At 36.9% G+C, this 125,921-nt stretch overlaps 1 protein-coding gene across 1 annotated transcript; it reads right to left on the bottom strand.

The window, feature by feature from the left end:
• Positions 1-13,961: 13,961 nt before the first annotated feature.
• beat-IIIc (beaten path IIIc) lies at positions 13,962-113,239 on the bottom strand. Its single transcript, XM_074093373.1, has 7 exons — positions 113,043-113,239; positions 96,802-96,934; positions 30,726-30,937; positions 22,977-23,112; positions 18,686-18,753; positions 18,035-18,226; positions 13,962-16,628 (listed from the first exon to the last, which is right to left on the bottom strand). Exons 2-7 carry the CDS (start codon positions 96,857-96,859, stop codon positions 16,398-16,400), a joined length of 897 nt encoding a protein of 298 aa, XP_073949474.1. The 5' UTR covers positions 96,860-96,934; positions 113,043-113,239; the 3' UTR covers positions 13,962-16,397.
• Between the last annotated feature and the right edge of the window lie 12,682 nt (positions 113,240-125,921).

The raw sequence follows: 125,921 nt of genomic DNA, 5'->3' as shown, positions 1-125,921 counted from the left end.
AGTCAGCGCCACTGCTGGCTCCGCAAATAAAATCCACATTACGACATCCTAAGCTAAATTATTTCGATTTAATTTTCTTAGTTGTTGTCAGTTTAAGCAATACCAACGCTAGCCTACCTACTATAGGTAACGTGAAGGCGACTTTTATGACGCTTTCAGTGCAGAGTTATGAACGGTCCGCTTTAACGACCGCTAACTACTTAAATGAATCATTACCTTATATTGACATTATCTGTTTATGGAAGCAGTAATTTTATTACCTATTTGTAAAACCACTATTCATGCAGTAAAAGTGTTTATTATGTATGTAAATGTTTCCAATTCCATGTATTGTAATCTCCCACCCAAGTACCTACCAAAATGTGGCCCTGTAGGTAAGTAAACATTTCTATTACATGCGTTTAAAAGATCCTATATATACCTAATGCATGATTGACCTAATGCAGCTATTTTTATAACATTTATACGATTATGTATCCTATAATGGAAATAAATAGGACCTTAATTTAATAGGAGTAAACAGTTTTATTAAATATTATTATGTTTATAGGACATCAAGCTAGAAAGTCTTATAAGATGCGTTTATAAGGCCACGCTCTAGTAAGAGTCTTCTAAAGTTATCCTGTAAAAGTTGACGAGACTAAGTTATAGAATTGAAAGCTCAAATCGTTTTCTAAGATGCTTTAACGTTCTCTTTTCTGTTGCGTTTAATCTGTATTATCTTATCAGTAAATATTCGGTTGGTTGCATCAAACGTTTTCTTATTTGTTCAAAGCCTAACTATAACGACTCTTTAGACTTATTTTTTTAACAATAGTTTGGACATCATTTGGCAATTTAAAAAGTTACTTTAACTAAGTAAAATCCATACAACTTTTCTGCACACTTGTGGATGCGTGCAGGAATCACTAATTTTCTATGGATATGTTGACCCACGTCAAGAGGCACTTTCCGAGCACGTGCATTGTAAACAACTTTTATTAAATTAAATTTTATTTTTCGAATATCTTTTTTCTACACTTAAAATTCCATTTTTAAAAAAGGTCTCATCTTGATTACCTAAAAAATCTTTTACCTCAATGTACATACCTCGAATCGGTTTTGAGTTGACAAATACCCAAAAGTCGTAATCCATAGATGAGTTTGTTTTATTAGTGATTGCCCGCGGGTATTAAATATTTTTATGTCTACAAAAGCCGATTTATTTCCGGCCCTGGATTGCAACAAAGAAATAAACTTTGCCGTTTGCTTTATAACAACAATCGATAACCTTTGACCCACTGACAGAAAAACTTGATTGGATTGATGCTTCGCAATCTTACCGAATATTTACTTATTTGAAAGAACTGTCAATATCATTTGATTTTTGATAAAACAACAGCGGTCTAAGCGGATGTGTACGGTAAATGCTACGAGGTAAATGTCCTATTTTATGACATGTTAATGCCATGACACTGCTCTGCTGTCACCTCTAATAATAAAATTAAAGATGGCAACTAATGAGACAGCGAGCAGCACTCGGACGTCTACATTGCAAGAATTAAGAACAATTTTTTTTATTCGACTGGATGGCAAACGAGCAAGTGGGTCTCCTGAGGGTAAGAGATCACCACCGCCTATAAACATCTGCAATACCCCTGGGTATTGCAGATGCGTTGCCAACCTGAGGCCTAAGATGGGATACCTCAAGTGCCAGTAATGTCACCGGCTGCCGGCTTTCACAATTCGTTAAACTTCCAGTATTACAACAGCTTAATTTAATACAACTTCAGCTCTGCTATATGAAGCCCCCAGCTCGACTGAACACTACATTTCTGGAAGCAAAAAGGTTCTTTGGCGTCTTTTCCAAAGGGTAGCTAGTAAATCATAAACTGACATATACTTAAAAGACCTAATTGCTTCTGCCCCATAAAAGGGCGACGTTAACATTCGAATCGCCACATTACAAGGCATGCTTTGGGACTATAAATTTGTTCGTGTGACAAATTTCACAGCTATTAAATTTGACAGCGTTCAGGCGGTGCCAAAGTTGGGTGAAACAAACGCCCAATATTTCACAGAGCGTCAGAGTTTACGTTGTTTACGTCCGCAGCCTACGAGGTTAAAAATGCAACGTTGGAAAACTCTTTTAAATAAATTACAACACAAGTCACTTTTTGATTGAAAACTGCCACATTGAAAACTGTAGATCGGCTTTTACATAGTTTACAATTTTATTAAAGCGTCTGCACACCACGCTGACTAAACGGCAATTAACATAATATAATAATATATAATATTGATTCCGTTACCTCTTCTAATATTACCTACCTACCTTTACTGTTTTATTCTATGGTACGTTCGTTTTTGATAGTATACACTCTCATCTATGTTTTTGATGCTACTCAATATCTTATGACTGCTTATCAACAAGTTTTTTTTTGTTTATCTACCCGCTTTTCGTTGCGAATGGAGTGGACTCCGCGTGGGATCCGTTTCACTCACAACCATCAACTTGGAACGTGAGCACATAAAAAATGATGGGTACTTAATGTAAATGCAATAGCGTTTAAAATATACTTTTGTATCTGAACTATTTGTAATTTTCAATTATCGCATTAATTGTTTATTTTCTTGAAGAAAAAAGCCACTCCTAATTAATAAACAAAAGCACCGAAGGCTGTTAAAACAGCAATCTTTTAAGGTGCACAACGGAAGTCTTGAGAAAACTAATTACCCAAACGTAAATGCTTGTTATAAGCCTGACTTATTGCCTTAATCTGCGAGTGGATCGCCTCAGGTGCTCCGTACACTGCGCTTCACGCTTCACTCGCCGCCGCCGAGAGACGCGGACTTTGCACACTTTGCAGGCTGTATACGAACCTAATTGGTTAGGGAACTCAAGCTATGAATTTTAGGAACAATCGATGGTACGTTTTATTTTACAGTGCGCCGTGAATGTTACTGTTTGTATCGTATATTCGTAGGTTTTAGTTATTTTTGAAAATACCTTTGCCGGTCTGCAATGTTTCTCTTCAGAATTTGTGTCATACAATCACGAATAATGAGTCTATCTGTTCCATTTTTGAAAACTATTCCTGCCTTTTTAAGACTATACGGGTCATGTCCTAAATGTTACGTTTTATAAATAGAAGCAAAGGAAATGTAATTGAAAAAGGAGAAATTTCTTTAAAAGAGTTTAAGACAGCATTTAATGCTATAGTAAAGGGTATCCAACTCCATTGTTTTTCAGAAGACTTAAAATTAATTAAAAAAAAACAATACTTTGAAATCTTGCTTAAAATCTCTTCATCCATTTATTGATTCCATTGGTATCCTTCGTATGGGTGGCAGATTAAGCAACGCTGATATAACTTTTTCTAAGAAATTTCCAATTATTTTACCAAAGCATTGCCATATAACTACACTTGTCATTAAACAAGAACATTTGGCTTTAATGCATGGTGGTTTAAAAATGGTCTGAAGTAACTTACAACAAAAATATTATATTATAAATGCTGTCAGAGAGATCAAAACTGTGATACACAAATGTGTTGTTTGTTGTAGGCATAAGACTGAAACCTCAAAACAACTTATGGGTTCTTTGCCTAGTGATCGTGTTAATCCTGCGCGTCCATTTGAAAGGACTGGCATTGACTATTGTGGTCCTTTTGATATTAAGCAATCTTCTAAACGGAATAGCGTTATTACTAAGGGATATGTTGCAATATTTGTTTGCTTTATTACTAAAGCTATCCATATAGAGGTTGTATCAGATTTGTCTACTGAATCATTTATAGCTGCATTCAAAAGATTCATATCTCGTAGAGGAATACCATCTCATATTTATTGCGATAATGCGTCAACGTGCTAATAATCAATTCAAAGAACTTTATAAATTACATAATAGCAAAGATTTTCAAAATCTCGTCCACAACTTTATGATTCAAAGACAAATTAATTTTCATTTTATACCAGCATACAGTCCCAACCATGGTGGCCGCTGGGAAGCAGCTGTCAAATCAGCTAAATTTCATCTAAAAAGAATGACGACAGCAAAAATTTTGACTTATGAGCAATTCAATAGTATAATGATTGAAATAGAAGGTATTTAAAATTCACGCCCATTGCTTTCAATTTCTAATCAAGATATTACGAACTTATCGTGTCTAACTCCAGGACATTTTCTTATAGGCTGTCCTTTGACTTCAACTCCTCAATCTGATTTGACTGAAATCCCAGCTAATAGACTACATCTTTGGAGATATTGTGAGCAAACTAGGCAACATTTCTGGAAAGCGTCGTCTGAAGACTATCTTTCATCGCTTAATCAACGTACCAAATGGCAAAAAATATTGCCCAATCTCAAGGAAGGTTTATTAGTACTTTTAGTAAATTCTAACACCCCTCCTCTTCACTGGCTCATGGGTAGAATAGTAAAAATCCATAGCGGCAATGACGACATTGTTAGGGTAGTTGAGGTGCAGACTTCCGATGGCAAACTGCATTATCGTGCAGTATCTAAAATTGTTATTTTACCAATAGAATAAGTTTTTTTTCTAGTTTGTTGTGTATATTCCTACTAGCTTCATGCGGTTTATATACATTATGTTTAATTTAATAAAGGTGTAGTTGGCTATAGTTAAGTTAATATGAATGGGGTTTTTACTTTTGGGCCCCGGAATATGTCAAAGACAATATTTTACTTTTAATTTTCTAATTTCGACGTCATAGCAACACATTGTTATTTAAGTCACTTATTCTGTATATTTCTATCTTCAATATAGTATTTCAGTATAATTATTAAAGTTTCATTTAATACAACTACATTTAAGGTTCTATCGAACTTAAACACACTAATAATTAATAACTTTTTAATCTTAAGCAATAGGTCGTGGGTTACAGCCCGGGCTCGCTCCACTGAATTTTCGGAATTTATGTGCGAAATTACATTAGAAACTTACCGTGACATTTTCGGTAGCAGCAAATATCATGATTAAACCTACACACACCAGCGAAGAAATTTCAATGGTGTGTTTGTAGTTCCCAATCCAAACTGAACCCGCGTGGGAACAACGGCTTTAGTCGGACGTAAATAGGCTGTCAAGGGCAGACCTCTTGAGGGGAGGTTTGACCTTAAAGGAGGCCTAGTAAGTTATTCTTTGAGTAAAACAATAAGACTTTTATAATTATTTAATTAAAATGAAGACAAAAAATAACAGCCTAGTTTTGACAAAATTAAAAGTAAAAGTATTACGAGAATCTCAGGTAGTAAGTTCAAGCGATTTTATTGAGAGGTGGTTTCTGATTATTCGGTCTCCCTGGCCTACACTTCCCTGGAGTCCTAGAGAAGAACCCGGAGCGAAGAGGCTGGCCACAGCAGGGGCCTGTCCAGCTGAGTGGTCGTCGTTGCCGAGGTCAAAAGGGCCTTAGGGCGGCAGGACGAGCAGCCTGGACAAGTGTTCCACGCCGGAACGATCAGGGTCTTGGACGAGCCAGGAAGGATGTGCAGTACTCCGGAAGTTAGGCCGTCAGGCTTAGTGTCAGGTTAGGGCGTAAAGGGCCCGCCTGAGCCGTGAGAGCTGTAGCCGAAGGAGCTTTGAAAGTTGTAGCCGTGCAGAGCGGAGAAAGCTGTAGTCGTACGGAGCTTGTAAGCCGTACGAAGGTTGCCCAAGTCTGGGCGTATGGAGCTTTCGAGGGAGCTGTTTAGTGTAGTATGAGCTGTTGAATGTGTGTTTTACAGCTGTGCTTCAGCTTTTAAGGGCGAGAATATTACAGTTAGAATTCCCCCGGTCACAGCTGATCGACGACACCCCCCTTGGCCGACAAAAACGGTCAAGGGTGAGTTGGTTATAGATATATTTAGTCGTACAAACTCGTGTAGTAAATGAGTGTAATAAAATGCCTACTTTTATAAAATAATTAAGTAAATAATAAATAAATATTAAATACATATTATTACGTAAATAAATGAGTCAAGGGAAAACTACGGTGGCGACCTCTAGAGTTCGTCCGTCATTCTGCTCAGAGATCCCTTATTGAAGTAAGCGCCATCTAGCTTACACTGAGCTAACTAAGATGTCAGCGATCGCCCATGTGCATCGTGACAAGGCCTAGGTACATGACATGATGAATAAAAATAAAATGAAGAACCCTGCAGCAAAAGTCACCCACCAATGTCAAACCATCCATCAAATCCCTTTCATTTGACAGCTAACCTGACATTGGTTATATGTTATCATCATCATTATCATCATCGTCATATCAGCCGGAGGACTTCCACTGTTAGACATAGGCCTCTCCCATCCCATAGACCTCCAGTTGATTTGGTTGGAAGTGGCCTGCATCCACCGAGAACCTGCAGCTTTATATACTCAGCGGCACAAAATTGGCCCACTCTTCATACAAAACTACCTATCACTGCATACATTTGAGGGCCAGTTTTATTGCCGCTCAGTATATTATGTATTTCGTGCAAATAATTCTAAAACAACTAGGTACAGCGTTGCTTAGCTTTTAAAAAATATAAGTAGGTAATAAGTCGAAGTTAAACTGTTAAATAGTAGGCTATTGAATCCGGTGCCTTGTTCGGTGACCAACCGATCGCTGATCAGAAATCGTGAAGAAATATCTGATTGATTGGCCAGTACTTGTTCTTTCCGTGCTTCCAAGACTGGTGCACTGCACAGAGCTCGTGCTGTTTTTTTTTGTAAAAAATTTAACTTATTAATTTACATTATTCACCACCATTAGGGCGGGAATGAATTGGCAAGACTATCCATATGGTAGGTATTCAGCACTATGCATATACTTAGGTAAGTAATAGGCCAAGAGTTACAAAAACGTAGTATAAGTTTCGTCATCGATTTGGATCCGCGTAGGATTAATCCGTTTGATTAATCCAATCCCTGTTGCATAGCAGGTCTGCTTTAGGCATCCCGATATTGTACAAAGTAAAAAAAAAAACAGAAAATCTTTAAATCCAGAGACAGTCCGAACATAAAGCAAGAACTACATTTCCGGATAAAAGTGAATGGATGGTTACCCCAACTGCATGCGATCCGGGGTTACGCCACGCGATACAAGCTCAACGCTGATTCAGACATTCTTTACCTTTCGGAGGCAAATGAATCAACGCCATCACTCGCCCTAAGGGCAAGGGGCTGTCGTTTGTCGATATTATTTTCATGTTATACATTTTGTTGGGGAGGGAAATGACTGCACCGTTTAAGGTTGCTGTTGGTTGCTACTTGCTTATACATTCTGATTTATTTGCTGTGATTAGACATTATCGGGCTCACATTACTTATTGCGCTCCCTTGTGGAGTTCCCAAGGGTATCTTTTCCCCAGTTTTTCATTTATTTTTCAGATTTTAACATTGCTCCTTAAAAATCAAAGGCAATGGTTACTTATGTATATCGGTAATTCAGAATTCAAGTAAAATTTTAATTTTTACCCTTCGTGGATTTTAAAACAAGAGTCCAATGTAAAAAGTTGTAATGTAGGTACTTACGCCCTTGCTTTTCCAATAAAATAAAGTTACATATGTACCTCAGTTTGCTAACTTTGCCTGCGGCATGAAGCATCTAATTATCCTGATGTGACTTTTTTGTTGTACATAAAACGATACATACAAATTATTATTATCGCAGATTAACGGCCGTAATTTTGTCTCTTGAAGCTTCCTTAAACAAATTTGTTATTGGACCGTTATTAAGCTCCCGATTGCCCGTGGAAAATGGTCCTTAAATATAGCCTTCTATTCTGACTCGAAGCAAGAGCCGTGCAAAAGCCCGATGTTGTATTTCACTCACACTTATTATGAATTACGAAACATGGTGAGATAAAACATCTCGTTTGCCCTAGTACCTACTAGCTTGGACGGTGATACGAAATACTGGCTCCAGCCATGTAGTCCTCGTGATTTGGAATTAATTTGTCTTCTTATACCTAGCTTACCAGGTAACAACATTGTTATTTTTAATCAACTTCAAAAAAGGAGGAGGTTATCAATTCGGTTATATTTTTTTATCTCTTTTTTATGTTTCTTACCTCAGAACTCCGTCATTTATGAACCGATTCGATTTTTTTTTTAGTTCGTTTAGAAATGCCTTCAATTAGGTCTCATAAGCACCAAATCAAGATCTGATGGTTGGATCCTAAGGACAACGAGGGAACTCTTCAAATATTTTAGGGACACCATAAGGTGAATTGGATATATTATTTAGTAGTAACTTGTGCATTTGCTCTTGAATATCATCATTTGGTGAAGTGGAACTGATGATGAAGACCACATTTGACCAACAGAGCTACTACTCAATAACAAATACTTTACGGGCTGAATTTCAATTACTTTAACACAGTTGCTAAGCAATTTATGGTCATCGTAATACATATGGTGAAATGGAACGGGTGGTGAAGCACCAGGACTCCTCAATACTGAACGCCTCTGCACCGGAAAAAGCAATCTTTCATAAAAGGTGACGAGAAATTGACATTAACCTATTACATCTTAGATAATATATACTAAAAAGCGTGAAAAAAATTAGAACAAAAATTTAACCGACTACAAAAAATCATGAAAGTAATTTTTTATCGGTTAATACTTTATCTGGTTATGTTTTTGTTAAAAATCAATACATAAACTGTAAACAGTGAGTTAGTTCAAACACTCAACGAAACTGGTAGTAGGTAATATACCTACAGTCAACTTTATTACAAAAACATTTTATATCGCATAAATTACAATTTACACACGGTTAAGGGAACCTAAAACAATGTTTAATGTAAGCTTTAGGAGTCTGTTGTGTTTTGTTTATAATATTGTTCATTTGCAAAGTAGGTTGTTATGTTATGGTGCGTGGTAAATTGGAACGAAAACATTTTAATTTAATTTACTTAACTACACTTGTAATTTAAAAAACTGTTTCCTAGAGTACGAGTTCTTTCTAAATAACCTAACCATAAAATATTCATTTTTAATACAAGCTTTTCTGCTTGCTGACTGTACCTACTTTTTGTTGACTGAAGTTGCATTGTCACCCAAACTACATTTACATTTACATATACCAAATTTCAAGTCGATTGCTATTAACCGTTGAAGAGTTCCGTCCTGGGGAGACGATCCTGGCTGAACTATCAGGATGTCACTAGTAGATTATTGTATTGTCACGCGATTTACATAAGTTACCAAATTTCAAATCAATCTGACTACCTACTGGAAGTTGGTCAAATTTAACTTACAAGACAGACAGACAGACAGCGGGACAGGTGAAACTAAATAAAAGCTTGTTAAAATCCAGATTTTATTTTTACTGTAGCTCACTATGATACCTAGTACCTAGAATGTAGTAGGCAACTCTTTTACAGGAATTTTATAGGTAGTCATAATGGGCAATTGCCTATCCCAGAAACCTTATAAAAAAAATTTTTGATGCCATGTCGGCCCAATTAGGCAAAAAATACAATATAACAACACCTGCTGTCTCCTAATTTTCAGATAGTATAACGACAAGGTGTTAATTACAGCGCCTGCCACAGAACAAATCGCGCGATAACCACTACTCGTGCATAAGACGCCCTTCCTAATAGGCACATATGACTAACTAAATAATCCAATATCAACTAACTCACGCTCACGCACGAGTATCAGTCGCCGATATATTGAACACTCCTATTTAAAAGCAAATTTCACGAAACATGTGCTTTGAATTTGTACACACCGTAGGTATAATGTGGAATATATGTAGGTACAGTCGAGGAAACTGAACCGCGTACCAGGTGGAATCTTTTCATAGTTAATAAATTTAATATGATCTCCTTGGCAGATAAACGAGATCTCAACGTGACATTAGTAGCACGCGATTCATTTTCTTTGACTATACCATACCTACCTACTGAATAGATTCAGGCCTTAGTTTGCAAAGCTCTATCACATATTATAATGCGAAAGTTTGAAAGCCTGTTTATTTATCGGCTAAACCGCTCAATCGATTTAGATTTAATTCGGTAAACGATGGTTTGAGTCCCGAGAAAGGACATAGGATAGTTTTTATCCCGGAAAATTGCACAGTTCCCGCTGGATAGTGATAAACAAATTCTACACGGACGGAGTCGCGGGCGACAGCTGGTGTTAAAAAAAAGAATAAAATAAATTTCTCTTACTTTGCTCCTCCGCCATGTATTGAGTCGTTAGACTGGCCGCAACTTCGTCTGTACAGCGGGAATTTTGCACTAACCCGGGTTAAAAAGTATATGTTAATGTGGAATAAAGACTGTCCACGATAAGGTCCGGGCATGCGTGATGTGGGGAATCTTTGTAATGTAATGAATGCTAATTTTCAAGCAGCACTTTATTTAAGTAATTAGTGGCGGTTATGAAACTACATAGTAAGAAATTTTTTAACAAAAAAGTAAAACCGACTCCAAAAAAATAACAAAAAATGTAACCGACTACAAAACCCTTGAAAATATTAAGACTCGTAAAAGAGGTAGACGACTATTGTCCTACTCCTGCTGGGTCGTGCTGAGTCACCGACTTCGCACGACCCAGCACTTCGACTGCAGTCGGTTACATTTTTTGTTATTTTTTGTTATTTTTTTGGAGTCGGTTTTACTTTTTATGTTAAAAATTTTCTTTATTTCTCACTTTTTAGTGATTTGTAGCCAAAGTACATCTCACAACGATTCCATTAAGCCCAAACACGACTTAGTTGCTTTGTTTTATAACAGAGTTCCGTTGCCTACCTTCTGGCCTCAGCATCAGATCAGTTCGAAAGAATCATTAACTTAAAGCTTCTTCTTAGTCGCTTATCTAGGTCACAGTCTAGGTATATTAATCATGATAGTTTATAGACGAGCGAGCATTACTTAGCTTTGATGAGTTCCATTGGTCATCACGGTCTTCTTCATCAGGTCCAGGTTACCAAATGATACTTTCTGAATGTAAATGCTCATCTTAATGCTAAAAATGCCAAAATCGCCATAGGTGCGCCTATAAAATTTGAGGTTTGCCCTCGATTTCACTAGGATCCCATCATCAGATCTTGACTTGGTGACAACGGGACCACCTCAGAAGAATACCCTTACGATTAAAAAAAATATTCTGAAAATCGGTCCACAATTGACTGAGTAATCGGTGAACATACATTAAAAAAAAAACTGGAACATAGAACCTCCTCCTTTTTTGAAGTCGGTTAAAAAATATAATCATATAAAAAGTTAGGGCGTCTGTGAGTTTTAGCTTTATATATTAGACGTACTGTGCCTAAATTATTTTGTACAGCGTCTTCTGACGGTCTTTTCTAGGTTTTTATGTAAAGCACAGTGAAATATATGTATAAAGGTATTAAAACTCACAGACGCTCTAATATTTTATTGTGATTGTATTTTTATTATGTAGTTTCATAACCACTGACTATTACAAAAAAGTGCTGCTTGAAAATTAGCATTCATTACAAAGATACACCAGATCAGGCATGCCCGGATTTTATCGTGGACAGTCTTTAGTGTAGTTGTCTATTACTTTCAGTTCCCACTAAATACTTATTAAAAAACAAGCACACAATGTTTAAATCTTGTTGTTATTATTATTATTATATTTGTTTAGAAATATATTTAGGTACAAATGTATATCTACGTTTTAAATCTTGTCTGCAGGCTGTAACTCATACACTATATTAATTTTATTGATTCCGTTACTCGTACGTATACGACAAAAGCCGAAGTCGCTTAGTGGTTTGATCAAGGACCTCTCAAGTAGCGGGTCGGGGGTTCGAGCCCGAGCTCGTACCCCATACTTTTAGGCAATTTCTAGGTCAAATTATGTTTAAAAGTTTATTTACCGTGAGCTGTTCAGAAGTAAAAGATCCTGACCAGAAGAAATCAGCAATACACCGTGCCAAGCGGCACATTGGTAGGTGTATATGAAATTACCAATCAACACATGTGTGCGTGTTAACTACAGCCTAAGAGAAGATCCTGTAGTATGTTATAAGCTAGGGAGGTGGCAATTAAAGACTTGAAACCAAAGCACCGATAGGTACTTTTATCAATATATCGTTCAGCAACTTTAGGGGAACGAATAAACGTAAAGAATACATTTTAATCCCCAATATTTTGCTCCTGGCACGTATCGCCCAGCCATTATTTCGTTCTTAATTTGAATTTAACGTTCTCACGTTTTAATTAATTTTGAAATAGTATGTACCTTCGTTTCTAGCTTTGTATCGTGTCATTCACTCGCTCGTACCTATTTGTACTTGTCACAGCTGAGAAGTCATTTAACTTTATATTCGTGCTAATTGCTTTGGTCCCGACTAGGTATCTATTGTAGATACCTTATAAGAAGGGAATTATAGATTCAATATTCTTTCTTTCTAAAAAAATAAATAGGCCAAAATAGCCGAACAAATATACAATAAACAAAGGGCACTAATTAAAAACAAAGCTTTTTATAGATCACATAATTTTATTCTTGTTGATTCCTTAACTTTGAGCTACACAATTAATTCATTATTTACATATTGACTCCTTAATCCTATGATTTTATAACAATAAGCAACAATTGAAACCACAATTTTTGGCGCTTCTTTAGCGTTCGTTGGTGCAACTTATAATTTATTATAGGTACACATACTACTTATAACATGAATTTGCACTTCAATAAAAAAAATATACTTATATAATGCCTTTTTGGTTCATTAATGCGAGTAAATTGTGCTCGATACTTTTTTAGGTTAGTAATTTTTTTTAACTAATAAGTCATAACTGTGACGATTATATCTAGCAAAATACATTTCCAAACCTAGATCAAGCGTTCCAAAGCAGAATAATTTGAATACAATCATGTGTGTTTTTCTTTTATTTTTATTTACAATATACAAATATAAATAACGAAACAATAAAATAATAATACAAGTTACCATTTCAACTTTTCTTGAAAAATTGACAATGTGCAAAGTTTCAATTGAATCAAAGAAAGCGAAGATCCACCACACGTAATCCAGCCAGCAAAAATAATAGGTACGATTGAAATTGATTGATGCAAAGAGCTAAGATGTCATAGACAGAGAACGACTGAAACAAGCAGACAGATAAAAGCTTTGAAATTGTCATTTTACGTTCTGTGAGGGGTTAAAAACTATGCTGCTGTCAAAGGCTGGCCAAATCAAATTATTATATCCACATCAGCAAAGCAAATGTTATCAAAGTATTAAAAGTCCATATACAGCATGTACCGACAAGTATTGGCAGTGGATTGGCAATTTTTACCCTCGGCCTCGGTCAGTCGAGAGGGTAGGGGCCGAGTCGCGATTGTCAACTTGTTCCAAACAACGCTAAACTAGGACAAGGAAAGTTTTAATGTACACAAACATATTCATTCATGGAAATTACTTTAAGTAGTTAGTATTTAATGGCACTAAGGGCAATTTCGTTATAGCGGGTAATTTTAAACATTTCGGTTTCGAACACTTCAACCTTTGTTTAGTTTCTAGTTATAAATATTGTATTTCAGGTTAAGTATTTGTTTATCGACGTTTATATTTGCGTAACAAATAAAATGCTTTAAGGGCTTATACTAAGGTAACAAACGTCAAACAGTATATTTTCCTCATATCCAATCGTTTCGATACAAATGTAACATACAACATTCATAGTGTTTTATCTATGATTTTATTTTTACAATCCAGTACAATATTCACTAAGTTCAGAATTTTTCAGATATTTTTCTGTTCTATTAGTAAGGGAGAGATGAAAAAAACATGATTTGAAATGAAACCAATAGGTCTTCATTAACTTATAATTTTTATAACTGAGTTATTCTGTACAGACAGTTTCGTCGTTCCCATGTTTTTCATCTTCTCCCGTACTGTAACAGCATATTATATGTTTTTTCTCCAACTCAATATCATTAATATCCCTAATATCTCGATATACAGATTTGTATAAACGAGGAGATTTTCCTTCATAATAATGTAGCGCAAAGCTTAATCTTCTCGTTAATCGAATATTTTTTTATTCCCTGTACAACTTATAAGATTATCTTTATGACGAATTAGTTATGCAACTATTACTATAATTTTTGATTTTAAATAGAAATATAAGTTTCTTTAACAAAGACACAAACGTCTTGTTACCGTGCGTCCTTAAACCTAAACTTAACAATATGTAAATATCTCTCGCACAAACCTATCTATCTTTATATGAAATACAATAAAGCGGATATTTACATACATTTAACGTAAAACTTTAATATCTAAAGTAGAAACAAAAGTGTAATGTTTGTTTGGATTGATTACTAGTTTAGTTTTAAAATATTTGGAATAGTACATTCAAAGTCTTTTCTTTCAGTAAGAGAATTGACATGGAGTAAAGGAATAGGACTATTTACATTACAAAAAAATAAAGGCATCATTTTACAGGAAACAAGACAAGTGTTCACCTTAAATATGTTGTTTGTGAAAAATCCAGTAGTACTTTTCATAAAACCTGATATTGGTTTCTGTGAATGCTCTACATTTGCAGAAACCAATATAATTTTTCATCTACGTTTCATTCTCAGTATTTTCTGCAATTTAGACAACAATATGGTGACTGTGTAGCGGCTGAAACTCCGTATGGAATGCCTAATAGTCTAAGACCCTCGCAGGTGTTCACAGATCAAATAACCGAATGAAATATAGATACTTTTTATTAAGAAAAATAAGCTATTAAAACTTTTCTTAAGCAATACGTTGATGAAAATTCCTAAAAATTGCCAAAAGAAATCTGTTCAAGATTAGGTTTAACTCAAAAAAAAAATTTTCCATATACATAATAATTAATGATTTTTTCAATGAATATACTTCGTGTACCCATGATACTACCCTATCTGTGACTTCCTTATTTATTTATTTTTTATTGGACATGTACCTAATCATTTGATGGAATTGTTTATTTGGATGGGAAATGACATACAATGTCTTTAATTTGTTTGAACTATATTACTGCAATAGCAGTAGTTTTTGTTTGTTTCACAAAAACAGATCTTATTTAAATATTTCATAGAACTCTATGTTTTGCCGTTAGGCGTACAAATATTTTGTAGTTACACATTCGTTTAGTTGTACATCCAAACATTCTAGCGACTTAATAAAATAAATAATCAAACATGCAGCATTGATTAAAACAAAACTCAGTCAAAAACAATTTGTACAATTAATAAATTGTTTTCAGGTAATTTTTGAAAAGTAACAAAGTCTAGGCAAGAAATTATTTAAGTATCTCTCAGGTTTGACTTAATTCAGATGAATCGTCCTACACCAGGAATGCATTTTGCGTTGGTAATAAAAAAACATGTTTTCAATTCATGATAACATAAACTAGCGAATTCTACATGACAATAAAACTTAAAGTTATCGCAGTCAGAAGTGCTTAGGTTATACTTGTCTAAATACAAAACATGTGATATGATACCTATAATACATTTTTACCAAAACAAATACCTTAACTGATTTAGTTAAGTGATATGTCACAGTTATACATACATACAAATATATAGTGCCAATCTAATTTATTGAAAGTGTAAACAAACCGATTTCATCAAAATTCTTGTATTACCCACTGGATCTAATCAATAACACATTTATCTATTATACACTAGACGTCTAATCACTTTTTTCGCCAAAATTCACTTGATTTCAATTTTCATTTGAAAAATCTTCGTCAAAATATGACGTTATTTCATGAATGAAACTCGTGTATTATCTGTAGTAGCATAGACTAGCGTGGAAAATTTGTCATTTTTAAAATCGATTAATACTCGATTAAAATATTGAGTATTGAATAAGCGGTTATTATTTATTTACCTTAAAATAACAAAATAGTTACTTACTGCTTTTATAATTGAATAAACAGTCTTTAGAGTTAAATCAAGTATTGTAAATAATAAAAAAGACAAAAATACTTTGATCCATTTAATTAATAAATTAATCGATTTACTTAACAGATTAATTATTTTGCAATAGCTTCTAGGTTTTCACATCATTAAATGTCTGTGATCGGGTTAATGGCGTCTTTGTTTACCCTTTCTATAAATTGGATTAATCATATAAACCATAGTCAAATGTTAAATATATAACAGCTACATTAAGTACTTACTGATAAGTTTTAGGATTTAACTATTTTGATTAAAATAAAATATTGTTCTTGATTAGTTTTTTTAAAAAATAAAATGCCTGCTTTGGTGAAATAAGACTCTTTGGATGTCGAGGTGATAAATTAACAAAAAAAATACACATCAAAAATGGCACATATCTAATCACGCGTTAGTAATCGGCTACACAAAAGCGTAATTTACATTAGATTATCTAATTGATACGAGCGTTTCGCCGTCAACAACACGAGCAGTACTTTAATAGCTTTAACAATTTCCGGTTTAAGTGTTCTGTAGTAGGAGGGTAGGTTTGTAGAGGAGTAAGATTGCGGGTAGTAGCGGTGGCACGGCGGGCAGAGCGCGCGCCGCCGCGCCTGGGTTGCCCGCAGCTTGCACGCGGTCGGCGCGCGACGCGTCACTCAGTTCGCGCGACCGCGCGTATCCTTTCATGCGCTCGCCTTGCACGCTCTCCTCGTTGCTTCGCCAGTACACCGTCGCTATTGTGGCGAGACACTGGTAAAACATAAACAATATTCAATGAATTAGCGGCTAACGAACGCCTATTGTTCGAATGCGACTAAACGGCCCGGTTTGAATTGCTGAATTAATACCCGGAATTGATGATGTTTCCCTTTGGCTTTTTTGGCTTTGCTCGTTTTGTAATAGCTAGAGTTAGTTAACCGAAAGAAAAACCGTTAGATTACTTTCTTTCTAATCACTAGTTGGTCCGTATCAGTTGCTGCTCAGCCATTACAATCAAGAAGGTTTAAAATTGTATCTGGTCAAATAGAAAGAAGAATATTTTCAAAGATAGATCGACCAGCGTGGATCAGTAGCATAGAAGGTAAAATCTGCAATATTATACCCATTAATTTTCTTCCATAAATATTGAATAGCGCTAGGGCAGATAAGTACCGGTTTTGGCCACCTTAAGCCCGTTTTTGGCCAGTTGACATTTGAAGTCATATGTAAAAACTTATAGTAGGTATTAAAATAATATTTTTAGTGAGTTTTCAAAAGTTTATACTGAAACGAATAAAGTTTGTAATGATTTATTACTATAAATTGATTTCAAACGTATATTTAAACAATAATTGGCCATAAACGGTACAGTGGCCACAAACGGTACTTCTGCCCTAAATAGTTAGTACTTAATCAAAGTGTACTGTCGTATTTATATGAGAGATTCCTAATAAAATATAAAAAATCATTCGTGTGTATTTTCTACTCTGTGGTTGCATGCATGTAGTTTCGTGTGTAGTTGTATTTATAGTTTGGAATAATCCTAGATGGCAGTCGTTGATTGAATAATCGTCCACTTGAAGATAATAGATGTAACCTAAAGCATCGTGCGGCCTCAAACAGAGCGAGTTCCGAGAACAACCAATTGATCGGAGGTCATCAATTTAGAACTACTGCAATAAACAAATGCGTCACACAAGTTTCGGATAGAATTACCAGCTAACTATTCAGCTATAATCCTTTCGTAATAGTCTGAGTCCCGCCGTCATGACTTGAAAAAAAAAACCGGCCAAGAGCGTGTCGGACACGCTTAAAATAGGGTTTAAAATATATCCGTGCAAAAGTACAGCTTTCTAGCATTGATAGTCCCTGAGCAAAGCCGCGGACGGACGGACAGACAGACAGACAGACATGGCGAAACTATAAGGGTTCCGTTTTTGCCATTTTGGCTCCGGAACCCTAAAAACGGAGAATCACAAGGCTAATATATGCCTTTTCCACACAAAAATACAAACTTTTATGTTTGTGGCTGTTGTCGCCTGATTGCCTTGGTCTTAGACGAAGATTTTACTTTATGCACTAGAGCATAAGGAGTTATTTTATATGTCGCCTAGATCCAACATAATTACGAAATTTACGAGCATGAGAAGTGAAAAAGTTATTTCATTGTAACTTACTTTTAATTTCAAGTCACCCCTCCTAAAGTGCTTCGGCTTGACCTTGAAGTCGAGCACGAGGCTAGTAGTCTCGAGCCCGTCCTCGTGACGCTCCTGCGTTGGCGGCAGCAGCGCCGCCGCGGGCGCCGGCTCGCCGTTCACGTACCACGCCAGCCGCGTCGCCGGCCGCGACCGCCCCGACGTGCAGTTTACCTAAGGTCACATATTCTTATGGTGCCGAAACATTATTTATCTGAAACCCGACGCCACGACACGCACTTCTACACGCCCTTCAACGCGTCTCAGTACTTACTAATCAGTCCGATAGATTTATTACAGGTATTACAGATAGAAACATGCGTCGGACGGCGTAGCGTGGCGTTGCGTTTTAATAGTAGGTATGTTATGAAGGATTCTCTGGGATTCAAAGGCTCCTAATACCATTAGTTTTCTGTTGACGACACGCTACTTTTTAGCATCAACATTTACTGAAACCACTTAAACTATTTACTATTCCTATTTTTGTCCGAAGTTGATGCCTGTCATTGGTTTCGTCAATGAAACAAAGGTATTTAGGTTCGATGGAGCTATATTTTTTCTAAAAATTGATTGATTGAAGGTATTTAGGTGCAGCTAAAAAGTGTTATAAATAAATATGAATAAAATTACAACCTGCACGCGATCTCCAATTTGGTAGCGGACCCGGGACCCCGTGATCGTGGGTCCGTGGTCCGGGAGAGCTAGAAATAAAAAAAACTATGTTTAATGTTCATTAGTTGCTTGAATACCAAAATATCAGCTCTGTCAAACTGTCTGTCACCCACTTATTATCAAAAAGCTGACACAGTTTTCAGTTACGTTGATTAGCTAGTAACAATAGGTGTAAGCAATCTGGTATCATGCAAGAAGTGACAAGCTTTGTTTGGTTTTGTAAATTCCTGAAAATCGAATGATGGATCTCAAAATTAGATTTTTATTTTTAACAGTAATGTTGACCCAATTAAGAAACGGGATAATAACAGGCATCCGCTTCTAACAATAACATTAAATGGGGTAGTACAGTTGAACAAATTGAATCATGATCATGACCCAGGGTGGAACCTTTGTGCTACTAATGTCATGTTGACATCTCATACTTTTGTCAAGGAAATCATAGGGAATTGATTATTAAAAGGTTCCACCCTGGGTTATGATCATGATTCAATTTGTTCAACTGTACATGTACTCGTACCTATGTACACAAAATAATTTATCGAGACTAGCAATTTTTCTCTGTGGACAAAAGTTAGGAAGGCAACACTTGAACACAACAGTGGAACGGTTGAAAATGCCAAGATATTTTATTTGTGGCTCTTACTCGAAGTCACCAATCAATATGATTTGAAGCATAAAACAAGAGCTCAGGCGCTTTTATTGATTTCCATCTGGGATGTTGCGAATTTTGACATCCGCATCTGCAGTCGTGGAACTTCCGCATCGATTTAGACATTTGCATTTGCATCCGCGACATGATGTAATTGGGCCGGCGATTGGCGCGTACCGTATCCAAGTACTCATTGATCAATAGATGCAAAGATTTCGTTCAGTGACAAGATCCGTCGCGTCTTTTATTTGTATCATATGTTTTTCGTGAATCCATAATAAAGTTTTTAGTTGTGTTCATCCTATGTTGCGCGTGCGTCTATCTTATATTTCAGTGCATAAGTACAATAAACTTATTTTGTGCAATAAAGAGTTTATATACATACATACTTAGAACATAATGATATTGTTAAGCAAGACTTCTACATACAGTAGATATAGACTATTTAACAAATGAATTTACAATATTACTACCGACACAGTGCGATTTGAACTTTATATAAAAATCCTACGTACTTATCTTATTTATTAAGAGCGTTTATACCTGCTGAGCTGGCAACGTTGCATTTTTGTTAGTTTTTCTCGATTATTCCATAGAAATTGAATCAAAATTAAAAATGTTTTCAGATAGAACACTTCTAAATATATAAGTTAATGTGTCTACTTCAGTAATTATTCGAAAAATTTAAAAACGAATTAATGTTTATGACCGGTTTTTTTATTGGAGTAGTGGTTGGTTGGTTGATTGGAGTGGTTTAATTATTGGAGTAGACACATTAACTTATATATTAAGGGGCTACCCGAGGTTTTCATTGATTTTTGACAAGTTCTGAATCGTATCTCCTACTTTTGCACTACAGATCGAATTATAAGTCAAACGGTTATCGGTTCTCCAATCTTTTATCTCCATTTTTGTTTACCGGATTTTGGAAAAAACAAAATCTTAATTATGTATGATTTTTTAAAACATTGTCTGAAAAAACACTTATTTCGTATCTCGATTGAGGTGAAAGATCTAACATATCCGAAATCTGCATATTTGGGTTCTTCTTTGACGTCTCTAAAAACTGGTCGAGGTTTTTCATTTGAAACCAATTAAAATTAAAAGTTATGGCCAGAAAACCAGTTTTTTGGCCTAAAATTGTTCAACTTTGATGCCAAATATCTCGAAAACAATGAACTTTGAAGTAAATATGGGATACAATATTGCTTAAAGCCGTTGTTGTTAATATGATAAGCTACATAAAACACTAGAAAAGTAAGGAATTCAGATCGAAGGTCATTGGGGCATGGGATCCCCTTAAGAAGTGTTCTATCAGACAACATTATTAATTTTCATTCAATTTTTATGGATTAATCGAGAAAAAATAACAAAAATGCAACGTTGCCAGCTCAGCAGGTATAAACGCTCTTAATGTTTACACCCATAGCATGATGAAAAATCCTAAGATTTGCTTGTGCAGATGTACCTTCAAAAATCTGCATTCACATCCGCGTTCGCGGATGTAAAGAAATTTGCATCCGCAACGTCCCTTTATATTTCTGAGACGTACAAGTAATAGAAACATGAATACCTAATTAAACAGTCCAACAAAAGCCTCATCATGTTCTGTGAAACGTATTAAACAGTGTGGCGAAAAAGTTCTGTTATTTTACCGCAGCGCATTATTAAGTCATGTTAATTTTATAGCTAACTTTTCGTTTGTAGAGCATACAATTTTCAGAGACTGTTCCTAAGGTTCTGTATGAGTATGAATAAAACAAATTCCTTAATTGAAATTGAAAGAACTTAAAAAAACCGGCCAAGAGCGTGTCAGACACTCCCAAGACAGGGATCCGTAACCATTACGAAAAAGTCAAATAATATTTTTCGAAGGATTTCGTAAGATTAAAATTTGCATTTTAAACATTTCACAAACAGATCAGTAAATCGAAAAATCTTCTAGGCAATCCCCCAATGGTTTTAAAAGACCTATCCAACGATATCCTACACTATAGGGTTAGTCGAGAAAAAAAACCGGCCAAGAGCGTGTCGGACACGCTCAAGATAGGGTTCAAAGTCAAAGTCAAAGTCAAAATATCTTTATTCAATTTAGGCTATAACAAGCACTTATGAATGTCAAAAAAATCTACCACCGGTTCGGAAAAACCTCTGTTGAGAAGAATCCGGCAAGAAACTCAACGCACGTACGCCAACGGACGTTCCGTAGGCATTAGGTACGAAAAAATCAAGCAATATTTTAGACAGAACTGCGACCTTAAGAAATGCGAAAAAAAAACGAGCCACGAGAACCAAATCCTACCGATTTAAATGTTATGTCACTAGTTGGTCAAATAATCATTTATTATTTGATGTTTTGTGAAATGACTAGTTTGAAAAATTTGTTGTATGTGTAATTGACCCTTTTTAAATGATGATTTATCATAATAATATGATGTGTTTGTAAAGTGACAAGTTTGTTAAAAGTATATTTATCAAATGATCATTTGTGCTAGGTATGAGCAGTGTTTAACGCGGCATTATTAGTTTGTTAAGTTTCTTTGAAGATAATTTGTTTGTATTTAGTACTTCCCAATAGATGTCGCTATCACGTTTATGTACAATTCCTGAATGGCGCTATTAAGATTTTTGTAGCAGCCTATAAAAGGGCTGTCATTTTTGTATTAAATTCATTCCCTAAGCAACTGTCGTCTTATTCACATCGGTGCGTTCGGCATTCAAACAAGCAGTTTGTGATATGGAGTGGTTGTGAAATGAATAGTTTGTAAAAAGTAATAGTTGCAGTACATAGTCATGTTTTGAACTACTTAAGTACTACAAATTGTAATGCCAAACTCATTCATTTCAAGTTGCAGCGCGCGCACGCAAGGGCGCGTTACAGCTTTTGTATGTATAAGTTGTAATGCCTAACTAATTTAACTGTTTTATCTTCTAAAAAAATTATGAAATAATAACAATATTTTTAAAACCTTTTGTCAAGTGACAGATTTTACGTATTTTCTTCATACATTTTATATTCATGATATTTAACTATACTTATAGGTCTATCGATCAAAATGTTAAAAATCTTTAAGATTGTTTTTCTCGATTCGTCACTTTTTGAGCTGCAGTAGTTGTGCCTGACACGGCAGCATGTCGGCCTGGTCGGACACGGTGGGGAACAATGGCGGCTCACCGGACACCTCGCAGCGGTACCGACAGCCTGTCTTCGCCACCACCGTGGTCGTTCACAATTCACAACACCTAGTGGCTGTAGCCGGCTGGGACTATGCAACTACTTACCGACGACTGTCATGTTGGCGTAGCCGGACACGGTGGGGAACAATGGCCGCTCGCCAGATACCTCGCAGCGGTGTAGCGACAGCCTGTCTTCGCCACCATCGAGGTCGTTCACAATTCACAACACCTAAGGGCTGTAGCCGGCTGGGACTATATGCAATTACTCACCGACGACTGTCATATCGGTGTGGTTGGACACGGTGGGGAACAATGGCCGCTTGCCGGACACCTCGTAGTGGTAGCGACAGCCTGTATCCGCCACCACCGAGGTCGTTCACAACACCTAGGGGCTCTAGCTGGCTGGGACTAAACAATACTCACCGACGACTGTCATGTCGGCGTGGTCGGACACGGTGGGGAACAATGGCCGCTCGCCGGACACCTCGCAGCGGTAGCGACCGCCAGTCTCCAATACCGCTGGGTGTAGCGTCACGTTGGCACCGTTCGGACTTGACCTCTGCAACAACATAAACTATGAAGTTTTTGGGCTACGCTAATACTGAGTATTAGCGTAGCGTAAATTAGGGTTAGAAAAAATTGCAATGAAATCACATCGACGAAAGGGCACGACATCTACTGATTCAAAATCAGTGTCTTAAAATTAATGTATCGACTGTTCACCGAAATGAAATGTCGATGAAATGAATGTCAAGGCGATAACAGTGGGCCATTAATCATTTGTCATAAAATTAATAATCGTTGAACATTTTTTCTTACTCTTCATGTTTTTCATGCCATCAGCTGTGGGTTTCCCTATTTTATGGCGCCTTGCTGGACAAGCGATCTTAAAAGGGAAAACTAACGAAAATTTTACATCTCGTTACATTTTCTAAAGTAATGTCTGGATTCAGTACCACATTATGAACCACTGTGTACTCAATTGATTTGTGCTCAAATGAGCCACTGTGTACAAAACCGCCATTTTGGATTCAACTTATTCCATACATGATGGTTTTGCCTAACTCAAAGTGCAGTAAACGCGAAAATGACATCAATTAACTTTATTTCTCAGCAAAAGTAATAATTCATTGGTAAAACACAAGGTTCGCGAAAAAATACTAAGTACAACTTACCTTAAAATTCAGTTCCTATTTCGTCAAAGTGAAAAAACTCTCACACTCACTACACAATAAATTCGTTACATTGCTGATGCAAGGTAACTGATTGTGACCTGCACGTATCGGAAGACCTTTCCGAAGAGTGGTAGACATAGAATGCTATCTATAATACTTTTGAAATAACGGCCAGTGAGCCACTGTTGTCGCTATAGCCACTGTTGCCGCCTTGACTTACGTGGACTGTTGTCTTTGAAGTGATATTGGATTAAAGTTTGTCGGCGTTTCAGTAAAATCCGCCAGATCACGAAATTCCTAGGCATATCATGAAATGGCGCCATTTAACGAATTGGCTAAGGGACATCCGCCATATTGTTCAAAACTCACCGTTTAACGATTTGACTAGTGACATTTACCTAGGCATATCATGGAACGTCGCCATATCGGTTCTGGCACTTCGCCGATCCGCTACCGCGGCACGCTCGCTACGCTCGCTCGTTTCGTGCGTTGTTATGGTCACAATTCATACTAACCACTCTTCGCTTCGCTCTTCGTACCTAAATTTTTATTTTTTTCGGCATATAACGATGTGCCCGGTATAGAGTTAGGAATATTGTGGAATGCCTTGCTCTAATCGATCTGTCGTATTGTTTCTCAGGCACATCGTGATATACCTGCACAACTTTTAGGCATACATATCATGGATTGGCGCCATTTCACAATATGCCTAGGAATTTCGTGATGTGGCGGATTTCACGATCGGCCGCCGACATAATATACCATCAAACCCATTTACATAGTTGAAGCAATTGTTTAACATTTTTTTAGAAATTGAGGCTAAGTCGAGATTTGTGTTCTGGCAACCTCGCTCGAGGTTACCACTCTTTATTAGGAGCCTATTGGGGACAGCTTATTCATATTAGTAACCGTTTCCTCCTTGTCCAAACGTTAACTCATTTCAAATATTCATAAAAATGTCTTCCTTGTGTGTGTTGCCTTCCGCTTTGTGCGACCTTTCGGCTAAGACAGAATAGGCACAAAAACAATAGATAAAATAAAAAAAGAATAAAAGAATAATTTCCAAAATGTCGAATATTTCGAATATTTGTTCTCGGATCTTGGACGTTTAATATGTTTTTAAGTATGTATTTATCTATCTACATATATAAGTATGTTTATCCGTTGTCTAGTATCCATAGTACACGCTTTGCTTAGTTTGAGACTAGGTGTCAAGCGTTCTATGATATTTATTTAAACATAGCAAAATAGAAATGCGAAGCCGTAATGAGTTGGTAATAGTTTTGGTACCTAAAAATCCTTAGTGCTTTTATGTGACCCTTTTAGTTCTGGTGCTGTAAGCCTCTTTTGACAAAGTGGTCTTATGGCGCGACTGGCGGCTCAATTTCTTAATACATCGTATGTAATATTAACTGCAGGGAACGAGCGCAATGAACAGAAAATGAACTGGTGACACCCTTTCCCGGCCCGGATAATACCGGGATGGAAATACCGACCCTGTTTTTCGTGTACACGCCCATAGAAGTTTCTGTCAGTTTCTATGGGCGTGTACACAAAAAACAGGGCCGGTATTTCCATGTCGGTGTTATCCGGGCCGGGAAAGAGTGTCACCCAAATGAACAGAAACTGCGTTTCCACCAGAAAAATGCGAGGATGGTTTTGCGAGGAATGTGTTCTTCATGAACCAACAGAAACGCATCATTTACTTATCCTTGCTCCGCTCAGCTGTTTCCACCAGAGCTGTGCTGTCCGAGGATAGGTAATTGAAGTGTTTCTATTGGTTAATGAAAAAAACACATTCCTCGCAACACAGCCTCGCACATCCCTAGTGGAAACACAGCCTAATCGTGGCTATGTCAATGTTTTTGGAATGGAGACTGTGATTCGTCAAGCGTAGTGTAGGACATTTTTAGGGTTTTTTATGTTCTTATTAGCAGAGACTGCTCAACGAAATCTAAGTTAGCTAGGGGCGGCGTGGTGCAAAAAGTAGCAGGCGCTGCAATTTTTTTTAGATCATTTTTACCATTTTTACTCACAGTCCTTTTTGTTGACTGTTGCTATTCTTGCATTGTCATTCACTCTTTATATCCTTGTTCGTATTAAAATAATACACCATCTGATCACTGGAAAGGGGGTCAAATTTTACTTTCAAGATTTGATGACAACAGACGCGAACACACGGGACAGGAGGGGAAACTAAAAAAAGCTCAGTAATTTCTATAATGCGCATCTATATGTATACTCGTATCTAAGTACCTTTAAACTCGAAAATAAAACTATACCTAAATCATTTTGCCGTTTGAGTTTAAACTCGAAAATAAAACTATACCTAAATCATTTTGCCGTAACAGATTTTCGGACGTCTCTAAATGCGGCTGTTAATATAAAAGCACTCCAAACCCTGGTGTTAAGAAGACAGCAATAAAATGGCGAATGGAACAGTGATTTAATAAGAGGCTTCTCACCGCAGCCGTCAACAGATGCGTATTGTTGTGACGAGGGGACGATGGCTCACTTTCATCTCTCTGGGTGACTACTTACTGTTACCGTAAACAAATGTTACTCTATCTTTACTAATCGTACTTTATAGGTAGGTACTAAGAGATTCAGTTTGAGTTAAAACTACAAATTCAACTTATTTACAATGAGTTTCACCCAATTACTATGTATAATGATAACCAATGTCAAACCAGCCGTCAAATCACCAGTTAAGTAAATGACTGCAACCAAAAGTTTACTTAATATTCACTTTTTGTTAATAATAATAGTAAATTGCAATACTAAATTGCTGTTTCAGTACGGTAAGTTTAGCTAATAATATGGGCGGCCATTGAAAACTTGTTGTGTAGCAGATGTGCACTCAAATCCATCAATTCGTCCCCAATTCTTCGGATTGACAAGAAATTGAGTAGGGACACCATGACATTAGGTACAAAATGCAAATACAAAAAACCGGCCAAGAGCGTGTCAGACACCCCCAAGATAGGGTTCCGTAGCCATAACCAAAAAAGTAATAATTTTCGAAAGATTTCGTATTGTGTACTGAATCTTCCAAGTTTATATAAGTATTTAATACCTTTATTAGTAGTTTAAGAGTAAATAGCAGCCTAAGGCTAATATACCTAAACTTGGAAGATTCCGTACACAATACGAAATCATTAGATAAAAATATTACTTGATTATTTCGTAATGGCTACGGAACCCCATCCTGGGCGTGTCCGACACGATCTTGGCCGGTTTTTATTTCACCACTTTGTTGGCGTGACTGATATGTATATTCATGCCAAATTACAGCTCTCTAATACTAACGGTCTCTGAGCTTAGCCGCGGACAGACAGACAGACAAACAGACAGACGGACAGACACGGCGAAACTATAAGGGTTCCTAGTTGACTACGGAACCCTAAAAACCAATATTTTCTATAATCCTAATTTGAACTTATTTGCGTAAGTGTGACCAATTGATACACTTACTTACTTAATCTCCCATTATCATTTTGTTTATCATCGTTATCATAGCATGCCAAGAGGAAACCACTGCTTCGTGAATACAAGAACCAGAACACTGTGAACAAAGGGAGAACAGAAGATTTGTCCCGCGAGGCGGCCATTCACAAGTTTCACGCCTCGTTGGAAAATTATTACGCCCCTCTTGATTTGTCATTGTTAGTATTATAAACATAAACGGAATTACTTATAATGTCCTAGAATAGCAAATAAAGACAATCTGAGTTTAATGTAAGTACTTAGATATAGGGTAACGAACTCCGGAATTGTCTCAGTTTTATGAAAACAATAGAATCAATTTCCTAGCAAAGGAGCAACGTGAGCAAAGTCAAACAATTACCAAACTTGCACATCTGAAAACAATTTTCCTTCAAAACAAGACAGGATGAAACAGCTCCCGGTCGGTACAAAACAACAAACGTAACCGGCCGACAAGTGCTTTGAGTAGGCCGCGTAGGTAAGGCTAAATGAAAGAAAGTACGGAATGGCTCCTCGTACCGGAGTGAGACTGTGTTTGCACCTGAACCTCTTCACGGCTTAATATCCGCTCTAGTTTTATATTGTTTCCACTCGGAAAGACCTAAGCAAACTCGGCTCGACCGGATTAATCTAATTATACCTATATCTACCGACACGCACATGTTTGTGTAGCTGTTTAGACGAAAATTAACGAACATGAGCTCTGTTTGTTGTTCCTTCGAGCTGCTCCAGCAATACCTTTTAGTCAAATTGTTTACTTTTAATGATCGCTCGATTTCAATTCATATTGTGTATCGTCATCAAGGCCATCATAGTGAATAATTGTTACGATGTAACATTTGGGAATCGTAACGTACCGCAATTTAACTGAAATTAAATGAAAGTAAAAGTCGTTTCTGGCAAGTTTAGTGTTGGAAATTTGCCGGAAGCAACCCCCGTCTTGAGCACACAATTGAGTAGGATTATTACACTTCTATATACATCATCATCATCATCATCATTACAACCACCGAAACGAACTGGGAACTAAACTATAGGTTTGCATTGCAACCGAGATCGAACTCATACACTTAACTGGCTTGGTTAATTAATAACCAGTGCCACTTGCACTGGCACTTCAAATCCATTATTTAATATTTTAAAACCATTAGGCGATTTTTGACACTACTTTTATATCACAATAGGTATACCTCAATTAGTTACCCTCAATGTGTTGTGTTACAGTTTCTACTTAAAGACCTTAAACTATTTGGTATTCACTAAAATGAGCTAAAACTATCACAACTTAAAATGCGACAATTTATTTGCTAACCAAAACTGAATGATTTATTACAATAAAAGAGAAAAATTGATAGAGATGTCAAATTGGATAACTAGCCTTACCACTACAACTAAAATATTTTTATCTTAGATGACAATCATACTTATAACTAGATTTTATACTTGGACGTGCACTGATATATTAATTAGGTAACTGATGGGCGGACTACATACATGATGTTTTTGTAAATGAATATTTGAAAAATTTCAAGTGCCGTGTTTTGTATTTTTTTCCTACGATTCATACGATATTCATGTTACTGTACATATATAAAAATTGCTTTCCTGTAAAATTGGTAAAAATGTAACTATAAGAAATAAAATAAAATAAAATCGTTTAATTCAGATCACAAAGAATCCATACTTTTGTTAGCATACAATGTCATCCTATACCTATGTTAGTAATTAATTTAAATAATAATTTATGATAATATTTTTTTTAAATAAATACCAGAAATAATAACTAGAATAATTCATTGAATATATTTAAATCTAAATAAATCATTGGCGACTGCTACCAGGGCACGATCTCTTACTAACCATAATGTGCATGAAATGACGCATTATAGTTGGGACTGGCGCGCAAACGACTGAGCAAAGAGGCTGTTTTCTTGTGCATTATGGCGTAAAAATCATCAGTGTGCGCCTGCGCAAACATCCCTGATGCGCTGCAGAAGCGCGGCAGTCCCATCAGCATCCTGAATCCATTATTATACTGGACTCGGAAGGCGTTGATGGCCCTCTGGGTATAGTTGGTCCATCGGCTGCTCGTGTAGTACACTTGGCAATAAGCTTTAAATAAAGATATTTTAACTTGCTCACTACAACGAGCAAACCGCCGAATCAGCATATTACATCGAACCGCCATCGCCCTACGTTCCCGCTCGATATCTATGTAAATGCGAATTGTTTTTAAGGTACCTACGACTACTGACATACCTACTACCTGCAATGGTAACTATCAAATCGGAGTTACTACATAAACTAACATAAAAAAACAGAAATATTTGAGCAGAGAATATCTACCGAAGCTTACCCAAATATCACAAATAATAGTCGATGGTGTCAATTAAGGAACAGTGTTCATGTCCAGAGACTTTTAATTTTTTTTACGATCAGTGAGTGAACTAAGGTATAATGATAAGGGGTCGATAGGTACAATGTTTCAAATGTTATGTAACACATATTAAATTTGTAAAAACAAAGCGTGGGTCATGCCCAGCGCTTTTATACTAATTGTCTTGATTGAAATAATTAAATTTTTCGCAGAGTCCAATTAAAATTTACATACAATTAAGGGCCATGGGAACCAACTGTGTAATTTACACGTCGTTTTATTCTATTTGAAGATGGCAGGTTGTTAATAAAAGCACATTGACAAATCGCCGCAGCAGCAGCAGCGCAGCAGAGGGTCGTGGGTTCAAACCCCGGCTCGCACCTCTGAGTTTTTCGAAATTCATGTGCGGAATTACATTTGAAATTTACCACGAGCTTTGCGGTGAAGGAAAACATCGTGAGGAAACCTGCACAAACCTGCGAAGCAATTCAATGGTGCGTGTGAAGTTCCCAATCCGCACTGTTCCCAAGCCCTCTTGTTCTGAGAGGAGGCCTGTGCCCAGCAGTGGGACGTATATAGGCTGGGATGATGATGATGACAAATCGCCCTTGAAATACCCAGATTGATCATCACGGCACAATGGAAGAGTAAAATAATAACGTTGTACCCATTTCAGACTAAATCAAAATTAAGACAGAATTCAAAACAAAGTCAAGCCGAGTAAAACTATGTATTTCTTTCTGCGCGTTTGCGTAGCTCTACTTACTAGTTTGCTTGGTGTAATTTGGTTGCGCATACGTACGTGCAGATGTATCGTACCTACACGGCAAAGCGTAGTTTAACCGGCCTGACTGCCATTTGCAGCATTCCATCTTTCATCTTTTTAATTTGGCCCAAGACGTCCATGCTACGTTATCGAATACTAAACAATAGTGTTTACCGTGGATTACGAACTATAAAATAGTCTTAATTCTGTCGATCAAACGGTGCTAGGACCATTTTCTCTGTTCATTACGGGGTCGAAAAGATGCCGCGCAGCAGTTACTTCGCAGGACACATTGAATAGAGAAAACGTTCGAAACACCATCCGTCACGCGTAGTCACGGCCGTACTGTATAACCTTACTGTACCTACCTCAACGTCAACGCCGGGCAGCGGGAACTTCCTCCTCGGCTCCTTCTCTCTTGGCACGTGTCGGAAGAACTCCTTGCCATCCTTGTACCACTTGACCGAGTACAACACGTCGGTGGGGCCGAGAGCCCAGCGGCACGCCAGCGCCGCCCGCGTGCCCAGAGGTACGTGCGCTGGCACCCGCAGCTCTAGTAGCTCCAGGCAGCTCGCTCCTTCTGAAACAATAAGGTTTATCTAAGTCATGGTTGTTCAGCCGCCACCCCAAGCCCGCTGGCCGCACCGCGACTTTGAAAGTCTACGCGAAGAGAAAAATATAGAGTACTTAGCTACTTTAACTAGTAAAAAATACCATAATTATTTAGACGGTAATTGATTTGTTTATTGAGCTAAATATCATCGAAAAAACTTTTTTTTTTAATTTTATTCGCCTATAAGTTTTCCTGTACCTTGCAAGTAAAAAATGTTTTAAGTATATTTAAAAAATATTGAATGAGTGGTTTCGGAGACGGGGGGGGGGGGGTGTTTATATTAGTTTAAATACCTATCTTTAAAGCTATACGCTGAAAATTATAAAAGATACATATACATATAATACTCGTACCTGTTTGAGATCATTGCAATCACACCTTTTGATTTCGCATATCACACAGTACCTACCTACAGTTCAAAAATGCCAAAACGTTACGTATAGGTAGGTATCTTTTATTTTTAAATTCCAGATATTAATTTCATTTAATTTAACTTACTGTTGTGATTTTTTGTATTTAGTAAATAATCTTTTATTTTAGGCATTTACCAAATTTAAATGTTTTACCTTGTAAACAGGAGTCGAGTAAACAGAAGGCTGCCTTTGAATAAACCTAAGGGAGTAAGTACCTACATACAAGAAGCAATGAATATGCCTTGAAAAATACTCAGTTAAGGAAAACAATATGACCATTTTACGAAAAGCATGTGACCTATTGTAAAATAAAATTGCCGTAATACTCAGTACAGCTCATAAGTCCGAGTTGAATCTTACTCGCTTCAGAATAATTGTTTTTTTTTTCCGTTAACGGCTCCTTTTCAGCTTCGGCTTTGGCACAGTTCATTGATATGAACTACCTGATAACTAACTTTTTCGTCAAATTGAAGAAAATTTTTTTCGAGAATAAAAATCTTTTTTTCATGCATACGAGTATAATATGGTCATTGTCAAAGATACATTGGCGTGACACCATAAGAAAGACATCAAAAAATCCACGTTTTACTTTCTTTTTAAATAGTTATGTGTCAATTAAAAAAGTATTAGTTATGTAGTTTGAAGAAAAATCGTCATAAATAAAGGACCTTCACACTATTTTACTGCTAATCATGAATTATCTTAACTCTTGATTATCTTTTAAACAGTAAGAGTTAGGCCACTAGTGTCTTGGAGAAATTAACTTCACTTGACCTGTAGATTGTCCACTTTAAGTCAACGGAAATCAAAAGTAACACGGTGTATAAATAATTTAACACGGCTAGTTTGTTTATTTATTCGCTTATTGATACCATCGAGGCTAACGATGTTCTACATATACTTAATAGAGTTGGATACATATTTCAAATTTCAACCAAAATGTTACGATCGTCAACGAAACAGCGTGGCCCATGGCAACAAAACCAACCACGTTAACGAGCTAATCCCTTCCAATACTCGTAAATAATCGTACATATAAAATAGTCTACATGTTAAAAAATATATAACAAAAAATTTAACCAACTACAAAAAAAAATAGTTTTCAACCAGTCTGAAGTCGGTGCCTCAGCACGAGCTAGCAGGAGTGGACCTATAGTCGTCTACGTCACCTTCATACTATAACTATATATTGGGCTGCAATCACTCCTGCTGGCTCGTGTTGAGGAACCGACTTCTTTGCAGTCGGTTCAATTTTTTATTATATATTTGTTCAAGCTTTTTAGTGTAAATAGTCTAAGATACAATAGTTTAATGTCAACTGCTGGTCACCTTTTACAAAATATTGTTTTTCTCGATGCAGAGACGTTCATTATTGAGGAGTCTGGTGCTTCACTAAACGTTCCATTTCACCATATGCATTACGATGAGCATAAATTGCTTAGCAACTGTGTTAAAGTAATTGAAATTCAACCCGTGAAATACTTGTTTATTGAGTACTGGTAGTAACTCCGATGGTCAACTGTGGTCTTCATTGTCAGTTACACTTCACCAAATGATGATTTTCAAAAGCAAATACACGAGTTACTACAAAATATATCAAAATTACTATAGGTGTCCCTACAATAATTGAAGAGTTCCCTGGATTTCCTTAGGATCCAATGATCAGATCCTGATTTGATGCTTATGGGACCTAGTTGAAGGTATATTAACGAAATAAAAAAAAACAAATCGATTCACAAATGACGGAGTTCTGAGGTAACAAAAACATTAAAAATAATAATAATGATGATAAAAAAATTACAACCGAATTGATAACCTCCTCCTTTTTTTAGAAGTCGGTTAATGATTGCAAAACCATTTAAAGGACGTAGTTTGGTGTTATGGTTGAAAGTTTCGAAGGATTAATTAAGTTGAAAATTACGAACGCTCGTTCGTTCATACATAACGATGAATTGTTACACTGAATATATTATTATTTGACATATTATGATGATGTCATGGCTAAGTGGTTAGAGAACCTGACTACTGAAGCTTGAGAATCCCGGTCGGGGCAGATATTCGTATGAACAATACGAATGTTTGTTCTGGGGTCTTGGATGTTTAATATGTATTTAAGTATGTATTTATCTATATAAGTATGTATAACGTTTTAAACTAATAAGTATGTTATAAATAAGTATGTTTTTCCGTTGCCTAGTATCCATAGTACAAGCTTTGCGTAGTTTGGGACTGTCAATTGGTGTCAAGTGTCCCATGACATGTATTTATTTATTTTATTTTTATTTATTTTATTGACTTTTAAGATATGTAAGCATATAATGTATCAGCGATTTGATGATGCTCTAAGCATGTTTATTTCATGCCTGCAAAAAGAAAAAGAGTAAGTATTTTGTTAATTTTGTACCTTAAAAGTAGGTACCTACAATGTTGTTTTCTGTTTACTAGATAATACTAAAACAAAATAATAGATTTTCCTTTGTCTAAAGAAATAAAGGAAAATCTTCAATGTACCTACTTTTTGTAGAGGCTGGAAAGTAAGCAATAGATGAGCGAGTTAGTTTGAAGGCCGACCCGAAGGGGAGGCTTTCGATAATACGAGTTCATCTATTGCACTTTTGGCCGAGACTAAACATTGTGCTTTTCACGACCACTGCGAGGAAATAAAAAAAACATTTATCACAAAACAAACAATAACAATCCAAAGACTGCATTGCTCGGCGATTTTAGTTTTTCTTTTGTGACATATTTTTTTAAACGAGTCCGCTATTAGTGGTAATCCGAAAACCACATATTTAAAAAATAAAAACGTCATCCTCGTCATGTCCGACCTGCGGCAGCACGACGAGCTTAACGAGGATGCATACTCGCGCTCTGAGCAGCCTGGCTGCGGCAGCGCAACGAACATGACGAGGATGAATTCCCGCGCACGCCGCACTAAGCAGCCTGGCTGTTCAGCCAGTGCAGTGTAGTGTGCAGCACACTTAAAAAGTGAATGCTGTGGCGTATTTTCATATTTAAAAAAAATAAAGCATTTTATGCATATTATGAGTTTAAGAAAAAAAACACCTCATAAAAGTCATAAATGACGCATTGTCATTGGTCAATTTAATTTCACATGCAGCCTACGAACATGTAACAGAGTATTACTTTTGATTGGTCCGATTGTCGTTTCAGCATTATGAAATAGGTACATATATAGATACGACCTGTTACCGTAATGTGTTGTTACATTGTTGTCGTGTTTTGCGAGGCGTAAATGAGTTAGCTGTTTAATGTACCTATATAGGCAGTTTCGTGTACTGGATTTAGATTATCTATGGCCACATTATAATTACACGAAAAATATCAGAAATGCGCTCTCTTAAGTGCTGAGTCAAAAGTCTATTGTCTATGGTACCTACTGGCTACTGTATCGAAAAAAAAACAAATTAAAGGTCTGCGCCTTAGAGCAACACGGGGTTCCTCCCGGAAGGTCTGCGCAGAGAACTGAAATGAGATTTAAAAAAAACTACTATAGTATCCCACGAAAATGTTAAATGAAAATTATCGAGTAGGCGCGTATTTACTGTTTATTATTTTAATAAACTATTTATGTTTAAAAGTTCACGTCGAATCAAATTACTAAACAGTACCTTCCGGGGAACACAAAAAAGTAGCTTTAGTGCCGGGGATATAAAATTTTGTGCTAAAGTTTAAATTAGATGAGCACTTCCGTTACATTACATTACAACATGTTCTAGATAGGTATCAACTATGTACTTGAATTTTATTTGCCTGTAGGTAGCGTGTTATGAAGGCAAAAATCCATTAAACGCCACGTCAAATAATTTCCCATGTGACGCGCGCTCACGGCCCGTAAAAGAGGCACTATTGCCCCCACCCGCGCCCAGCGGTGGATAATATTACTTTACGACCCACGGGGCCGCACAAATGTAAGTAAATTGGTGAATAAAGACAAACAGCGCGCAAAATGCCAATATTAGAAGTACACTCCAGCTCCGACAACAGCCGCGCTCCCGCCTTATTTGCGGCACATTTTAAAGTGTCGAAACTCAAATGTTACTTCATTCGTACCTGCAGAAAGCAAATACATATCTGCGTTTTCTCTATGGAAAGATTAATATAAGAAGTACGTAGTTTAACCAAACCTAACATCTAAGTTGTAGGTACATACTTCATATTGAATAATTCAGTTAACTGTTTTTTTTAGATTCTAATGAAATGTGTTCGGCAATAGGTAGGTACTATAATAATATATCATGTTATATCGCCAAACACATTTGGTTATGATGAGCGTATAAGGCAAAAATGTAACAAAATGTAAATAAGCAAGCACCATCCGCCGGGCTGCGCGCTAATATGTCATTGCGAATATTACTTCATCCATGAAAAATATTCATGAAATTTCCAGTTACGACTCTGTTTTCCATTGATTATTTAAATTATTGCAGACGATTTGCGTTATGTGAGACGAGATGAATATACATTTAATTCGATTTAAATTAACAAAAAAGCGACATATACTGGTGTCAATTAATAAAAGCCAAGTCAAAGAGCAAATTTGCTATTGGTATACCAGAAAAAAACAGGTATACCTACTGTTGGGGGTATACCTCGATAATTTGTACTGTACAGTCTATTGTTATTTATGTTTAAAGCATCATTGCTATGTCCGTGTGCATACGTAGATAGTAATTAAAATAGTTTAATCCGTACCTAGTAGCCTAGTGATTTAACTTGTGGCCTCTCGAGCAGAGGATCGTGGCTTCAAATCCCGGACTCGCACCTCTGAGTGTTTCAGTTCAGAAATCATTTGCGAAATTACATCAATTTAAAATTGACCAGCTAGGTATACCTTGCACATAACTGCGAATCAATTAAATGGTGTGTGAAGTTCTTAATCGACACTGGGCTCGCATAGGAACTATAGTCCAAGCCCCATGGCATGAGCGGAACAACAGAGTGACGTACCTATATAGGCCGAGATAAATTAAGACAAGGACAATATTTAGAAAGAAGCGGGTGCAGTGAAGAGAGAGTCAATCATACTGCCTTTAACGTTACGGTACTTACCATAGCAATATTTGTTGGCAGTATTACCAAGAAATCTCAGTGTTAACCTACCCCAGTATTAATTATACAAAACTCAGTAAAAAATGTGATAGCTACTCATATTTTCTCGACGGTAGAAGACTTTATTAAGCATTTGGCGAAATGAAATTTATAATTCGGTTAACGGAGCTTGATTTAAAAGGGTGATTGTGTATTGCTGCCACTTGTGCTGGCGGAAACGGAGCTAAGTGAGGTGTCAGCGCGGCGCCCGCTCGAGAGCCGCTTAGCTCGATAGTGCACGTACGAGCATCCCCCCACAAAAATATCAGGCCAACAACACCCGCTTTTGCCATCCAATTTACAAGCGTTGGTAACGAACCCATCCGTGTTGTCAAAGGCAGGCAATTTCATCAGTATTCGTTTTAAAATTTTATTGCAATTTGAAATGTGTTGTAATAAGTTCAAATAATGAAAATTAAGGTTCAATAATACCAATTGACATTTATATATAACGCACAACAAAAATATGTAACCAGTTTAGGAATCTTTAAAAAATGAGCCTATTTACCAGTCTTTCGAGCCGGCAACGCAACTGTGATACCCCTCTCGTGTTGCGCATGCTGGCATGATATACATATAGATACAATTCAAAGTTCTTTTTAGGCAGCGATTAAATGTATTAATATAACAAGTATATAGAATCAGACAGCACCAATTTGAACCACGAATTTGATAAATCGACTAAAGTTTGAACAGTTGGACTACTTGACATTCTTTTCAACCCAAATCTGAATACATATATTTAAATAGATATACGTACATAGGACAGTATTATTTTATCTCGCGGTAACTCGACCGATGACGATTTGACGACCGAATGGCCAAGTGGTTAGAGAACCTGACTACGAAGTTTGAAGTCCCGGGTTCGATTCCCGGCCGGGGCAGATATTTGTATGAATAATAAGAATGTTTATTCTCGGGTCTTGGATGTTTAATATGTATTTATCCATATAAGTATGTTTATCCGTTGCCTTTGCCTATTATAAGCTTTGCTTAATTTGGGACTAGGTCAAGTAGTGTCAAGTGTTCCATGATATTTATTTATTTTATTTAAATAAGTCTTGTGGTACGCGGTTGACGTAGCCTTGCAACACCATGAAATCGCATGCGCAGTGCCCCCCATTATGAAAAGTACCTTTTAAAAAAGCATGTACATTATTTTCTTAAAGGAACCCATACCGTAGTACCCTGGGAAAACCTCGGCCATCGCAGCCGGAGCGAACTTACTGAAAACCACGACAGAACCAACTTGCTTTGCTTTGTAATCATTCCTTATGGCAAGTGTGGACTTTAAGCTCTTGCCGACGCATGCACAATGCACTTGTTGTTCCGAGAACTGTGGTAACCGCCAACACACGAACTGTGTACTTTCCACCCATGTGGTATTGAGAACTTGTTTTCCTTAAGTTTTAAACTTACGCGTTGGATGGGTTTCTAGGCGTAAGTGAAAAGCAGAGGTCAAAGATGAAATGGAACAGCTTGCCAATAAAACCCGATCAGATACTGGAAATATGAAAAAAGGCAAAAACGTAAACATATGCGATCTTCGCCCAGAATACCAAATGGCCGGACGGGGTCCTGCAAGTGCTTACATTGGGGCTATTCATAGGTGTAACATTCAGTTTATGTTATGTGAAACAGGAATATCACTCTTTATGGCTTACTAGCTGTTGCCCGCGACTCCATCTGCTCTGAATTCATTTATTGCTATCCTGCGAGAACTATGTAATTTTTTGGAATGAAAACTATCCTTTATCCTTCCCAAGGTCCCCACTATTCTCATACTAAATTTCATTTGTCAAACGAAATCAAATATTTTATTTGCTTTTAAACATAAATGCGTGTAAATGAGTACATTTTGTTACCTTAAAATAATACAAGTATGTGGTTGTATCGGTTCAGCGGTTTAAGCGTGAAGAGATCCTACTAATATTATAAATGCGAAAGTTTGTAAGTCAGTTTGTTTGTTTGTTTATTGCTTCATCACATCTAAACCGCTGAACCAATTTAGGTAAAATTCGGTTTAAAGATAGTTTGAGTGTCGGGGAAGGATATGGGATGATTTTTAACCCCGGAAAATTGCATAGTTCCCGCGGGATAGCGATAACCGGAGTCGCGGGTAACGGTTAGTACCTATACTTAATAAAAATGCAGACAGACCGAGTAACTTTCGCATTTATATTTTTTTCATACCACGTCGGTGGCAAACAGGCATAATATTACCTAGTTAGGAAAACACTAAATTACTTATGCAGAAATTAAATTAAAGAAAACAATACCTAAAGCCAATTACAAGATTTACGCCTTATTCTATCTCTAACATTTCCGGCATTTATCATGTATGTTAAGCATTATAGTGATGAGATGAATGGAAATTCAATGCCTACAACTTCGTATAAGATTATCCATTTCAGCCACATAGAACACATAGAACTTCTTGCAGATCGGTTTATTAAAGTATAACTCCCCGTGATTTCCGTTTACGCAATCAAAATCGGTAACCCGTAAGCCACAATTTCCTGTTGAGAAGATATGAAGATATCAACTTCGCATTGAACGCATGTAGTCTCAATGCTGGCAACATCAAAGTGAGAAGTCAGCTGCCTAGCTGTCATCAGGGTTATGATGGCAAGCCCGGCAGCTCACGCGATCGCAACACGCGTCACGCCACATTGAAGCTCAATTACAGAAATTGACAGGCGACGAACGCAATCATGTTTCCTAGCAATAGATGTAATAATGAAATTATTGTAACTGGCGGAATAATTTCAAATTTGTGGCGTCACCTTGTTGGTGTAACGCGAAAATAGGACGGAAATAGGTAGGTATATTCGAATTTAGTTATACAAATTTAAGTTATTCGAATTCAAATTAAATGTACTTGACATAACCAAGATTTTCCAGTATATATTTTTTTTCATTATCTCGGGTTGTCTAAATGACCATTTATTTAATAAATACGACACAATACAATAATAATTAATAAATAGAAATAACAAAAGAACCAAAACTAAATTACTCTAATCCTAAAAATCGATATTGGGAAATATCACCCAAGTCGCTGCTATGGGCAGGGTGCCCATAAGTCTGGCTGCGTTTCCTCGTTGTATGGCAATGCCAATACGTTGACCGAAGAAAGCCCCAGCTCTATGGCCACCTGTGGAACGTGCAAGCTTCTTTTTTTTTAAAAACCTTTTTTTTAGCTTTAGGTCCCCAAGAACCAAGAGTTTCAACAGCAAAAGCCGCAGATATGAAGTTGTTTGCCGGCATTTTGCATCCAGTATAATAAATAAAGGTAAGTAATACGATTTTGCTACAATTTTACTGCTACTCTTGAAACATTTTAACTTGTCACTTACTCATTTACTTACTTAATGTTTTGCAAGTTGAGTAGCAAGCAATGATCTCACTCAGGCAGGACGATTTCGAAATGAACAGAGCATCTGGTTTGTGTCGGACAAAAGTGACGGGCCCGCTGTCGATTCACTTTGCACATGGGCCTCGAATTAAGTGTCTTTCACTCTCCACTCAAATTGATTAGGTATGTATTTGAAGCTACTACTACGAGGATTTTCATGCTACGTGAATTATTTGAATGCAACTGTGTTATCCCATCTACCAATATGTTAAAAGGAACAGAAAAGGAAGCTCGTTATGTTATAAGTAAATTAAGTCCACATACTTTACACAATTTCAACGCATAATTCACAAAAGTCCCTCCACAAAGGTGTAGTTTGTAAAAAGGTAATTTAAACACATTAAAAGACTTTTAATGTGTTTTTTCCTGTTCAGGATATTATGACAAAACAAGCTTTAGCGTGAAAAGGAATGAAGGCACAGAAAGCTGGTCTTTCTTGTAATAATATAAAATTATGTTTGCAAAGTGCCCTTTTATTCACCAGTAGTGTTTGCGTACCTGAAAACGTTTTAATTAAAACACTTGTGAAAAATGAAGGGCTCACTCAAGCCACTACCCAGGCGCAAAAGGACTCTCCAGAACTGCTTTCAACTCTTTTTTTTATAAATAGGGTTCCATAAGCTATTGGTAAGTACATAAGTACTTACTTGAAACGGGGTGTGTAATTTATATTTCCAACAGAAATGAAATACTTGAAATTAGAATATTTTACTTCCAATGACGTACATTTTTGAGGTTATTCCGATCTTGTTTCTTATTCATGTTTAGTCGTGATTAGTTTAGTCGACCTGACCTAAAAATGGGGAATAATTAATTCACGTCACAGTGTTTTAACAGGGACTACCTACGTAACTAAAACATTTATGATTCATGTAACATCGACTCATGTGATATCCGATATTGCAAAGTCACTAATTAAAAATACCATGATTCATGACATAATCACGACTAACTACACCTGCCTTATATAGCTGTTGTAAAGTACACAACCGATCAGTAAAGAGCGTTGACAACTGAGAAGTATTTATGCCAGCGGTTTTCAAAGCTCGTTGAGTTGCGCATAAAGTAAAATAAGCTGTTAATCTATTTTTCATGACACTGCTCGAAAATGTGGCCATAGATAACCTAAATCCAGTACCCAAAACTGCCTATATATGTACATTTAACAGCTGACTCATTTATGGCTCGCAAAACACGACAACAATGTAACACATTACGAAAACAGGTCGTATCAATATATGTATGTATATATGTATGTAATGAGATACGACTTTTTTAAATATAATTTCTGAATTTCATTCCCGGCATGCTGAATCGACAATTGAACCAATCACAAGTAATCGTCTACTGCATGTGAAATTAAATTGTTCTGCCTTACTTGAGTATTTTTCAGTTTTGACCAAGTTGTATTCCAATATTATTTATTAAATTTATTTTTCTGATAGGTCATTAAATAAAGGTTTAAATTAGTTTAATTTAGAGCGGTCGCTTCTAATTAAATATTATTTTTGTGTTATGAAAATTTTACTTAGTGATTTGTGTCATAAAAAGTAAGTCTATGCCAATTCAACACAATTTCATTAAATTTTCCTAACGCTATCGACTGAATGTGACTTTCACTTGTCTAGCTGTACTGGAATTTTACATTAGGATTTCAAAAGACTGAGCACTTAAGATACTTCTTACATGGTAGTGGCTGCGATTCAGACAACGAAAACTTTAGTCAAGTAACATGTGTTTTACCAAGATTCTTGATAATAGCGTTACTACTACCCATGGTTAACCATAATAAAATAATTATCAATGCCATAAAAAGAAAAGTCCTTATTGGTAAGGAATAAGGATGGATTTAGCTAAATTTCCACGGAACCTATTAAGTCTGGAACGGAGGTGAAGCCCGTGGTTGGATTAATAAAATATATCATAAAGTGTAGTTGGTATCTGGTTGGTGAATTCTAATTCGGTTGACGTTGGCTTACTAATTGTTCGTTACTCCATAGGTAGAATTTACCAGAAAGGTCCCTTTTCTTATGCACACAGTTGCCGCGACCGCAGTTAAGGTAATATGAAACTACGGCACTGTGAAAAAGCCTTAAACGTTCACTATTACGCTAGTTCGAACGTCCGTACGTAAATAGCTGTAGTTAAATGAAGTGGGCGAGTTGTTGAAAAAAGAGTGGTCGTGAAGTAACGTGTCAATAGAGCTCGTTCATGACCCGATAAGTGTCCCCGCGGAGTAAACAGTTGCGGAGTTTATGTGTAATTAAATTAGGACGGATTGTGGCCTGGAGCGTGTTGCGAGCTCATGTTAGAAGGTGACTTATGTTAGTTACAGATATATTTTTTTCTTTTTGAAATAAGCCGTGGTTGCCTATTGGGTTGGCATATTTCTTTGCATCTTAAGCAGCTTCTTCAGCTTTACGGTGGAAAAAAATACATGTGTTAATACCCCAATCCGCACTAGGCCCGGGTAGGAACTCCAACCCAAGCCCTCTCATTCTGAGAGGAGGCCTGTGCCTAGCAGTGAGACGTATATAATAGGTCCAGATGATGACATATTTCTTAAGCAGGCAATTCCTAGAGGCGTTTTATTGTAGTGTTTTACATTCTAGGTGGCATACTTATTGTAACCATTTAAGCCTAATAATATTATAAATGGGAAAGTTTCTAAGTCTGTTCGTGCGTGCGTTTAAGTGTGTGTGTGTGTGTGTGCGTGTGTGTTTTACTCGGCTGGGCGAATTTAACTGCAATATAGCATGAGACCTAATTAATGAATGGTTCACGTGAGCGAAGCCGCAGGTAAAGGCACTCACTAGAATTATAAATGCATCGTGAAATTAATTATTACTGACTTTTATGAATATTTCGTATAATGAATGAATGCACTGTGTGTGTGCACTGTGTTTCTGTTTGTGTATATTTTTATCAGCCAATATTATTCTTATTCTTATTCACTTAAAGGCTTTTTATCATAAGCCTCGAAATATCATGTTAACAAAGCAGCTCAATCATAGTGGAGTGCTGAACAAACGCCCCCACAGTTCTCACTCAATTGTCTGTACGCAACAACAGCCCTAAATAAAGCGGCCATTTGAAAGTACCTACTATAAAATGTCACATGTATAGAAAATATTTTTAACCAGTTAGTAGTCAGGCTCAGGTGTGATTAGACTTCCTGCTATCGCCGACGACGGCGCATCGGCTCCGCTAGATAAGAATTATACGGACGTAGAAGTTACGAGCCAAACGCTTATCCTTTCACACATTGATAAAGTTTTAGCGCGTTTGAATGGCAATGGCTGACATTATCGTAAAAGTCGGAACTTTGTGTTGAAATAGCTCTGGCGAAACATAAGGGGTTCACATACAATTGCTAAAGTTTCTAATATACTATGATATATACATTCCTGTTATGGTTCGTATGATAGCACATAAAAATATCAAAACTGTTGGAGTTTCTAAAGCAATGAAGAACGGGAAAAGTTTTATTTCAATGCTTTGAAAATTGTGATTTGTAAAATATTCATGGACAGAATATATCTTGGAACAATCTTGCTCCAATTTTAAATTTTCTTAAGTACCTATACGCATGTTACAAATAATATCATTTAGACCATCGCAAACTTAGTATACTTTTTCCCAAAGTTATTTACGTGTTGACACCAGGCTAGCTAGACAATAGGCAAATAAATAATACTCGTATTTCCCTAGTCAATCTGGAGTTGGAAATCACAAAAGATTTATTAAATACTCTAGTCTAAGTTTATCACCTTCACTGCGTAGGTAGATACCTTTGATGCTCTGTGCTTTTTGATAATTTTAGCTCGTTATGTGCTCGTCGCTGCTGTTATATTTATGACAAATATTGCATGTGTACTCGTTATATTATATAACCTTATCTATAATAGTGTAACGGATTTATTGAAATGGACTGAACATTATATTTTATTTTGAAAGTAAAATGAAATGTTTATGAGTTACATATGTAATATTAAATATCTAAGCAATACCAGTCTGTACAGCCTAATCTACCGTAGAACTTTGTTATGTCTGCCGTACACGTCGATACTGCGAAACTGCGAGTTTGCAAAAAAGTTGCAACAAGTGACATATTTTGCTAACAAAATAAAATGTCAGCAAGGCGTATCTAATCAGTTTAATTAAACTATTCAAACTACAGCCCACAGCACGAACTAGCCAGTTAGCCATCAGCGTACATATATGCTAGCCAGCTCCGCCTGCCCCGCGCATCAGTTCATATATTAGCGATACCTTATTTTGTGCTTTTGCACATTGAACAATGCCGCTGTAGGTATACCTTTGTTTTCATTTATATCACTTCTTTGCCCTTTATAGCTTCTGCTTTGCTTGATTTCTGAGTATTAACCTGTCCTCTCCCAGAGGCACAAATTTGTGCCCAAAATCCTTCGATCCTGTTATCCTGGGAGATGACAGATTAAGCGATAAATTTAATCTCTTCGAACACATTATATTGTAAGAACTCGTTCGCAGGTAGGTGTAATTCAAAGGACTGTTGGTCCTACTATAGTTTCACGTGAATTAATGAGCGGATTCCTTAATCCTGCAGGCGAAGCCGTGGCCGTGGCGGCGTCTATGAAGGTCTTCCTATCGGGTTGCAACGGGACTCACTTAAACATCATAAATTTTACAAATTGTTAGTTTCACATCGTGCACACTGCAGCGTACTTTTATGTCATCATCGTAAAGTTTCAACAGCCGACAAGGTTATTATTTACTGTGAGGTTAGTAAACGCTCCTGAAATGAAATTAGCCATATTAGCTGTACTGTACAAACTGTTTAGTTACCCGCGCCGCTTACTGCGGAGACAATGTAAGCTTATTACCGTTTCCGCCTCACAAAATACTCAAGTGTGCATGCGCCAGTGCACGATACAAATTTAACCCTTCAGCGCTGTGCGGCACAAGATTGATAGAATGTTTGCTTTGCTCGTCGCTAAAGCGTTCTTAATTGCCCCGAGCAATAAATTCTCGCCGTTAGGGAACAAAGTAAAATGTTCTGTTCACAATGTTTATGCGCAACAACAATGGCAACAAAGCTCGTACAAAGAGGTTTTAAGCGCTTCTCACGTGGTCTAATTAAGCGTTACACTTAAAGTGATGGCTGAGTGAGGGTGCCACTCAATTATTCGCAACTCGATGCGGGATCACGATTCCGTTCCCCTCGAGGTCGCCTCGGCGCCTCCGTGCCAAATCCTGCCGCATGGCAAAATTCTACACCACAATTATGTGTCATACGCGACGGAAGGATTAAGCGAATTAAGCTTAGAGCTGAAACTAAGCTGAATACACGCGAGTTCATCAGCATTAATGTGCGCTCTAAGGTTACCCGGAAAGGCGAGATCGCTGCGATGCCGACGATGCGTCGCGGAGTCTATCCCACAATTTAAATAATCATGTCGCATTTTTTTTTGCTACATTTTTTACGAGTTACACCCTTTGAACCCACCGATTAATGAAGTACCTACTCATATTTAAAATATTTACTCTAAGTAGTCACTTGACAAAATATGCGCCAAGTGAAACTTGAAGTCTTGTTTAGCGGATTCTGCGCAGAATACCATGTACCTAGGTAGGTAGGAACTTCAAAATTATTTAGTCGCGGTGGTTGTTTAGTATATATTTTTTTCTGTTTCTACTTAATATTTCTTAAAGTACTAACATTAAAACTGTGACATATAAAGCATAACTCGACACCCGATAGTAAAAACATTGTAAGTAAATGTACAATGTAATTTAATATTCAGGGGTTAAAATAAGCAAAAGCTGACCTATCTGCGTATCTATTTGCTTCTTGCCTAAGATGAAAACTAAGAAAGTTAGTTCGTGTGATTTAATTGTAAGTAATTATTTTTATCCCATTTGTCTTATTTTTTTATTGTAATATTATTGCAAACTTAGTTACAATGTGCAAAAGTATGGATTGTTTATATAGTATACCAGCAAAAACATGATAAACAATATTACCATTACTTTATTTCTCGTTCGATTTTGGCATTAGTGATTGTATGAACAATAATTATATTAAGAAGACTTACTATGTTTTTATTTTCTAAATATTAACAATTCATGTGAGCAATGAAGTTGTAACATTAGTAACGATCTGTTTGTTACTAAAAAACACCATTTCATCTTTTTATTTTAACCTGCAATATGAATGCAACAGACTTTGTTATTTTATTACAATTAAAATTAGTAGGACGGTGTGAAAAAAAGCGTCTAAAATGAGGGTAAATCGTTTTTCTACCGCCGATGGGTATTTGTGTCGCCTATTTTGTTTGGTATTATTGTACGAGTAGATGCACATTCAGTTGCGGTGTGTTCGGTACTCCACACCATAGGGTTGGATCAGAAAAAAACATCAACCCCACTTAACGTCTATGGGAGGTACCCTAAAAAATATTTTTTATTTTTTTTTATTATACCATTTTGTCGGCATAGTTTACATATATATCCGTGCAATATTACAGCTTTCTAGCATTGATAGTCCTTGAGCAAAGCCGCGGACGGACAAACAGACAGACCGACAGAGGCATGGCGAAACTATAAGGGATCCGTTTTTGCCATATTTTGGCTTCAGAACCCTAAAAATATATAGAAACTTTTTGTTTGTGGCTGTTGACACCTGATTGCCTTGGTCTTAGACAAAGATTTTACTTTATGCACTGGAGCATAAAAAAGTATATTTTTTATTGAGCGACTAAAATAAGCCAATATCCCGAGGTGGTTAGCCAACCGAGCTTTAGTGAGGGTGTCTATTTACTCGAGGGTTTATATTGAGTTTTAGTCTCGAGGTGAAAACTCTATTCTTCACTTCGATTGCGAGAAAAAAATAGTCATTAATCGTTTATAATTTACGCTCTAGGTACAACAATTTCATAGTTTTCGCGGTAAGGATTTTTTTCCAACCAGACACAGATATAACAAAATCGCATCGGCGAAATGGTCCATACACAAACTGGAATAAATAGAATGGCGCCACCTTCTTTCTTTGCAGAAAAAGCATAGAATTAAGACCACGTAGACTAAGAAAGTTATATAATCTTGTTTTATGCCAAAAACCAAGCAAGTACTGGCTGTTTGAGTTTATCTAGGTCACTCGAAGTAAATTAAAAAATTAATTACTTTTACTCCCTAGGGATAAAAGTACTCACTTTACTCCCGCCTCGTGAGGCTATAATGGCCTACTTTTAGAGCATGAGAAGTGAAAAGTCATTTTATGTCGCCTAGATCCAGCATAAATTTGAACTTTACGTGCGTGAGAGGTGATTCTTTTTTAATACGTTTTATGTTCTCGTCTTAAAACTAAGGTAAGTACCTATCTACTTACTTACAAATCAGTTTGAAATTCAAGCTTCAGCACAAAAGTTTGTTGTAGCTATGAAACAAAAATAACGTAAAAGTGTTTGGAGATATTGTCGATACGAAAGAAGTAAATAATTCGTAGATAAGACATCTCATGTGCATTATTTGATTACAATCTTAGGTATAGCGATTCCGTTTTGGAGATACCTACTTCTTCCCCTATATTATTTAAGATCATGTTCAATCCCTTCGTATTTATAATGTCAAACGCCATTTAGCCATTGGAATTGATTAAAAAACAGGAGACTCACCTTTAGAGGCGTCAAAAAAAATCGATAAACTTTTATGCGGTTATTATTCAAAAAGTGTTACTCATCCCACGCCTTAATCTGAACATTTGATCAAAATAGGGCTCTGGCACGTCGCAGTAAAGTTTATTTTTGGTTGTTCAGAGGAAGGACTTAGGTATAACATTGTGAGATTACGGTGTGTCGTTACGATGCTCGTTTAGATAGGGCACATGAAGAATTGCAGATCTAGAAACTTGCGGCAGTGTCGCTTCACTCATCGCCAGCAGGCTATCCCAGCGTTACAATGTCTTGACATTTAAAAATAAAACTAGTATATTTCTATGCTATAACTGCTCAATTGTCTTTTGTTTTTTTTTAACAATTTAATTTCGGAGTAGGATTTTTTTTCACACAATCAGTAATTTCTTGGAATAAAAATCCTCGTACGTCCCTTTGAGACTATGAATTATAATAAACACTATTATTATTTGAACAAACATGTATTACCAAGTATTAAATACAAAAAATAATAATTTTACATACATTAATAAAAAAATACAAACGTTTAAAGGCGGGATTTCGAAAAATTTGAGAAAAAACATTTAATAGTAGATTGTTCAACAAGGGACTAAAACTAGCCATGATGACACGAGATGTTTAGCCACCCGAGCAGAGCAAGGATGGCTTAGTTCGAGTGGCATTATGGTTGTTTGGTCTCGCGTTTAACACTCTACTTTTTACTTTGAATGCGAGGAAAAAAAACAATATTTTGTTCCAAATTCAAATAACAAAAAAAAATTGTTGCGCGGTTTTTTCTTTTCTTTTATTGTTTATGAAGTGAAGCTTTAAAAGCTTGCATATTTAGCCAACAGTTTCAAAATTGAAAACTATTTTAAAACTAATTGGACTATGCATAATAAAACGATATAATTCTTAACATAATTGAATAGATTCATATTCGTAATCATTAATTGTGTTTCACGAAATTAACACGTGTTTTTTTTGTACAGTTGTCATTTTGAGGTTATTTCCACGCCTAAAAATCCTCCATTCACAAACACCCTGTCGGCTATTTACGGTTTTCCAACTTACTTAAATTACAAAAAAAAACTATAATCCCTAGAGAATTAAAAAGAGCTTTAGTCCCGATATGCAGTGACTAAAGTAACATTTTAAGAGCATGAGAAGTGAAAAAATCATATCTCCAAAACCGTGACCCTTATGACCCAAGGTTTAAGGGTGAAAAGATAGCAAATAATATCCCAAAAAGTTTTGAAGGGCCATGTGCCGAACACCCTGTATATTTATGACCTTAAATGTACATACAGTACATAGGCTAATTTTTTATAATCATTAATAACTAATTTATTTATTAACCATTACCGTTTTCAACACAAATTTGCAGTCTAAATAAAGTCAAGTACGAAGCAACTACGAATATTGTGAAATCTCGTACATACACCTACTTAATTGTCATAGTTTACAAAGTTAAATTACATAATTGTGTTTCATAGCAACGCTGATTTGATTTTCAAAAAATACCACGCGCAGGACTTATCACGCTAACACACACGAGTAATATTTACCTCGACGTTTCGGCAACATTACAGTGGCCGTGGTCACGAGTAGACGAGGTATTTTGACTATGAGTGAAAATCACGAAAGTTAAAGACATTATATTCCGTACCTCGCTAGCAAAAAAACAACCATCTATCTAGGATCACTTTGTTTTCCGTCTGTCTATCTGTCATGGATCTGTCCTCCGATCTGCCAGTCCCGTACTGAGAACTGAGTGTACCTGAAATTTGTGAGGAACATAATCCGCCATGATTAACCTAGATCATGTCGATGAGTCTGAGTGAGAGTTGTGAGGTGGCACTGATTACACCGTTGCCTAAGAAGCAAAACGTCACTGATCTGGGAGATTTGCGTCCAATTAGTGTACTACCGTGTGTACCAAAAATTATTGAGAGGGTAGTACATAGTCAAGTGAGCTCCTACCTGGAGACCAACGCCATGCTGCCCGTCTTTCAGTCCGGTTTCACGAAATCTCACAGCACCTATATGGTACTCCTGGACTATTCACGAGCCTTCTATGCTATTAATATCACACTTTTGCTGTCCAAGGCTAGGTCACTATTATGGTTTCAGTGCATCTGCGGTGAGATGGTTCTCTGGCTGAGTGGTCAGTACAGGTGGTGAAACTGAATGGCGATGGTGGCGTGTTGTCATTTTCTGACTCTCGCACTGTAACAAGGGGCGTACCGCAGGGTTCTATTTTGGGCCCTCTTTTATTCACACTATACACTACGGATATCAGTGCAGTCATTGAGCACTGCCAATACCACATGTATGCTGAAGACACACAACTCTATATTTCGTTTATCCCGAAAAACACACAGATTGCAGTGGACAAACTAAACAGAGATTTAGCGAACGTAGCTGTTTGGGAGGAGTATAATACTTTAGTCCTTAGAAGACTATTCATGATTTTTGGGTCACCTAACCAAACACTTTCTATATCTGATCTGAAGCCTGCTGTGTCTGTAATGGGTGAACGAGTGGAGTACGTGACGGAGGCTCGCAACCTGGGTGTGTTGATGGACGGGGGTCTGCGTTTTGAAGGCTAAAAATACTTTACCGCATTCGTGATTTTTTTGAGCGTAGACCTTCGCATTAAACTCTGTGACTCCTTAATTCTTTCGAAGCTTTCGTACGCGGACTTGGTATACGGCCCGCGCCTGCTGGCTCTCACTGAGCGGGTAGTGCAGCACATACAGAATGCGTGCCCTCGTTTCTGTTTTATTGTTGCTCCACGCACACACGTCACTCCTAGCCTTAACGCTGCTGGCCTCTTGAAGATGTCTCTTCGTCGTGAACATCACCTTGCGACCCTTTTGTTCGGGATAATACGGACGGGACGACCGATGTAATTGTTTGAGAAGCTAGCGTGGCGTAAATCGGCGTGTCGTGCGGTGAGCGGGCCTTTGTGTATACCAAAGCATAGGTCTACTGCCTTTTGTGGTCTTCGTACAAAATACATCGTTTTCCATATTTAGTTCTTGGTCCGAGTATACGCAAGATTATGTAATTAGAATTTCTTAATTTAATCCTCCGGGCCTTATTTTTTTTAAGGAGATTAATTTGAGTGTGTATGTCTTTATTAAGAATTGTTCGTATCATAACGAATGTATTGTAGACATAAGTTTGAGCAATGTTCATTAATCTAGTCCTTTTATAAATTTCATTCGTAGAAGTTAGGAAACCATAATTAAATAAAACTTTCACTAGTTTTATTTTGTGCAGTTTGCAATGATTTGAGGTTAGTTTGTGCAGCCAAGCCCCAAGCCTGTATTAAGTAGTCGATGTGTGGTTTCACAAGAGTATCATAGATAGTGTAACGTATTTTTTGAGGTAGGCATGGGACAATTCCTCGTAAAGATCCGGTTAAGATGTCGATTTCGTTTTTATTTTCTTTAAATGAGATTTCCAGCTTAATTTATCATCTAACGTTAGACCTAAATACTTCTCTTTTTGAAGTGTTTTATTTTTTGCGGCAAATATTATGTAGGTACTTCGGTTTTTTCATTATTTATTGTTAAAAGATTGCATTGAAACCATTTATTTAGAGAGTTTAGATCGGCCTGTGCGTCGATAACTGCGTTGTTTAGCGAATAGTCAAAGTAAAATAGACTAGTATCATCAGCGTATAACGTCACATCTCCTTTAAGACCTAAAATATAAATAAATATGAAAAATTAACGTAACTCCTTACGAAGGAAATTAATAAAAATTACTGCTATTATTAAAACCCGGTCAGGATTTTAAGTTATTCTTCTTTTATTTAATTATTTTAATCGCGTATTTTACATTATTAAACTCTAACAGTGTCACATTTCAAATTATAATATCTAGGCTCCAATATCCAAGTAATTGCTGTGCCGTTTAATAATAAACAGGTGGAGGCTGTGGCAAAACTTTTGGGGATGGTAGTTTCTTCTTATAAGTTTCTATTTTTTACCTGCTTAATCTGTTGATCGCATGTAATAAAACTGCACAAAGTTATTCAAGGCAACATACCTACCTATGTACAGTCAAGGGAAAGGATATCGACACGGCCAAATTTGCAAAAATATGTATACACGGCCTTAATGTTCAGTGCATAGTCGTGTATACATATTTTTGTAACTTTGGCCGTGTCGATATCTTTGCCCTTGACTGTACGTATATAGGCACTTTTAGCATGTGTAGGGACTTCATTCTCAAGATAAACTGCAATATAGAATAATTTTCTCATGTCTGACACATAAGACAGCTCGGAAGCTGCCACGAATGGTTGATTCGGTTCGGACCCGAAAAATAGCGAACGAGGAAGCACCCGCCAAGCTGCGTGAAACCTGTCCACTCTTTGATCTTTATTATATAATAAAGTTAGTTCATTCCACTCCAGTAATGAATATTAATGCTCTCTCTTAAGTCATAAAATAAACTTTATCTGAACAACGCGTCGTCGTGCCTGTGCCACCTCTGCCTCGGCCCGAGTGATAAATTCAAAGAATAACCCCAACTCGGTCCGTTTTCAATTAAAACTCAAATTCGTATTGTTTACTTTCTAACTCCAATATCATGAATTATTAACATCGCCCGTTAATAACAACCGTGTACCTATTTGTTGTTCTGTGCTACCTCCCAGGCATAACCCTTGCCTGTATTGTATTAAGTTATGTTATTGCCTAATTACATTAACCGAAATTCTGTTACCTGCCTTCAACTTGTTCGTCGTTGTCGTCTGTCGAGTTTCCTGTGGAACTACGAATCGACTGACTGTGGAAATTTGCGGAACTTCTAGTTAACATTTACTTATACTTGTCTAACAAGTTACTTACATTAATTACTGGTGATAGGTACCCACCTATATTTTAATGATTAAAAGTCAAAAAGTTCACGTTGAAATATTTAAAGTGAACCACTTTGATCTGTTCTTACAAGAACGAATGTAACACGATTTTTATTTGAAGCAATGATGAATCACGCACCAGCAGAATATAAACAAGGTTAATCTCATTCCGTGCTCCGTTACGTTTGCTCGACAAACACCCGGTCTGTTTGCGCAGACAATAGCTAAGTACAATAATAATTGTGCATTGAGTGCCCTGGAGAGTCGTAGCTTGTTGGCACAGCGGTCCCGCTAAGCCCTTTCGATGTGAAACTAATGTTTGTGTATGGTAATGAGATGGTAATAGCGGAGAACGCGCCAGTTCACCGTAACTGGATCATCCGCCGGCCGGCGAGCGGGTGGCCGCCCCGCGCCGCCTTCTACAGTTCTGCGCTGTCCTCGACCACGACAAGGCTTTTCTTACTTCAACTGACTTATTTATTAATGCCTTATTTATTAAGGCGGACTTGCAGGGACGATAGTAAAGTATATATAACACCGATTTAAATAGTCTTAAAATCTCAGATTAAAATGCGGCATTGCCAGGGTTGATGTTTTATTATTTTAACCATAGACCGTGCAAGCGACCCTAACATACTTATTAAGTATAAGTTAGGCGGTCAGTCAACTCATATTAATCTATTCGCGATCATTTTGATGATATGTTGACTGAATTTTATTGAAATACCTAGAAGACAAAGTCAGGCCGACTTTAAACATCTCTGTTTCGTACGCTTATTAATGGACTTACTGCTAGAGTGACCTACATTTATACAGGTAATAAACATGTACTAATTATAATTATGAATAAAGCAAAGCCATATAAAGCCGTAACGATAACAACCTCCCGAATTAACCTTCAAACTGGTTTAATTACCGTATACCCTTTACTGCACCGAGAAATGCCTAGCTGCATCTTTAAGTGGGCACTGTACCAACATGCCGGCTGAGAATAAATAATGGATCCTCGTAGCGTCGTCGTGGACCAAATGTAACGTGAACTCGGATATCTCTGCAAACAGATCGAAGGGAGAAAACCTTCATATCGGTTAGTCGATTTGTTGTCCGATTTTTGAACACATATATGTTTGAGTAAGCGCGTGTTAACCTAAATTAGCTGGGTTAGTACGTAATATTTACCTAGGGATACAGACTTTAAATATCAAGAGACTAACTAGCTGAATGGTTGGCAAGGTTATGATAAAAGTGCTCATAGTGATCTAATTAAAGAATATGATATGCCTCCTACATCTGGCAATGGTACTGCCATTCAGAAAGAAAAACCCAACAACAACCAACCCTCCATTAGTGAGCTCATCCTTTTGGCAGCGTATGTTATAAAGCGAAATATTTAGCTTTGTTAGGTACGCTGTCAAGGCTCTAATTTGAGGAAATCTTAAATTCACTGAATGATTTTTCTTAATTGTATGCTTTAATAAAAAATATAGAATTTAGTCGGTCAGTCAAGCAAAAATTTGGATTGCCCTATATACACACCAATTTACATAATTCAACCAATGTTACAATGCTATGTCGATTCTCCTTTAAAATATACAAACGTAATTTAGGTATATAAAAACGTTTCAACCTTTTATACTGAATTATTATTCGTTTCTATTGTTCTACTTCTGATTTAAAAATAAAATATTTACGAGTTCAAACGTAAACATGAATTTTTAATACGTTCCTACATTTGGGGTGGAAATATTGAATTTTCAATGTTCGGTTTAGGGCGCCGTTCGTTGGTGTTAAGTTTATTTACGTAGGTAATTAATCTTCGTTTGAACTAAACTGAACTAATGTAACCTGGCTTTTGTGGTGCACCGAACGGTGAATACGTACGTTATTAGGCGAGTCTGTAAGTTTTAGATTAACGTTGGTGAGCACTCGCCAAAACATGATTAAGTATTTAAAACTAAAGTAAAATGTTTCGGAAAGTTTGTAATTGTTTTACCTACGTCAATATCATATTTCAAACCCATCTCAGTCAATCCGAATTGGAATAGGTAAATTAAGCTATATTTAGTACCTATATTAAATAGGATTTAGTTTGCTAGTCTGAAGGTTATTGAACTGACAATTAACTTTTACTCATATTTCAGGAATAAGTAGGTCTGTGAATCAATAAAATCAACTTTTAGTTAGAGAGATACTTTTAGGTTCGGACTTGTTAAGTAGTTATGTTTATTATTGCATGTTTCTTGATTGAAGGACGCGATAAAATAATAGTTATGTCTAGCCTTTGCTTCTCGATCACACTTCACAAGCCGCGGCGTTAAAATAAACAAAGTGCATGATTATGTCGTCGCGTTCCGTCAAAGAGCGTCACGCGCCGGTCGTCCGTCGTCGCCGAGGCCCAGAAGTAATCCACTTAGGATTAGCCGTAAACAAGAAGGGCCATTGTCGCGACGCGAGCTATCTGTTAACGTCTAAGTGTAACTGATAAAGGGCGTCAACGGTATTGTTCGCAGCGGTATTAGGCTTTAATCCGGTCTCGCGAGCGGCGCTCGTTAGGCTGATTGTCCGCGCGGCAGATGCCCGCCGTAATCCGACCCGCGGCGCGGCCCGGCTGGCTGGACCTCCTCACGGAAAATATGGCCTCTTTGTGTTTGTTGCATCTGCAGGTAAATTGTGCGCCAGAATTGGGCCGTCCGTTACCGCGTACGTGCGCCGCGTGCCGCCCTGAATGCAACTGCTATGAATTTATTATTCTTGAAAACGTATTGTTATCAGCGGGTTAACGTTTATTCGCGTGTCAGCTGTTTTTTTCGACGCTACATTATGGAAATTCGTGATTCACGTTACTTGTGGATAATATAATATATAATAAACAACTTAAAAAAGCTGAAAATCCCCAAAATTGACATTTCAAAGCTGAATGTTCTCAAAAAAGGCTGAACCGATTTTAATGAACCGAAGACAAGAACCATCTAGATTAAACACACACACACAAACATCACGCCTGTATTCCCAAATGGGGTAGGCAGAGCACACACACACCGCTTCGGAGCCACTTTTAGCAATTTTAGGATTAAACTAGCTTTTGATAATAAAAAAAACACATGAAAATCGATCCATCTGTTTGAAAGCTATGATTCCACAGACAGACACACATACATATATATAGCGGACAAACTTATAACACACTCTTTTAGCGTCGGTGGTAAAAATGATTGTTTAGATTTTTATTTATTTATTGAAATTAAACTCTTCCGAGTCCTCACTTGGGAGAATCGCTCAAAAATATTGAAATTATTGAGCTCGTATGATGCCTTCCAATCTTTCACAATCTTGTTTCACTCTATGTTTGTTTGCCTCATTAAAACTTAAATTAAAGTGACAAGAGCACAATCAAAAGGTACGTAGTAATAAATCAGAGGCTCATCAGTTAAATTAATGATCCTTATTGTTGTTGTTACACTTCCTAATTAAAATTTAAGTCGCCGCAGTGAATTCAATTTATACTGAGAGAACGTTTTCAATTTGGGAAAAATACAATTTGCTTTGTGAGTTCTGAATATTTTCAACGGAATATTGCAGAGTATTTCTATGATAAAAATGTATTTATATATCTTGGTAAGCGTACAGCACTTCATCTACATATGATAAAATAATCGATCCTTGCATTCACTGGATTAGGTACGTCGTTTTCACATCGTCATATATTTATTATAAAACGCCAAGACATCAAAACTTTTGAATTATTAAACTTTAAGGAATAACCTATCATAATGAAAATATAATACAGTTCGTTTACCCCATAACTGCATGAAAACCAGAGACAAAGTAACTTTTTAATTTATTCTTTTAAATGCTGCGGACAGTGTTGGGTCTACTCACTGAATTCCAAATATTTGAACTTCACTTTGATCTGTCACTTTCACTTCAACACGAAAAAAGCGAGAGATAGTAGGTATCAAATGTGTTGATTACAATCTTAATCTTAATGAAAATTTCCCGCTCTTTTAATAAAGTACCTATGCAACCTCGTTGCACGAAAGCCGCTTCTCTTGTTTTTATTTATGAAAGAATTCCGTATACTGCCTCTACATTTGAAATAAATATTTGTCAAATTGAATGAATTTGTAACAAATCTATTTATGTTTATGTAATGGAAATCGTAAAAAAAATTTAAAGGTTTAATAACATTTATAATAAATTATACGTTTATTGTTCAACCTTTTTAATGACCCAAAGTTGAGGCTTTTTGCAGTATTAAAAAATAAGTACCACGTTCTAAGGGAAGAAGTTTTAAGTTCTTACAATGCATGTTATGAGTATGAGATTTGTATTGTACCTACTGGACACATTTTCGTTCCGAATTCAAAACCTCTCTATTTACCGCTTTTCAACAATTTTTAGCATTCTTAACTTTCTAGTGACTTTTCAAAGATGTAATCGCGACTGTTCGTATAATTTTTGAGTAAGAGTTTTAAATGTGATTATTATATGTATTTGTTTGTTAATACCTAATCGGATTTTATTAAAAAATTATGTTACATTTAAATTATGTTCTCGCTGCTGCATGAGGTGAAAAATTGTATGTGTCACACGAGACCAAAGTTTTTTGCATCTCGTGTGTTTGAATCCCTTGCTGCTCTCAGGATTCTAACCTAGAATCACTTGCTAACGCTCCTGATTCAATTATAGAATCCTTCGCTTACTCGGGATTCAAAATCAACACTCGCAACAAAAAACAACTTTACTCTCTTGTTGCACAAATAACTATTGTGTGTAGTTCTGCTGTACAAGATGGCGAAGTTTTATATAACTATGATTTGGTTCAAATAATTTCCAAGCCACTGTTCAATCAGAATACCTCTCAGATAGCTTAGTGAAATATAAGCCTTGCCCTGCGTTAAATAGTGAAGAGACGACACTTCCTCCCTAATAGCTCCACCCTAAGCCAAGTTTGTAAAATATTAGCCTATAACTTACAGCTATGACTAGGGGACGTCCGAGTTGCGGTTTATGATCAGAGATATTTGGATCATGACTTAAGAGATTTTTAATAGACCTAAGAATGTCTTTGAAAGTTAATTGAATGATAAAGTTTAAAATCGGATTCATGGAAGATTTTAAACAGTTTTAGTTTCGCCATGTACGTCCATCGTCCATCCGTGGCTTAGGTTAGAGGTTAGGGTACCTCCTGTACTCGTAAAGAGGGTTTTTTTTTCTTATCTAAACCTATGGAGTGGAGTGTCATTGGATAGGTCTTTCATAAATATTATAAGTTTGCTAAAACCGTTTAATATTAAGCTTAAAGTGCTATTTTTTGTTAGATAGAGGCAAAGTGTCTCCTTTCCCCAGATAAATGATTTTAAAACGAAAACTATCACAGCCGAGGCGGCTTTATACGAGAACGAATAATAATCGATTGGAATCTAATATTTATTTAATCATCATCGTCATGTCAGCCGAAAGACGTCCACTGCTAGACATAGGCCTCCCCCAATGCTCTCCACTCAGACCGGTCTTGTGCTTTTCGCATCCACCGCGATGTCCGCGATCCCGCGATCTTAACCAGGTCGTCGCTCATCCGTTTTGTTGGAGGCCTACCGACAGCTCGTCTCCCGGTCCGCGGACTCCATTCGAGAACCTCAAAGGGGCTGAACCTCAAATGAAGAGGTCTATGCTCGGGGTTTCTCTGCGGGATAGAATCAGAAATGATGATATCCGCAGTAGAACCAAGGTTACCGACATAGCCCGAAGAATTGCGAAACTGAAGTGGCAATGGGCGGGACACATTGCTCGCAGGACTGATGGCCGGTGGCGATGGGGTCAAAAGGTTCTCATTTATTTAATATTTGCCTCAAATTAGTATGGAACCCTACACAGCGCGTGGCCCGACGCGCAGTTGGCCCATTTTTCTATAATATACCAGGTACCGTCCTCAAGAGGCATTCAGTCTGCGTCGCAAATTGATTCTGCGAAACGCGGATGCATAAAATACTTACAATACACGAGTTGTCATTAGACGTTTCTTTAATATTTTCTTATTTTCCTTGTTTTATTTTAGGAATAGGTATATAATTTATTGAACATAAGTACACCATTCTACCAGATCATATCATGGAGCATGGTGTATGGTTGTGTTGGTCTGAAGATGAGCTCTGGCTGAGTTTGAAACGCGTCAGTGTAGTGTGGTGGTAGTGAGAGATGGTTTTTTTGTGATTTGTGTGTGTTCTTACAATGTGGAGGTGGAGGAACTGCATGAACACGCACATCTTGCATAAACTTAGCTATCATAAGGTCGCGGGTGAGCAAGGAAATTCTTTTAGTTCATTGAATAGGTTTACTCGTAGATATTTACCTGGTGCTTGCTCTCAAACGACTACCTACACTTTCTTATTCATTAACACGCTCTTATTAGTAGCTTCACTTGAAATATTAATGTTCTATGCAACGGAACTTTGAAATTGATTTTCACCCACTTCTTATTTCGGTTTTAACATGAAATATGGCAATTACGCGTAGTACAGTCGCAATCAGATATTTCGGAGCGGCGAAAGTGGTCAAAAATATCGGCACATGCATTATTATGATATATTTAGAGTTCGTGTTTCGATATTTTTGATCACCTTCGCCGCTCTGAAATATCTGATGGCGACTGTACTGATAACAAAACAATAGTATGGTACCATCGAACTGACATATGTACCTAAGTATATGATGGAACCGGAAGCTATAGGTACAATACACTACGTATAGAACTCCAAAACAGAACAATGTAACTTTACCGCGTTTGGGATTGTTATAGATAAAACTTATAGGTTGCACATTGGCCAAAAATGGGACCAGGGTCTGAAGATGAATTTGTCTGGCAGGTTTATTAATAAAACATGCGTTTTAGTTTTTTAAACTAAAATTATTATTTCGTAGTAAACGGGATCCAATTCTAATCTTAATTATTGAGATTTTACAATCAAGCGTTACCTACTACAGCATTATTCGAGTTGGAAATACTGAAATCGGCTAAGGATCCTTGACAAATTAAAAATGGAGCTGAGATTACATCTGACTTGCTCTGAAAGAACGATGAATGGCTGAGAAAATCAATGAATAGCTTCCCGGTTACCGTCACAATCCGGTAAAGTGGCCAATCTCCGGGAAGATCGCGTCACGCGCGCTGTGACAAATTAACTGGAAACCGCACTGACGTGCCCACTTTAAAGGCATTAGAGTATGAGTTGAGTGAGATACCTATTAAGGTATAAATTGAGACGGGATTAGAGTAAGTAACCAAACAATCACTCGCAAGTACAATACTTAACTTGAATAGTTTAGATTAGAACTACAATCTAGAACTTGCAAATGTTTGTTGTGGCTCAATCGATATTTGTGGCGCTTACACAAGCGGAAAGTAATACAGAACTTACGCAAACAATTACACGATATATCAGGGGTCCGTGCGGCCATATGTCAACACGGCGCGGAGGACGGGAAAAGCGAGGAAACTAAGCGATTCTGCCAAAAGTACGTGACCTTAATGTATATCAATCCGAGCATGATTTATACAGGAGGGATCTGTAAAATATGATATAAAATAAACATTGACAACCAAAACGATGAAATACGACGTAGCGTTGTGATTTAAGGGCGCGTTCACAAGATTTTATGACGCTATAAAATCAGCTCGCGCCGTTCGTCCGTGCCCGGCAAAGCGCGCACGTACCGCACAGATTTGACAAAACAGACGACAGGCATTTATTTGTTCTAGTTTTTTTGCAAGTTTTATGGACTGCTGCCAGCTTTATGGTCCCTGGACGACAGGCGTTTTCGCTTGACATTGTAAAATTGGGAGACTCGATTTGATTTACTTTCAATACAATAACGTAAAATGGGTCTCATTTCACGTTATATCTTTTCTTTGTAACATATTTGCAGCGATCTAGTGTCAGACAGAACAGAACAAAATGATACTATACCAATACAAGCTTGTAGTTCAGATAGTCGTATTTGATATCTGCTTTACAACCGACTAGTGTCTGTTACGGTTCAGTCAGTACATCATACTACTTGTAATACAATAACCTATCTACAATTACGTTTGAATCGCTGCAGGTACCTATACTAGTGTAGTAATTACACGTAAGACCTGTTTGTCGTAACATTAAACTAGAGACTCTCACTTGAGTAAGAGTACCTGGCCGACCGAGCTTTGCTCGGGCTAAAACTCGTTAATAAGCGTTTTCCCAGAGATAAGACTACTAGATCGATTTGTCATCCCCGAAAACTCCTACAAACCAAATTTCATCGAAATTGTTGGAGCCGTTTCCGAGATCCCCGAAATTTATAGCAGCAATTATAATTAATATAAGAAATTTAAAGGTATCATAATTATTAGCATTTGAAGCAATAATAAAAATTTACTGTTAGATGCAATTCAACTATTACTGCTGGGTTTAATCCTGTTTGAATATAACCTAACCAACAAAAAGTTGGACACCCCCGACTTTGTCACTTCAAAGTTCAATATCTTAAAAACGGTTGTACCGATTTTGATGAAACATGTCTAAGAACCATCGCTAGAAAACCTGCTTTCAAATAAAAAACCCGCATTCAAATCGTTCCACCCGTTTAAGAGCCACGCTGCCACAGATAGACAGACACACAGCGGTCAAACTTATAACACCCCTCTTTTTGCGTCGGGATGATGATGATAATGATGTTAGCAGAGCCTTGTTTCTAAGCAAAATGTATGGTCATTTTAACTGACTTTAAGAAAAGATATATTTCAAAGAAAAAAAACTGATTTAACAATATATTGGTATTTGTTAGTATATATATACACGTACAATACACGTACTTCTTAATATATTATCACCAAATTTCAAGTTCATAGATTCAATGGGCAGTTAAAACTTAAAACATTCTTAGGCATGAACTTATGTAACAAGCTGACTTTGTTTTCCAATATTTTAAGACCCCTACTCGATGGGGTAAGCCAAACAGTTTTTTTTTTCGAATCTCCTTTTAGCTGTTATTACTGTTATACACTTTAAAATAATTTAAAAATATTTTTTGACATTTAATGTGGCTTTGAATCAATAAGATGCTTATACTGAGAAAATTGAGCTTTGACCGTTTGGCTGTAAACTATGAATGTGTGATAAACGGACACGTGAGTCTGTTTGGACCCTTTGGGCACATAATCCAATAAACGAAGCTACAAAAACAAAACACGCGTCAATACATCTCCAACTTATTTTTGTTAAATATGAATACGGCTTATTTCAAAGGGTGAAGGAAACCATATTGGATGGATATGCCCAAGGCATCGTGTTAGTACCGTAATACCGCCGTGCCGTTTGCTGCGTTTCATTCCCGCGTTTACTGCACCGATGTATCTATCGGCGGCTGATCGTAAAATCCGCCAGATCACAAAATTCCTAGGCATATCATGAAACGCCACCTTATCGGTTCTGGCACTTCGCCGCCCGCTGCCGCGGTACGCTCGCTTCGCTCGCTCGGCTCATGCGTTGTGGCCACAATTCATACTAAATACTCCTCGCTTCGCTCGTCGTACCTAAATTTTTCTTTTTTTCGGCATTCCACGGTGTGCCCGTTATAAAGCTAGGAATATCGACGAATGCGTTGCTCTAATCGATCTGCCGTATTGTTTCTCAGGCACCTCATGATATGTCTGGCTCACTTTTAGGCATATCATGAAATGGCGCCATTTCATGATATGCCTAGGAATTTCGTGATCTGGCGGATTTTACGATCGGCCGCCGACATATCCACGATGTATCGGATCGACTTTAATTGGTCACGGCTCGGAACGGCACGTTTCGCCTTTTCACGGATCAAAACAAAAGCCGTTTATGTTAATGGCGGCGGCTTTCAGAAAAGTTATTTAATTTGACCTGCCTGTTTTCCAGTTTTTGGACTGTTAATGTAGCTTATAGCCGTAAGTGGCGCGACGGAATTTACTCTAGATTCATCATCATCATCATTCTAGATTAACTTAAATTATTTTTTTCCCAGTGAGTACCTACACGCTCTTTTTATTTCATACACCAGGCCATAGTTAATACTCAACCCCAAACCAGTGAGCGACATTCTTCGGCCTCAATTGAATGAACGTATCATTACATAATTGTCTCATTAATTAAGCCTGAGATCATGTAAGACTATTCTAATAAGTAATGAGCCCAAACACAGTTAGCTTACGTTGTTCCGTCTTCGAAGTTCCAGTGCCTGCCTAACAGGACCCTCATCGGACCCACAGGTACTAATCTTGTTCAAAGTACACCCTAAGGCTCTCCCCACATCTGTCAACGCGGAATCGGTTTAAGCTGACCAAAAAACGCTTTATGTCCTCGCAATAACGGCCGGACGACCGGATGGCCAAGTGGTTAGAGAACCTGACTACGAAGCTTGAGGTTCCGGGTTCGATTCCCGGCCGGGGCAGATATTTGTATAAATTATACGAATGTTTATTCTCGGGTCTTGGATGTTCAATATGTATTTAAGTATGTATTTATCTATCTAAGTATGTTTATCCGTTGCCTAGTATCCATAGTACAAGCTTTTCTTAGTTTAGGACTAGGTCAATTGGTGTGAAGTGTCCCATGATATTTATTTATTTTATTTTATTAAATCGAAAAGACATCGATCGGCTCGGCCTAAGCGAAACGACATTTACCGACGGGAAGACGTCTTTTGCGCTGTTATTGCGTGAACATTAAGCGTATTTTGTTCAGCTTAAGCTTAAACTAAAGCTTTAGTCAGATTCTAACAAGCCCAGCAACGGCTAGGTTATGTTGTTCTGTCTTGAAGTTTACGGGCCTAGCTCCCAGCTCCATTATCAGCGATTGTACCATATTATTATGTTGTTGTCAGAACTACGCCAATATACCAAAACAGAGATTCAACCATTCCGATACATTGATAGATATCAAGAACATGAAATTTTAATACACACCACGCAAACATCCACATCTAATCACTCACTTGCGTACATCCTCACGGGCTAATTTTACATATATACATTCATACATACATATACATATACAATCATGCACACACACCTGACACACTTTATACACACACATATATAGATTGACATGATAGATACTTAGATTAGTATTATAATATTCTACTTGTTTACCTCTAAGTTAGATGTACCTATTAGCAATTAGCAACAGGTGCACTTATTTATCTTACCCTCAATTAATCACTGCAGTAACTTTTATTTTCAATATTGATATAACCTAAATTAATAGGATGACGAATCTTACTTCACCGTGATACAGTTTAAACTTGTACGGGGAGTAAGGAACATTGTCGGATCACGCTCATGTTAAATAGTAACACAAACCTAAAATACTAGGTACTTAAATATAGCTACATTAATATTATACAGATCCTGTAATGATTGTTGTGTTTTGCTAAATAAAGATTATTATTATTATAATGTAAAAATGTAAAGGCGTGAACTGGCCAGGGAGGACCCCCAAGTTAGCAACATCTGTTAACTGGCTAATCCCGGCGCCAGCGGCATTTGACCAATGATACGTTATGCGGCTACGAATGGCGTATATCATTTTACAACGCGCGGCTTAATGAATGGCGAGCCGTGTTCTGAGCCGGGGGTGCTCATCTCGTGTCATAATCATAATATTTAGCTAAAGCTTAGGTACACGTTGTGTGAATGGTGTCTAGACTTTCAAAAGTGGCTTATGTTGCGAGTATCGCAAGTTTGTTACATTGTTAAGAATCATTCTTAATTTGTATTACTATTCTAAATTCAATTGTCATCGCCCCTACGCCAAAATTAGTAATAGACTGTGCAAAACGGCGCGCCTCAGCAAAAGCATATACATAATTATGTATGCTATGGCACCAAAAGTTCTGGAAAAGAATAATGCAACTGGTTGACATTACTTACACAATTTAAAGTAGCGGTCTATAATTTTGTGGCCTTTATGTATTAATATACTAGCTGTTGCCCACTGCTTCGCCCCCGTTGTATTTTTTCTAAATTTTCTTCCATAAAAACCTACTCCTGATAATAACAAACGCAACAGACAAAGAATTAGTGAAATCGGTCCAGCCATTCCCGAGTTTTGTGCTTAGCAACACATTTTACGAGTCATTTTTAATTATATAGATTATTCCATCCAAGAGTATTTGATAGCCTACTTTTAGTTCTTTTTTGTTACGTAATGATTATAATAACGCCTGCTTCATGTAACTAAACCTGTAGCTATACGGGTGTCTCTGACCATGGGGCTTTAAATTCAAGGTTCGATTTTACTCACAAAACTAAGCTACATTTGTTTTGTAACATTTAAAAAAAAAAAGATAATTTATTCATCCTCAAAGTTTAATCGTTTAATCAGTGTAACGGACATGGCGGTGTTATCGCTGTCTCTTTGTTACGGGGGCCTTTAAATATTTTTTGACTTTTATTTCACATCGCTAAGATAAACACAAATATCACATACATTGAAAATTACATTTAATTTGTAGATATTTTTAAAAAGTAGCAAAACAAAATTAGCTCAGTTATGCGAGCAGAATCGAACCCTGAATTTAAAGCGCCATGGTCAAAGACTCCCTGTTATTGTATGACATAGTGATGGTTATTGTTTAAGTTAACTAATGTCGTTAGATTTATTGACATTACCTATGTTTAACAAATAAATATATTTTGAATTTTAATTAAAGAATCAAATGCACTAATGTTAAGATCACAAGGTATTAGATAAATTCACTTTGTATGGTTATGGCACGTGTATAGACATATGAATATTAAGATAAATTATAACATCCATGTTTATAAATGATCGAACGTGGAAACCCAAGAACTGTGCATACAAAATATAACCGTCTTGAGGGATCAGCTGTTATTGTGCTTGAAAACAAAGCCATTATTCGAAATGACCCGTCATCCTGTCCATTGTCCCCAAATTACTGTCGGATTATAAAAATTGTAATGGGATTATTGTTTAAGGGCCAGCGGCACGGACACGCTTGAGACACATTTCAATTACTGCGCGCATTGTGTCGGGCGCCGCGGACTGCGGACGAGTCATGCCGGGAGCCGGGAGCCGGGAGCCGGGCGCGGGCGGGAGCACACGACACGGCGCCTTTTGCGGTGATGAAGTAGCGCAATCCATGAATGCGTCGGTCTACTGCTCGGGCCACCCGCAGTAGGCAACGTGCCAAACAAAATATATAAAGTTTAATACATAATGATCATTATAGATAATGGTCAATTACTAGGGTTACTCGCGACTGCGTAAAAATATTTTATCACGCGCCCTTAGGGAGCAATTCATTTTTCCGGGACAAAAGTTATCCTGTAATTTAATCTGGTCTTCATTGGAATCCAATCGGTTCAGTAGCTAGGGCGTGAAAGCGAAACAAACAAATTCACTTTCACATTTATAATATTAGGTACTAAGGATTTGTCAATAAGCTACGACTGATTATGATTTTTTTAAGCATTGATGAATTTATTTTTTATTTCATTCATTTTTTAAAGAAGTTATAGAAGCCCAATTGTAGCTGAGATCGGCGACTATAGGTCCACTCCTGCTGTGGCACCAACTTCAAACTGGTAGAAAATTATTTTCATGGTTTTTATACTCAGTTCAATTTTTTGGTATATTATATTTATTTTTGTCAATTTTCTTACTCCAGACAGGGCCTTGAGTAGGATCTATGAGGAAGAGGGATATGTAGTCACTGGCTGCTTACATGAGATTTTTATTTAAATAAATAAATATCACGGAACAATTCACACAAATTGACCTAGTCCCAAAGTAAGCTTAGCAGAGCTTGTGTTATGGGTACTAAGCAACGGATAAATATAATTTTATAGATAGATACATACTTAAATACATATTAAACACCCAAGACCCGAGAACAACCATTCGTATTTTTCATACAAATATCTGCCCCGACCCGGGAATCGAACCCGGGACCTCAAGCTTCGTAGACAGGTTCTCTAACCACTAGGCCATCTGGTCGTCTAAATCATATTTTAAAGTTCGATTCGTGAATATTGAAATATTTAATTATAAAAACACAGAGTTTGGGCAGTCAGTCGTAGGCATTCTTAGGATTAAGATCGAATGTATCATTGTATCTCTTCTTAACATGAATAAAATCAAAGTACAACTCGAGGGAATTCCCTTACCTTCAGTACCTTATGTACTATACATATTGTTAGTGCATCAATCGACAGATTAAGTCTAATTAAACTGCTCATTTTATGGTATTAGCTTTGGATTCAAATTCCTGAATACGCGCCTAGTATGATGATAATATGAAATAGAATAGATCTAGGTGTTGGCCCTGTAGTCTAGGCACAGGCACAGGATTTGGGTTTTAGTTTCCTCTCGGGTTCAGTGCGTATTGGACATTCATAGGTACACGTACAGTCAGCATCAAAAGTAGCTATACACTTTCGTACTTTGTCGTTTTACAGCCACGTACTAAACGCCATGCAAGATTGTCAATGTGTCAATGCGACAGAGTAAAAAAGTGATCCCCTACTTTTGATGCTGACTGTACACCATTGAACTGCTTCGCAGGAGTGTACAATTTTTCACGATGTTTCTTCACGATGTTCTCCTTTACCCTTTTGATGTACTAGCCCGGGTTTGATCCCACGGCCATTTATTACTGAGAGACCATTATTCATATCACTATAAGTTACCACAGCGACATAAGAGATAGAAAATAATTCTCAACGAATTTCAATTCTATATTATAAGACGTCTTATGATGAACAAGCTCTTTTCACTGTACTTAGGTACTATTTTTAAACCATGTATTGCCAATGTAGTACCTTTGACGAAATCACTGCTACGGCCTATACTAAACTACAAGTAAATTAATTGAAGGGGCTAATTTAATAAGAGCAGGTAATAATCTCACTTCATTTGACCTACTACAGTATCCGACTGAAGCTGATACCACTTTATCGCTTCTTGGGCAAGTAATTGCCCTCCCTATTCAGAAATCATGGATAGAATCCTCGCTAACGAATTGAATTTAGTAAGCAAAAGCTAACTAAAAGGTATATACGTACGTTATTATATCAGGGTTTAACAAATAGCTGTATCGTGAGCTGGATTAGACAACGCAAAGCTAAATGCTTTTGGTGTAAAAAGAAGAGATAAGTAGGGCGCTTCAACATCCGAACACAATGGTTAAATGCTTTGCAATCCATAACATACATAATTACTATATAATTTCTTACAAGCTTATTGACGTTCATACTATAAGTTTCTTTGTAAAGTTAAAATTGGATTCGATTTGTAGCATTCAAACATAGCGGATGTCGACCATATCTAATTTTGCTATTTCTGTTGCTTTGGCTATAGTTGAAGTATAATTTTGATAGTGTTGTGATCACAAAATTCTATATTGCTCTCGTGATTTTTTAATGCGCAAGTTGTCTCCACGTGGTTTCTGGAATTTTACTATCAAGTTGCAAAAACTACAACCACCGTACAACGTCCCTCTCAAAGAGAGTTTACTTTGACACTGGCGATTCATACATAAAATAAACATATATATCTATGGATAGATATTTACTTAAAACCATATTAAACACCCAAGACTCGTGAACAAACATTCGTATTTTTCATATAAACATCTGCCCCGACCGGGGATCGAAACCAGGACCTCAAGCTAGAACAAAGAAAATGATAAATAAAAAAAACCGCAAAAAGTCTGCCTGTGTATAAAATAGAATTTGATGTAGGTAAGGGCCGACTTACAATGGAAACCCGACTATTTTTTTATTGTCCATATTCTTCCCTCCATATCTCATGAAATATTGATCCCAGGGAAAAAATGTATAGAAACTTTATTGTAAAGAATTTTACGTTAATTACTCATGTATTAGAACATTTTTTGCAATGGGCCACCGTTTACGAGTTATTTACGAAAAACTAAAAAAGGTACCTTTATACCCCCCTCCACCCGTTAGCTTCACCACCCACCCATCAGTACTTTAGTGGTTTAAAACACCATTCCCTACAATTATGCTAAAATTCGCTTATGTATACACGAATTTTTTCCCTGAGAGGCAGTTTTTGGTCTTCGTTGGGTGGGCTACGAGAGGAGTCAAAGAAGGGGATAAGCGGCATATTTTGGAGTATGGACAGACGTCCTGCCTTCAAAGTTATACATGGTTATACTTACCTATAATTAGTTAACTGATCATTTTCACAACGTAATGCTGGTTGCATGTAATTAGTTCCATAGTTTATATTCGGACGAAAGGTAAACTAACGTGTAGTTCAGGCAAACCATTCTGGGTCAATCCTCTACCTATATTTAAGTAAAGTACCTCTCCCACCAACACCACGAAACTTACAAGATTGTGTTGTGCTAATAGATTAGTTTTGCTGCAAAATTGGATTCGCCCAACAAACTTACAGCGCAACTGAGACATCGAGCATAAAGTTTTGGGTTGATCTTAGTATCTGTCAAGGCCTAACATTGGTCGAAAGTATTTATAGCGAACTGGCTATTATATTATATATATATATATATATATATAATATATAAAATATGCTATTATTTTACCGTACTATAGAAGGGCAAGTTAGTGGAACAATACATGAAGGCAGGTCACGGATCATAGGCGACGGAAAGTGGGTATGATGACTTTTTTAAATTTGAAATCAGGTTTTCTAGCGATGGTTCTTAGATATATTTCATCAAAATCGGTTTAGCCGTTTTTGAGATATTGAACTTTGAAGTAACAAAGTCGGGGGTTTTCCAACTTTTTGTTGTCGAACTCACTTGGAATCACAATCGGGTTCTTAAAGATATTTTAGATTATGCATGTATGGAAATTTGACAATACTAGTAGCGTCAAAATTTACGGAACTATTATAAGTTCCAAGATCGAAGAAACTGCTTACTGATTCGGAACTAGAATTATGTTGATCATAAAATTACCTCCTGCATAGTTGCCTATTATCTGCCTATTATTGTAATATAAAAACAACGTGGTTGTCTATTTAAAACGTTAATAAATACATACAAATATGTATTCTAGAATAACCAAGCTACGAAAAATCTTTCTCTTTAGGTACGTCTCAGCAATTCATACGGTACAAGTTTACAAGAAGCAATAAATTAAAGTCGTTTTATATGTTTTTAACACATTCTATCCCACCTACGTCCCACTGCCAGGCAGCGGCTTCCCCTTATCATGATAGGACAGACAAGTCCCACGCGGTCCCGTGCGGATTAGAGATTTCACACGCATCGTTGAATTGCTTCATAAATGTTAAATATTTATTATTTCCTTTAATGGTTAACAAAACACAGTGAATTTTAGCCATTATTTATAATAATATTTACAATCAATAACTAAGTACTTAAGTAAGAAAAATTTTGCTAACCTAATCGATATTTTCTCTTATAACGATCTCGTTTAACAATGAAAGGCTCTTTGATTGCTTTATTTAAAAAACATTCGTTACTGCTCTTATATTAGCCTTAGATAAGCTAGTACAGACTCAAGAACTCTCTATCTTATAACCTAGTCTCATATATGTATATAAGCTCATTTTATAATACTATTATAAGCCTCTTACTCCTACAATAACATTTACGAAGACTCATTGTACTTGAGAATATCTGTTCTTATAGCACCATTCTCTAAGTTTATTTGATTTTATAATGGTCCTGATAAATGCTCTTGTAAGAATGTCAGACTAATATCAGCATAACATAAGAATATTATAAGCGTATACTTTTTTGATCTTGTTTAAAGCTATTGTAAGATCGATAGCAATAGTTTAGTAAGATATTAGAATGATATTAGTTCATTTGATTTTATAATGGTCCTGATAAATGCCCTTGTAAGAATGTCAGACTAATATCAGCATAACATAAGAACATTATAAGCGTATACTTTTTTGATCTTGTTTAAAGCTATTATAAGATCAATAGCAATAGTTTAGTAAGATATTAGAATGATATTAGTTAATTTTATTTTATAATGGTCCTGATAAATGCTCTTGTAAGAATGTCAGACTAATATCAGCATAACATAAGAACATTATAAGCGTATACTTTTTTGATCTTGTTTAAAGCTATTATAAGATCAATAGCAATAGTTTAGTAAGATATTAGAATGATATTAGTTCATTTGATTTTATAATGGTTTTGATAAATGCTTTTGTAAGAATGTCAGCCTAATATAAGCATAACATAAAAACACCAGACAAGTTAAGTGTTGAGAAAGATATTGGTGAGGGTTCTGCAGGATATTATTTCATGCAAGAAGTCGATATAGAGGACAGAGATTCAGTCTGTGACATAGATCATGTCAGTGAAAATGAATCTTCGACCGAGGACGAAACCGATTATGAAAAAGATTTTGCCTTAAAAAGTGATTTACACTGCAGTTGGGCATTGACTTAAAGTATAAATAATTCAAAAAATACATTTTTCTAAAGTTTTTCTTTGGAAAAGTTGTTTGTTACTAATCAGTATATGCATACGCTTTCGTATCAACGCCTAATTAGAATTCAACCTGTATAAGTCGCAAAACCAATTCCAGAGATTGCTGTGGCCATCAAAAAATTATTATATCACGGAAAAATGCATGCTATATCTCTTCTAGAAATGGCGTATACTTTTCCACACTAGTGCGCAAAGTAGCACTTTTTGTGCCTGAGTAGGTAATTCGCACAAATATCCTTTCGGGTTGTAATTATATTTACATGGCAATTGCCATTTACACCCAGGGGAAGATGTAAATCATATGCTCACCACGGAAATTATAAAGAAAGCCTCAGATAGCTTGTTTATAGCCCTCGCCTTCGGCTCGGGCCAAATACCCGCAATCTGACTTTCTTTATATTATTTCCCTATGTGAACAATTTACTAATATTGTTTGATTTTATGGTTTCATCTTCTTTTACAGATATTTACTCAGGAGATGTAAAGCCATCAAATTTAGATGCTTATCCGGGCCTTTTGTTAGTGAAATGAATCAGCTTGAAAAAGGATTTACTGTCACTACTAAGATAGGAACTGAAAAAAACGTTATTGTAATGGCCGCATCCGTGACACGTTTCACTCAACAAGAAATGAGTTTCTTTCCAAGGCCATGTTAAATTCTTTAACATACGGAAGTCTTTCTTGGTCAAGTAATGGTCTAAATCCATATATTCAGCCATTTACATCACCAACGTTGTCACTTAAATAAAAAGTAAAAACTTTTAGTATATTTGTTTTTATAAAGTCAAGTGATCAGGTTAGGATAAAATCAGGTAAAGATTAAACAGTTCATGTTTTATGTAGGTAAAGCAAGGAACCCTAAATTAATTCAACATGGCCGTACCATTGGTATTCAGAATGCTAATATTAGAGTAAATGATCTTACAATAGTCTAATAGTGCGCTGGAAAAGTGCAACTATAACAATGGCATCATTTTCACTACAATTATAGAAATAAAAAAATATACGAGGATAGAAAATACTATTTTAAATGATTATTTGAGTGGGCGCATGAAATTTGAAGCGTAAAACAGGGTCTACTTTACAGTAAATAATATGTTCCAACGTAAATACTTACCGCGCAACATAAAGAACCACCAATGATAACAAACACGTTATTAATATTACTACTATTATTATACTTGCATTCAGTTTGTCACTACAATATTTTATTCTGCCACGCTGCAGTTACTCACCGAGCATAATGCACGCGGAATGTTTCAAAATATCGTGTGGTCGTACATAAAATCAAAATAAGCTTGTTTAGGCTCACAAGATTCTAACGTTGGACCAATATAAGCCTATGCAGGCTTACAAATACTTACGTAAAAGCAATATTAGCCTAAGGCAGCTTTAATTAGTTTTGTAAAGATTATTGTAAATGCGAACAGTATTCAATAAGACTGATATTAGGACGATGTTAAAATAAATACGCTTATAATTTGTGCCCAAATCCAGGCTTATACGATGATATAAAACCAATATTAGAGTGAAAAAACATAGTCTTGAGATGGTTGTAAGAATATTTACAATCAATAACTAAGTACTTAAGTAAGAAAAATTTTGCTCACCTAATCGATATTTTCTCTTATAACGATCTCGTTTAACAATGAAAGGCTCCTTTGATTGCTTTATTTAAAAAACATTCGATATTTTCGTTTATTAAGAAAGACAAATAAATCCTGACTTCTCCAGAATTGTACAGAAAAATAAAAGAAGTACCTAACCTAAGGTAGTATTTATTAACAATCGACAGATAATGCGTATTTAATTTGTCAGACACTTTTGCTTCCTTCGTCACTGTCAATTTCAAATGAAATAGCGAACAATACGTGAAGGTATCTTTTGCTGCGAAAAACTCAGATCGAGCACAGGTTTGATCGGCACTCTCCTCGAAAGGTTTACTGTGAATTCCGTACAGATGTAGCCTGTCTTCGGCTTCTATGCAAGATATTGTACAAAATGAAAGTACCGGCACGAGCAGCACTAATATCTAGAGATGGGCTCATCTTTTAAAAAATACAGACATTTAATTTGAACGGAACTTTCATTTTGTTAAATTATACGGTAGGTATAAGCAAAATATTCAATATTAGGCCGGGTGCCGCAGCAGTCGCGGGCCAAATTAACATATTATGGCCATGTCTACGCAACGTATCTTCCCCGCGCACATTTGTAAACAAGATTATACCTGGAGGATATCGTTACTCGCGAGTTATGGAAACCTCCCGGCCCGCAGCCATTTGCCGTGAAAATATAGCCTATCCACTTTATTTATTTAAAAGTATGCGACCCCTTAACCTTGTACTTGCTCACTATTATAATATTTTTTGTATTTTTTTAGACATCAATGGCAAACGGCAAACTAAAATTATTTGGAACTGACTCTATTTTGAAGTTTGTTTAGATTAGTTATCAGGTCCGGCGTACTCTATAATTCTATACGTAAGCTTGTCCTACATATATCCTATATATATTTGACGACCGGATGGCCAAGTGGTTAGAAAACCTGACTACGAAGCCTGAGGTCCTTGGTTCGATTCCCGGCCGGGGCAGATATTTGTATGAAAAATACGAATGTTTGTTCTCGAGTCTTAGATGTTTCATATTTATTTAAGTATATACTTATCTATATAAGTACCTATGTTTATCCGTTGCCAAGTATCCATAGTACAAGCTTTGCTTAGTTTGGAACTAGGTCAATTGGTGTCAAGTGTCCCATGATATTTATTATTGTTTATTTATTATTATATAGACCGGCGGCAAATATTAGTACAAATTATTTTAAAGTCTAGGTGAGTCACTGTCCACGTACACTTAAATACTGCCACCCACTTAATCACCCTGTATACATTTGGTATACCTACCACAAGCCTAAAAATCGTGCTACCTCACAAAAGTCACGTACTCAGTTCAGTAAGGTTACGCGTTGCTCATGTGAGCGCATTCCGTTTGTGCAAGGAGTAACCCGACCCACACAAAAACTTGTCTATATATCCACGAAAGTTTCCAGATATATTTTATCATCAAAGTATTCAAATAAAAAAGAGTAGAAAACACAACAGAAGTAATTTTATAGGTATAGAATGAATAATGAACAAAAGAGTCTGTAGAAAATTCGATCTTGCAATTAATTACTTTCATTATGGGCTTCTTAATAATCCGTTGCTCCTGTTATAGCGAAAGTGATCCTTTGTTCTCAAAAACAAAGTAGATATTTGTGAATATAAATGTCCCCTGATTCTGAAAAATTGTATGAAATTGCTGCCATTCATTACTAAGATAGTCTTATTAATTAAATTGTGTAGCACTATTGAATTAGGTGTTGCTGAAACCTGGAAAAAGGCATAAATATGGAAATGTCTGTTCATACATACTTTTCAATAAATTGTGTTAACATTGTACTTGTATTGCCTACTCCGCATTTTGCGTCTGTATAAAATTTTCGTACTGATTTGTGGTATGCAATAAAGAAGATTTGTATGCTATTGTTTTGTATTTTTTAATCACACATTTATCTTCAGTCTCGTCTACACTTAATATCTACCATCTGGTAAAATAAAGGTCAATCGCTGGTCATTTTTAGTAAAAAAATATTAGGTCAATTGATTGCCAATTGTCTCACATTATACAAGTCCGTGTTATATTGTAAAACGTCATGTAGACATAATTCCTTTAAAATAGAAAATAATTTCAAAGACAAGTTTTGTGTTGTTGCAGATGCTCGTATCCTTGGCGTCTTGAACATCAGAGCGTAAAAGAAGGCACCAGCTGTAATCGTAAACGGCTAATCTCCCGGCCCGAACACACCCCGAAGCAAATTAGCAACTTTAAACGAATATTATCAGTATTTTTGTACGTAATTCCGTAATTTAGAATCATGTCATCGGATGCAATACAAATTATTATGCTAATAGGATTGTCTATCGGACCCGCGTCACAACTTCTTATTAGATGTGATCGTATTACAGATAGCCACGGCGCCACCAGGAAAGAAAGTAGAACAAGTTCATTATATTCTTTCTGTTTTATCCGGGCTCGCAATGTTATCTGTTTAAAATGAAAAACAGTCGAGTTCAAAATTTAAACACGAGTTTTCTGTCTCCTTTTTATTATAAGTATTCAACTTTTGCTAGGAGTAGGTACTTTGTTATGGAACAAAAATATTTTTCTTTCTGAGACACCTGCAGAATGTTATTTCACAATACCTACTGCAAATTAATAACCAGAGTAGAGTGCGTACGTTTATAAATTTATAATTTATTTTTAATTTTTTAACAACAATTTATAACTTTTGGCAAACTTTAGGCAATAAGTTCAGAAAGTTGCAAGATCCAAAACTACTAAAAATGCAAGTGTTACAATGTATGCACTGCACTGTCTAGCTAGAGTAACACTTCTCCCGTTTAAAGTGAAATCTGTATGTGCTTCTACACAATGCATTAAGAAAATAAGATCGTTGTTTACTCGATAACGTTAAAACAAGGTTTAATTGCATTTCAGAATGATGAATCATGCGCCGCCGGTGCATTAGACTACTCTAAGTAGGTAACGAACTTTTAAGCGATTGCGTAAATACAGTTTAAAGTTACTTGAGATAAGAATAAATCAAGAGGAACAGTTAAAATTGTGGCTGTGTTGCAGTCGCTGACTGAATATTGATGACACAGAGCTCGACTGTAGCCAATTTGTATTCTATGCATAAGTAATGGGGAAAATATGGAACGGAGATTCAAGCGCACAATAAATATTGACACCGAGCTTCCTTTGGAGCCCGCGCCCACAAATCCTATGTGTTGTGCGCACTAACACTGTAAACATCATTTTGGGGATTAAATATTTTTCTTACGTTGTAACCGTTTCGATAAGTTTACATAGACATCATTAAAATATCTTGAATTACATTACATTCATGGGTCGAGTCAAAATATAAATTCACGACTTATGTGAAAAAACTATACTATACATACATACGAGTACAGTAAAACTATATTTTTAGGAAGTTGGTAGATAATAATATTATTTATGTGAAAAATTACAAAACACATTAAATTATTCACTACCAGTTTGAAGTTGGTACCTCAGCTGGAGTGGTAGAAAGCCCAACAGATAGGATGTAGGATGTAGGTAAGGAGGAAAACTATTTATAGGTCCGACCTTGCTGGCTCATACTGAAACACCGACTTGAAGTTGAAGTTGCTAGAAAATATTTTTTATGGCTTTTCGAAGTCAGTAACATTTTCTTTTTCACTCAAAAAGCACTGGTATTTTCTTTATCTAAATAGGACACAAACACCAGCTTTCAAATAAATAAATAAATATTCAAATCGGTCCACCTAGAAAAAAGTTCGAGGTAGGTAACACACAAAAAAAATACAGTCGAATTGAAAATCTCCTCCTGTTTTGATTTCGGTTAAATAAATATTTATTCTATCTGAAAACATCTGCATAAGAGATCTCACACACTCACAAAAAATGCCTTCATTCATACAAATATGCGAGATCGTTCGGGTTTCGCGTTTGCCAGAATGAATATTTTTAATCGCTCCAGTGCCCCGAGCATTTTGCACGCTATAAAAGTGTTAACTAGTTTGCACTTTTTCATCATAGCCGCAGGATATTTTCGAAATATTCAGCCCAGTAATAGCGAATAGCGGCATTAATTAGCTCAGAGTTTTCCTCGTTTTCCATATAAACGGTCCGTACGCAAAGACTGAACCATATTAGATGACGCTCTTACGTAGTCTATATGAAAAGAAAATGTGCGCCCATATGACACCGCTCCGAGACAGCCCTCCCTAATGGAAATTTGCATACGCACCTTTAAATTTTATTCATAAGGAGAAAATTGTTTCGCATTCACGCCGCCGTCGCGCCACTGCGTAGCCGGGAGACGCACTCAAGTAACAAAATCGAATTATTTCCGTACATTAGGAATTTGGGCCGTTACTTTGCGGGTAACAAGGACATTAGCTTTTAGCTTATCGAACTCCCGCAATCCCGAAGCACAATTATGCAGCTCCGCCTAACGAGACCGAAGTTGGCTTTCTAATTACCACCGGCTGTTTGAGATACGATTTGACAATATATACGACACTCAGGTTTCCGAACTATGGCCACTATCGGTGTGTTATTTATTTGCTATTAAATATCAGACCAGTTTGGTTGGACACCGTGAATAGTGAAAAAACAATCATAAGTGCTGCGGATTTGGGGAACTATTGACTCTGGTGAAATAAACGTGAATAAAAAACTGATTACAATTAAATAAGAACCAACAAATACCAGATTGAGGGTAGAAATTGTCACAAAGCATTATTACAAACGTCATCGTGTCACTATCAAGCACGGTCACACGGTCAGGTCAGCGCGACAGTATCTGTCAGTGTCATTCATCGCATAGGTGTTGCCAAATTTGATATGTCATTTATTTTTTTTAGTGATAGATAATGATTTTGAGGTGATGTACATGAATTCCCATATTATAATTCAAAACCCATCTGGAAGAAAAAAAAATTATACCCCATTCTCTCAATGACGCGTCGCGTCCCACTTCCGAAATCACGTAAGTACAGCACTTATTTTTGCGATCTTTATTTATAAGAACAGATAACTGAAAGTATTTAAAAAAAATAGATTAGATGTCTTATACACAAAAAAATAAGACAAGCGTATTTGGTAATTTGTTAGTAAGCTATAAAATATATTGTCTTTGTCCCGAGACACGTACATAATCAATAATGCGTCGCGTAAATTTGCACCCAAAAAAAGCCATTGATGAAAGAAAGATTATGTTGTTATCACTTTTCGCGTTAGCCATCAGTTCGTGCTTGACCACCGAGCGGGAGCGACTTGCTGGTGTGGTGTCGTACTGGTCGCTGACACGAAGCATAAGTATATCAATCACGCGTCTTGTTCTCAAAATTTCTCAATAACACGTTCTCATACATTGTTCAAATTAAGGGGCTGTTTCACCATCTATTGATTAGTGTTAACTGACGGTTAAATGTGATGCCGTCTCTATTTGTTTTGTTCGAACAGACGAAGAGGGCGAGGGAGAGGGAGGGGGGGAGAGACATTTAACCGTCAGTTAACACTAATCAATGGATGGTGCAACACAACCTGTCCCTTAAATCATCCTGAAGTCAATGTATGGAAACCGCAATTTTTTTCAGACCATTTTCAACAAATGGGTCGATGCATTATATTGTCCGGCATTAACTAAGCATGAAATACTAATTTGGATTCACGATTTCAACTTCACCCTGTAGATAATCTTCCCTCGTTTCCAACTTCAATGCCATAATTTGTATTTATATTTTCACAAGCTGTTTTACACTCATTAAGCACTAAAAGTGAGGGAAATATAAAGGAGGCATTTCTCTATCAAAAAGGCTAATTCACCAAAGTTAAACACTTCCAAACTACCTCAATCTGAAATCAATTCGAAAAATGTTAACTGTTGTGAAAAGACAATGAGGGCTATCGTTTTTTGTCTCACTAGATGGCGCACTGTTGCATGGGGTTTTTAAGTATGACTTTCAAAGTCGGTTTTTATGGGTGTGAAAACAAAGTTTAGATTAAAAACATATTTAATGCACCTTAAAACCGTACCATAAAAATATCGAGCATGCCACAGTGTTGCATAGTCCCCGTTTTGTTCGGAAAAAAGGGAGGACAAAGGTTTCCGAAAGACAAAACTGTCTCAAAACACAGACATTCATTGCCCTGGAACGCATATTTGCCATAATTAACTTCAGATATTGCAAAATATTCACAAAATTATTCTAATTATAAATAAATCCGCGTAGCTCACCCAAAAACTATGAGAATTGACATTTCGGAGACCTCACGCTACACTAGCTCCTCTAGTGGCGAATTCATACGCGATAGCCCTCATTATATGTCCAATTTAAAAAAATACATATTTTTTACATAAAAACCTAGTAAAGACCGTCAGAAGACACTGCACAAAATAATTTAGCCACAGTCTAATATATAAAGCTAAAACTCACAGACGTCCTATCTTTTTATTATGATAATATTTTTATTATGTAGTTTCATAACCACTAATTATTTAAAAAAAGTGCTGCTTGAAAATTAGCATTCATTACAAAGATACATCACGGCCCCATTTCACGAAGCTACAAGTTACAATTTACAAGCAGTAATCTCTTTTCAACGCATACTGTTAAATTAAATAAAGACTACCGCTTGTAAATTGTAACTTGTAGCTTCTTAAAATAGCGCACAGATTATCATGGACAGTCATTGGACAGTCTTTACTTTTTACCATCTACCTACGAACTCTGCGGACTCCAGCTCCGCGATGTATTTAGAAGGCAAGGGAAAATCACCACACTATTTACCTAAGATAGTCGTCGGAAAGGTTCACTTCTAATACTCAACCAACGACCATGGCCACTCTGTAGCGGCTTAGAAGATACCTAATAACATCGCAGTGATCGTTCAGCATTATGTGAGAAGCAACCAAATTCAAATTGTATAAAAAAAGAGTAAACAGGAATGAAAACATAATTTCTGTTGTGTATATGTTTTCTTGCCATTTTATCTCTAGGTTCTTTTTATGCCAGGAATAACAAATATCCTTGCATTAAGTAGGTTCCCGTGGGACAAGGAACAAATAGTAGATCTGTAAACAGGAGTTTAAGTTGTTTTTTAGGAAAATGAGACTACCACTAAAACCTGTTTCTGATGAAAAAATATACCTATCAGAGGAGATCCTGGATAAGTTTAAAATATTGTAAGTTTCAGGCACAAAGTCACAGTCAGGAAAAATTGCACGAGTCGGGAATAGAGCCGTTTTTGTTCCCACAAAAGACGCGTTTTACCCGAGGGATTCAAACAAGTTTTGCGAAATAGATATCTTTGTTATGAAAAGCTAGCTTTATCTTGTGCCTGGCTGTCTAAAATTTTATTGGAATGGACATTTGATTCATCCATGTTATTCCATAAACACATTTTTAACATCACATTATGCAAATTCTTCCTGCCAACATTTTTTAAATGCGAAAGTTGATGTGTACGTAGGTACATGCGTGCGTACGTGCGTGCATGTATATTTATTATTCCTTCACGTGAAAACAGTGTTAAAAATAAAGTTGTGTTAAATACTTATGATGTATATATATCATTTAATAATATTGTAAATCTGTTTAAAAGAATATACCTTGTTGAGTTTCTTGCCGGATTATTCTCAAAAGAGGTTTTTCCGAACCGGTGGTAGATTTTTTTTTACATTCATAAGTGCTTGTTTTAGCCTAAATTGAATAAAGATATTTTGACTTTGACTTTGACTTTGACAGCTGGACCAAATTGAATGAATTTCTTTGTGTATATAGTTGGATGTCTGGAATAGCACCAAAATTTCAATAAAATTCCTAAATTTTAACTGCTAGGATTATATATATGAAATTGGAAGCGGATGTTTTATGCAATGTTATTGAAATTCAGGTTTTTTAAATTTATTATTTATCATTTTATTTATTTTTTGCGAAATTCCTGGATTTTTATTAAACTGCTAGTGCATAATAATCCAGACTGTGATGGGAAAAGGTAAGGCAACTATCTAAGAACGAAAATTTACTACTCGTAATTACTTACTAGTAATCTACTAGTGCGGATTGGGAACTTCACACACACCATCGACTTGCTTCGCAGGTTTGTGCAGGTTTCCTCACAATGTTTTCCTTCACCGTAAAGCTCGTGGTAAATTTCAAATGTAATTTCGCACATGAATTCCGAAAAACTTAGAGGTGCGAGCCGGGATTTGAACCCACGATCCTCTGCTTGAGAGGCCATAGGTCAAACCACTCGGCCACCACGGCATCACGCTGCTCACGGCTGCATCACGGGGCTGGGCCCGCGTGGGGGAACTACGGCCCAAGCCCTCTCATTCCGAGAGGAGGCCTGTGCCCAGCAGTGGGACGTATATAGGCTGGGATGATGATGATGATGATGAATCTACTAGTAATAACTTTTTTGCATATATATTGAAGTAGGTAGGTAGGTAGTCTCCAGATATAAGGAATCTCCATTGAAATTTTGCATTTACCTAGCAGTTCATAAACATAAGAGACGCTGGCGCTACGAGTAACCTATATTATTTTGCTTAGGCCACATTTCTAGCTTTGTTTGCTTTTTATCAAGTAGAATAGGTTGATTTATAATCACAACCACACCTAATGGTGAGCCAAGATGTGACCTAAGATGCTTAGAACAACACGGGCTTCCTACGGAAAATTCCGGTAGGGAGCCTGTCCTGCTTTAATCCTAAGATGGTAACGCAAACAACAAACAAAATGTTCTTAATTTCATTCTAAGTTCCGTGAAAATTCTACCGAAACGTTTCACCAGTATTATTTATTTATAAATTAAGCGCCAACGCTATAAATGCCGAGCCTTCAGCTTTCATCTTATTAATCTTCGGTACAAAAAGGAATCGCACGTGGGCTTGCTTCGGCTCGAAAGGTTAACACCAGTATTAGCCTTTCTGCTTTTGCCAGACGAAACAAAAACGGTTTATACGTTAAACCTGAGAATCTATGTTTTCATTAATCTGGTTATTTATTTGGCAGTGATTGTCTTGCCACATCGCAACAAAGATTAAAACTGTGACCCAACCAAGGAGGTGTTAACTAGAAGTACCTACCTACAATACGAATGTTATTTATTGAACATTACAAATCAGTACGTAGAGTGAGATTACATAAATACCTTTACCCTACCTTTAGGCAGAATTTTTGCAGCTTGGGCCCTTACTTTAATCGATACCTTGGGGCTCAAAAGGCGTAAAGTACAAAACACAACTTTTCAGAAGAAAAAAACTGGAAAAAATAAATTTGAAAAAAATATAGTTCTGCTGTTTCTAATCTTCAATAAAAGTCTTCTTTTGACGAAGAGCTTGGAATTTTTTGTAGTTTTTGTTAATATACTCCAATTGGATGCCAACTGTATGGTTATAGATACGTGCGCTATACGCCCTGGTGAAAACAAAAGGATTGAATCAGATGTACTTTAAGACCTAGTAAACTTGGCTTATTTTGGTTCACAGGGGTGGAAAGGTAACATCATCACAAATTTTGCTTTCAATGGGTCGTATAGGAAAGTTCAACTTCTTTTTATGGTAATAAATTAGGCCGTTTCAGAGAGTAAAGAAGTCGTATTATTCCATACTTTTCATTATATTATTATGCTGCGGTCATAAGAAATCAAAATTGACGGTAAAATATTTGGTGGTCGTAAAGGACAGTTGCATTATAAATTACAGCTTTTAATTAGCGTAATTTTTTTGTTCTTTATATTGTAAATTTTAAAAATAAGTGTGTTTAGGGACTAAAACAACACAGGCCGTAAAGGACATTTTTGAGCGAATTTTCTTACGTCAATTATACTGATCAATAGAAAAAAAACTGTATAAGATGCCATAGAGAGTGCCTTTACCTACGCCCAAATGTCCTTTACGCCCTTTGAGCCTCAAAGTATCGATATGTATTTTAATTTTGTCTGAGGTAGTGAAGTTTAATAATTCAATTCTACCTTTTATGAGTATAAACTAAACCTACTTTCAGACAAACCTACATTCCGGAGCTAAAAGCCTCAGATAGAGGAACGGACACAAAAATAGAAAAACTTCGGAGTTTAGAAACAGCATCCTGAAACATTTCGCTTTCGAAAGCCTCTTAGGAGAGTAACCTTCCCGGTTATGCTATTTTTCGTATGCTTCTGGGAGTTGTTTTGGTTTTCTGAATTTCGCTATTGAAATAGTGCAAAAGTTAGACGTATATGACATCATAACTGCGGGTACACTAATTTAAGCTATACTAATTTATATTAATTTTAATAACACATGCAAATGGCGTTCATGACACTGAAGATTATGTGTTAAGTTTTTTTTTATGAAATTTATAATTATATGTTCGTGTTTTATTTTTTCATTTTTTTCTTTCAAATTATCTCTGCATAACATTACTGGACTTATACGTACATTAACGATTCTTAATAGAGTTGTATTAAAAAAGTAATAAAAGTTTTATCTGACTGGATTGGATACCTTAGTTACGGTTAAGTGAATCAGTTGTGATGAGTTGCTGCAATAGTTTTGTAGTGAAACCTAATAAAATAACAATTTCTATGTAGAATAACGTCGGCGATAATCTAGAGATATATAACACTGGAACAAATCTTATAATGTAGAGATTAAGTAGTTGCCAATATTTTACTTTTATTTACGGCCCAACATTTCGAGACGATAGTTGGTATCGCGGCTATAGAGCAAAAATGTATAGCAAAAATAAGAACCTGTCCTATTTATTATGTGAAGGAAACGATTTTCGTCTTTGAGAAAATAAAGTTCATCAAGTAATTAATTTAATAAATCCTGAGAGTTACTGTTCTTGATTTCAATATTTCCTTAACATTTTAAACTGAAGATGTTAGTATGTTTTGAAATTTTACGTGAACTAAAACAACAACACATCTGGGCTGCTTTCCCGGAGCCCGATTTTTGTAATCATCCCTTTAAATCTATCATTTGGAAATGGTATAAAATAGAAGTGAATTCGAAATACGAGAAGAGTTGCAGTTTTACTTATAGCATTATATAGATTATGAAATGATTGTCAATTTCACTTCAGCTGGATATTTTCTAGATATTTTAATAATCGAAAATTTTACTTCAGCTGCTGTCTTCTCGCATTACACCTTCATTACACAGATTTTTACCACTTTTGAATGGCATTTTCACGGATCACGGAGGAGCTTTATTAACTAGAACGAATGTTCTTATGAAAATTTTATTAATTTCGTTTAAAAAAAACTTATTAACATATATTTTATTTGACATTTTTGGTGACCATTTCTGGGGAATGTCAATACAAATTTTGATTTTAAGTACGTACGTTACCTACATTATATGATTGCCACTGCTGGGCACAGGCCTCCTCTCAGAACAAGAGGGCTTGGGCCACAGTTCCCACGCGGGCCCAGTGCGGATTGGGAACTTCACACGCACCATTGAATTGCTTCGCTGGTTTGTGCAGGTTTCCTCACGATGTTTTCCTTCAGCGCAAAGCTCGTGGTAAATTTCAAATGTAATTCCGCACATGAATTTCGAAAAACTCAGAGGTGCGAGCCGGGGTTTGAATCCACGACCCTCTGCTTGAGAGGCGATAGGTCAAACCACTAGGCCACCACGGCTTGCTTTATATGATTGTTATTTATTAAATATATCAACTTAAGCAAATAGCTGCATTTCAAATCTATACGACACAAAAAACTGTATTTAGAGTAGCGTACACAGAAAGGTGCATAGGCTCTTCCTTATAACGAGTACCTCATTTTTATTTCTCCTATAGACTCTGCCTGTATCATGCTTACTGCTTCATCCAGCCTTTTCATTGGAAAAATAATTAAGTGCCTAACCTAGTCTAGAACCCCTGAGAGGCCCTATCACGGGTCCTACATAGACCTGCTTGATATTTCGTCTAAGTTATCTCCGTTTACATCGTCGTGAAGAGCACTTGTTGTCCCTACTCTCTTGTTCAGGATTTTCGCCAATAACAATAACGTCAAGTGTTTTATCCGCGCGGCAACACTCTAGCCTTTATTACAAAGGTTATTATGTCATATTTCATAAATTATTTGAAGCGGCGATTACCCCGGTAACAGGGGTGAGATAACAAGAGGGTCGCGGAACAATTTCCGCCGCGGGTTCCGTGGGCCCGCAGCCGTCTGCGACGCACGCACGCTGCTAGCAAATGACGTCCACTTTGGTCTTTGCTACGCAGAAAGGTATTGGTGATAGAAACTCCTGTAGGTATCGTAATTTTGCAGTAGTAAGCAACTAGTGTATTTGATTAATTATAGCTATTAGTGAATGATTTGCGTTATGGATTTATATACCCTCTCAAGCCTTTAAGATTTGGGATATAAAAACCCGGTAAATTTGTACAAAAAAAAAGGTACCTTCATTATGATTTTCTATACTGGCCCAGAAGAAAATGGTCCTATTATCAATAGAATTAAGGATTTTACTAAAGTTTTCTGATTGTAGTACATCGATAAGCTTATAAATATACGTAATGGTAAAGGTTTATATAGGTAATAATATTTTAATAATTTAAGTGCCTGTGAAGAAACTCAGTGTACGGTTTAAGAAGACATTATTTAATTCAATCCTATTAATAAACTTACAAGTTACAAAGACAATAATGTTAGTAGTGTTGGTGTAACGTCAACAAACAGACTCTGACTACACAGTAGGCTGTAATTTGTATGCAAAGCGACTTTAATTTTGAATACAAGTAGTACGTTCTTCGAGCGTTGAAATTAAACTCCCAATTTATACAAAAACATCCTGAAAACAGTAAATGAAGAAAGTTTTCAATTGGATATGTAAGTAAGATTTTTCACTCAGATATAGGAACAATATTTTGCGAGAAACCTTTATCACTGTAGAGACCTACCTTTATATCTTTTTATATTTTACTTTACTTCAACATTTTTACAATGTTTAGACGCAAACGACAAAATACGAACAATACACAACCGAGAATATACAAATACCTGGTTTAAATGAATTTATTTTGTCCATCTACAAAGAGAAATGGATCGCAGGATGCGCGGAGTGAAGCGTATTCCTAAACGATCCACTGCGCTCCAAAACACGAGTTACTCGTACGGATGTGGTTGCCAATACTGCCTAGCTGAAGTGTGATTGGACAGGCTAAGTGAGCCGCGTGAATCCAAACAGGTAATCTAAAATAATCAGGGACTAGATAATTGATGGTGGCTATGTTGTAATAATAGTAATAAAGGGAAGGTATTGGCAAGAAGTTTTTAGGTACTTGGATTTGGAAATATATCATCATTCTGAGAGGAGGCCTGTGCAAATCAGTGGGACGCGTATATAGGCTGGGATGGAACTAAATATGTGTGTTCACTTTTTTTTAGCTGAATTTGTCAGAAACTTAAATACTTAACATCAAGGGCTTATTTTTCTTGAAACAAAAGCAGCAACCTTAAAGGTGAATCCGCTCGAAAATGACCGGCGAAGCTAGCAGTGCCATGAAGGTGATATTAATATCCGTAGCACAAACGGCAGCGGCAACAGTGGCGTGGTAGTAGTCACGGCAGTGACTCGGTTGTGAGCACAAATCGCTCACAACCTGCTTGAATGCCGATGACGGCACACTACGCGACTCGTTTCAATCTCTACTCTATGCATAAGTAATGCGAAATGTATGGAGATATTGGAGATACCGCTCCGACGCCGCACACACACACTACTCTAAAATATTGTTCAATATTTTTATGGAAACGACTTTGGTTATTTGTTCTTATTCTTAGAGCAGAATAGCCTCTGTAGACGTATTTGATACTCAAGATACTCGCTCGGGACGGGAATTCCTGTATACGCTTACGGAGGTATTTTTTAAATTACATTTGTTGTTTTAGCTTAACTGCTACTGGCGTGATTTTAAATATACATTAAGTTTACAGAGTACAGCATTAGCGGTTTTATTGCTTGAAACGGACAAGAAAATACAGTAACTATAAAGGTTTACGAATTCCCAGGACTGTCGTTGATTTTCTTTAAGTTGCATTTAATGTATACGAGTTGCTCTTAATTTCCTTCTAACTAAAATTAGAGAGGACGACTCGTTTTTGAAATATCAATTCAACCTGAAAATTATGGGTATATATTCCCAGGACTGTCGTTGATTTTCTTTAAGTTGCATTTAATGTATACGAGTTGCTCTTAATTTCCTTCTAACTAAAATTAGAGAGGACGACTCGTTTTTGAAATATCAATTCAACCTGAAAATTATGGGTATATCTCTACACTTTTCATTTTGTTTTCAACCTTTTTCCTAATTAATTTGGATGATCATGGGTAGCAGTGATTGCTTTTCACATTCCATCCCATTGTCTCCTCCTAAATAAATGGTATGAAAAAGGAAAAGAAATGTACAGACGCCACAGTACGGCGGCCGGCGGCATGAACGGCGCGGCGGCACGGCGGCAGTAAGACATTTCCACATAAGCGAGTTATGGCTTATAGCATGTAAATAAACGAGCGGTTGGCGTGGCTAGTGTCTATTCCAACATGGGCAATAACTATGCGATTATCCTATTTGAGCTCGCAACAACTAACAGGCGTGACTCGGTTCAACATTTTTTATAAGCATCCTTGGGAAAATTATGACCGCACTACTAAAGTATGCTACGTAAATGTAGAAGCAAATGAAGCTATGCGATGTGGTACGGGCGTGTGGTGTGGTGGTGAATGGTGTCGTTTTAATTTCGCCAATGCAGGCAAAGCTGTAATTCGCGTCGTGCTCGGCGTGCCAACGAGGTGTCCTTTCCTCTAGGAGAGCTACAGCTCTATCCAGAGCACGCCGGCCACGCCGCGCGTGCTCCCGATAAAAATACTCATTTGATATCGGCCTTAGATTAAGTCAAGAATAAATTTTACAGTTTATCTTTTTCTTGTTATTTCGTAACAGTATTTTCTTAGCATTCATTTCTGTCCGATTCGATTGGACGCAAAATTTAGACGGGTAAATAACTTTGTGAAAATTTTAAGTTTTAAATACTTAGTTAATAGTTTTAAATAGTAGTTTTTTTGTTGATGTTAAGTACTTACTTACTCATTATTGCATTGTCATCGCTAATTTATCCTTATGCCAAATTTCAAGTCTATTATTTTACATTGTTATTTAATTAGTGTGTTAAATGAAAAACTAACTTTGGTCAGCGACTTACAAAATATGTAAACCAATTTTGAACTCAATCGGTTCAGTAGTTTTGGAGCAAATTGGTTGTTACCGACAGACAGACAGACAAACAGACACATGAGTGCCAAATCAGACGTTACTATGTGGAGGTCCATATCAATGAACTGAAACAATTACTTTGCTCACCCGCGACCTTATGATACCTATACGTTTATGCAAGAAATGTGTGTTCATGCAGTTCCTCCATTTCCACACTATAACACATTTCTTGCACAAACACGTAGCTATCATTAGTTCGCGGGTGAGCAAAGTAATTGCTTTAGACCATTTATACCTACTCTACTTGTCATATCAAAAATCACTCGGAGCTTAAAGACCAACTACCTACCTAATATTAGTTAAAAATATAATAATATTTTTGTATGTTTGGTTTGCGCATACAAATAACTATTTATTTAAATTTAATGTCGTGTGTAAAATGACTTCACGGTCGCTTTCTTATCCATACATATAATTTGCTCGTCCGGCGTTAAATCAAACATTAATATAATTGCTCAAACAATTCAGACCATTCGAAAAACCTTGAAAACAAGCTCTTTAATACACACCCACTTATACAATGGAACTGCTATTTTCAGTCAGTCAATCAAAATTCAAATGTCTCGAGTGAAAAGTTCCTCCCTGTGTTTTTCTTAAAAAAATGCTACTGAAATTAAGAAATTCTCTACTCTGTCAAACTTATATACGGAATGACTAAAAATGTGAAATTAGGAACGGAGACATAAATATTCAGCAAGAACTGTATATAAATAAACGAAGTTTGGGTCATTTATTCCGATACACCGAGACGCGGTGCACGGACTGGAAAAGTTAGGCGGGAACTGGATTGCCTAATGCGATTTTAATTCGTTTTTTCCGACTCGACGAGGAGGACAATTTCAATAGAAAGCATTCGTTTTATCTTCTAACCGAGCAAAATGTAAACACCGACGAGCAAAAATAACGGAACACTTTTAAACCAAAATTGTGTGAAATGTGACTCGTTATTTTTGTTCGTAAGTGTAAGTGGCATCGGTAATAGGCGTTGTATGTATCGAAAATGTCACCTAAAATGCATTTTCATATTGGGTTATGATTTCTGTAAATTTAAGGTATGATCGAACGGTGTGGTGTGGAATAATTTCTGAAAAGATGAAATGTAAACAAACATGGAGCAAACTACTGTGAGCACTGGGCGTTTGTGGCACCAAACGGATCACAAACGGAGTCTGCCAAAGTATCCTATATATAAAAATATATAATAAGAATATATATATAAAAATATCCTATCGGCCCTAGAAATAGAGTCGTATAAATGTTTAAACACGCTTTGTTGTGGTGTGGCAGATAATAGTGATGATGACCGAACTATGTCAGTTTTGATAAACTAGAATTATTTTTCTGTCTTTTTCTTTATGCTATTATTTTTAAATACCGATTATCAGAGACTTCCTTTGCGAAACATTCTTTTATCGCTATTCCGCGCTAAAACTATGCAATTTTCCAGAATAAACACATTTTGTTCTTTCCATGTCTCAAACAAACTCCATACCAAATTAAAAAAAATATATATCATGGGACACTTGACACCAATTGAACTAGTCCCAAACTAAGCAACGCTTGTGCTATGGATACTAGGAACAGATAAACATACTTAATAAATAAATATATACTTAAATACATATTAAACATCCAAGGCCCGAGAACAAATATATATATATATGTATGAATAATACGAATTATTCATACATATATCTGCCCCGGCCGGGAATCGAACGCAGGACCTAAAGCTTCGTATACCTTCCGCCGCCTAACTTTGCCTAAAAGTTCATTGCCACGACTAGTACCACAAAAACTATAAAGGTATAATTCCAATAATTGAATAGGCACTATACCGTTACGCGATTCGAACACAGTCCGGGAGTAACGTAAAGACGTCGCATAAAAAATGTATCTCAAAAATGCGTCAAAACTGAGTATTAAGTAATGAACTTTTAGGCAGATTTATATGGCGCCTGGTATAGTCAGGTTCTCTAACCACTTAGCCATCCGGTCATCAAATGCTCGCTAAACCGCTCCTGCAGGGCTGCTACGAAACTCGAAACTCGAAGTTCGTGTCGTGCGGTCCCTCTGACACTTATACTCTTTAAAACGAGAGCGAGGGGGACCGCACGACACGAACCTCGAGTTTCGAGTTTCGTAGTAGCCCTGCTGTTTATTTTGTGAGCTTTTTACCTGTAAAGTAACAATCTCTAGAATGCTCATTAGGAGTGAAGGCCCAAGTTTATCAGCACCTTGAAGCATGTAGTTTTACAGGCAGGTATTAAGTTCTAGTAGACAAAACGGAATATTTTAGTGGAATTGTTTTATGACAGGTCACGTCTCGGAAGATCTTGCGATGATGGAGGCCGACGCGCGTTCGAGCATGACCACTTCAATTCCGACTCTCACTATGTATACGAGTAATACGTACGTGCCAACGTCTTCAGGGTTAAGAAGCTTCAAAACAATTATAATTAATAAATGACTTTAAATTATTTTTGAATCAAACATGCAAAACAGATACGTCTCGGTGACATAAATATGTTTCCTCGGCTTCTACATAAATTAACATTATGTCACACAAACTCAAGTATCGTAGCGTCTTGAGCGTGTTGGCGTCTTGAATGATATGTGTGAGTGATATTTAGCTCTTTGTGACATATGTCGATTCATGTCGAAATGGAAGAGAGCGGGTGTCTGTACGAAAACACACAATGTGTCGCACAGACGTAACTCTGTTTTGCCGAGTAGTTAAAGAGTAGCAAAGTAATTGTTGTAGTTCATTGATATGGACCTCCGCAGGGTAACGCCTGAATCACGCAGCAGTAAACCAGTGGGGTGATAAAAGACGCACATGTTCCTCAAAACCATTTCAACACCTTAGAGAAGGCTGCCGGGGATAAAGAAAGTCTCTCATTGGTCGACCCAAAGACCGACTTATGATTGTCAAGAAATAGTGATGTCCATTCGGGTTTTGGACTTTTATCGATAAAACACTTTCCATCTCAAAGCGTGTAATTAATTCCCCCATTTACTCTTATTATTTTATTTTTACGGTTCCGTAAATCCAAGTGACAAAAAGAAACCCTTCTGCCTGAATCAATCATTTATTTCAATCTGCTGCTAAGATAGTTCGTACGTAATACTATAATAGTCAAAATGTAACTCCTAAACTGGAATAAAAACTTGGGGTCACAAAACTCTAAGTAAGTATGCAGTGTTGCACCGTCTGCCTCTAGGAATGCAGCCCTGAGTTTACAATTTAGCCTTCATTAACGGTAATTGTACCTATTATTACGTTAGCAAACAAACCGGCCTTCGGGAAAATGTACTCAGCGAAGTAGCCTAATAAAACGATCAATAATAGTGCTATTCAGTTTGGTACGGTAATCTATTTGTATTTGATCGCCAGGAGCGTGCTTTTAAAATAAAGATGCTCGACGAAGCCAAATCGAAGCCTATGCCAAATTTAGTCAATGGGGTCAAAGATTTAATGATACCTCGTAAAGCTTTTATGGACCGAGTCTGCTTTTGACATAACCACAGCGTGGCGAGTGTCAATGATTAGCCTTCTATTCTTGAACGCACTTAACGGGACATCGCTGAAGCCCTCATCAAGGAAAGTTAAGACTGAAAATCAGGATGGAACTTCTTTATATTGTCTACGTTGAATCTAATTATTGCTTTCCTTCCTGCGAAAACTTTGCCTTTAAGAGTTGTACAGTCGACATTTCAAAAATGGAACCTTGCGCTCTCTCTCTAAGCTAAGCTACGAAGCTTAACTCAGTGACTAAATACTAGAAAACTGTAATTTGGCATGGGTGTACCAGGCCGACAAAGTGAAATCTCTAAATTAAAAAATACTGCATTTATATTCTCGTCTAAGCCTGTCCTGTACTATCGTTAGACAGGTTTTTTAAAAATATTGCCAATTTTCGAATGCTATTTTTATCTAGGGCGAAATATTAAGCTTTAAGATATATATACATTATTACAAATGCCTCTCCCTTGTTCCTCCCAGAATGTGTTTTTTGGATAAGTAAATAAATCAGAACATTAGTACCTATATTCTACTACATTTACTATAAAGTAGCTATATTTTGGTACTTCACATCCTCTCGTAAACACGAATCTTTCATACAATACCCTTCATTCTTCTTCTTGCTCGTCACGCTCTTGGCAGAGTGGTCGTGGTCGTCACATCAGGGGTGGTAGCAAGCTTTACAATCCGTCGCCATTCCTCCCGTAAGCCGTTCTTGAACATTCGTGGAGTGAACCGTTGAGCGCAGCTTTAACTTGGTCCGTCCAACGCATGGGTGACCTGCCGCGTGCTCTCGTGCGTTAAACCTTCCCTTGAACCACAAGCCGTTCCACAGATGTGTCTTCTCGACGTGTGATATGGCCAAAGAAAGTGAGAATACGACATCGGACGATGGAAGAAAGACGCTGTTTGATGCCGAGTTCTTGAAGGATTGAGACGTTTTGGTTCGGAATTGCGTCCAGGATATGCCAAGCATTCTTCTCCAGCACCACAAAAGCATCTAAAGCGTCTATCTTCTTCTTGTCACTTTCTTGTAACGTCTCAGCGCCGTAGAGAAATATGGGAAACACCAATACCCTGACAAGTCGCATTTTAGTGGCCTTTGTGATATTTCTGCTTTTCCAAATATTTCCGAGCTGATCCAGGGCGGACCTGGTGATAGCCATGCGCCGTGATACCCTGGCCTGATGATACCCTTCATTTCGATCCCCTATTTTTATTTAATGAATAATTAGTGTTTGCCATTTATAATCTAATTGCAAATTTTCAATATTACGCGGAAGTTTTATATAACACCCAGCGCCTAAACAGACAAAACATAATTAAGGTATAGGTAAAAGGAATTTGTAACTTTCATTAATAAGCGGTTAAGCATACAACGAAAACAAAATACCTATAGTTCCGACTTCAAGAAAATATTCTATGCTTTCCATACCCTTCTGCACAAATTGCGCAATGAAAAAGGAATGAGAAATTTACTCAAAACTTTCTTATTTACTTTTAGTGCCTTATATTCAGTTTTCTTCGTTAGCTAACATGCTATCAACACATAAATACCTATACAAGCACTAACTATTCAACTTTGACTAAATATACTCACTACAGATGTTGTTTAAAGCTTAAGTAACGTATTTAGCAGCATCAAACTAATCATTTTAATAAAATATTTAATAGTGAAAACGATTTTGTCAAAAAATTTACATAGTTATTATGTTAGTTTTCCGCTCTGCCGCACGGTAGCGCTTGAGAGCGGTTAAGTTATGTATTGGGAGTATTAGATAGACAAAGCTATCTACCAAAACATTGGTATTACTTAACGTCACTTAACATACCTAATTTCATTATTTCGTAGGTAGGCAGACAATGAGGGCTACTTGACAGGCGAAATATCGCTAGATGGCGTTAGTAACGTGGGGTTCGTTTGACGTTAAGGTCTTGCTTGCAATTGGCTAATTTCGTAATACCTTCAACTTAATGAGCCAATTTCAAGCAAGACTCGACTACCGTTCTAATAAACCCAAACAGCTAATTAAATTAGGTTATGTCATTCGCTCTTGGTGTTCTAGTGCCTGACTGCCTAGCTCCCGACTCCATCATCAAATCAGCTCGATGGTACCATATTATTGTGTTTCTATTAGAACCACATATAAATGCCGAGTTTCGTGTTACCATTATTAGAAGTGGGTAAAAATGAAGTTCGAAGATTCCGTTACATAGGTACATAGAGACAGAGGCAAAGTAGAGTCTCGCTGCTGGTTAAAGCCAGCACCAGGTGATTTGAACAACACTTTTTCATTTTTTTTTCCTAAAACATATGTATCAGCACAACTCATATAGTTTAATAATATGGTGTCATTGTTCCCGCATAATTTATTAATCTATGTAGGAGTTTTGCGAGTCCTGAAAATGTAGAGCACTAAAAACATTTTCCTATTGGAAACTACTAACAGTAGCAATGAAATTGGTTATTTTCTTTAAAAATGTAGATACAAAATATGATACCGTTTACTGTATAAACTCGTAAATTAACTTGTTAAAAAAAGAATAGGAAACATGTTAACATATATTTATTTTATTTACTAAAGCGTAATAAAATCAAGGTTGTTGTATCTACAGATTATTTGTAATGAAAAGGTAACTAAAATAGAATGAGCGACGAATAAAATAGAAGTTTATGATCTTGAAGTCTAATTAGGGGTAAGATTAGAATAAGTTTATTCATCTTTCATGCTCTTTCAAAAAAGAAATCTATGAATAGAAGTGCCAGACAGTCAAAAACCTGCTAATTCAATTTTTTTTATCCGAACTGAGGTTATAATAATAAAAATATAATTAAGTCACAATGTACATTGTAATTTTTAGGGTTCTGTAGCCCAAGCAAAACACCGAAACAATGTTCTAATCTGTTTGTCTATTAAAACATCTTTTCTCAGCAATGTGTGGATAGGTTGTTTTTGCCAAACTTAACTTCCTATAAAAACTTATCGCAGTAGTTAGCAGCAGCAAGTGAGCGGAGCGAGCGAGCAAGACTTATCGGGGCAGAGGCAACTCGGATAGATTTGGCTAGAATAGAAGACTAAGGCTAGAGTGAAGTGGAGCGAGCTTTTATTATTTTTGAACAGCTTTGATTTCTGGACAATAAAATCTTAATAAGGATAGGTATAAATCGATGACCAGGTAAATATCTGTCAAAACAATAATTTACTGGAAAACATTATGTAACTAATGATAATGATTCCTTGTCAACTTTGGGAAAAGTTTATTGGCCATAGGTGATCCGGGTGGACATCCGGGTTACATTTGAAATTTACCACGAGCTTTGCGGTGAAGGAAAACATCGTGAGGAAACCTGCACAAACCTGCGAAGCAATTCAATGTGCGTGTGAAGTTCCCAATAAGCACTGGGCCCGCGTGGGAACTATAGCCCAAGCCCTCTTGTTCTGAGAGGAGGCCTGTGCCCAGCAGTGGGACGTATATAGGCTGGGATGATGATGATGATGATGATGATGATGATCCGGGTGGAGACCAAGTTAACATTTTATTAACTCTAGTGCCAACTTTGGCTGATTAAGTAGAGAAAAAGAGTCTTACTGCCTCGTAAACTGATAGGGATGCAAGTTAACTTATTTTCGCCCCCGCTGAACGAATACTGCAGCGTAAATTGGCTCACCATTTTAAATTGTAAAGGTAGGTTTCCCTATTTCGTTAAATAAAGAAAGATTCCATCACAAAATTCTGCGTAACTGTTATTTGGTCGAAATGTAACTTAAAGAAAAGGTTATCCGTGGGGTTATACAGCGCCGCCGGGTGGCCTAGCAAAAGCTTCTTGCGTACCTTTAACGTAATTATCTTGATACTTTTTACTAACAAAGTTTTAGTCATTTCACTAACCAATTTCTCAGGCAACCAGACGATACATATAAGTAACAAAACAGTAATAAACCTTAAATTCATTCAAAGACATTTTCGATGAAATTGTATTCGAAATTCTAGTTCATTTGCACTTGTCGATAAAACATGACGAGGGACACGTCAACTGTCGTGATGTCTGCCATTTGTACCATGCATCGTCGAACCAGCTATGTTTCCAAACTGCGATTTAACGTCAATTTTGTTATTTACTACAATTTTATCTATCTAAATTTTCAATCAAATTTTAATAATGGGCAAAAGTTATAGTAGCCTACTGGTTTAACTTATTATTACTTAAGCAGCAGCCTAGAGGGTCGTGGGTTTAAATCGCAGATTAATATATAATTTAAAACCATTTTTAGGGTTCCGGAGCCAAAATGGCAAAAACGGAACCCATATAGTTTCGCCATGTCTGTCTGTCTGTCTGTCCGTCCGCGGCTTTGCTCAGGGACTATCAATGCTAGAAAGCTGTAATTTTGCACGAATATGTATGTAAACTATGCCGACAAAATAGTACAATAAAAATTAAAAAAAATCATTTTTTCTAGTCTACCTCCCATAGACGTAAAGTGGGGCTGATTTTCTTTTTCTCATCCAACCTTGTAGTGTGGGGTATCGTTGGATAGGTCTTTTAAAATCATTATGGCTACGGAACCCTATTTTGGGCGTGTCCAACACGCTCTTGGCCGGTTTTTTAATTGCGAATAAAGATTATAATTCATAATTTCTTTAATTAGGCTTTATATTGCTGCCTCATTAATTTGAGCTACAAACTAAATGCATTCTTGTACATACTGCTAGCGTCTCAAGTTAGTGTCGGTGGTAGTGCTAGCTTACTGTGGTAATTTATAAGGCTAATTAATCCTTAGGTACTTACTTCAAAAAAAAAACAATTAATATTCTGTTGATTAACTATTTTTACCATCTTTAGGGACTGTACCCCAGTCAGCAAAAATAGAACTCTTTCTTTATAGAATCACTTTGTTGTCTGTTTGTCTTTCTGTCCGTAATTCCGGCTATTATGTCCTTTTTAACAGGAATGCGTAGTCGTAGCTATTTAAATTATGTAATATCAAATATTTAAAAATGGAAATAAAAATAGAAATAGAAATCATTTATTCGTGACAAAGTAACGTAGCATAACAAAAAGGTATTAAAAATTAAGAAAGTTGTATGTCACGAAATAGGTCTATTTCGGTGTGCTACTGCGCTATCTCATTAAACAATGGAAAAATCTAACTTCTAAATCTACGAAATTAAAGATAGCCATTAAAAAGGTATTTCCATACAAATTGCGGAGGAATCAAACCTATTGGTTTCTTCCAGATGTCCTAGAGACCTTAAATTTGGTATGAAGGTAACTCTTACATTATAACACACAACAATATAAGACGAACGAACGAAGTACGTAGGATGAACCTATAATATTAGTTTTTTTTTAGTCTTCCTCAGCCTTGCTATCCTCTGGTAGAAGCGCAGCTTTAAAATAATATCCTGTAAGTTTCACCATTGCTTTCAAAGTCTCATACCTCGGTACAGCAAGATGAGTGCGAAGAGCAGGGCGCGGGATCGGTGCGCGAACGCCATGCTGCTGCTTACTGGGCCACTCGCGCGCAACTCCAAACCGACCGAGCGTCGGACGCGAACCTCATCGTTTGATAACTGCAACAAAAATAGGTATGTTCACTTCACAAATATGTAAGCAAAAGGTTTTACTATTAGTAGTGGCCAGAGAAAAATAAATACTTGGTTCTCAGGAGTACTTTCGCTTTAGTACAGAGTACAAATTGTAAACCATTTATTGCGATAAATTTACTCTATCGATTTTCGCGTAACAAACCAATTCATTGCTGGTATTGCGATCAATTAAGCTGTTATAACAGCTAAATAAAAAATGTCTTAGCTTATAGAACAAGAAAGAATTTTTTCCTTAAATTTGTCTTAAAATTGGGCAATTGCCCCCAATTCGAAAAAAATCAATCCCCTGTGAGGTAAAGTGAAATAAAACAGCATGGAGCTTAATTGGGCTTTTTACGAACATTAATCAAGTGTTACGTCGGAGTATTTTTATGTCGGTCGGTAAGGGCCGATAGCCGAATGACGAATGACGAGTGGCTCCGGGTCGCGGGCGAGGTGCATTCGTCAGCCGGAGATTTATGCCTAAGACCGGATCCTTCAGGATCTTCGGGGATGTGCGAAGAGCCGTATGTTATAAAAATCTTGATTTATGATAAAGATTTCGTGAAATGGTTTTCATGTTATTACCTAATGTCTCATTGGAATAAGGTAAGTAGACAGACTTCAACTATGATTGGATCAACTTAAAGGACATAAGTATTTCTAAAGAAACGCAAAATTATTTTAGCAATCTTATTCGAGGCCATATCCATTAAGTCAGATGACAAAGGCGAAAACCTTCACCGTTGTAACTTCCTGAACCATAATAATATAATAGTAGAATAAAACAGTTCATTTTTACTTATTTTTTTTGTTTTTCCGCGAAAGCACGAAATCGTATTCTCCCAGGACACAGAAGTCGAGCTACGCACCCGACAGCGTAAGTATCTTTAGTATAAACATAAACGCCCTTATGTGTCCATTTTAACATTTTAAACAAACCCTTGTTTCTACTCATTTAGAATAGCCTACTTAAAAGAACTAAAAATAATTCTTACCACAATACTTTGAGTTCGGGTGGTCTATCACGAAATAAAAAGACCTGCGCCGCGCGGCGCGGGCGCGTGTAAAAATAAATAATAATAACAGGGGCATGCGCGAGCAGTTAACGTTGCGGTTTGCTGGGTAAACATGGCATCCGTGCTGGGACTTCCTATTAATTAAATACCCAGGGCGCCGATACTTTTATAATCAAATATTTCTCTAGTCTGTATGTATATACACTAGTTGGGTAAATGTGGTAAAATATAAAACCCCTTAAATATTTCAATGCGCATTTCAAAACCCGCATCCCATTTTGGCAGACTTCATTTAAGATATGCATTTTATATCGATTTCGATAGATACAATTTTAACGTACTTTACAGCCGTTATCGGTTTTCTGTGGGCGGCTGTTTCGCGTGGGACCTTTGTAATAGTTGGCTACACAGTATGTATTTGTTCAGAACTAGCGAATGTAAGTATTTTTAATGCTTGATTAAGTTTAATTTAATGACTTTGCGGTGTGGGCATGCATCCCTGTCACCTATCTACGTCTCCTGACATTACAATTAAATAAACAAGGTACCCGTACGTTCAATTTATCCATACTTATATATGTACTCTGTGTCCATACGAATATTTGTTAACAATCGTAGGCGAGTGTCTGCCTACAAATATAATACATTTATATGATTCATTAATTTCCAATGACTTACCTAAATAATTATACAGTATCGATTCGTCTACTAACATAGTTCGTTAGCATAACCATTGTCACTAATAAATAATTTATGAATTCTATTATTTTTTATATCTTAATACATTTTCCCGTAGGCATAGGTTCTGTTTTAATGGAATTAAACGTCTCAGGTGCAACTGGTTTTTACGACTTAACGTTTTCACTTATTGGAGTGGTTACTAGGTACTTACGCTGAAAATAGACCCTCTTATAGGTATAGGTAGACTATCAGAAATTCTTACTTAATATTATAAATGCGAATGTAAGTATTTTTGTTTGTTTGTTACGATTTCACGTACCCGTAAGGTACTCAAACGATCATCATGAAATTTGGAATGGGTAGTTCCTGAGAAGGAAATAGAATAGTTTTTATTCCGGAAAACTGATTAGGTACCAAGTTCCCGCCGGTGACCAATAAACTAATTTTTCGCAGATGAAGTCGCGGGTAACAACTATTTGGTATATTAAATTAAGAATCTGTGAAGGACATAAGATAGTTTTATCCTGAAAAATTGTATAGTTCCGGCAAGCGCGAGATGAGTGATATCTATTTGGCATACTTTGTAATGTCCGAAACTTATTACGCATAAACAGGTTTCACATAATTTATTTACGCCGAATCTTAAACTTGCCGAAATTCAGCATAATTCTTTATAAGTCGAATTATTGTTTACCCGACTATTATATTAGCATAATATTAACATTAAATAATATTGTTTAGCATATATGTAAGTTGAAGAAGCCGTGGTGGCCTAGTGGTTCGACCTATCGCCTCTCAAGCAGAGGGTCGTGGGTTCGAACCCCGGCTCGCACCTCTGAGTTTTTCGAAATTCATGTGCGGAATTACATTTGAAATTTACCACGAGCTTTGCGGTGAAGGAAAACATCGTGAGGAAACCTGCATAAACCTGCGAAGCGATTCAATGGTGCGTGCGAAGTTCCCAATCCGCACTGGGCCCGCGTGGGAACTATGGCCCAAGCCCTCTTGTTCTGAGAGGAGGCCTGTGCCCAGCAGTGGGACGTATATAGGCTGGGATGATATATGTAATTAAGCCGAATTTTCATAGCCCGAAATCCTATCCAAATCTATGTCCGAAAATAAATTAAGTACTATTTCTTGATTAGAGTAAGTAATGGTAGGTAAATATAAAATCGATAAATGGTAAAACAATATAATTATTATAATTATTACTAGAATAATTGGTTATAAGGTTAGGTAAGAATTATATTTGTAACGGAACGAAGAGCCACCAATAAAAGAGGCACGGTCATAAAAAGGGGGGACGGAGAGGCGAAGCCCCCCGCAGGGGGGGCTCGGGGGCGGGGGCTTCGATTAGGGTTTCGATTTTGCTTTTGAGGTACGAAATCTTAAAATAGAAGTGAGTAAGAATGGCTAACAAAAATATAGGTACGACGTGTACGTAATACTTGATTATGAAATTGCTCACTATCGATAGGAACCGCGCACCCAATTTAGGCACGCGAGCAACCAATTTTCTCGGTATCTACCTACTTTTAGTGCTAAAATTAAGTAAAGGTATCTAATAAGCATAAGAGTAAATGTATTTGGCAAATTTCGGCACAGCAAAAATTACAATCCTACTATATTATAAATGCAAAAGTGTGTTCCTGTCCCTCGGAGACTATGCTGATTTCCCGCAAAATTAGCCTAAGTTAATTTAGTATAAGTATCTAGTAATATTTTTTTATCTAAGCGTCGTTGGTGTCGGGGGACCGCTAAGGTTAACAGAAAACTAAAGTACATATGTTGTATTTTTTAAAGTATTAACCTTAGCGGTCCCCCGACACCGACGACGTTTAGATAAAAAAAATGTAGATACTTATACTAAATTGCGAAAAATCAGCATAGTCCCCGCGGGATAGGGATAAACGAGTTCTTCGCAGATGAAGTCAAGGGCAACAGCTAAGTAGTGCATAATTATTTTTTACTTTTTAGTTGTCTTTTTTAGTGGCGTTTTTTTTCGGGAGTTTTTATTTTTATTTTTGCTGGCGTTTTTTTATGTCGGGGGTTTTTTTAATTTTTAATTTAAGTTTTTTTGACTGTAGCATCAGCTCGTCGTGTTGCCACCACTGCATTGTATGTAGAATCAATTACTGATCAAAACGAATCCAAACACGACAATTGTGCTATTATTTTTTATAGAGTGTACTAGTGTGCTGGATATCCTGGCTGCAGCATCAGCTCATCCTGTTGCCACCATTGCATTGTATGTAGAATCAAATACTGATCAAAACGAATCCAACACGATATATCGATCTGCTATGGTTTTATCAAGAGTGTAACTATAGTGTTCTGGATATCCTGGCTGCAGCATCAGGCCGAGAATTCCATAAACATGCATATTTGTATAGAATACATGGGTGTTTCAAAATTTAGATCCCAAATATGTTTGAAAGTAAAGTAAATACCCATTATGCGTCTTACTTTCCTACCGCAGCGAACAAAAGAGCTGATGATCTTAAAACGGCTGAACCGATTTTGATAAAACATGTCTAAGAACCATTGCTAAAAAACCTGCTTTCAAATAAAAAAAACCGCATTCATATCGGTCCACTGGTTTAAGAGCTACGATGCCACAGACAGACACACATAGCGGTCAAACTTATAACACCCCTTTTTTGCGTCGGGGGTTAAAAAACGGTGTGCATAGGCTTTGATGGTTTACGCATGAGAAGCCACGGGTAATGGCTAGTAAAAATAAAACGAAGAGGATAACTTAAAATTAATCAAAGGTGCATATTAAAAAGAAAATAAAAAGTTATAGTACCTACGAGGTATCTACCAAAAGATGCAAATAAGAGACACACAGCATGATGCCGGACCAAGCCGCAGCGCTTAATAAGTATTTCTTTCACAGATATAAAATAAGATATGCTTTGCTCTAAGTCCATCGGAAAAAAAAAACTTCTTTTAGCGATAATAAGTTTAAACATTTTCTTGAGTAACCCGACCTTCCGATAAAATTGAATAGCTTTTGGGCAATAACTCATATAAGAATTAGACGTACCTACCTACCTATAGGTACATAATTTGACCTCGGTTACTACATTACGATAATTGTATAATGTATTAAATAAACATAGTGCAGAGGAAGTAGACATAGGGCTGATAGAACAAATAAATCCGCGCTTCCGTTCTAATATGGATCCAGCTAATATAAGCTCTACAATTACAAAAGGGTAACCATAAAACTGATTACATGTTCTGCGAAACGCGAACATTACGGGTAATAAACATTAATAAGCGCAATAAACCTAATTTTATAATTCACCGCGCGCGAGATTCGGAATGCGCTAATCCCGATGCAGTGCCGGCAAAAAAAATGATGATGTTAATTCGTAACATGGGTATTCAAGAGTTAGTTTTTGTGATCATAGTCTTCAGTGTCCATAAACTCACTATCTTGTGTTTATTTTAAATTTGATAAGGTTTATTCAGTCATGCATTCGCTTTGACTAGTCTTGCTCCACCTTACCTTACTTACATTGTTGTTATATATTCTCATTTATAAAATGAACTGAGCTATCGTAAGTACTTTTTCAGTGTTGGTCCAGCTAGCAGCTTACGAGTATTTACTCAATATCACAGCCACTAGCTTACAGAACATTACCAATGTAAACAATACCCTATTCCTTTTAATAATAGCGACCGTTTTGATGATAAAAACTAATAAGAATTGATGTCTACAATGGCATTGACCTGCAACTGTAACAGCGAGTTTGCGGCGGATATTTTCCAAACCACGAGTATTCCGGTAAAGGCGAACATCACTCAAAGTTGCGTGTCTTCAGAGATTGTTGTGATTCGCGACTGTGACGTCACGGCACTCGGCAATAAGGCACCGACGCAGAAGGATGTAATGTCATACGTCACAAAAATAAGAAAATATGGGAAACGAAAAAAGTATTCGCATGGAACGCATTTGTCATTGAAACAAAAACAAAAACATTTGTGACAAGTGAACCGAAACAATGAAACATGAAAAGTAATAACTTAATGAAGGGAACGGGCGAAAGATTTAAGACGAATTTTGCTCATTCGTGGTATTAACTGGCGGAGGAAAGAAATCTCTCGGTGGCGACTAATGAAAAATAATTTAGGTGTAGACAGGCGGCATTAATATAAATAAATAATAAGGTGACGGTTCGCACGGTAGTTCATAAATCCCGCACGCTGCGAGACGTCACAATAGTAATATATTAGGACAAATGTTATTACAAGCTCGACTCGTTATGTTATTTTTGTTCGTTCCCTCAGTCGGGATACAAGGCAAACAGTCGGGCGCTGCGACGCCGCATCAAGCTCGCCGCCGGCCGCTCGCGGCGCCCGCCCAGCTAAAACGGCGTAGAGTTCCAATTTTAATGAATATATTTTTAATTACATTTAATGCCTAAACTTTTGGTATAAATAATTAAATACTTCAACCCTGTCTTACATTATTGTTTAGCAAAGTTATCTACGCGAGCTCAGTCATCATTGTCTTAAGCAATCTAAATGTGTTGCACGTTACTTCACAAAGTGTGCTATCAAGCGGAAAAGGCTTTAATTCCCACAAAAGGGATGCCACTACCTCAACTATCCGCATCTTTGTATAGTCCCTACTTTGAAATTTATGGGCCAAGTTGGTGTGTCCGAATTAACTATACCTACAATCTCTACCTACTAACGGTTAGAGTTGGGAGCTCACTTGAATGTACCAGAAACAGTGAAACACCCGCACCCAAGGCAGTGCCCGCCTCTTCAACTCTGATCGCTTTAGAAACTTCCAAGAACAACTGACCAGATGTTATAGTTGTAAATTTGGGCCGAATCAAAATTGTTAAAAGGGAATAGCACAAGAGTCCAGCAATATAATATAGACAACCGTAAGACATAAACTCAAACTTTATTAATAAGCTGTCGAGCTTGCCACACGGTACGCACAATTATGTTACCGTATTTCGATTTTAAACTGAAACCTGCTGCCATTCACCGGTTATAATATAATCCTGGTTAAAGTTCCCGTCATATAATAGACGTAGAGAATGGTGTTTTGTTCTCCCTGTTTACATAAAATACAAATATTTTCGTGGTAGAAACGATAGCGAAGTTTCACTGAGAGAGATGGTTTTAGATTTTAGTACAAACTAGCTTTTGCCCGCGGCTTTGCTCGCGTTAAATTTGGTGTAACACAAATTTACTTTCCACGATCTTTATTTTCGTGTATTAGTTGTATTTCGGAGGGTTATATTTGCAAATTTTCAAATTTCAAAATCAACTTTGAAGTCCTGTTTCACATCTTTAGGTCAGTGTTTCACAGCTCAGTTGTTTCAGAGATTACCCCAATAAACAAAGTAACAGACAAAGTTTAAAAAGACAAAAAATCCTTACTTAGTGCACTTCTATGGTCCTTTATCCTCGTACACATGTGTGCCAAATTCAGGTCTGTAAAATCTTTAGTTTAAGCTACGCGTTGTCTGTCAGTCAGTCAGCCAGTCACGGTATTTCGTAGCACGGTATATATACTGTTTTATAGGTCTGGATACATTTTGTTACGTAATGAGTTGAATGGTTTGGAGTAGGTAATTAATGTGTCCTAACCGTTAAGGAGTTATACCTCCCCAAGGAACCCACTTGCCAAATTTCAGCTTTCTACGACCAGTAAAATGAAAAAACCCGTTTTTCCCGTTCCCGTAAGAATTTTGGATAGTCTTTTCTCAATACTCTTCTACACTTCCCAAGCAATCTACATGCCGATTTTCAGCTTTCTGCGTCCAGTAAAACGAATAAAAAGTCTAGTAATTATAGTTCATAGGATTCCGTTGAACTGAATATGTAAATCCCGTTTTTTCCTTATCCAGTGGGAATTTCCAAAAATCCTAAAAACCGTTTTTTACTACATATTATAATCACCTACTTCTATGCCAAATTTAAAGAGCCTAGTTATTAGAGTTACTGAGATAGGGTCACTCGGAATCGAATATATAAATCCCGTTTTTTCCCGTTCCCGTGGGAATTTCCAAAAATCCTTCCTTAGTGTGTGCCTACATTGTATAAGGTATCTATGTGCAAAATTTCAAGTCTTCCAGGTCCAGTGCTTTGGGCTGTGCGTTGATATATCAACAGTCAGTCAGTCAGTCAGTTTAGAATTTTATATATATAGATTTACGCTAATTAGTAAGGATGCAAATAACCAGCCCCTTAACCAACCACTCACATGCTTTTGTCAACTCTAGTTGCCTGTCAACGCTCTTATTTTGTTAATGAATAGAGTTCAACTCAAAATTCAAAGCATGTGAGTGGTTGCAAATTTAACGTCAATGTCATGAAATTTTTAATGCACAAATACTTACATGTAAACGCTTAGTTAGGTATCGTCAAGTTTGTTCCTGTTAATGCGCATCAGCACAAATCGGCACGTGTTTCTCATTTTAATGAGGCGTGCCCGGGACGTCAGGCGAAACATGTGACAAATTTAATATCTCGCCGTTTTGGTGGAATTAGAGATATTTCATTTATTCCCTTTTTATTCACATTGTTTGTCAAGCTGGTGCAGCGTTTGCTGGTTTGCAAAATTTACATCTAATAAGGTGATATAATGTACCTATACAATTTACTTTAAAGCAAATGTGTTCTCGCGACTCAGCATAATAAATGTTTCCACTCAAAAACTGACCTATTTAATATCCTTCAGTTCACCGACTAAGGAACGTAATGAACAAAATACATCAATATTCCTTTGTCTAAATTGCGTTTTGCGAGAATGCGGCTGGGCTGCTGGGTACTGAATGAGATAACGCGTTCCTACTGTCGGATAATCAATTCAGTCGCATCTCCAACGATGGAAACTATGTACATACATCCTGTACCCCTGTTTCCATTCAAATTGAGATTTTACGCGAACGCGATCGAGACGTATTTTGTAACCGAAAACTTACACTAAGGGCACTGGTAAATTGTGTTGAGTCAATTTGATTTATCTAAATTATTGTGGGTTCTTTTCCTGGCCTTAAAGCCAAGAAATTGACAAGCTAAGGGTGTAATGAGAATAAATACCATTCCGGTCAAGCGACTTCTAAATTTTCAACTAACTGGCAGGTGATAGAACCTTGTGCAAGTTCCGCCCGGATTGCTACCACCATCTTGCTAGCTAATCCTTCCGTGAAGCAGCAGTGCTTGCAGTGTTGTGTTTCGGCGTGGAGAGTAAGATAGCCGGTGAAATTACTGGCACTTGAGGTATCCCATTTTAGGCCTCTAGGTTGGCAACGCATCTGCAATCCCCCTGGTGCTGCAGGTGTCTATGGGCGGTGGTGATCTCGTACCATCAGGAGATCCACTTGCTCGTTTGCCATCCAGTCGAAAAGAAAAAAAAACACGAGTAGGTATATTTGTATATGAGCGAGACAAAAAAGGTCAGCCCATTAGCATCGAAGCAAACGATCGCAAATTAAAGATCAATTTATACATTTCAATGCTCAAATTCAATATCCTTTTTGTAACCAATCATCCTCTTTAATTGTTGGACATTGTAACTTATCTCCCAGAATTTTTAAAAGGTTGAAGTTTATAGCTCGGGGTAATTGGCGTTGGGAAATATTTATTCAAAAGTCTAAGGTTACGTACCATCTTTATTATGCTGAACAAAATTGTAATTGTGTACAAGATAAATACTTTTCAAAGTCTCCTATAACGTAAACTAGTCGCATTAAATTCCTCGAAACTATTTGAAGGATCAAAATGATCAATATCTCTCTTAGTTGATTTAACTTTATAATGCAATGCAAGGTTAATAATAAAGGAAATAAGTTAAATGTTACGACTTCTTGCATCCTAAAACGCATATTTTTTTCCGTTAAAGTCCATGGGAATACCATGCGACCCCATGACTTTTAATTTCATCACAATACATGACCAATGTTAAGAAGCTTAAACATAAATTGAACGAGTTCGGAGCATGGAGTATTTGGTGAAGTAATTAATTTTTGTTAGGGTGTTCAGTTTAATGGGCTGCGGACATGTGGCCGCGGGCGGGGGGCTGCCACCAGCCGGCCGGCCATATGGTAACAATGTCATGTCCGATTCTTAGCGTATTGTTGGGTAAATGTTATCCACATGCCTACGGTCCAGTCATCAGGGATGACTGTGCGACATGCGCTAGTGTGATGTAGATAAATAGCCGGTTCCCCGCTGAGCGGACTACCTCGCTATTTTCGGTGCGATTTTGGTCCTATGCCGAACAAAATTATGCCTCTTGCGCTTACTTCGCAAAGCCATATGCTCAATGAGGACCCGGTATCGGTCTGTGGGACCCAGCTAATCACTCATTCCAAATCCGCCAGGTGTATAGTAAATTTTAAGCCGAGTTTAGACTTGCAAGAAAAACCGTGCAAGTTGCATTACATTGCGGCGCTCGATTGACTACTACAAACTCGTTGGCTTTACGGCCTCGCAAAGTAATGCAACTTGCACGATTTTTCTTGCAAGTCTAAACTCGACTTTAGACTTGCAGAAAACTTAACCGAAAATTCGACGGCTGATTTCACATGGGTTGCCATTGTAGCAACAATGCAATTCACGCTTAACCTAACAATATATTCTTATGTATGTACCAACTGTGCCTTTTTATATCGCACCAGTATTGAATCATGTAAAGCCAAAAAAAAAGGTAGACCCCACCTCTTTCAAACAAAATTACGGGTAATTAATATAATTTAGTTACCTATGACAAATTAAAGTCTTCTTATGTACAATTATTCCGTGTCATCTAAAGATATGGGTAGTTGGTTCACATTTACAATTTGCGGTCTTCCCCAGACAATAAGCCGCGCGCAGTATATGCCCGCGATACATAAAACGTACGCACTCACTCCCGATTAGGTATGTACTTTGATCGCCCATCTCCCCGGATGTCGCAGTCGTTAGTAACTGTTTTGCGAACATTTCCCCCAATAAACGCACTTTAATTTTAGAAAACGAACGTAATTCGCAACTGTTCCTGTCGAGACGTTTTCATGCCTCTATAAAGTTAACAGTCTTGTTTATTAGATAGCCATACTGCAGTCAGTTCGCAAATAGGCATTCATTACGTGATGATACAAATACGCTGCAATGCAAACCAGGTTTGCTCAATATACGCTCAAAGACAAAATCGTTCATGTGCAAATGTTAATAAATAGCACGTAAAACGCAGCAGAAATACTGTGACGGACGCCTTGATATTCTAGCTGAAATAAATAAATATTGAAACGGGTATTACTATGAAGCGAATTACATAACAGTTTTTGCTTTTTTTTTTGGATATTTCATACCGTGTAGTTACGAGTATGTTGTGAGTCACCAATACTCGTAGGTACTCTTAAATTAACCATTCATGGACCATTGAACATTGATTCATTGAGCGAAAGTCTCCGTTTCAGCTTTTGCATGTCCGGCTGTCTTTTATCCTCAAAAGGTTGCATTTCTAAAATATTCTTGTGAAATTTTGTCAGCTGGTTTTAAGTTGTGTCAATTTTAAGGATTTCTTAACGATTCAGTTTTCCTAATTTTATTAAGTCAGATGTGTAGTGCTAAAATTAAGTGTTTTATAATAGACGCATCTTGGAATTATTGTTTTATGGTTACATTTACCCTAGATAAATATGTGAAAAATTGCTCTATGAATGCAAAAATCGATCTATGTATGTAGTTTAGTTTTACCTCTGGGAGAACATGTTATATCGAGTTGTAGTCTGAGCTTTTGACTCTTAGAGTGTCCGACCATGCGTCATCACATCAAAGCGTTAGGATTGATCCCGTATTAACCAGGGTATTCCAGGGTGAAAAGGAACAGAAGAAGACGCAGTTACACCTGGAAGAACCTAATAGATCAAACCTCGCTGTCTTTTAGCAAATTTAGTTAATTAAACGTTGATTCAAATACGACGCATTCGATTGCGGCATCTACCCAGTATTAGGTTACTGTGACTGAGAGGTACAAAGCTAACGAGCTCGGCTGCGCAGACGCCGAACCCGCACTCATTTGCGACAATCGCTCACTGAAAGCTGATTGGTTAATTGCTTCGTTTAATCAATTGACCGCTTGAGAAGCACGCCGCTCAGTTCATGCAGGCACGGTTATGGCTACCTAATGCGCAGTAAATCCTAATTAGTAGACTTTTTCCAATAAATACTCGTAGTTGTAAACGCAGCGTCAATTTTTACTGGCAATGGCATGAGAGCATAAGTTTTTGCTGTGAATGTAATAGTACATTACTGCAGAGACCTGCAGTAAGTAAGCCATCCTGGACGAGTAGAAGTTTGATGGCCGAACCGCCAGGTGAGCCCATCAATGATACGTGGCTAGGATGATAGTTACTGGTCGAAGCTTGTATAGTGCTTTTCTCAAAAATGATGATAATGGTGATAGTGAAATGACGGTGATTGTGATGTGATGATGATTATGGTGAGGATGATGGTGATGGTGATGATGATGATTGTCAGTGGAGATGATTATGATGGTCGTTGATGGTTATGATGATGATGATGGTTGGTAATGATGATTTTGATGATGATGCTGATGATTGTTAGAGATGGTGAAGATGATGGTCGTTGATGGTGATGATTATGATGATGATGGTTGGTAATGATGATTTTGATGATGATGGTCGTTGATGGTGATGATTATGATGATGATGATGGTTGGTAATGATGATTTTGATGATGATGCTGACGATGATGATGATGATGATGATTGTTAGAGATTGTGATGATGATGGACGTTGATGATGGTGATGATGATGATGATAATGATGACATAGACCCATTTTAAAATACTAGTTAACTACACCCAACACTGCCGCTCGGCCCGCACGCTGTTTGTGACGGGTTCCAAATTTTTAAAGGAACCCGTTACTGTCCAGGAAGTAAATTTAATACACACTTCCTGGACAGTTCGAGATTACTTCCTGGACAATAGCCTAGTCTCCAGGATGCGTTACTTTCTACGACGCTTTTGATGAAGTAATGGCAACATTTCATACCAATTTTGAGAAAAAGTAATTTTTAGGGTACCTACCTATCCTATCCGAAGGGTAACAAACTGACTCCTATTACTGTTGCTACACTTTTCGTCCATTATTAGTTCACTGGGATGTATCTCAATAACCTTAATAGATAGAGAGCTAAAAATTGGCAATTTGGCAATTATTATTTTTTTCAGTATAATATGCTATTTGTTCATCCTGCCTATATACTAAGAAATTGGGAGGCAAAAAAGGCGATTAGTAAAAAAATCCTCGATAGATTTGAGCTGTTTATAGGGTCCTTAATTATTCTTATAGCATGCTTATACAGAAATGAATAATGAAAATTGAAAAGAAATGCTTATGAAAATTTGATGACTGTATTTAGCTTTAACCGTTTGGCTGTAAAACAAGTGTGACAACGTAACGTAACGGTAACGACACGTGTGAACGGTTAAGTAAGAGACGGAAATAGGGTTCCATATGCCATATGACTAATAGTATGTTATAGCATTTTCAAGTTTTTAGGTGTACACAGATTAATAATTGTTACGAAAATGTGTAATTTTCGTTCTAGATGGGTAGATACCCTAGGCGAACTAGGCGAAGTGATCCTAACATCAACGATAAGGGTTGCTAGTTCCAACGCTTAGAATCCGATTTGATTACAATTGATGGGATGTTTACAAAAACAACATAACTACACACTAGATATGATTTTACAGGAAACGAAAAAAACTAAAACTGCCGTCCTAATTAAAAAGGACGACAGTCCAAAAATAGTTATTTGTTATGCAAGGCTGGAAAGTGACTGTTTGGCACGAGTGCTTATATTGAAACCTGAGCAAGCGAAGGATTCTAGGATTGAACCACGAGCGAAGCGAGGATTCTTCGCTTCGATTCGCTTCGCTCGTGGTTCAAAAGAAGAATCCTGAGCGTAGTCGAGGGTTTCAAAGGCACGAGATGCTAAACAACTTTACAGCAAAGTGGAACACACAATTTTTCACCTCACGACAGCGAGAAAAATAGTAGGTAGATGAAAGAAAATAAATTGAACACTCTTATAAATCAGTTTCAGGTTATGCTAGCTAGCTTATGCCAGTGGCTTTTTCTAAATCTCAGAATTCTCGTCCATGGAAATATGTCAAAATATATTCACGTTCTTGTCTCTATAAAAAGAGGGAATTTCGAAGTCCAAGTAAAAGTTCAGCTTTCTAGATCCAGGGTTTGGGTTGGACGTTGATAAGTGAGTTAGCCAAGTACTATTTACATTTCATTATGCAAGTAGCTAAACCTACTCAAAGTTAAAATAATTATTACTAGAATTGGTAATATTGACATTGTGAACTTTTTCCCTCCAGTAGGTGCGTTCTGAATTTGACCACATATCTATAGATATTTATTTGAGGTTATTTTTGTGAATAAAGACGAAAGAACTTATGTAATAGAACAAAATGTAAGTAAATGTTTTCTTTTTTTTGTATTAATAAATAACAACAATAATAACAAGAATGAAAACAGTAACGCATTTATATTAATGAAATAATTTATGACAAACCACGTTTCAGAACGTGTCATTGTGCTTTTTTGCGGTTGCGTTTCCGAATGTCTTTTCATCATTTGATATCTATTTTCTTCTTGTTTGTTCTGTAACGTATTTTTTTTTGTAATTATAGACGCATTTGAATAATTTCAGAAAACTGAAATGAGCTTTATTATTACTACATAAATGTTTAGTAATAAGAATGAAATAACAGATTTAAATATTACGTTAACAATGTATGACGAACTTTCTTTGTGAACACTTCTATATTCAACGCTTACTTCCTCAACCTTGTATTACTCGAATTTTTTGTGGCCAGATACAAGGTTGTGAAAGTAAGCGGTCCATATGTATTTTCAAGAGGGCACCCGTTCACGATAACGTTTCAGATTTCGAAGGATAAAGAAAGCTTTTTCGAGCTAGTGAGGTGAAAATTAAATTTCGTTTTTTTACACTTATCCATATATTAAACATCAATCTAACATGTGGACATATTTTTGAAAAATCTTATTAAAAAATTTAAAAAATTTCGCAAGAAAATTTAGCTCATGTCCAAAAACATGACATTTCCTTAGCAGAATGGCCTTACAAACACACAACAGTCAGAAACAGTATGCATTTTACTTCTTATCTCATCTTTACTAAGAGTTAAGAACGCATAATTTTCTGCTATATGCGTTTTTAGGGTTTCCGAGCCAAAATGGCAAAAACGGAACCCTTATAGTTTCGCCATGTCTGTCTGTCTGTCTGTCCGTCCGTCCGCGGCTTTGCTCAGGGACTATCAAAGCTAGAAAGCTGTAATTTTGCACGGATATACTCGTATATGTAAACTATGCCTACAAAATGGTAAGTACTTACAATAATAAAAATAATAAAAAAATAGTCTAAGCCTATTAGACAGTATGTACCAATAATTTATCTCTGAAACAAAATAAGCCGGATTATTAGAAATTACGCGGTTTTCCAATTTACTTAAATTAAAACCTTTAAAGTTTGTGAATCATGCTACTCACCCTACCTACTTTACGTTATTATCAAGTACGTAAAGGTCAAAGTAGATCTCGTTGTAGTATTTATATTATTAAGAATGCATTAAAACTCATAATAATATAGTTTTTAATTGTAAAATCACGCAAATTAGAGAAATCGACAATTATTTTAATACGGCTTTTAAAGAGACCTCAAAACGTTTGTTATTTTATTACGCTGAATAAACTTTATATTCGTTTGTCATTATCGTAACTGACATTTGCCTTTTCCATACACAAATCAAAAATATTTATTTTAGCACAGCACGCAATTTTTGGAGCTAGAGGTAGGTACCTAGTGAAACATTAAAGGTATCTATTGTCAGTAAGGACCTAGTACGTATGATGCTATAATATAATCATCTAAATTAAAAATACTGATATCTCTGGCGTCGCCGGGTGAACATCCTGCAAAACGCATGCCGGTAGTTTACCGGCAACAGGCAAATTCCTTTAAGCCCGCGCCGCACGGGGCGGCGGTGCTCCAATCAGCAATGTCAACATGGACACCCACGGTCTACCAGTGCTAACTACATCTAAACCAAATCAACTCATATTTTCTCACCTGCCTAGGAATTCAATATTATTATATTTAACTCGTAAAGGATAGGTAAATAAACCCCACCGAAACGTGAAAGTTGGACTAAACGATGTGACGGGAATTCTAAATACGTACTGAAAATAAATAAAATAACAATTATCTACTCTAAAAACAAATTAAAAAAGTGTTTACATAATTTACAATACAAATTACGTTTCCGCTAAAAACTGGCGCGTCAAAACAAATTCTGTAAAACTTACCCATTAGGGCAAATTATGCTCCATCATTCCAAATAAACTGCGTTTCCGACAGAAAACTCACACCAGCACTGGCAACTAATTTGCATCCAATTTCATTCAAAGCACTGCGCACTTTTTCTACTGAAAAAGTTCGTGAAAGTTACGCGAGTGGTGGACGCATGGGTCGTGACGCGGCCGGCGGCTCGTTGGCAGGCTGGCAGGCGCCGACTGGCGCTGCGACCGCGACCGCGGCCGTGGCGCACGCCCACCGGCCCTCCCTCCTGTTGCCTTCTACCCTTCGACTACGGACGGAACTTTAGACGCTAATAAAAACTTATGCTCACAAAAAGTCCGCTGCTATCGGGACGTGTTATCGTGCTCGATTAAATATATCGGACCACAACAGGCATTTTTTGAAAACTACGGTTTTACAAGGACTTTTCTTTTAAAATGTAAATATGACGCTGTTTTTTTTTTTGTTTCAAGACATATTTTTCAATTTATTTATTATTTTTATATACGTATATAAACATTACAGATCTCTGAAACTTCTCTTACTGGATAAAAAGCAGGTAGCCTAATGTCCTTCCTCGGGACGCCAACTAGGTATCTCCATAACACCTAATTTAGTCTAAATCGGTTCAGTGGTTGAAGCGTGAAAAGGTAACATAACATACAGACAGACAGAGTTACTTTCACATGTATAATATTAGCAAGGATTAGTAAGTTGCTTAAAAAAACTCAATAGCTTATTATTTTATTTTGAAAAGTCGGGTTACGGACATAACTAGTCGTAAGACAAAAAGTCCCATGATACGCATAGCTATCTCTGTTCCAGCAATATCAACTGCATGGATTGGATACTATAACTACTTACATGGTCTGATTAAACGTGGATTGAAAATTGCAGTTCTCCAACGTTGTACGGGCTGACATAGCCATTTTACCGTGAGGCTCTGTTATTAAAACAGTGCAGTCTCTGAAAAAAAAATGTTGACGTTACACAATTGCCATCCATACATGTTAGCTCCCCCGAGCTTTGTGCACGGGCCACCATGCACATCACGTAATCCTTCAAACGCTTGCAAAGCCGTGTACAAACTACTATTAACGATTATTGACAAAAAGATAACAAATATCCTTTCTAAATAGAGGTTGTTTGTTCCTGTTTGCGTAATCTTAGTAACAAAACAATAGTTAGATGTGTTTCGTGCATTACATAATATACCTACGATTAAAACTAATGAGAACTACAAGGTAGATGAGAATATCTACCTTGTGCAGTTTGAACGAAGGCAAAACCAAAACTCCATTGATCCCCTTGAATAATGTCCGCTTCGTATCAGGTATTTCTAATGTTTTCAAACTTAGTTTGATATAAGATTATTTATCCAGCACATTTGTAGTAGATTTCCAAAGGGCAGAAGCGTAATTGAGAGCTTATTTATATGCAGAACGTCGCAACGCAAGCTAAATGGACGAACGACCTACGGTGAGATAACACCGCACCGCAGGCACAGTGCGGAACTATTGAGCCCATTATTATAATTGAATCGGCAATTTGTGTCATAATACTTTAGGGGGACGATATTTTAAGTTATTTATATTATGTTCCGTGTCAATTTGCACTCTTCGTGTGAAGGCGTGTCAGCGCGTAAAATACACTACTTAAAGTCAACGGCAGTTATGAAGTAAATTTTAACACATTGCAAAACTATCAAATTTCTGAATAGTAATAATATGAATCATAGACTAAAATGCATTTGCTTACTTGTTGCGTAGTAAGTATAGCATTTTTTTTGCAGTGGTTGACACTAACAATAATCAGGAACTTCATAGTTGTGCAATGAGTCAGGATTGACTTCTTAGCGGCCGGGCACTATTAACAGAGTACTCACATGTGTTAGTTTCGCGATGCAAAATGCAGTGTAACAGTGTATTTAAGTGGACCTTAACAATAGTCCTCCTTTACTCCTCTAATAATTACCATTTATTTTTAACCAATTCTTCATCCAAGCACATTATGAGTTGATATTCTGATTCTTAGAACAGACATACTTACCCCGAAAGAAATCTTATATACCTGCCACCAAATATAACAAAATTATCCTCACGAAATAATCACAAAAGTTGAATTTATAGCTGTATAATACCGACAAGAGTTTGCTCTGCACCCCATCCGCGACGCCCCCGGCCGCGAAAATTTAAATTTCTAAGTACCTACATATTTACAATATGTTAATAATGTGATCAGTTTTCTACGCTATTACTTACTCGTCCTAGTAAATATCTTTTTGGTAACCGTGCCAAAAGGAACTAAAGTCATGTAAGCTGAACGCTGGTGAACGCACGTCACAAAGACCTAAGAAGCTTACCACCTCTTCCTAGTATAGTCCGATTAGGTACTGGTGAGAAATAATTTTGACCCATTTTATTTCATATCTATATTATACATATATTTCTGTGAAGTGAAAACAAAATCTATTAGATTGAATTGTGGAATTTACAAATAAAATATTTAAAAAACCGGCCAAGAGCGCGTTGGACACGCCCAAAATAGGGTTCCGTAGCCATTACGAAAAAAATAAGTAATATTTGTCTAAGGATTTCGTATTTTATATGGAATCTTCCAAGTTTAGATATATTTTATACCTTAGGCTGCTATTTACTCTTGAACTACTAATCATTCTCAAGCAAACTTAGCCGTTATAGTTTTCCTTAAAAGTTTGATGCACTTTAAAGTTGAATATTTCGCAAACAAATCACTGAATCTAACCCCTTATGGTTTTAAAAGGCCTATCCAACGATACCCCAGACTATAGGGTTGGGTTAGAAAAAAAATCACCCCCACTTTACGTCTATGGGAGGTACCCTTTTTTTAAATTCTTGTTGTACCATTTTGTCGGCATAGTTTACATATATATCCGTTCAAAATTACAGCTTTCTAGCATTGATAGTCCCTGAGCAAAGCCGCGGACGGACGGACAGACAGACATGGCGAAACTATAAGGGTTCCGTTTTTGCCATTTTGGCTCCGGAACCCTAAAAACGAATCCGTGATCAATCTAGCAGCTGTCATAGCAAATTACGCAAACGAAACGTTGTGCGCACATAACTAGCATAAATTCACTGAATTGCGTGAGTTGACTAATTATCATCAACATCCGAAACTTTTTACTAACAGATCTAGATTAATCTGATCTGTAATTGTACCTACTTAATTAAAACAATTAATTAAAATAATTTTAAAGGATTATCAAATCCTAGCTATCAAGATATCAACGCTGACCATTATTTTTTAAAGCGGTGAAACAGTAGGCAATACACTGAAATTAATTAAAAAAACCATTTGTCATTCAAAAAACCTTAATAAGTTTATTAAAACTCGACGTTGATTGTTTCGAAAAGCAATCAATATATACATTAGCAGTGCTATTAAAGCACAAAGCGATCGAGCAATGAAATTTAATCAAACAGATTACAATGTGAAATAAAATGTATGGACTCATTTCCGAGTCAGGCGGTACGCCCTCGTTCGATCAAGTTTTTATCATGACAAAGGCAATATCCATCAAAATGCACGAATTTGGGGCCTGGAGCGTGAAGCTGCGCCACCGCATGCACAAACAACGACGCTCATGCCATGCATAGCTAGTACACTACACACAACTTTACTAATTGCATTTAAAAAATATATTTCGGTGTATTTCGGAGTTTTTAAAAAAACATTAAGTAATTTGCATCACCATGCAGTTTATAATAAAATAAAACATTACTGATCACAAAAATTTAAATCATTTGTTAGTATTAGTCTTAGGTCTCAGGTACAACCTAACGTAAATACCTATACATAAAACACAAAAGAAAACAACAAAACAAAAAGAGTACAAAGGTGAACTTATCCCTAAAAGGGCTCTTTTCAAGCTAACCTAAATTGGAAAGGAAAACTTAAAGATAGGCGAACAGTAATTTATGCACAGAGAGAAGAAAGAAATAAGTACACACACACAACATATAAAGATCACGCCTGTATTCCCAAATGGGGTAGGCAGAGCACACGAAACGTAACCGCTTCGGAACCACTTTTAGCAATTTTAGGTTTTAAGTTTGACAAAAACGGTAGAATAGTGACAGGTTGCTAGCCTGTCCCCTACGGAAATAAGAAATAAGTATTATAAAATAAATACAGTAAATAAAGAACAATTAGTATGACAAATATATATATGTGTGTGTGTGTGTGTGTGTGTGTGTGTGTGTGTGTGTGTGTGTGTGTGTGTGTGCGTAGTGTGTATGTGTGTGCGATACACACTTACACATACACACTATGAATAAACAATACATATACTTAAATAAAAAGACTACAATTACTTCCATAGTTTCTTCAATCTATCCCTGAACGAGGCCACAGACGGGGACTCCCTAATGAGCAAAGGCAACTCGTTCCACATTTCATTTTATTTTTTTATTATTTTAACAAGGCTTTTGTTTTGTTTGTTACACATCTGCAATACCCCTGGTGTTGCAGATGTTTATGGGCGGTGGTGATCTCTTACCATCAGGAGACCCACTTGCTCGTTTGCCATCCAGTAGAATAAAAAAAAATACGTAATAACGCAAACGAAATGTACTTACAGTTAGAGTATAGATAGACATTAGCGCGGCATGTATGGCATAATCCATCCATACAAACTTTCGCGTTTATAATATTAGTGGGATGAATTTCCTCCCTCGGGCAGAATTGGAAGGGAGACGAACAAAACTTGTGTATGATCTAGAAAATACACTAGCACAAGTTTCTGATTGGTGCACACGTAACTTAGTGCAGTTTAACCCCTCCAAAACACAAGTTTGCGTATTTACTGCCAAAAAACACCCGTTTGTCGCTGCTCCATGCTTCCATGGATCACCCCTCAATACTTGGGAGAGTGTTGGGATCCTCGGTGTCAATGTTTCGAGCACAGTCCAATTTTGCGATCACCTGGAAGATAAAACCAAGTCGGCTGCTAGAATGTTGGGCGTGCTTAGCCGCTCTAAGCGATACTTCACTCCGAAGCAGCGGCTCCAGATATATAAAGCCCAGGTTCGGCCGAGGATGGAGTATTGCTCCCATCTCTGGGCTGGCGCAACCCAATATCAGCTGCTTTCACTTGATCGCATACAGCGCAGAGCGTCCCGAGTCATCGGCAACCCCTCACTCTCCGATAAACTCGATCCTCTTGCTCTCCGCAGAGACGTTAGCTCCCTTTGTGTATTCTATAAGATCTACAACGGGGAATGCTCTGAGGAACTCTTCGTCCTCATTCCAGCTGCGGAGTTCCATTACAGATCCACCCGTCGTAAGCGTTCATTTCATCGACATCATGTTGATGAATGGCAGTCTTCGACGGTGTGTTTTAAGCGGTCTTTTTTGCCGCGAACTTGCAAAATCTGGAACGAGCTTCCCGCTGGGGTCTTCCCATCGAGATACGACCTGGGTCCTGGGCCTTTAAGAGGCGAGTGTACAATTTTCTGCAGGGCCGACAGTGATGATCACTTAACATCAGGTGACATAATAAAAAAATGGCATGCAGATACACCGAAGAAGCATAACGAAGTTAACATGGAACAGCTGTTAAGTTTTTTAATATTGATAGTCAAAATCTCTTCTCTTGTCTCGACATCAACATCAGTGACGTTGTAAACTAACCTAACGACATTCGAGCCCCAAGGTTTCGGTTCGGCAAAGTTCTGGCTACTTTTACCATTAAGTATAAAACTGGAAAATGCGTAACGCAGTAATTCTAATCCAATAGACGCATAGCCGCAACACAGTTAGTTAAAAAGTTTCCCCTTTGACATGGGCAAGCAAACTAATTAAACATACTCTGCGATAAACTTTTAATGGATATGCATTAATGTCAAAGTCAACCATTTAGAACATCGCTGGGTTTCGTGCCTGGTAGAAATCAAAATATAGAGGGTTCTACGAGCATCTACTTAATAAGGTTAAACGTCGAAAGCACCAACGTTACATTTCTTTTATACGGCATTTTAGGATTGTTGCATGCTGCTTTGTGATGAGCTATGAGCCTCAGATCTGCATTCAACGAATCTTGGTCGATGCTAGATGGTAATGCCATTATTCCTACTACAATACAACTCACTGCTTAACTGTTTAACCCTCCTTGTAATTCTAAGTTGAAAATCTTAAACTGAATGATCATATCTTCGAACGTCACTCTGATACATGCAACTGAAGCTGCTAAAGTACAAAAAGATGATAAGGCAATAACAAAGATAATCCAGGGTTTTTGATTTTGCGTGTGAATATGCAGTAAAGCCATGGATATTAAATACTGTTTAGCGAGGGCGTCTGGTGTAATAATAAGCGGAGCACAGCCGTCGCGTGCGCCCGCGCAGGCCGAGGCCAGGTGAGAGCGCAACATCTGCTGGACGACACGCGCACTTAACTACTAGAAGCGCACAATCCCACTTCCAACTCTAAAAGACAGATACTTACTTCATTATTAGTATTATTATTTAACTTCATTATAGACATCGCATGACCACAATTGCTTATTATATTCACAAACATGCATTTGAGATCTACGTTATTCATACAAAATGCATCTGTTATACTAAGTATAGAAAAAGAAACAGTACAACATATAGGTACATATATTGTACTGTTTATTTTTCTTACGTTCATTAACAATGTGAAACTGTGGCTATTTGTATGCCTTATGGCGCAACATAGTATTACCAGGGGGTGTCACTAGGCCATTCCGCCGCCGAGCTACAAGTACATACCGGGCCTCCCCAACGTTGAGGCGATTCAGTGCGACTCAACGCGTGCGAGTGAACACGAGTTATGCGATAGACAGAGAAGCATAAAGTAGGCACGATTCTTATGCCTAAACGTCACTTTTGTACGGCAGTGAAACTTCTGTACTTGTACTATTACTTATTCTGTGGTATTACTGAAAATTACCTGTCATTAATATCCATCTGTTTGCACCTATGTTTGACAAATAAACGTATTTGAATTTGAATTTGAACAACCTAAAATTATTTTTACACAATTCCAATGGTTCGATTGTCTTGAAATTTCGTACTTACATGTACATGTCTTAAAAAATCTCTTGTGACAATGACATGATCAAGTATCATGAACCAAAAACGTGTATTGATATTTTTCAGAACAGCTTATTACTGTTTTGTGTCCCACTGCCACCCTCTTCTGTTAACTATACCTACTCTCGCGTCTGACACGCGTGTTTTTGCCTGGTAGGCAGGCACCTTGGTCGTCCCACCATATCCGCTTCGTGAAAGTTCTTACTACCTTCCTACTAAAATTTCCAGGCAGGCTTTTATGTACGATTAGCAGCAAAAAAGCTTAATTGATGGTGGCATCTAAAAGTTGTATCGAATCTAGTATCCTTTTGACAAGATAACATATTACAGGTGGTCGTGTAGGTAGGTATAAACAGATATTTTCCAGTATCTAGGAGTAGGTATAATTTTTGTATAAAATCTGTATTTCTCATATAAGTCAACTTGCTAGAGCAGACAAGCTACGTCCATCGTTGAGATCACCAAATCCTTTCACCAGTACACTACAAACGTATCTCTTCCCCTTCAATGACTATTAAACCGGCCCACTGCATGCTTGACTGAATACTTATAACCGTACCTACTCCCAGTTTTCCTTTTTAGTTTCTATTTAACCCTTTATCAGAGCGAAACAATTGTAATCCTTTGGGTCTCATCCAGTTAATCTAAATCTTAGAAAATGTTTTCGTCAATATCAAATACATATCTTTGATAACATAATATGACATACCACCAAATATTTACATAAACTATGGGTTATTAGGTAAATTGGGTAACAAAACTCAAATAGAAAAAAACGTCAACTTAAATAGGATTTCTGTAATGATGGGCATAGATTAATAAACGAAAGGGAGTCTTCATTTTTCGAAATAACTTTCACAAATCTGTCCGTAAAAAGTCACTCGTTTAGTAAATCACAGTAAAACGGATATATCAATAAAATTAACATAACTAATGTCTGTAATTATACGGTACTAGATATAATATCCTATCATATTCAAATTAGTTTAAAATAGCTTGGCGTCATTAAGTTAGTCTTTACATTTATGTAACAGCGGTACGCTCCACGACCGAGGCGGCCGTCCCCATCTTTTTCTTTAGGCAACGACAAAAATTCAATTTACATTGCGCTTTCTGCCTCCCAGTTACTTAATTCTTTCTCTCGGTGAAAATAAATCTCCCGTAATTGATTCCGCTTTAGTTCAATTTGTCTTCGTTAAAACTCAATTTCTGTAGTCTATTTGTGAATAATAAATTGCACACTTCAGCAATGTGCCAGTGTTGTTCTGTGCACGCCCGACCCGAAAAACAATTCGAATAGGCTCGAAACAAGTCAATCTAAATTACAGGAAAACATCGGTGACGCAGCACTCCTCACTCTCCGTTCAATCTGCGATGAATCGCTGCGAAATTGTGTTTATTAATGCACGCGGGGTTGGAAGGCCCGTTGACTAAATTATTTCCACTCTATAAACGTGAACTTTGGAGGCGTGAATTGAACTATGTTTTTTAAATAAAATAGCTCTCCGGCTTTCGAGACACTTTCGGGGCACTGTGCGTACCTTCATCAAGTGAACTTCGCTCAAAAAGTTATATACGCATTATTTTACAATGATTTTGCTAGTTACTAGTAGAGGTGAGACGTATACTAGGCAAAACGCGGACTGAGTCTTGCGAGTGCGCGTCCACAAAAGGACTAGATCCAAAGACTAAGTCCACGAGTATCTATGAGTACTTAACTCAATTGACTCATTGCGTAAACAAAATGATTCCCGTAAATACGCTCCCGTGATTGCGTATACATCGTACTAGTTTTAGTAGTTTTACGAATATTATCGAACAAAATCGAATCGAATTTCACGTCACAGTTCAGTCTTCACGCTTCATATTTTTTTTATTTTAACTTATAAAATACCGACTAAAAACTTCCCTTCATACTTCATACAGGCTTTTTTTATAATTTTTCAATTAAAAAGTGTACATAGCAGCTTGTTTTCAAGTTGGCGGAACGTTGTCAGCCGCCGTACTCCTAAATACTCGTACGCTAAAAGAATCGCGGGCGGAAACGCATACTCGCGCGTCCAAGCCAAATCCTATTCCAAAAACCTATTCCAGAAATACGTCTCACCTCTAGTTACTAGCGTCGATAAGCCCAAGAATATCTAATAGAAACACAGGAAAGTTTAAAATTCAATTTTACAGACTGGTGAAAACCAAAAATTCCAAAAATCTATTATTAAAAAGACTTGACGATTGGACTTTTTGAAAAAATTACCTCGTTGAGTGTTTTGCCGGATTCTTTTTCTAAACAGAGGTTATTCTGAACCTCCCCTTCTCCTATCTTCTATTTCCCTAAATTGAAGTAAATTTAGTAAAGATATTTTGGCTGCCTTATCTACTTTACTTATTTTCTCAGCTCCGCTTTATGAAATTGAATTACTACTGTTCATTTACTATATAATCTAGCTAGGGGTTACATTAAATCCAAATCCAAATCATTTATTCAGTAAATAGGCCGCAATGGGCACTTTTATACGTCATTTTTTAAACTACCAGCGCTTTCGGAAAGACCATCATTGCCAAGAAGAATGCGCCGCAAGAAACTTGGCAGATTAACTAAACAAAACATAATTTTCATTGGTTTTATTACTATATTAATAATGATTTTTATAGATTAAAAAAAGTTATTTATTATCAACAACACAAAATATACATAGATCAAATAATAGAAAATTAACCTAAACTTATAATATAACCTACAAACTAAGACCTAAACTACTTACAACCTAAAAACCCACCATTCCGCGTCGTACCCGGCTCAAAGGTGCCCATAATGCCAGCCGCATTTCCCGCTGTATGGCCAGCGCCACCTGCTGAACCAGGTACGACCCGGAGCGGGGTCGCAACCCCTGTCCCGTAGCCTACGGCCCAGCTCCCACACCAAAGACTTCGCTTCAGCCCCCAAAGGACCAGCCGTCTCGACCGCAAAAGGCACGAAGTCATACGTTGGCTCCAAAGCTGAGTACTTGAGGTGCTTAGATCGCGCGGCATTCTCAGCCGCGGCTCCAGCTGACCTCGACGTACAACCCAAGTGAGATGGCGCGAAGGTACTCACGCACGTCGCATCCCACAAGAGGCAACGTCCCCTCTGCCAAGGAACCAACGTAAGCCCATCTGGCCTCTTTGCCGTCACTACGACTCAACCCCGGAGGCTCCAACACACAGGGCACATTCGCTTGCACCATCGCTCGGCCAATGAGGCCGTTGATGCAGTGATGCCGCGAGAAGCGGCCAGCACACCGCTGACAACTGAGGCTTTTTATAGAATTAAAAACCACACACATAATAAATAGCGTTCTCAATTAAGGAATATAAAATTGGCGATATAGTTAATTGATATTTTACCATCAAATTTCATTACCGCCGCTGTATTTGAACAGTTTTCATTATATTATCATATCGGTCGGAAGATAAGCATGCAGCAATACAGTCGTCAATGTAACGGTCTCGCATGTTGGGTCTCGAAGCAGCGACCCTCGGCTTATCGGAGGGATATCGGGGGTCAACATTACGTACGGTACTAATCTACCGCACAAACGAGCTGCCCGAATTGACTAGCCTATCAAATACTAAATAAATTAAATTGGTTACTTGACTTACGCAAAATCGACGTTTTTGCTGAAGAAATCAGACGAATATATGGAAACATGTAGGTACAATCGCACACCGTATATAGGTAATCAATCTCTTTAGTAACTTGACATGAGATTATGAAATTTGGCTTGAAGTAAGACTACATAGAACAACACAAGAAAATATCTGAAATCCATTGATCCGGATCCGCAAAGAACTATTTTGCATACACAGGACGCAACCGCAACGATTTTACTTTTCTCGTCATTTGCGTCCACCAGTTGCCCGCAACTCTCGCTATTAATTTGTTGTTATACTTACCTAAAATAATAAGTCCTGCATCAATAAAAAAATATTTTTTTTACTGAACACTTGAAATGTGTCAAAACTCAATTTGAAGTAAGAAAGCGCGTAATGAAGTTAATGCAAATAGTGAAAGTTAACAAATTAGTGTCAACGGCAGCGGGTTTTAATAAGCAGCGGGTTTTACTTGTCGCGAATGGCAATTACTCCCATCTTGCGTCACGCGTGGACTTAACGTGTCTAGTTTGAAAAGTCAGTCCGCGTCTCGCTTTTAATGAGTTTTCGTCTAATGCCTTCCTTGCAGAGCAAATTTATGTCATGAATAATAATAGACGCCAGCGGAGCAACGTTTAAATCCCGAACAGGCGTTCGTAGATAATCAGATGAGCCTGTGGAAACATCGGGATAAACACGTTTAAACGAGCCGATGACATGAAAATCTTTCGCGCGCCGTCACGCCACGTCAAACGCAGATATTAACAACAGTTCTGTTCTCTACCTTCAACGTACTTCATACTCATTAAGTACTGGCTGCCGCTGTACTTAGGTACTTTCGAATAACAATCACAGAAGTTAATTGCTTATAAATGATGTTTATTATATTTTAATTTCAACGCGCCGCTACCCGTAAGTTTTTGACTTGAAATTATTCAGTTACCAACTTGTAACTTTCCGCAAATTTTAAAGTACAGTTTCTGTACTTTGAGAGCCGTCCTCATAGTGACTTTAAGTTTGCGCAAAATAAATAAACATTTCTTAAGTTTTTAGTCATAAAAAATGATTAAATAGGTCAGTTTAAGTACTTAAGTGATTCCTGGCTCTAACTTTCTTCTAATATGTTAGCAATTAGCAAATTACAATATGTAGGTATATTATTAGGTACTACTATTCCGTAATCATGATTATAAATTCACAAACCTTACACCATTTTATGAATAAGTAGGTATACAATACAAGGGCATGATCCTTTGCTAATTAAAATCTTTTGTTTTATATTTCGCAATGGTAGGGGTTAGAGTAAGGCGTAAGCTGCAGGCGACAGCAGAATAATTCGTACATGAACTCGATCTAGACTTATTTGGAATTCTATTCGACACGGTCCAAGCAAAGATCTTAAAATTGAGGATAACTAAATCGAGCGATCTTATGTAATTTCTTTATTTTTCTTAAACTTTATACCTACTCGTAGGTATCACTGGTTCAAATTCGCGTTAGGGATGTTATTCATTGCGGGTCGTTTAAAAAGAGCAGGCACGAATGAATTAAAATAGTGAATGAAATATCTCCCGTGTGGTGTCGGGTAAGAATTACACCTCTTCATTTCTTCTGTGGGTGTCGTAAGAGGCGACAAGTTAACAACCTACTACTATTGTACCTTTTTAAGGTTTCCGGGGCCAAAATGGCAAAAACGGAACCCTTATAGTTTCGCCATGTCTGTCTGTTGGTCTGTCTGTCTGTTTGTCCGTCCGCGGCTTTGCTCAGGGACTATGAATGCTAGAAAGCTGTAATTTTGCACGGATATAAATGTGAACTATGCCAAGAAAATAGTACAATACAAAATTCAAAAAAAAAATTTTAACCTCCCATAGACGTAAAGTGGGGGTGATTTTTTTTCTCATCCAACCCTATAGTGTGGGGTATCGTTGGATAGGTCTTTTAAAACCATTAGGGGTTCGCTTAGTAAATTTATCAATTCAGTATTTTTTTTGCGAAATATTCAACTTTAAAGCGCAAATTTTCATGAAAATCGAGGGTCTCCCCCGCCTCTAAAATCTAAACTGGTGGGTGGAAAAAATTCATGATGGTAGTAAGTATATCAAACTTTTACGGAAAACTAGAACGGCTAAGTTTGCTTGAGAATTATTAGTAGTT

This window comes from Choristoneura fumiferana, chromosome 10 (genome assembly GCF_025370935.1).
Source record: "Choristoneura fumiferana chromosome 10, NRCan_CFum_1, whole genome shotgun sequence".
NCBI classification, from domain to species: Eukaryota; Metazoa; Arthropoda; class Insecta; order Lepidoptera; family Tortricidae; genus Choristoneura; species Choristoneura fumiferana.
The sequence above is the reverse complement of the archived record's forward strand: the minus strand, read 5'-3'. Positions and strand labels throughout refer to the sequence as shown.

Coding starts and splice junctions, on each gene's coding strand:
- beat-IIIc (XM_074093373.1), bottom strand. CDS start 96,859: ATGGCGTTCGCGCACCGATCCCGCGCCCTGCTCTTCGCACTCATCTTG. Junction 23,113..30,725: donor TGCCCGGCGTTGACGTTGAG/GTAGGTACAGTA, acceptor ATGTTGTTGCAG/AGGTCAAGTCCGAACGGTGC. Junction 18,754..22,976: donor CGCCGACATGACAGTCGTCG/GTGAGTATTGTT, acceptor TTTTATTTCTAG/CTCTCCCGGACCACGGACCC.